The sequence below is a fragment of the Hemiscyllium ocellatum genome, chromosome 36, assembly GCF_020745735.1.
Source record: "Hemiscyllium ocellatum isolate sHemOce1 chromosome 36, sHemOce1.pat.X.cur, whole genome shotgun sequence".
NCBI classification, from domain to species: Eukaryota; Metazoa; Chordata; class Chondrichthyes; order Orectolobiformes; family Hemiscylliidae; genus Hemiscyllium; species Hemiscyllium ocellatum.
Genome location: NC_083436.1, coordinates 7,812,847 through 7,927,948, shown reverse-complemented (window position 1 = coordinate 7,927,948; position 115,102 = coordinate 7,812,847). Strand labels below are relative to the sequence as shown.

Genomic DNA, 115,102 nt, shown 5'->3' with positions numbered 1-115,102 from the left:
CATTATTAGCAATGACACAAACGGGATGCTAATTTTAAATTATTTACAGGGAGATGATGGTTTTGTGGCAGATTTATTAATGCAGAGACACAGCCCACTCCTCGGGACATGAGTTGAAATCTCCAACAATCCCATCACTACCTTCAAAATATTGTCCATCTCCAACTGTGCAATGGCACCTCTGCCACATCATCACTGCACTGGACTACTCCAATACTCTCCCCATCATCTTCCCAGTGTACTGGATCCACAAACCTTTAGCTCATTCTCAGAGAACCAGAAGAGAAGACCACGCCATCAGACCTCTGCAGTTTGGTCTGATTTCACCATCCATGTCAGAGTGGACTCCATGGTCTAGAGGAGTGACTGGCAGTGCAACAGGAAGGTCAAAGGTCTTTACTCACCAAGATAAGTTCACACCCTTCTCTCTGCTACCTCACACCCACTGTATCTCTGCTGCTACACCACTTTTTAGCAAGAGTTATTGCTCTACCACTTCCTTTACTATGATTTGGAGATGTCAGTATTGGATATATAAAATTAAAAATCACACAACACCAGGCTATAGTCCAACAGGTTTAATTGGAAGCACTAGCTTTCGGAGCACTGATGACTATAACCTGGTGTTGTGTGCTGCCCACATCCTAATTTGTATCAAATCCTATCTAACCATCACTCCTGTGTTCACAGATTTATAAAGGTTCTCAGTCTAGGAACTCATTCTAAGATACTTATTCTAGTTTCAAATCCTTACATGACCTTACCTCTCTATCTCTAATATATTCCAGCTCCCCCACCCCAACCTGACCTGACTCATCCCAAGTTCTCTGTGCTCCTTGAATTCTGGCCTTTTGCACACCCACAATTCTGGATGCCCTATCACAGTGTCTTTTCTTCAGCTGCCTAGGCCCTAAGCTCTGAAACTCCCTCCCTAATCCCCATTGTCACTACCTTTCTGTTCCTTAAATATAGTTCCCAAAACGAGCTTACCTTTCAAAATTTTGTTTCCGAGTGCTAATATCCAGGTGTAATAGTCTGGCGTCACATTCGTTCCAGAATATTCGCATGAGCCACCTTCAGATGTTTTGTCAGATAAATAGACTCAGTAAACGCAAGTGATTGTGTTGTCGCAAGGCTTCATGAGAGAAAAGTAATCTCTATTTACATTTTCCACGCATTTTGACATAATCGTTCGATCACACTGTTAACATAACTTCAACTTATCATATTATCTTTCCTGCGTTGACATTGTCTGTGCTTGTTGCGTATTTTTATTTGTCTTTCTTTTGACATGGGGAGCTCCATGTCACCAACCTTAATGCCAATATTCTCTGATGTATTAGATGAAGCACAGTTAATTTCATTCAAAGTTACTGCTTTAATTTCAGAGTTGATGACAGCAATCGACAGGTTATTCTAAGCCTGGTATCAGCAGTGAACGAACAGAAATAAAAGCCATTCTGTGAAATTAAGACAAAATGGCAGAACCTCTTATCCCTGTAAAATTAGGATTCAGGAAATCTTTTTAGAAAAACATTAATCTGTCATTCTTTTTTGTAAAGGACATCAGCTGTTCAGAAGTCACAAAATAATAATCTGTTCACTGTTTGTACAGGATTTCTGATAATAGGGAGACACAAACTCCAATACCTGACTGATAAGATTCCCTACGGTGTAGAAACAGGCCTTTTGAACCAACCAGTCCATACCGACCCTCCGGAGAGCAACCCACCCAGACCCATCTCCCTCTGACTAATGCACTAATACTATGGACAATTTAGCGTGGCCAATCAACCTGACCTGCTCATTTTTGGATTGTGGGAGGAAACTGAAACAAACCTACACAGATATATGGACAATGTGCAAACTCCACACAGACAATCACCCGAGGCAAGAATCGAACCCACGTCCATGGTACTGTGAGGCTGCTGTGCTAACCACTGAGCCATATATTCAATGCCAGACTGAAGAAAATGTTTCCTTTCCACATTTTTAATGGATTAGAGCAACCTCCCAATACACCAAACCTGAAACTCTTATGACACAAACATTAATTTGATTAGAGATGAAATATAGATGGCTCTGTAACCCTGCCAAACACAACCCTGTAAGAAACAAAAATCGAGATTGCTGAAAAAGCTCAGCAGGTCTTACAGCAGCTACGGAGAGAAATCCAAGTTAATATTTCAGGTTGAGTGACCCTTCCTCAGAAGGTAGCTCAGAATATGTTGGTTTCTATGCAGAGGATAGGACGTGAGGAAGAGTAACTGATTAGATTACTTACAGTGTGCAAACAGGCCCTTCAGCCCAACAAGTCCACACTGACCCACCGAAGCGCAACCCACCTATATCCCCTACATTTACTCCTTCACCTAACACTACAGGCAATTTATCCTGGCCAATTCACCTGACCTGCACATCTTTGGAGCACCCGGAGGAAACCCACGCAGACACGGGGAGAACATGCAAACCCCACACAGTGGGGATGGACCCCAAAGTGAGAGACAAGAACAGTTGGACAGACAAAGGGGTAAATAACAATCTGACTAGAGGGTGAATTGCTATCAATGGGGGCTGTTAGTGACTAGCAATGGGCTGTGTTGGAGTAACAGATTATGTGATAAGAGGAGCAGAACTTCTTCAAGGTAGAAGAGAAGGGGCAGTGAGTTATACTACAGTCTCTGAAGAAGAGTCACTCAACCCGAAATGTTAACTCTGATTTCTCTCCACAGATCCTGCCAGACCTGCTGAGCTCTTCCAAGCAATTTCTGTTTTTGTTTCTGATTTACAGCATCTGCAGGGGTTTTTTTCCAATTTCTACAACCCTCTAATGTATTGTCTTATCATCTTCAACCTGAATTATGCTCTTAGCAATCACTCTGTGGTTTTAAATTGAGGAAAGGACTTTTCCAAGGATTGGACCATTGGGACTCAAGTTGCAACTTAGCCTCCCACATTCCTGCCCTGGAAGTGGCAAGGAGGGGCAAATAATTGGGCAAATTGGTCTTTCAAGCCTTTATTGCTGATTGGCTAACAGCCTCAAGGAGGGTGTGGTCAGTATTTGAAGCCAAATTGGTGCTTGATCTGATGAGCTTTCTTATTTGTGGGAGCACACAGTTAGTTGTCCATCCCCATGAATTTGAAATCAAGAATGCTTCTTTTGTTTAATGCTCAAACCTTCTAGGCCTACTTTCTCAAACATCCAGAATTAGTCGTAATTGTGATTCTCTGACTTATACAAAGACAGATGGCAGCTTGGGTACGGATTAAAATAAAAAGCAAGGTCTAACTTCTGTTGTCACAAAGTCAGCTGTGTAGTAGTATTTTGGAGAAGTGTAGCTGCAGTTGGGCCACAGTTGGAGAGGCTACACCTGAACCATTTTGTGTAGGTTGTTTGCTCAAGAGTTGGGAATGCCTAGTAGGAAAATTGTCAAATCACTGAGCATGTGATGAGTTGCCAGTAGTGACATAGGGTGGCACAGTGGTTCAGTGGTAAGCACTGCAGCCTCACAGCGTCAGGGACCCAGGTTAGATAAGGATGCTATCACTGTGCCACAAGAGGACCCCAGCCAAGGTCTTTCTTTTCATTTTTTTTAACCCCTTACTCTACCAGTGCACCCAAGCGGGCCCAACAGTAATGCTTATGTGTGACCCTTTACACTACCATGAATCACCCTGGCTGTGTATAATATTCTTATTTACAGTGACACCATAAAGTACATACACCATTGTGTATGTACTTTGTTATTCATTTCTCCACCACCAGGAAAGCATCTATGTGGCCAATTGAACATTCACAAGCAAATCCTGTTAAGGGTAATGCTGCCATTACAGTGTGAACTGGGCTTTAGGGAGGGAACTCAGTCAAAATGGAGTTGGAAATAAAATACTCCATCTCCGATGGTGCCCACCTCATTCTAAAGGTGTTAAAACATTGGTGGATGCTGTGTGATCCTTCTTTAATGACACCCAGGCTCAAATCTAATGGTGGAAGATGGGTGGGCAGTCAGCACAGATGACCCTCTGCACAGCCCACTGCCTGGACCAGTTTATAGCCAATAGCGAGTGAGGACTGCAGATACTAGAGATCAGAGTTGAGAATGTGCTGCTGGAAAAGCACAGCAGGTCAGGCAGCATCTGAGGAGCAGGAGAATTGATGTTTCGAGTTTCTCGCTAGCCTGGCCAGGCCCAGGAATGTATCCACAAGGAGGCCCTCCAATCAGCCCAAACCCCTCCTCACCGGGGGCTAAAAGATCAGGTGCTTGGAGCTGAAGTGCAACCAAAAATATGTCGGAAGATTTTTCTAAACTAAAAAGGGAGCGCAAATGCTTATAACTGATAATATACATGATCCATGGACTCCACAGTGCTGCAAAGTAAACAGTTGGACTAGGAGTCAGTGAACCACCGCAATCTGCGGTTATAGGTGACTATTATGTAGAACACTCTCCACCCCAGGGCCCTGAGGGAAAGGGGGAGGCCTACTGTGTAGACAGCCTGGCAGTAAGTAGGCATGCCAAGGCATGTCCGGGCGGTGGACAGAAGAGTCGAGGTGGATGGTGTGCAGCAGCAATCTATACAGGAACCACCATTTTGCCTTCCTGAGAGACACACAACACATATTCAGGAGGCAGCTCAGGGTGCAGGCTCCTGAGGAACATTTGGGACTTTGGGGCCAATGGGAAATTCCTTCCGAGCAGGGGTACAAGCAGACAGGATCCCATCAAACACTGGCACATCCTCCAACTGATGCACAACATCGAGTCTGAGCACTGCCATTTTCAGGTGTTGGATGGCATCGACTGCGAGCTAAATGTCCACTGCCACAGCAATGCCCAGCTCAGAACTCCACCACTCAGTGCCCATAACTCCACCACTCAGTGCCCATAACTCCACCACTCAGTGCCCGGAACTCCGTCACTCAGTGCCCAGACTCCACCACTCAGTGCCCAGACCTCCGTCACTCAGTCCCAGACCTCCGTCACTCAGTCCCAGACCTTCGTCACTCAGTGCTCAGAACTCCACCACTCAGTGCCCAGAACTCCGTCACTCAGTGCCCAGAACTCCAATACTCAGTGCCCAGAACTCCAATACTCAGTGCCCAGACCTCCGTCACTCAGTGCCCAGGCCTCCATCACTCAGTGCCCAGAACTCCACCACTCAGTGCCCAGACCTCCGTCACTCAGTGCCCAGACCTCTGTCACTCAGTGCCCAGGCCTCCATCACTCAGTGCCCAGAACTCCACCACTCAGTGCCCAGACCTCTGTCACTCAGTGCCCAGAACTGCGTCACTCAATGCCCAGAACTCTGTCACTCAGTGCCCAGACTCCACCACTCAGTGCCCAGACCTCCGTCACTCAGTCCCAGACCTCCGTCACTCAGTGCCCAGACCTCCGTCACTCAGTGCCCAGAACTCCACCATTCAGTGCCCAGAACTCTGTCACTCAGTGCCTAGACTCCACCACTCAGTGCCCAGACCTCCGTCACTCAGTCCCAGACCTCCGTCACTCAGTGCCCAGACCTCCGTCACTCAGTGCCCAGAACTCCACCATTCAGTGCCCAGACCTCCGTCACTCAGTGCTCAGAACGCCACCGCTCAGCGTGTCCCTGACTTTAGTCATATGACTGGCCACAGCCCTCCCTTCCATCAGTCACTGGAACCCGCAATTGTGGAGGTGTGGATTCCTGACCAACAGCTATCTGACAATAGCCGCTACTCGTGACGGAGGGTAGGGCCCAGCACGAGTCAGCCATGCTCCAGACATTAATCAGGTCCTGATATGGAAGTTACTTCTTTGGCAACTTAGTGTTGTAATGCATGCCTAGGATCATATTACAGGCCCACAGTAACAGATAATGGTAGTCTTTGTGATAGGCTAGCTGAATCACTGCTAGATGAGCTAATGCTGATGATGATAGTGCTGTAATGTGATAGGGTTAAGTATAATGGAGGGAACCAGTGTGGCAGACATTGATTAGTTTAGAAAGATAAAGCAAGCCAGCATGATTGGTTACACAAGTGTCCTGAGGATGAACAGGAGCTGCATGTCATAACTGAGGTTACGCACGCATTGGAAGGAGAGTCAATGTAAAGGTATCGCTGCAGGGTCTGAAGGCGGGAAGACACCACTCGCGTGTGAAGGCACATCAGCGACTGACCATCCTGCTCAGATCCAGAATCTCTGCCGTGACCCAATACATTGTTTTATCTCCTAAGAAGTGAACCAATGTTCTCTGGACTTTTGTGACAAAGCCAAGAGGAGGGGTCATGGGGACCAGCTAGTCCAATAGAATGGAGGTCACAAGATGGTTTATAACTAGACTTCAGCTCCTGTAAGACAGCACTCAGAATTGTCCTGTCCAATGGCCTAGTCACGCTGAGACTTTGGCCTCCAGTTCCTACCAATTCGCCGGCCAGGATTCTACAGCCAGGCTAGAAGCTCCATTGTAGATATTTTCTAATCAACCTGTTTGGGATGTTATAACACACCTCTGGAGCAGTTGGGCCTTGAATCCGGGCTTCCAGGTCCAGGGATAGTGATTCCACCACTGCACCACAAGAGGTCTCCACCGGATGCTCTTAAAAGAATCACCAATCACTTTCAGGTGAGATGCTGATTGAATTCAAAGGCTGCTGCCAAGACAATAGAAAGGTTTGGTGGTTTATACTGTTTAATATTGCTGAAATCGATAGGGTGTGTGAGGCACGTAAGGAAGGGCTTGGTTCTGACTTCAAGGATTCTGCTCAGACCAGTTGTTCCTATTGCAGTGGTTTCTATCTCCCTTGATCTATACCATGACAGGGATGAGCAGATGGGACACGGAGCAGTTCAAAGGATGAGGCATGGGAGGAGGGCTCCCATCAGAAAGCCACATCCTCCAGGGTCTGGGCGGGGGGGGTAGAATCTCAGCCTCAGTGAAGCACAATGTGTACAATGCCGTCACATGTTGGACGAGGTGCTTGTTTGAACTCCAACCAATGCAGCTCACCTGGGATGAGGAGAAATGTCTTCATATAAAAGGTAATAAATCCCTGGAATTCTATACCTCTCCGAGAGGCAGAAATTCAGCTGCTAAGTATATAATAAAGATCAAGAGATGTTTTAGATTCTTAAGAAGATAACGAGATATGGAAATAGTCTAGGAAATTATAACTGAGGAGATATGAAGGAGATCATTCAACCTCTAGAGCCTGCTTCACCAACCAATAAGATCTTGGCTATCTACCTCTGCCTTACAAATACTAAAGGACTCTGCTTTCACCACGTTCTCAGGAAGACTCATTTCTATCAGAGAGAAATAATTTGGTCTAATCTCTGTTTAAAACAGATGATCCCTGATTTTTAAACAGTGGCCCTTTTTCTAGATTCTTCCACAAGACAAAACGTCCTCTCACGGCCCCTATGGATTTTATATGTTTAAACCAAGTCACAGCCAGACCTAGAGGTTCAGGTTCATAATTCTTTGAAATCTGTATTGTAGGTAGACAGGGTAGTTAAGAGGGCATTTAGCATGCTTGTTTTCATTGCTCAGACCATTGAATATATGGATTGGCATGTCATTGTTGAGGTTGTACAGGATGTTGGTGAGGCCTCTGCTAGACTGTGTCCAGCCTGGTCTTCCATTATTGGAAGGATATTGTTAAGCTGGAGAGGGTTCAGAAAAGATTTGCCAGTATATTGCCAGGAATGAAGGGTTTGAATTATAAGGAGAGGCTGGATAGGCTGAGACTTCTATCAGCATAGGAGGTTGAGAGGTGACCTTATAGAGGTTTGTAAAATCATGAGGGGCACAGATAAGGTGAATAGCAAAGGCCTTTTCCCTAGGATGAGGGATTTTAAGGTGAGAGATGAAAAATTTTTAAAAAATATGTAGGGAAATGTTTTTACACAGGGAGTGGTCCATGTGTAGAATAAGCTTCCAGAGAAAGTGATGGATGCGGGTGCAGTTACAACATTTAAAAGACCTGAATAAGAATTGTTTGGAGGGATATGGGCCAAGCACTGGCAGATGGGACTAGTTTAATTTGGGATTATGATTGGCATGGACTGGTTGGACCGAAGGATCTGATTCCATGCTGTATCACTCCATGACTTTATTCATACCTAAACTCTAGCGATATAGCCTAGTGTGTCAAACTTTTCCTTGAAAGACAATCCATCCAATCCAGGTGTCAATCCAGTAAACTTTCCCTGAACTGCCTCCAACAGATTTACATCAGTCCTTAAATAAGGTGACCAATACTGTTCACAGTAACTAGATGCAGTCTCACCATCGCCTCATGTAACTGAAGCATAACATCCATATTTTTGTATAAAATTCCCCACATAATAAAAAGTTACATGTTGTTAGCATTCCTGATTACTTGCTATACCTGCACACCAATATACTGCAAATATTGTTATTCATGAACTCTCAGAACTCTGCAATCTCTCACCATTTCATTAATATGCTGTTTTATTCTTCCCCAATGCCCCAAGGAGTGTGACATTTGAGAAGCTTCCATCCCCTGGTTACTGCTGATCAGAACATTCAGAAATTGTGGTCAACTAGCATCATGTGATCAGTGACAGCCATGTTGTACATCCTGTGATCAGTGACAACCATGTACATCATGTGATCAGTGACAACCATGTACATCCTGTGATCAGTGGCATCCAGAAAAGCACCAAATGTTCTTGTGTCCACAGCCAACCGTCCATTCCTGTACCTTACCCCGTCAGAACCTTTACAGCTATACTCATGTCACTGTGCACACTTCCCTTCCTGGCTACAGTTGCTTTGAAAAACAACTTTAATGGTCATACATTGTATTCTAACCAATGGATTATAAAAAATCATCATTATGTCTTCACCCTTGTATTCATTGGTGTGGAATTTTGAGAACATTTTGTAATGCTGCTGTACTTTTAAAACAACTGTACCAACTGTTTGATACAAGTTTTCTCCATCTGCTTATTTACATTTTAATTTTTGGTATCAAGCTTGTATAAAACCAACAGGAATCGTGGAAAAACAGGGGTGAAAGAGGATCAGTGTTGAAGTCTAGTTATAAACCATCTTGTGGCCTCCATTCTATTGGACTAGCTGGTCCCCATGACCCCTCCTCTTGGCTTTGTCACAAAAGTCCAGAGAACATTGTTTTATCTCCTAAGAAGTGAACCAATGTATTGGGTCACGGCAGAGATTCTGGATCTGAGCAGGATGGTCAGTCGCTGATGTGCCTTCACACGCGAGTGGTGTCTTCCCGCCTTCAGACCCTGCAGCGATACCTTTACATTGACTCTCCTTCCAATGCGTGCGTAACCTCAGTTATGACATGCAGCTCCTGTTCATCCTCAGGACACTTGTGTAACCAATCATGCTGGCTTGCTTTATCTTTCTAAACTAATCAATGTCTGCCACACTGGTTCCCTCCATTATACTTAACCCTATCACATTACAGCACTATCATCATCAGCATTAGCTCATCTAGCAGTGATTCAGCTAGCCTATCACAAAGACTACCATTATCTGTTACTGTGGGCCTGTAATATGATCCTAGGCATGCATTACAACACTAAGTTGCCAAAGAAGTAACTTCCATATCAGGACCTGATTAATGTCTGGAGCATGGCTGACTCGTGCTGGGCCCTACCCTCCGTCACGAGTAGCGGCTATTGTCAGATAGCTGTTGGTCAGGAATCCACACCTCCACAATTGCGGGTTCCAGTGACTGATGGAAGGGAGGGCTGTGGCCAGTCATATGACTAAAGTCAGGGACACGCTGAGCGGTGGCGTTCTGAGCACTGAGTGACGGAGGTCTGGGCACTGAATGGTGGAGTTCTGGGCACTGAGTGACGGAGGTCTGGGCACTGAGTGACGGAGGTCTGGGACTGAGTGACGGAGGTCTGGGCACTGAGTGGTGGAGTCTAGGCACTGAGTGACGGAGGTCTGGGCACTGAGTGACGGAGGTCTGGGCACTGAGTGACGGAGGTCTGGGACTGAGTGACGGAGGTCTGGGCACTGAGTGGTGGAGTCTGGGCACCGAGTGGTGGAGTCTGGGCACTGAGTGGTGGAGTCTAGGCACTGAGTGACAGAGTTCTGGGCACTAATGGTGGAGGTCTGGGCACTGAGTGACGGAGGTCTGGGCACTGAGTGACGGAGGTCTGGGCACTGAGTGGTGGAGTCTGGGCACTGAGTGACAGAGTTCTGGGCATTGAGTGACGCAGTTCTGGGCACTGAGTGACAGAGGTCTGGGCACTGAGTGGTGGAGTTCTGGGCACTGAGTGATGGAGGCCTGGGCACTGAGTGACAGAGGTCTGGGCACTGAGTGGTGGGCCTGGGCACTGAGTGAGGAGGTCTGGGCACTGAGTGGTGGAGTTCTGAGCAATGAAGGCAGGGCAAACAAACTCTTTGAGATACCCAATTCAGTGAAATGCACTCCAAAATGAGCACAGATGTCTGTAGGGAGAATAGAAAAAGCAATACTGCCTCAAAGATTCTCTATTATCTGCACAAAGCAGAATTTCAAACGTTTGGAGGGATTTGTTTGGAAGGGCTTCTCACTTTTGCTGAGAAAAGTGTATCCTGAAAGCAGCTGAATCTCACTGAACTCTATCCAACCTCCACCGACTGCATCAGGAAATGTGGATACTCTTCTTGTCACTGGCTGTCACTCAATATTTCAATATGACCAATGACAACTTGCCAGGCAGATTGTGGATGAGCTGCAGCACCACTACATGAATGAGAATTGAAAACCGTTTCAATGTGGAAGTTGGACAGAAATACACTTTTGATTTTCCTTGCATAAGAAAATTCTCATGTCACTCCAGCACAGTGAGAGATTCAGAAGCAATGAGGAAATTCCCCCGCACCCCCACCCCCCCAATTCGTGAAACTTAAGATGTTTTTTATATTGGATTTGTTGGCTTGTATTCACACTTTAAGAAATCAAGCATTTGAACTCCAGGTTTTATTGTTCAGCCACACCTTTCAACATTTTTCCAGTGAGTTCTGACATTATTAAAAGCATTCATTTGGAACTTGGCTGGCCAGAGACATTGGGTTGTTAGCTTCTAGTCATTATTTAAAATGTGTATAGAATGTGAACTGTTTGGAATTCTTCAGACACATAAGCAAGACATAATGTTCAAAAACTAAAAGGAAAATTCTTATTTCCTTTGGTCTGCCAACATCTAAATTTTTCTTCTTCCACATTACCATCATGATAATTCTATTTACAGATTAGAGGTAAATTAAAATAAATTTATTACATAAATTTTAGGCTAAAAATATTTTATTGTCTGTTTATCAGCGTAAAGAGGCTGGACACTTCTCCATGACATTCCACTGACACTGTTAATGTTTGTGTGACTGTTTTAAAGTAGAAAATTAATACCAAGGAAATAACAAAACAAGGAATGTCTGCTATTCCTGTTAGAAACAAAATTCAATAAAATTTAGACGAGACCACCAAAGCTAGAAACAAGACAATTTATTCTACGATCTTGCAAGAAAGGACCCAACTGAAGAAAGCAATTGAAGTGATGATTATTCAAACTATTACACAGTTATACTTTTGAGCTACGTGAGGTCACCTCTTCCGATCCCTACATTACCCAATCTTTCTTACTATTTCGCCTCTGCCCATCTATGCTCCATGCCCATTGCCCCCTTCTTTCTAAGTTAGCAATTCTCCCCCTTGTACGTGCTGTCATAAGGCTAAACTCTTATCTCGATGATCCCTTTGTAACTTCTTTCATTGTCCACAGGTACATTCCATTCTTGTACATACATCTTAGCAATGTATCTTTTTTGTGCTTCGCTTACATGTTTCAGTAATCTTAGCTTTTTGCTGAAACTGTTGTTTTAAATATGGTAAAAGGAATTATTTTCTTTAATAAATCTACATTAGAGTTAGTACTTAATTATCCATAATTATGCCCTGAAAAGTAGAGATACTCTTCCCTAAATACCTGCAGGGTTAATAGTTCTCTTGCTGTCCCCCTTTTCTGTATGCTTTTTCTATATCTGCAAAAACAACACTTTTCCCCATTTCTAACATTCCTGAATTCTTTCAGATGTAATAAGATAAAGACAGTTTTACTGTAAGCCACCCTTTAAACAGAAATGCAAGTGATATTAATTAGAAATCAGGAAGTGGGGTATTGACGTTAGAGTGAGAACATCACAGAAACATCACAGAACATCATAGACTGGGGCTAAAAGGATTTAATTATGAGGGCATGTACCTTCTGATTTTTTAAAAAATCTGTATTAAAAGAAAATACTTCTTTTTAAAATTCATAGATCCAGTTTTGTTAAAACTTCAAAATACTCTGATTTTTAAGAACATCATAACAAACGCTGAATTAAGAAAGTAGGCTGCCATTTACATATCATTGACTTTTAGAAATAACTAATCTTTTTTCCTTCTTTTCAGTGCATGTGATGCGATTTCCCGGGAGCAAAACCAATTGTAAGTGACACATATATCAGTTAAGGTGTTGCTAATGTTGATAAAAAACTATTTTGAAATCCCTGTTACTGATCCTTGCGTTCAGTGGCATGAGCCCTCCTACTCAGTGCAGGCTAGGACGATCGTCATCCATGAGTCTGAGGATAACTGGTGAGGCTGATTTGGGATCTGTCGGCAGATAGGACATTTCTTGTCTGGTTGTGGATAATTAGCTGGGGTCATTGCTTATTATTTTCACTGCTCTTGCTTTCCTTCTTCACTTTGTCATCATTGGATTTCAAGATACTGGGTTCCTTCCATTTAGACCCAGTCCATGGTCATAGCCTCCCAGGGGCTTGTTACATGTTAGTCACTCCTGAGAATTGTCTGAATTCCTGACTACCTTGAAAAGGAATAAACTACTCCAAATCTGCACAAAATACAGTGCAACTCAACTTGGTATTAATAGTAATTAGTGGTTCCTTAACCAAATACTTGTATTTTATCTTTCTACCAGCAGATTAAGCAAACATTTAGTGAAATACGACTGGACATGAATCATTCCATTTCTTTTCTCTGTCCAAAGGCAGGATCCATCACAGTGCTGTAACTTCCATAATGGAAAGGGCAAGGAGGTAGGTGCCAAGTCTACTCCAGTCAGAAGGGGGATTTGAATTCTACACTATTGGCACCAGTCTGATCCAGCCAATTGGCTCCCAAGAAGTCTGAGGTGCCATGTCGTCATGCACTTTTCCATGCCTATTGTAGTCCGAAACTACCCACAGAGATGGTGGAAGCTCTAAATTCCTTTCCATTTCATGGCTGGCCAGGAATCTCTTCTACCCTTACTGCCTGCTTTGGGCGAATAATGGAAAGATTTGCAGATTGATTCTCAACCAACTTAACTGAATTACGAACACATCTTCCCTGACTATCAAGTCCTGGGGTGGGCATTGGACCTGCCACTTCAAGCTCAAGGCAAGGATGCAACAACAGTACCCCACAAACCTCACAAAACAACTTGCTGCTTTATTTTGTAGTAGAGTGAACATACAAATCAACAATTATAAACAGCGCTTTAATTCTATCAGTCCAACCTGTTTTCATGCTATAATGTAAAATAAACAATGTCACATACTTTCCCACAACTTTCTGCTTGTTCAGTTTTATAGAGTTTAATTTTCCATCTGTTAAATTTGAGCCATATGTCAACTGCAAAGATTATGCCCCTCACCCACAAAGATTTCAGAAATTTGTTTTTTTCTATTGAATTCCCAAAACTTTTATTTCAAACATACAATTAATTTATATAAATATTTTACAATTGCACTGTTGTTAACTCCCAAAACAAGTAGTTAGAAATAATAATAGATATTTATGTTAATTTTTTTATTGATAATAAGAGAATGAGGACAGATGGCAAACTTTTTAATCAATCATTGTTTTTGGTTGCATATATTGAACTAATAAATCTCTTCTCAACAATATTGTTTTTCTTACTTATAGCTTAAAACTGTATAAGTTATGAATTTTGACCATTTTGAGCCCAAGATTTTCCATCCATTAAATCTAGGCAACAGAAAATGCTAACATGTACATCTTATGGAAATCACGTTGGCTAGTCTGTGTTTAAGAATGGGACTAGATTGTAGTGAAGGTACTATTCATGTCTCTGAGTGGGCACCGGATAGTCTGAAGAGGGAGGGGGATCAGCTAGAGGTAAGGGTATTGACAACACAGGCAGAAAGAGAGATGAGGTCATGCAAAAGGAGTTCAGGGAGTTAGATAGCAAGTTGAAAAGCAAGACCTCAAGAGTTGTAATCTTGGGATTACTTCCTGTGTCACATGTCAAAAAGACTTGAATAGGAAGATGGTGCAGTTAAATACATGGCGAAAGAGCTGGTGTAGAAGGAAGGGCTTCAGATATGTGAATCATTGAGATGTCCTCTGGGGAGGTGGGACCTCTACAAGACGGACAGGTTGTACCTGAACTGGAGGGGCACCAATATCCTGGCAGGGAGATTTGCTAGTGTCACTCAGGAGGTTTTGAACTAGTATGGTTCAGGAAGCAGTAACCAGAGCAGTAGATCAGCGAGTAAAATGACCAAGGAAGGGTTAGAGACTAAGGTCAACAAAGTTAAGAGGAAGAACAGATGGGGGACGTGATTTAACACAGCAGGATGGGTGGTCAGAAGTGCATTTGTTATAATACGAGGAGTATGACAGGTATGGCAGATGAACGTAGAGTTTTGATTAATACATATAGCTATGATGTCGTAGCTATTACAGAGACTTGGTTGAAAGAGGGACAAGACTGACAGTTTAACATTCCAGGATTTAATTGTTGCAGGTGAGATTGAGAGGGATGTAAACGAGGTGGAGGAATTTCATTGCTGACCAGGGAGAATATCACAGCTATGTTGAGGGAAGACACATTTAAGGGCTCATTCAGTGAGGCCATATGGGTAGAGCTCAGGAATAGGGACGGTGAAATCACTTTGATAGGATTATACTTCAGGGCAGATGCTGGAGATTAGAGTCAAGATTAGAGTGGTGCTGGAAAAGCACAGCAGGTTAGGCAGCATCCGAGGAGCAGGAAAAATCGACGTTTCGGGCAAAAGCCCTTCATCAGGATTGTTCTTCAGGCCTCCCAACAGCCAATGGGTGGTGGAGGAACAGATGTGTAGACAGATTATGGAAAAATGTGAAAACAAAAGGATTGTTCTGGTAACTAATTTTAACTTCCCCTGTATTGACTATGATTCATTCAGTACCAGGGGCTTGAATGGGGGAGAATTTGATGGGTGTGTCCAGAGTGGTTCTTTGAAACAGTATGTAAATAGTCTAACTAGGGAAGGGGCCTTATGAGCTGAAAATGTGTTGCTGGAAAAGCGCAGCAGGTCAGGCAGCATCCAAGGAACAGGAAATTCGACGTTTCGGGCATGAGCCCTTCATCAGTTGAATTTCTTGTTCCTTGGATGCTGCCTGACCTGCTGCCCTTTTCCAGCAACACATTTTCAGCTCTGATACTCCAGCATCTGCAGACCTCACTTTCTCTTCCAAGGAGCCTTATGAGACCTGGTATTGGGGAATGAGCCTGGCCAGGTGATCAAAGTATCAGAGGGGGACCGTTTCGGGAACAGTGACCATAATTCTTTAAGTTTAAAGCTATTTGTGGATAAAGATAAGGTTAGTCCTCAAGTGCAAGTACTGAATTGGAGCAAGGCTAATTATCGCAATATTGGGCAGGAACTGGGGAATGTAGATTGGGGGCAATAGTTTTTGACAAACAGGATTAAGGATTGTCCCAAAGCTTTTTATGCACATATCAGGAGCAAGAGAGTAGCTCGGGAAAGGATAGGTCCATTCAAGGACAAAGGGGGAATGTATGCATGGAGCTGGAGGAAGTGGATAGAGTCATTAACAAATCCTATACATCGACAGAGAAGGATGCAATGGTTGGTGAGTCTTGAGAGGGGTATGTTGATATTCTGGGGCTTACCAATGTAAAAAAGGTAGTGTTGGGTGTTTTGAAAAACATTAGTATAGTGAAGTCCCTGGGACCTGATGGGCTTATTAGTAATAGACAGCATGGCTTTGTGCAGGGAAGGTCGTGTCTCACAAACTTAATTGAGTTTTTTGAGGAAGTAACAAAGATGATTCATGAGGACAGGGCAATAGAACTTAATGGTAAGATCCTAGGGAGTTCTGCTGAACAAAGAGACCTTGGAGTGTAGATTCATAATTCCTTGAAAGTGGAGTCACAGGTAGATAGAATAGTGAAGAAGGCGTTTGGAGTTGGGAGGTCATGTTGCGGCTGTACAGGACATTGATTAGGCTACTTTTGGAATATTGTGTGCAATTCCGATCTTCCTATTGGAAAGATGTTGTGAAACTTAAAAGAGTTCAGAAAAGATTTACAAGGATGTTGCCAGTATTCGAGGATTTGAGCTATGGGGAGACGCTGAACAGGCTGGGGCTGTTTTCTCTGGAGCCATGAAGGTTGAGGGGTGACCTTATAGAGGTTTATAAATTCATGGGGCATGGATATGATAAATAGACAAAGTCTTTTAACTGGGGTGGGGGAGTCCAGAACTAGAAGGCATAGACTTAGGGTGAGAGGGGAAATATACAAGAGACCTAAGGGGCAATATTTTCACACAGAGGGTGGTGCGGTTATGGAATGAGCTGCCCAAAGAAGTGGTGGAAGCTGGTACAATTACAACATTTAAAAGGCACCTGGATGGGTATATGAATAGGAAGGGTTTAGAGGGATATGGGCCAAGTGCTGGCAACTAGGACTAGATCATGTTGGGATATCTGGTTGGCATGGACAAGTTTGACTGAAGGGTTTGCTTCCATGCTGTACACCTCTATAACTATGACTCTATGTTATCTACATGGACTTCAGCAAGGCCTTTGGTTAACAAGCAGGCGGCGGGGAGAACAACAGCAAGCCAGGCAGCATCGGGAAGTGGAAAAGTTAAAGCTTTGGATGTAACCCTTCTTCAGGACTGGATCTCCCAGTCACTGCCCACTTTAATTCCCCTTCCCATTACCTTTCCAATATGACCATCCTTGGCCTCCTCCATTGCCGCAATGAATCAAACCGCAAATTGGAGGATCAACACCTCATCTTCCACCTAGGCAGCCTACAGCCCAGAGGACTCAACATTGAGTTCTCTCATTTCAAACACCTCCCTTCCCATTCCCAATTCCCTTACCAGTCCCACCCCGCTTTCCATTCCTCTCAGCCACCTACCGGATTCATCCCTCCCATTGACCAACTAGGTTGTACCCTCTATCTGTCTTCACCTATCCCACCTCATCAACCCTCCAACCCTTTTATCTGCAGCTCCCCTTACACCCATCCCCAGTCCTGAAGAAGGGTTACACACAAAACATTGATTTCTCCACCTCTTGATGCTTCCTGGCTTGCTATGTTCTCCCAGCCTCCTGTTTGTCTACCTTGAATTCCAATGTCTGTAATTTTTTTTGTCTTTTAGCAAGGTCTTTGACAAGATCCCCCATGGTAGGCTGATACAAAAGGTGGTGTCATGTGGGATATAGAACTGGCTTAATCACAGAAACCAGAGAGTAGCAGTGGAAGGGTGTTTTTCAGATGTGAGATCTGTGCCCAGTGATGTTCCACAGGGATCAGTGCTGGGACCTCTGTTGTTTGTATTATATATAAACGGCTTTGCATAGAATATGGGTTGCGTGTTTAGTAAGTTTCAAGAGTGTGGTGCTGGAAAAGCACAGCAGGTCAGGCAGCATCCAAGGAGCAGGAGAATTGAACTTTCGGGCATAAGCCTTTCAGCAGGGCTGATGAAGGGCTTATGCCCGAAACATCGACTCTCCTGCTCCTCAGATGCTGCCTGACCTGCTGTGCTTTTCTAGCACCACACTCTCAACTCTGATCTCCAGCATTTGCAGTCCTCACTGTCTCCTCCTGACTAGTAAGGTTGTTGATAGAAAGATGGGGGAGCTGTGGATGGGGAGGAGGATTGCCAGAGGATACAGCAGGATATAGATAGGCTGGAGACTTGGGCAGACAAATGGCAAATGGACATTAATTCAAGCAAATGCGAGGTGATGCTTTTTGAAAGATCTAATGCGGGAAGGAAGTATACAGTAAATGACAAAACCCTCAATAACTGCAACATACAGAGGGATCTAGGCGGTTAGGTCCATAGTTCCCTCAAAGTGGTAGCATAAGTGGATAAGGTAGTCAGGAAGGCATGTGGCATGTTTGCCTTCATTGGTCAAGGCATAAAGTATAAACATTGGCAGGTCATGTTGTAACTGTATAGAACTTTAGTTAGGCCACATTTGGAATATTGTGCACAGTTTTGACCGCCACATTACCAGAAATGATTTAGAGCCTTTGGAGAGGATACAGAAGTGGTTTACCGGGATGTTGCCTGGTTTGGAGGGTATTGGCTATCAGGAGAGATTGGACAAACTTGGTTTGTTTTCACACAAACATCGAAGGCTGAGGTGTGTGACCTGATGGAGGTTTAAAAAAATGATGACAGGCATGGATATAATGGATAGTCAGAGTCCTTTCTCAAGGATAGAAATGTCAGTTTCTAAGAGATATAGATTTATGGTAAAAGGGAGTAAATTTGAAGACGATGTGAGAGGAACGTTTTTTCACACATGGGCCTGAACTGTGATTCCAGAGGAAGTAGTGGAGGCTGATACAACAACAACACTGAAGAGGCATCCTGTGAGTTACATAAATAGGTAGGAAATAGACGGATATGGAACACGTAGAGGCAAAAGGTTTTTAGTCTAGAAAGGCTTCATGAGTGGCACAGTCTTGCTTTGATGGGTCTGTTCCAATGCCATACTGTATTTTGTTCTATTGGAACACATAGTAAGTTGGGAGGGGTGGTTCAAAGGGACTCAGTGATAACTTGGGTCCCATTCCCTGAGCATTCATCTCCCCCCACCATGGGTTTTAGACTCTGCTCCTCTGTAAACTCCAAAGTAGATGAAAACATTTCCAAAAAATTGGGAATGACCCTCAAATTAGTGAGGCTGCCTGAACAAATCCTGTTGACACATAAAGTCTTTCTCAGAGATTTAGCCACATGTTTTTCAATTACACCTTTCCAAAGATTTTACATCATTTTCCTTTGTTCAACAACTTCACACTGTGCTCTCACTTAGTTGATCCTGATTTCTACATAACTCAGAAAGCCAGAATGCTGGGTGAGATACTCTGTTAACTGCCTCTTCGATTATTTTAATTTCTCACTTAACAGCAGCAAATTTGTTAGTCAGACAGATAATAGAATCATAGAGTCATAGAGACATATAACAATGGAAACAGGCTCTTCAGTCCAACTCGGCTACACCAACCAGATAACCAGACATCCTAAAGTAATCTAGTTCCATTTGCTAGCATTTGGCCCATATCCCTCTAAACCCTTCCTATTCTTGTACCCATCCAGATACCTTTTAAATGTTGTAAGCGTACCAGCCTCCACCACTTCCTCTGACAGCTCATTCCATGCACGCACCACCCTCTGAGTGAAAAAGTTGGATGATGCTGGTTCCTGACCCAATATACTGTTTGGGGCTTTGGCCCATCAAAAACCTTGCATCCCTCACTGTCTGCATCCCCATTTACATTGAGGATTCTGTCCAGCATTTCTAGAACATGCTTCTTCAACATCTGTGGGACATCTCTCCTTGTCTGGGAACCCTGCTAGGGCCAGAAACCAGTGTCACATCCCAGGACTATCCCTCAGGGATTGTTAATCACTAGCAACTCTGTCTAACTTGTTGTGTGCTTATAAATTCTGTGATTCATCATAAGAAAGTCATGAAACTTTTACTAATATTACATAAATATTAAATGCAACTTTGTCTGTGAACGGACCCACTTGAAGATTGAAATTATTTTCCTTCTGGTCTCATTATTTTACTATATAACTGTAGAACAATATTCTAGATGCTATTAATATAAAAAATAGGAATAGATTACAATTTAGTTTATTTCATTCTCAACTGGGGTGAATGAAGCGTGGATATTTCACTTCACTATATATTATTAGCTTTGGCGCTATATCCTCTCTGTAAAATGATTTCCTTTCTAAATATGATTTATTAGACATTTGATGATAATATATGAATAACTATGTTTTATTTCATGATAACTGTTTCATACTGTAAATGTATTCTTTATAATGAACTTAAATTGTTTCATTTGTGGAATATTTTTGTTACCTAGATCTATTTGATACTTAATTATAACAGAGAACTGATTATTAAAAATGTTTAATAACGCAATCTAGTTGGGTTCTTACGGATCCAACTGGGAATACTTTATGCATTAACTAATAATTTCCCAAGTTGCAATAGTTGATGAATGTGTTTCAATTAAGAATAATGCAAAATATTCTGTTCAAAAGTATACAGTTAACATTATAGGAACGTGACAATGAGGAAGCTACAAAAACAATTTTGTCATGTATGTTATTGATAACCTAATGCATAGCTTTGTTTTGTCATTATATTGGTGATTGCCTTAAAAATGTCAATTTTAATTCCTTTTTAGTTGTTTTCTCTCCATCATTGCAGAAATTTAACATTAAAAAAATCAAGTATTTTAGGGATACTTAATTGTTCAAACTTAAGCATGTAAACACTTCCATAAACTTTTAATGTTTGTGCAAATGCTTCATTGCTAATTGAAATTTAAAATGTCCTAATATTTTAGTAAATAAATTTCAATATGAAATATAAGTTGCTGTACATTGTAAAGATCAATTTTTTTCGGATTGTGTATTAAAATGTGGTGAAAGATACTGCTTTAAACCAAGAGACTGAAAGAGGTTATTTGCAGCCTGGAGATGGTTTATCTGCAGGTATTACTTTATTTGAACAGTGGGTGAGAAGCTATTCACATTGTGCAAGGGTTTGCAAGTGCAGGGTAGTTTTGACCACAGATAGTATTTCTAGACTTCGGAGTGCATCTAAGAAAAATTAACTAACAGTGAAATTCACAGCTGACCTTGGAGGAACCTGTGTGAGAGAGAGCAGATAAGTACAAGTTTTTAAGTGTAACCGTGCTGTCTTTTTTCAAATACTGAATAGAACATAGAAACAGTACAGGCTTTTCGGCCCTCGATGTTGTGCCGACCTGCAAAAATAATCTGATGCCCATCTAACCATTCCGTTATTATCCGTATCTATGTCCAATGCCCATTTAAATGCCCTTAATGTCAGCGAGTCTAGTACTGTTGCAGGCAGGCCGTTCCACACTCCTACTACTCTCTGAGTGAAGAAACTACCCCTGATATCCGTCCTGTATCAATCATCCCTCAATTTAAAGCTATGTCCCCTTGTGTTAGCCTTCACCAACCGAGGAAAAAGGCTCTCACTGTCCACCCTATCTAACCCTCTGATTATCTTATATGTTTTATAAGTCACCTCTGAATCTTCTTGTCTCTGACAAAAACAGCCTCAGTTCCCTCAGCCTTTCTTCATAAGACCCTCCTTCTATGCCAGGCAACATCCTAGTAAATCTCCTGTGAACCCTTTCCAAAGCTTCCACATCCTTCCTATAATGCAGTGACCAGAACTGTACGCAATACTCCAAGTGCGGTCTTCCCAGTGTCTTGTACAGCTGAAGCATGACCTCGTGGCTCTGAAACTCAATCCCTCTAACAATAAATGCCAACACACCATATGCCTTCCTAACAACCCTATCAACCTGGATGGCAACTTTCAGGGATTTACGCACCTGAACACCGAGATCTCTCTGTTCATTTACACTGCCAAGAATTTTACCATTAGCTCAGTACTTGCATTGCTGTTACTTTTTCCGAAGTGAACTACCTCACACTTGTCCGCATTAAACTCCATTTGCCACTTCTTAGCCCAGCTCTGCATCTTATCTATGTCCCTCTGTAACCCACAACATCCTTCAGCACTATCCACAACTCTGCCTACCTTGGTATCATCAGCAAATTTACTAACCCAACCTTCTACGCCCACATCTAGATCATTTATGAAAATGACATACAGCAGTGGCCCCAAAACAGATCCTTGCGGTACCCCATTATTAACTGAGCTCCAGGATAAACATTTCCCATCAACCACCACCCTCTGTCTTCTTTCAGCGAGCCAATTTCTGATCCAAACCACTAAATCACCTTCAATCCCAAAACTGTTTTTTTTGTGCAATAGCCTACTGTGTGGAACCTTATCAAACGCCTTACTGAAGTTCATATACACCACATCAACCACTTTACCTTCATCCATCTGTTTTGTCACCTCCTTGAAGAACTCAATAAGGTTAGTGAGGCGTGACCTACCATTCACAAAACTGTGTTGACTACCCTAATCAAATTATTCCTTTCCACATTATAAATCCTATCTCTGATAACCTTTTTACAAAACCTTATCCATAACCAAAGTAAGGCTCACTGGCCTATAGTTACCAGGGTTGTCCCGAATCCCTTTCTTAAATAAGGGAACATTTGCTATCCTCCAGTCTTCTGGCGCTACTCCTGTCAACAATGATGACATGAAGATCAAAGCCAAAGGCTCTGCAATCTCCTCCCTGTCTTCCCATAGAATCTGAGGATAAATCCCATCTGGCCCAGGGGTCTTATCTATTTTCAGATCTTCCAAAATTGCTAAAACCTCCACTTTGTCAACCTTAATCCCATCTAACCTAGTAGCCTGTATCTGCATATTCTCACTAACATTGCCCTTTTCCAATGTGAATACTGATGAAAAGTATTCGTTAAGCGCTTCCCCTATGTCCTCAGATTCCACACACAAATTCCCACTTCCTCATCTTACTCTAGTCATTCTTTTATTCCTGAGTGGGTTCTTTTTGGTTATATGTTTTATTGAGATCTGACTCTTGACTAAAATTTTAAAAAACATTAAACATTTGCAGTGTTTTTTAGAACAGTAAAACTGTGTTCTTTTCTATAAATTCTTAAGGTGCAAAGTAGTCTTTGGAACATAGAACAGTATAGCACAGTACATACCATTTGGCCCTCAATATTGTACTGGCCTTCTATCCTACTCTAGGATCAGACTAACCTACCTACCATTCATTGTACTAACTTCCATGTGCCTATCCAACAGACACTTAAATGTCCCTAATGTATCTGACTCTATCACCACTGCTGGCAGTGCATTCCACCTACCCACCACTCTCTGTGTAAAGAACCAACTTCTGACATCTTCCTAAACCTTCCTCCAACCTTAAAATTATGCTCCCTCATGATAAACATTTCCGACAGTGAGACAGTGAGGAAAGAGATCAGTCTGAGACTGGTATAGTTTGGAAAGGGAGCAAGTCGAACAGTCAGGGCAGGCAGGAACAAAGCAGAGAATGAGTTATATTAAACTGCAATTATTTCAATTTAAGAGGCCTAACATGGAAGGCAGATGAACTGAAGGCACCGTTAGAAAGATGGGATTGGGATATCATAGTAATACAGAGATGTGGCTCAGGGATAGACAGAACTGGCAGCTTAATATTCACAGAACATAGAATATAGAACAATACAGCGCAGAACAGGCCCTTCGGCCCTCGATGTTGCGCCGACCTGTGATTCCAGGATACAAATGCTACAGGAAGGATAGAAGGGGGTGCAAGAGAGAAGGGGGGGGGTAGCATTTTTGATAAGGGATAGCGTTACAGCTGTACTGAGGGAGGATAATCCTGGGAGTACGTCCAGGGAAGTTATTTGAGCAGAACTGAGAAATAAGAACAAAATGATTACCTTATTGAGATTGTATTATAGATCCCCCAATAGTCAGCGGGAAATTGAGAAACAAATTTATAAAGAGATCTCAGTTATCTGTAAGAATAATAGAGTGGTCATGGTAGGGGATTTTATCTTTCCAAACATAGACTGGGACTGCCATAGTGTTAAGGGTTTAGAATGGAGAGGAATTTGTTAAGTGTGTACAAGAACAGGTTCTTTAGATTAGATTACTTACAGTGTGGAAACAGGCCCTTCGGCCCAACAAGTCCACACCGACCCACCGAAGCGCAACCCACCCATACCCCTACATTTATCCCTTACCTAACACTACCTGATGAAGGAGCGTTGCTCTGAAAGCTAGTGTGCTTCCAATTAAACCTGTTGGACTACAACCTGGTGTTGTGTGATTTTGAACTAAAATCTCCTACTAATTGTTTTCCCTGTAAAATGCTGTGTCTGCAAATCTCCTAATGAGAGGGAAAGATTTATTAAAAACAAAGGCTTTAGAGACCTGGCACTGCAAATTCTTAACCTGAGGATCAGCATACTGATTAACCTTGTCTGCTCATCAAAGGGTCGAAAGGAAACAAATGGAACTGAAAGAAAACAGCTCATCAGCAGCAGTGAGCCAAACTGGTCTCAGAACAATAACTCTTTCTCCTCCCCCACACATGATACCTGTGACTCATCTTGTCTCTTTGTGTGTCTGTTTATATTTGTATGTGAATTTTAAAAAGGTGTAGAGTTTAAATTCCAATTATAAGTTAGTAATTCATGTTTCTTTCCCCCCTTAGTTTAAAAACAGTCTGATTACAATATTTTCTTGTTAGAGGAAAATCAGGTGTGCATATTCTTTAACCTGAATTTGGCTCTTAGATAAAATGGGGTAATTTGATGCTTGGTTCAAGTTTTCACACGTGTGATAGCGCTAGGAATCCTGGAGCTTGATTTTCAGTGCACGACCCCAATGGGTCGTAATGATGTTAAGGAAAATGTCAGCTAAGGCTCAGTGAGTTCCCCTGAAGTAGGTGTTGCTGACTTAGGCGAGCATTTCTTGCCAATCCCTTCTTGAATTGCTGCACTCCATCATTATGTCTAATTTGGGCAGTGCGCTTAAGGAATGATGCAAAAGCTTTAATAAACACTGCAGAAGAGGTCTATGAGAAAATTCCAAAGATGACCAACCCTCAATTATGTGGCTAGATTTGAAGAGCTGGCATTCTTCTCCTTAGAGAAATGAAGGCTGAGAGAAGATTTAACAGAGCCACTCAAAATCATGAGATGGCAGGACAGACACAGTAAAACGGCAGCCATTTGCAGAAAAGCAAAGAATTGGAGGAAACTGATTGAAGATTATTGATGAAAGAAGCACCAGTGACATAAGGCAGAACTTTTCTCAACAGCAAGTGTTTATGATCTGGAATGCAGTACCTGAGAGTGTGACAGATGCAGCTACAAATGGCGCTTTCGAAAGACAATTCAATGAACAACTGAAGATAAATTACTTATAAAGGCATGGAGATAGGGAGAAGGAGGAGTGAGACTTACAGAGTTGCTTTTGTAGAGAGCTAGCATTGTCACGATGGACCAAATAGCTTCTTTATGTGCTGCAATCGATGATTCTATAACTTATTAAAATTTTGTTGTTCAATCATGGGATGTGGGTACGGACGGCTGGGCCAGCATTTATTGCCCGATGCTTGCCTCCCTTGAGAAAGTGTGCTGCAAGAAGATGCACTCCAAGATTGAGACCCAGCAACACTGAAAAAGCAGCAATATACAGTATTTCAGAGTCTGGATGGTGAGTGACTTTGAGGGGAACTTGCAGGGTCTGGCGTTCCTAGATGCATGGTCTGCTGCCCTGGATGGCTGTAGTTAGGGGCTTGGAAAGTGCAGTCTCAGGATCTTTGGCGAATTTCTGCAATGCATCTTGTAGGCAGAGGAAGTTGAAAAGTAAAAAGAATCACTTAGCTACATGTGTCTGAGGTCATTGAAAAATTGGCAAGAAGAAATAGTAATGCATCACACATACACAGATTAGGAATAAGGGTCCAAAAAATGTTTTAAAAGAATACATGGATCAGTTTCTGGGTTGTTCAAGAAAAGTAGACAGGAAAATGTTATGGTATTGGTAACATTGATGTTGACAGTTCAATATTCAATTTCAAGATTCTTGGTTTTACAGGTTGAAATTCTCTCAACCTGATTCTTTTCAATGGTGGCTGGCAGGCAGCTTTCAGAGTGAGAAACGTTGTTTTCCTCATTCACTTGCAGATACGTTTAATGGCTGTTCGCAACGTATGACCCTCACAGCACACTCGTCCACATTCTAATATCTCAGGCTACTAATACACACAGACCGGGGTTAGGGTCAGATTTTAATGCCATCTATTTGACCTTGGAAGGAAAAACACAAATATTTAATTCCTGATGAAGGGCTTATGCCCAAAACATTGACTCTCCTGCTCCTCGGATGCTGCCTGACCTGCTGTGTTTTTCCGGTACCACATTTTTCAACTAAAACTAAAATGTGACTGCAGGAGATGGCTTCCTTGGGGGAGGTGTAGTCTGCTTTCAGTTATCTCTTCCTTTTTTTTACCCTTTCTGAAATGCCATTCACTGACAACCTTTTACTGTATTAGTCTTTTAAAGAAGACTAAGTGGGAATTAGTAGTTCAATACAGAACAACCTCGGTTATCCAAACATTAATTATCCGAATTTCCAATTATCCGAACAAGATATCAAGGTCCTGCGAAAATTTTATTAAATTTAAATCAAAGCATAGTGAGAGCAGGCAGCCTGGGCTGGCAATGGGAGCAGGAACAGGGTCGCCACGGGAACCCTGTCCCTGCTATTGCCGTCACCACGGGAACCCTGTCCCTGCTATTGCCGTCACCACGGGAACCCTGTCCCTGCTATTGCCGTTGCCACGGAACCCTGTTCCTGCCATTGACGTTGCCAAGGGAACCCTGTCCCTGTTATTGCCATCGCCATGGGAACCCTGTTCCTGTTATTGCCATCGCATCGGGAATCCTGTTCCTGCTATTGCCATTGCCAGGGGAGCCCTGTTCCTGCTGTTGCCGTCGCCACGGGGAACCTTGATTAGTTGTCCACACAAGTCACTCCCTGCCCGTCTCGTTTGGATAATTGAGGTTGTTCTGTACATCTGGAAGTATTTTCCGATTCTGATCCATCATTACAACTGTATTCATGGAATGTATAAATAAAAAGATAGAATGTTGAGTAAATTGCTGTTTGCTATAGTCTTGCTGGCATTGTGAAGTTTGTACCTGAATTCTTATAGTGAATTGTGAACTGGTAAAGAATCATATGATCTGACAATGCAGTTTATTGTTGGATTCTGTGAAAGGCTGGAATCTTGTTGCTGAGGCAGGGCAGTCCATATTGGGTACGTTCCTTACCTGATGCACCTACCTTGGGAGAATGGGCCCAAATCCAATCTGTGCTATGTCCTAAGGCACACATGGAGAGAGCCACAAAGCCTGCTGAATGGGTTGTTTAAATGGCCTTCATTCTTTATAGGAACAACTGCAATAAATTCTTAGGAAACCAATGGGGTCTCTAGTCCTCACTCATATACTGTCAGTTTCCCTGCCATCATCTCTCCTTGAACATACGTGCCATGTTGTGCCAACCCAACTCTCCCTCACACTTGGAGCGGCCTCATATTCTCATGCAAAGCCATGGCCTTCACTCTTCTCCAATGAGCACCTACATCCCGCATTCCAACTTGTGTCCTCTACATGTACCCATCTCCCGCTCACACCATCTACACCTACACACCTCCCACTAATCCCTTAGCCTCTTATAGCTCCCTATACCAACTTCATGCCAAGTCAAACCACCTCACTCCCCTTTCCCTACCCTTATACTTTCCATGCCAGCTCACCTCACCTAGGCAAACCACAGATGCCATTTTAAGATGAAGCAAAATTAAGTTTAAACATAACAGTTTCATGGTTCACTGCATTAAATATAGCTCCATTTGTGAAATATCATTAAGTACATGTAAATTCCCTCATATACTTAATGCCTTATAAAACATTTGAGACAGACAAGGACTGAGGTCTGTAAGTAAGGGAAAGAAAGACAAAAAGACTCCATTTTGGGAATGTAGCAGTTAGCAGTACTATTGGGAAGACAGCTGAACTACACAGATCTCTGCACAGGGGAGAATTTAGTGAGAAGTCAAGAGGAGGTGGGGGGCTCTGTTCTGTTAGTACAAACTCAGCGGAAGTTTTCGCAATTAGTAAGCAACTAAGAGTTGGAGTCAAGACTAAAAGTACTGGGAGAGCTACTGAGGGTGGGGAAATTGTTGAGTTTTTGTTTGGGGAAGACATGAGAGCTCAGAAGAAGCCTGCAAGTAATAATACTTCAGCAAAACTGAGACAACGGGGGTTGAAGAGCTCACAAGCAGTATTTGCTTGATGTAGCTGCACAAGATTAGGGATGTGTGTGTGTCTGTCTGTCTGTGTCTGTGTGTGCGTGTCTATGTGTGCACGTGTCTGTGTGTGTGCGTGTGTGTCTGTCTGTCTCTGTGTGTTTGTATATGTGTCTGTGTGTGTATGTAGATGAGGACAGTGACTGGAAAAACCCAGAGCAGACGTAGCCTGGTGAGTTGCTAAGGGCCGTGCATCAGTAACAGGTTGCAGCTGTGCCGTTAGGGCCTGCAGTTTCATATTCCAGGGATTGTGAACCTCGGAAAACATGGCCATGGACCAGATCAGGACCAGTCATAGTCATACAGCACAGAAAAAGAAAATCTCTACCACTAATTTGCTACCTCCGGAAGGGACAGCATTTTTAGTGCAACAGAATATGCCCAAGGATGATGGTGGTGATGTCTGGGACATTGGCTGTTGCTTGACTAATCTGTTGACAGTTTTACTGAATATAGGAACGTATCCTCAGATTTTATACAGTCATAGAGATGAACAGCATGGAAACAGATTCTTTGATCCAACTCGTCCATACCGACCAGATATCCCAAGCTAACCTAGTCCCACTTGCTAGCACCAGGCCCATATCCCTCCAAACCCTTCCTATTCAGACACCCATCCAGATGCCTTTTAAATGTTGCAATTGTACCAGCCTCCACCACATCCTCTGGCAGCTCATTCCACACACGTACCACCCTCTGCGTGAAAACGTTGCCCCTTAGGTCTCTTTTATATCTTTCCCCTCTCACCCTAAAGCTATGCCCTCTAGTTCTGGACTCCCCCACCCCAGGGAAAATACTTTGCCTATTTACCTTATCCATGCTCCTCATGATTTTGTAAACGTCTATAAGGTCACCCCTCAGCCTCCGACACTCCAGGGAAAACAGCCCCAGCCTGTTCAGCCTCTCCCTGTAGCTCAAATCCTCCAACCCTGGCAACATTCTTGCAAATCGTTTCTGAACAGTTTCAAGTTTCACAACATCCTTCCGATAGGAAGGAGACCAGAATTGCATGCAATATTCCAAAAGTGGCCTAACCAATGTCCTATACAGCCGAATCAGTTAGAAAAGATGTTTTAATTAGTAGTTACTTTTGCATCTCTTTTCACAGTACAGGAAGAGGTCAGCATGCCAGAAGTACCAAGGAAATTAGTAACCAAACAAAGTCTCAGCAAAATTAATGTAAGCAAAATAATATTAACAAAGACATTAATGGCATTAAAGAATGTCAATCCCCTAGGATCAGACTGTTTCAATCCCACGGCATAGGTGAGAACAGTACAAACTCCCAAATTTCTTTTGATTCAAGAATTATACTTCTAGATTTAAAAACTGTGCATGGTATACTCCTATTTAAAAGGAAGGAAATTAGGGACTGGGACATCAGTTAGGCTAAATATCTATTACTGAAACATTTCTAGAATTTATAACAAATGATAGAGTGACAGAACATCTTTCAGCTGATCCCAAAAGGTCAGAAATAGACTGTAACTGGGTAAATCATGCCTGATGAACATAGGTACATCATAGGAACAGGAGTAAGGTGTTCGGAATCTTACACTTGCCCTACCATTCAACAGGATCTGTCCCAGGCCTCAACTCCTCTTTTACGCCACCTCTTCATAACCTCAACTCTCTCAAATATTTCAAAATTCCATCCACCTTCCCCTTATATACTTGTAGTGAACCCACAACTCTCTGCGATAGGGAACTTCGGACATTTGGTACCTTCTATGAGAGAAAAAAAATCCTCTGCATCCCAGTTTTGAGTGTCTACTTGTGTTGCAACTATGGTCCCTAGGGTGAGATTTCCCTATAAGTGGAAATGTCTTGGCTCCATCTACCGTCTAAAGTCTCCTCATAATCTTGTTTGTTTTAATCATGTCTCTCCTTATTCTTAAAAGCTCTAATGAAGGCCTAGTCATTCTTGAAAAGTTAACTTCTTCCTCCCAGGAACCAGCTGAGTGAATCTCTTTTAGACTGTCTCCAATGCCAATATATCCTTTCTTAAATGCGAGAACCAAAACACAATACTCCAGGTGTGGCCAACTAAAACACTATGCAATTGTAACAAGACATCCCTGTTTTAAACTCCAATTTCTAAGCAATAAAGGCCAACATCCATTTGACTTCTTCATTCCTCGCTGTGCCTGCCTGCTAACTCTCTGTGTTACATGCTGTAAGAGCGACCTTCACCGAGGCAGTCACAACTCGGAGGCAGAGGGGCTTGTTAAAGCGAATCGAACGGTTTATTACAAGCTGTGATTGGTAAACGCAGGGAGAGGAGCACCAGATAGACATGCAGGAATACTGAGCTCGCTAATTCACGAGCACGAGTTACAATGTTCTCGACAGAAATAAGCAACTCGCCTAGCAATGGTCAGCAGCTTGTCACCAACCCCGTTCTACTGTGCTCTCATTTTAGTTTGATAGTTTAATCAGCTATCTACTTTGTCAGCCATTCCTGTCCTATCATCCAGTCTCATCTTGGGTGAGGCAGCATCCGAAGAGCAGGAGAATCAGCGTTTCAAGCATACGCTCTTCCTGATGAAGAGCTTATGCTCAAAACGTCGACTCTCCTGCTTCTCGGATGCTGCCTGATTGGCTGTGCTTTTCCAGCACCACACTCTTCGATCTTTGATCTCCAACATCTGCAGTCCTCATTCTCGTCCAGTCTAATCTTGTCAACCAGCTATCTAATGGTCAGGGTGCATGGATACTGTGGCCTAACTGAAATATCACAGAGTGTCAGCCATTTCAACATAGTCAGTGGACCACATTGCTCTACTTGAATGAGCCTTACGTAAGCATTCTCAGTCAACTAATTCATATCTATTCTACTACATGTGTATGGGAGATTCTTTTCTTACACATGTACAAGTACACCCAGATCCCTTTGTACTGCAGTTTCTTTTTGCTGTCTCTCTTCATTTAAAATAAAAGTCTGCCATTTATCTCAGATTTTGCTACATTAAACTCCATCTGCCAAAGTTTTTGCTAGCTCACTCAATCTATCTATATCCTTTGAAGACTCCTTATACCCTCATTACAACATGCGTTCACACCTAATGTTGTCTCATCAACAAATATGGCTACATTTTACTCTAAGCATTAATACAGATAGTAAATAATTGAGGCTCTAGGATCGGTCCTTGTGACACTCCATTAATTATGCTTTTCCAACTTGAAAAAGATGATTAGTCCCAACTCTGTTTTGTGTATAGACCGATCTACAGTCCATGCTAATACATTGCTCCCTTTACCAGGAGCTCCTGTCTTGTGAACCTTTTTGAATGCCTTATGGTAATCTGAATACGGTGCATCTACCAATTCCCCATTACCAACTCTGCTTCTTCAATCCTCAAAGAGCTCTAGCAAATTAGTGTCATCGAGTTTTACAGGACAGAAGGAGATATTTAACCTATCTTGCCCATGGTGGTCATCAGGTATCTATCTATTTAAGTCCCATTTTCCAGCACTTGGCCTATAGCCTTGTATGCTGTGGCACTTAAAGTGATTGCCTAAATATTTATTAAATATTGATGATGGCTGCTGTCTCTACCACCCTTTCTGGCAGTAGTTTCAAGATCCTCATCTCCTTCTAGCTGAAAAATATTCTTCATTAAATCCCATCAAAACCCAATGCCCTTTACCTTAAATCTATGCCTCCTGGTTATTGACCCCTCTATCAAAGAGAAAAGTTTCTTTTCTGTTCTGAGGAAGGCTCACTTGATCCGATACGTTAATTCTGACGTCTCTCCACAGATGCTGCCAGACCTGCTAAGCTTTTCCAGTAGTTCCTGTCTCTGTCTCTGTCTCTGATTGATAGCATTCACAGTTCTTTCAGTTTTAAAAATGTTTCTTCATTTCTATGTCATAGAGTCATAGAGATGTACAGCACAGAAACAGACCCTTCGGTCCAACTCGTCCATGCTGACCAGATATCCCAACCCAATCTGGGGTCCCACTTGCCAGCACCCGGCCCATATCCCTCCAAACCCTTCCTATTCATATACCCATTCAGATGCCTTTTAAATGTTGCAATCTTACTAGCCTCCACCACTTCCTCTGGCAGCTCATTCCATACACGTACCATTCTCTGCATGAAAATGGTGTCCTACAGGTCTCTTTTATATCTTTCCCCTCTCACCCTAAACCTATGCCCTCTAGTTCTGGACTCTCCTTGCCCTGGGAAAAGACCTTGTCTATTTATCCTATCCATGCCCCTCATGATTTTATAAATCTCTATAAGGTCACTCCTCAGCCTCCAATGCTCCAGAGAAAACAGACCCAGCCTGTTCATCCTCTCCCTGTAGCTCAAATCCTCCAACCATGTTTCTAGTAACATTTTACACCTCAATCAGGTCTCCTTTCAGTGTTTTCTGCTCCAAGGAAAACAACCACAGCCTATCTAATCTCTCTTCAGAACTGAAACCTCCAGCCCAGGCAACATCTTGGGGAATTTCTTCTGCACCCTCTTATTTCCTTCCTGTAGTATAGCAACCAGAATGGCAGAATGGTGTGGAGGAATAGAGGGATCTTGGTGTGCAGGTACACAGGTCCCTTAAAATGGCCACCCAAGTGGACAGGGTTGTTAAGAAAGCATATGGTGTTTTGGCTTTCATTAACAGGGGAATTGAGTTTAAGAGTCGTGAGATCTTGTTGCAGCTCTATCAAACTTTGGTTAGACCGCACTTGGAATACTGCGTCCAGTTCTGGTCACCCTATTATAGGAAAGATGTGGATGCTTTGGAGAGGGTTCAGAGGATGTTTACCAGGATGCTGCCTGGACTAGAGGGCTTATCTTATGAGGAGAGGTTGACTGAGCTAGGACTTTTTTCATTGGAGAAAAGGAGGAGGAGAGGGGACCTAATTGAAATATACAAGATAATGAGAGGCATAGATAGAGTCGATAGCCAGAGACTATTTCCCAGGGCAGAAATGGCTAACACGAGGGGTCATAGTTTTAAGCTGGTTGGAGGAAAGTATAGAGGGGACGTTGGAGGAAAGTATAGAGGGGAAGTCAGAGGCGGGTTCTTTACACAGAGAGTTGTGAGAGCATGGAATGCATTGCCAGCAGCAGTTGTGGAGGCAGGGTCATTGGGGATATTTAAGAGACTGCTGAACATGCATATGGTCACAGAAATTTGAGGGTGCATACATGAAGATATGTGGTCAGCACAACATTGTGGGCTGAAGGGCCTGTTCTGTTCTATGTTCTATGGCACTCAGTACTCTAACCATGACCTCACATCTTATACACCTCCATCATAACCATCCTACACTTGTATTCAATGTTGCAACTAATAAAAGAAAGTATGGCCACTTATCATCTTAACCACGCTATCCACCTGTCCTGTTGGCTTCAAGGATCTGAGGACACGTGCACTAAAGTCCCTCTCATTCTCTGCACTTCCTAGGGTCCTGCTATTCATTGTATACTTCCTTGCCTTGATGGCCTCTCAAAATTCAGCTCTTCACATTTTTCAGAATTGAGTTCCAATGACCATTACTCTGCGTATTTGTCCAGTCCACCTACATCATCCTTTAGTCTGAGGCTTTCCTTCTTGCCCTTTATCACACCACCAATTTATGTGTAGTTTGTGAACATACAGATCAAAACTCATACATTCATGACTAGATCATTAATGTACACCACAAGCAAACATGCCACTGGACTCAGGCGTCCAGCTACAGAACACATACTTCCTGCCATTCAGCCAATTTTGTATCGAAAGTGTCAAAGTGCCCCAGTTTCCATGAGAGAACTTGTCAAAAACCTTAATGAAGTTCAAATAGAGTACATCCTCTTCACTACCCTCACCTAGTAACCTCAGAGTCAAAGAATCATAGAGATGTACAGCATGGAAACAGACCCTTCAGTCCAACTCATCCATGCTGACCGGATATCCTAAATTAATCTAGTCCCATTTGCCATCACTTTTCCATATTCCTCTAAGCCCTTCCTATTCATGTACCCATCCAGATGCCTTTTAAATGTTGTAATTGTACCAGCCTCCACCACTTCCTCTGGCAGTTCATTCCACATACACACCACTCTCTGTGTGAAAAAGTTGCCCCTTAGGTCCCCTTTTAAATCTTTCCCTTCTCACCCTAAACCTATGCCCTCTAGTTCTGGACTCCCCCATCCCAGGGAAACGACCTTGTCTATTTACCCTATCCATGTGGCTAGTTCTCCCTGTATTCCATGTTATCTAACATTGTTAACCAATCTACCATGTGGAACTTTATTGTTTATATGGACTTTAGTACAATGTTCAATGTCCAACACTCTGCCTTCATGAATTCTCTTTGTCACTTCTTCAGAAAACTCAATCAAGTTAAAAATCACAACACAAGGTTATAACTGCAAATGTGTTGCTGGTCAAAGCACAGCAGGCCAGGCAGCATCTCAGGAATAGAGAATTCCCTTGTAGAGGGAGGAAGAGAGCTTCTTCAAGGAAGGCATCCTTGTAAGAGGATTCGCAGTAGGTTAAAATCTTCGAGTAAAAAATGAGGTCTGCAGATGCTGGAGATCACAGCTGCAAATGTGTTGCTGGTCAAAGCACAGCAGGTTATTTGGAAGCACTAGCTTTCGGAGCGCTGCTCCTTCATCAGATGGTTTCAAAGCAGCGCTCAGAAAGCTAGTGATTCCAAATAAACCTGTTGGACTATAACCTGGTGCTGTGTGATTTTTAACTGTGTACACCCCAGTCCAACACCAGAACCTCCAAATCATGTCAATCAAGTTCGTGAGATATGACTTCCCACACACAAAGCGATGTTGACTATCCCTAATCAGTCCTTGTCTTTCCAAATTCATCTAAGTACTGTCCCTCAGAATCCTCTCCAACAACCTGCCCACCACTGATGTCAGGCTCACCAGTCTTAGCCAACCTCCAGTCTTCTGGCACCCCACCTGTAGCTATCGATGATATAAATATCTTAGCAAGGGACCTTCCCCAGCTTCCCACCAAGTTTTAGGGTACTCCTGATCTGGTCCCAGGGATCTATCCACCTTTATATGTTTTAGGATATCCAGTGCCACCTCCTCTGTAATATGGACAAGATATCCCCAAGTTCTCTAGCTTCCATATCCTTCTCCACAGTAAATACTTGTTTAATATCTCCCCCATCTCCTGCAGTTCCACCCACAGGTGGCCTTACTGATCTTTAAGGGGCCCTTTTCTCTTCCTCATTACTCTTTTGTCCTTAATGTATTTGTAGAAACCCTTTGATTCTCCTTAACCCTATTTGCCAAGGCTATTTCATGTTCCTTTCTTGCTCTCCCAATCTCTGTCTTAAGTATATTCCTACAATCCTCACACTCCTCCAGGGATTCACTCGATTGCTGCTGTCCATACCTGACACATGCTTCCTTCTATTTCTTGACCAGAACCTCAATTTCTCCAGTCATCCAGTATTCCCTATATCTACCAGCTTTAACCTTCATCCTAACAGGGACATATTGCCTCTGAACCCTTGTTATCTTATTTTTGAAGGCTTCCCATTTTCCAGCCATCATTTTACCTGACAATATCTGCCTCCAATCAGTTTTTGAAAGTTCTTGCTGAATATCATCAAGATTGGTTTTCCTCTAATTTAGAACTGTGATTTTTAGATCAGGTCTATCCTTTTCCATCATTATTTTGAAACTAATAGTATTATAATCACGGGCCCCAAAGTGCTGCCCCACTGACACTTCAGTTGCACTGCCTTATGTCCCAGGAGTATCCACATACTGAATCAGAAACTTTACTTGTTCGCACTTACAAATTCCTCTGTATCTGATCCCTTAACACATTCCTGGTGAAGGGCTTCTGCTGAAATTTCGATTTTCCTGCTCCTCAGATGCTGCCTGACCTGCTGTGCTTTTCCAGCACTATTCTAATCTTGACTCTAATCTCTAGCATCTGCAGTCCTCACTTTCGCCTCCCTTATCGCTATGGCAGTCTCAGTCTATGTTTGGAAAGTTAAAATCCCCTACCATAACCACCCTATTATTCTTACAGATTACTGAGATCTCCTTATAAACATGTTTTTCAATGTCCCACTGACTACTGGAGAAAGACTATAGCACAGTTCCAACAAGGTGATCATCCTTTCTATTTCTCAGTTCCACTCAACTAACTTCACTGGATGTACTCCCTGGAATATCCTGTGTAAGCACAAATGTAATGTTATCCCAAATCAAAAATGCCATTCCTCCTTCTCTCTTGTACCCCCCTTTCTATCCTTCTATACCCTGGAACATTAAGTTGCCAGTCCTGTCCAACCCTGAGCCATGCTTTTGTCGTAGCTATGATATCCCAGTCCCATGTTCCCAACCATGCCCGGAGTTAATCTGCTTTATCTGTCAGGCCTCTTTCATTGAAATAAATACAGTTTAATTTACCAGTCCTACCTCATTCTCTGCTCTGCTCCTGCCTGCCTTGACGATTTGATCTGCTCCTTTTCCCAACTGCACCAGCCTCAGGCTGATCCTTTTCTCAATACCTCTCTGGATCCCATCCCACTGCCCCCTTACTAGTTTAAATTCTCCTGTATAACTCTAGCAAATCTCCCCACCAGTATATTAATCTCCTTCCAATTCAGGTGTAACCTGTCCTTCTTACACATGTCACTTCTACCCCAAAAGAGATTCCAATGATCCAAAAATGTGTATCCTTCTCCCATACACCAGCTCCTCAGCCAAACATCCTATCTTCCTATTCCTACTCTTACTAGCACATGGCACCGGGAGTAATCCAGATATTTCTTCCCTCGAGGACCTACTTTTTAACCTCTTGCCTAATTTTTTATATTCCTTCCTCAGAATCATGTCCTTTTCTCCTCCTATGTTGTTGGTTCCAATGTGTACAATGACCGCCTTCTGGTTCTTCTCCCCTTTGAGAATATTCGGCACCCTCTCTGAGATATCCTTGATGACAGACCTTGACGTCTGTCTGTGCCTCTGACTAGAGAGTTCCCTATCACAATCGATTTCTTGGAACCTTGTGTATGCTTCCTTACATTACAGCCAGTCTCAGAAACCTGGCTGTTTGTGCTACATTCCCCTGAGAGTCCATCACACCCTATATTTTCCAAAACAGCATACTTGTTTGAGATGGAGACACTCCTGCACTACCTGCCTCCCTCTCCTACCTTTCCTGGAGTTAACCCATCCATCTGGCGGTATCTGTGGTTTTTCTACCTTCCTGCCATCCATCAAGCTCCTGTAAATTCCTTATTGCCTCTCACTGCTGTTGTCTGCAATCTGATAGGATTCACAACCAAACACACTTCCTGCAGACATAATCATCAGTAAGTGAAATTTTCCCTTATCTCCCACAACTTACAGGAAGAGCATATCACTCCAGTGGAGGTTATTTTTGCACCGTAACAATTTACAGATCCAGATAATACCACAGTCTTACTGCTCCAGACTAATTTGATACCTACGTTTTATATTTATAAAACAGTTTAATCTAGAAACAGATCTCAATAAACATGTAAAAATATTGCTCTATTCACAATTATGGATTTACAAACAAAGTATGATTAGACTTAATAAAACGGTTCCCTGCTGTGAGGAGCTCCTGACACAAAGTTTCTCCAAGGTCAGCTGTGAATGTCACTGTTTGTTTATTTTTCTTACAACTAACACCAATGTCCAGAGATACTTGAAACTAAACAGTAGAGACAGTCAACTGTGAAAGTTCATTGCCTGGTCAGGCAGCATTTTTTTCACCTCCCACGTGGTCCCTGCTCCCCCTCTTGTTTTAAAGTACTTTGTTTTGCTCTTTTTCCAAAGTTCCAAAACAACACAACAGTTAGTAAAACAGCTCCAAAAAAGAGAGAAACTGCTCCAACACTGAAAAATCCTCAAAACATGTAGCAGCTCTTACAGCCATAGTTTTCTCCTGTCCTCCATCTTGGATTATCCAAGAATCCCTATACTTACAAAAAACTCAATCAAACCTACCTGATATGTTCTCTCCCATATAAAGCCACACTGACTTTCCTTGACTGATCCTTGCCTCTCCAGATGGGGATGAAGTCTGTCCCTCAGAACTTTCCTTCCAATAGTTAATCTGCCACTGATATTAGACTGACTGACTTATAGGTCCCTGGTTTATCCCTACTACCCACCTTGAACAATGGTATCCCATTAGCTGTCCTCCAGGCCTCTAACATCACTCATGTGTTCAGAGAGGATTCGAAAGTTAATATCAGAGCCCCTGTAGTCCTTTTTAACTTCCACAACAGACTTAGATACATCTCATCCAGGCCTGAGGATTTCCCCAACTTTAAGCTCACTAAAGCTCACTCCTTCGTCCCAAATATAATTTACTCAATATATCACAGTCCACTCCCTTGATTTCTTCTCTATTGTGAACACAGATTAATTGGTCATACATGATGACAATTTCACAAACCATGTTGTCTCTTTAACTGTGGTAAGCTTTACGCAAGGTACTGCCATTCTTCCTTAATAAAGATCGTTAGTATTTTCCCAATGACAAATGTTGGGCAAATTGCCCTATAAGTTTCCTACTTTCTGTCTCCTCCCTTCTTGATGAGAGACCGAATGTATTTTTAAATTCAAGTAGTAGTCAGGGGATTATTTATAGATATCATTTTTTATGTATTTCTAGAAGGCATTTGATGAAGTCCCTTATCAGAGCACTGTTAGATAAAGTTGGACTACATGGAATTGAAGGTAAATTATTGACCTGTTCAGAAATTTGTTTGAGTGGTTGGAGACAGTGGTCGTAATAGGCAGATAGACCAATTAGCATGACAAGATTAGAGCTGTTCTTCCCAAAACAGTTTTGTTAACTGTGGATTAGATAAACAAATGTTCTGATAATGGAAAGACTAGCAGCATTGCAATTATATAATTAAACAAAAAAACTGCAAATGCTGACATTCTGAAACAAAAAGAGAAATTGTTAGAGAAACTCAGCAGGTCTAGAAGCATGAGCTGAAAATGTGTTGCTGGAAAAGCGCAGCAGGTCAGGCAGCATCCAAGGAACAGGAGATTCAATGTTTTGGGCATAAGCCCAGAAGCATCTCAAGCAGAGTTCATGTTTTGAGTCCAGTGTTTCTTCTTCAGGACTGATAGTAGCTAGGAAAAGGTAATGTTTATGCTAATAACAGTGGGCAGAGGGTGGGGTGGGGTGGGGTGAAGAAGGAGTGAGTGGATAGGTGGAGACAGATACAAAGAAAGTCAGCTAGACAAAGAATGGTTAATAGTAAAACAGGGAAGAAGAAAGGCTGATAATGGAGGCAATGAGTGGGTGAAAATGGGTTGGCTGTGCTGAAAAGCAATCCATGGCATAACAGGGCCTGGGGCGGGTAAATGATATGGAAGAAGGTGTTCAGGATCTAAAATTATTTAACTTGATATCAGGTCCTGAAGCTGCAGGATCCCCAGTGGAAAATTAGATGCTGTTCTTCCAAGCCTGCGCTGACCCTTGCTGGGGCACTGCAGTAAGCCTGAGTCAGAGATGTTGCCAGGGAACATGATGGTGTGTTGAAGGGGCAGGAAATTGGAAGCTTGGGGTTCCTTCCATGGACAGAACATAGGTGTTCCCAAGGTGGTCACCCAGTCTGCACTTCATCTCCCCAATGTAGAGGAGACCACATTGTGAGCAGCAGTGAGCAGACTAGATTGAGTGAAGTGCAGGTAAATTGTTGCTTCACTTGGAAAACGTGTCTTGGGGCCTTACATAGTGAGAAGGAAGGAAATAAATGAGAAACTGTGACACCTTCTACAGTTGCTTGGGAAGGTAGTGCGGGGAGGTTTTTGGAGTGGAGGAGGAGTGGGCCGGGGGTCCTGGAGGAAATGGTCCCTGTGGAATGCCGACAAGGGAGGGGAGTTTGCATCCTGCAGGAAGTGGCGGGAAAGGGCAGCCTATGATCCTTTGGATGCAAATGCTGATGGAGTGGAAAATGAAGACCAAGGGAGGCTTTATTGGCATTGTGGGGGGGAAGAGGGGCGTGAAGGCAGAAATGTGGAAGAGGGTCGGACATGGCTAAAGGCACTGCCAACCATGGTGTTGGGAGTCGGGAGTCTTGTAGTGGACATTGGTGGCCAGCCTATCCTCAGAAATGGAACCAAATATTGAGGAAGGAAGAGTCAGGTGACGATGAGAACAGGATGGAAATTAGAAGCACAATTGATAAATTTTTCTAATTCTGAATGAGAAAGCGAAGCAGAACCAATAATGTCATCAATGTATGGAGAAAGAGTTCAGAGAATCATAGAATGCCTATGTGTGGGAACAGTCCATTAGGCCCAACAAGTCCACACCGATCCTCCGAAGAGTAACCCACCCATTCCCCTACCCTATTACTCTACATTTACACCTAACTAATGCACCTAACCTACACATCCCTGAACACTATGGACAATTTAGCATGGCTGATTCACCAAACCTGCACATCTTTGTATTGTGGGAGAAAACAGGAGCACCCGGACGAAACCCACACAACGCAGGGAAAATGTGCAAACTCCACATAGACAGTTGTGAGGGTAGAATCAAACTCACATCCCTGGTGCTGTGAGGCAGCAGAGCTAACCACTGAGCCACCAAGCCAAGAGTTGTGGGGAGAGACCAGAGTTGGACTGGAACAAGGAATGGTCTACGTATCCCACAAAGAGACAGGAATAACTTCCCATGTGGGTAGTCACGGCCCAGACTTTGATTTGAAGAAAGTGGCAGGAGTGAAAGAAGTAGTTGTTCAAAGTGAGGACAAGGATGGGCAGGCAGAGGACAGTGTTGGTAGATGGGGATGATATAGGCCCTTTTCCCATGAAGAAGCAGAGAGCCCTGAGACCATTCTGATGGGGGGATGGATGTGTAAAGGGATTGCATGTTTATGACGATGAGGAGGGCACAAAGACAAAAACAGAAATTGCTGGAAAAGCTCAGGTCTGGCAGCACCTAGGGAGAGAAATCAGAGTTAACATTTTGGGTCTGGTGACCTTCCTTTAGAACTGATAATAGCTAAGAAAGGGTTGATATTTATACAGAAGATGGGGGGGGGGGAGGAGGATGGAGGAGTAAACAATAGATGCTGATAGAGTCCAAAGAGAGAGAAAAATTTAGACAGACAGAGAAGTGGTTAAAGTTCAGTCGGGGGAATGAATGGGGGCTATTAGCAGCTGACAACAGGCTGTGTGTGATAGCAGTTGTTGAGAGTGTGTTGCTGGAAAAGCATAGCAGGTCAGGCAGCATCCGAGGAGCAGGCTGCCTGACTTGCTGTGCTTTTCCAGCAACACACTCTCAACTCTGATCTGCGGACCTCACTGCCTCTTAAGTGTGATAGCAGTCCTTGTGGTGACACGGCTTGGTGTGTGAGGGTGAGAATAAGGACATGGTCTCAAGCCCTGAAATTGCTGAACTCCATGTGAAGCCCAGAAGCCTGCAGAGTTCACAAGTGGAAAATGAGGTGCTTCAGGAAAAGGTTATCAAATCTTTCATCGAATAGAACTACAATTCCCAGCATTCTAAGCTCTTCATCTTACCCTGTTTCCTCAGGCAGGGTGGGGTCTGGTGGAGTTGTACGACTTGGAAAGTATGAGCTCACACTTGTAGTGGTTTTTGATTTGAGCTGTGCTTTTGCCTCACAAACCCCGAAGAAGCTCGGCTAAACAGTATGTCTTCATTGTTACTATAACTAATATCTTTTTTAAAAAGGAAACGTCGGTGTGTTGGGAGGAATTGGTAATAGGAGGAAAAGTACAGAATGTCTCTGTTTTGCTCAGTTTCGCAAATTGGATGTAAAATTGTCTAGATTAGAATTGTGTTATATATTCGGATTTTAAAAAGTAAATCATGACCAAGATGAAACTTTGAAGTTAAATTTTGTCGACGTGTTTTTATTACAAACGTTCTTGTTGTGACTGCTTCACTAATTTTATTTTTTGTTTTGATTAGACTAGAAAATGGCATCGAAAGGGAAGGTAGGACCAATATTTATACCAAGTTGAATGAAAAATCTGCTGTTCGTTTACTGGCCATGTCAAGGCATAACTAACTGTACTTTTTAACGTAGGAAACTATAAGTTATGTTGATAATACGAAACTGAATACTTGTAGTCTTGAGACCCCATATTTTTCTCCCAGCTAATATTGAGCTGAAATGGGGAATTTGTTGAACTAGTTCCAAATATCTGAAAAAGTTCAAAACTTGAATCCAGATAGGATGCACGCTTCTAGAATTCCCGGAATAGAATTTTTTGGTGTTCATTTTTGCTTCGCTGTTTTTCCCAAAATCAGCTTTACATTTTGCCAACTGTTAACTTACCACGGTCTGACTTTCTAGTGCTGGAAGTGTTTGGTGAGTATTAGAGGACCGTTTAATGGACAAAGGAGCACAAAAACTGCTGAAATCTGGTTCAGTGAAGATGGATTCCTGTCCCATTTTTCACTTTAGTCGGTTGAATTAAAGCTGGTTAAAATATTGCAATTCCAGATCAGCCCAGCCTGGAGACCGAACCCGAAATCACTTTGATCATCTTGGCTCGGATACTGAGTGGATGCAGCCTGTGCTGGGAGGTTGTGGTGCCGTGAGGGTGGGGCTGTTACATTTTGCTTCTTTTGTAAGAACTCTGGAATTCATTTCTTTTGAGGTTTTGTTGCGATTACTGATTTCACTGAACTGGTGCCAGTTTTTTTATTCAGCTGAGCGTTGTGCCTGATGTTTTACCAGAGCAGTATACAGACTAACTTGGTGTGTGGCAGCTGTAAACTGGTTCATCTAGCAGCTTGGCTATTGGTCCCAAATCTCCTCTGGTGTTCAGTGTAGTCCCTCCAAAGCAGGAATTTGTGATAATGAAGTGTAATTTTTCTTGCTTTCATTAAGTTGTGAATCAGTAAAATATAGATCATAAACTTAGGTCATCCCTAATATTTGAGCCAGAGCTTTACTTGTCAATATAATAGCAGGTCAAGGAATACTACATTTGCAGAGTCAAGGGATATTTGTGACATTCTAAACAGAAATCCACTTATTTTCTCCAGTGTTTAATCTCCTTTGAAGCTGATTGATAAACTGTCAGTTTAACTGGGCTTGTCATATTGGAACTGTGCGGCCTTTCTCAATACTGGGGATTTTGGTTTGAGTTCATGGCTCAGCCAGATACGGACAGGGGGGACTTTTATAATCATTAGCACTTTAGGACTCTAACTTAGTTAGATGCTTGTGCTTGTGTCCTTGTGCTTTCTCAACTCGTGTATCCCTCCTTCCGGACTTAAAGGATGGTTCCAACTGCTTCCTGATATTTGGCTCCTGTTCTCTCACCTGCATCTGAAATTCTTGCTGCTGGCTACAGTGGAGTGAAAATAGCTTGAGCCTCTCACTGAAAACCTGGTGTGGATCTCCACTCACCCCACGTTCTATCCACTTTTCTCACCTCTAAAGGGGCTATAATTTTTAAAAACGATTCTACTGGCACCTTTTTCTCTCGAAGATGCAAATTGGTCTGGCAACAGTCCAGTAATTCTCCAAAGAGCCTATCCCTCATATATTTGATTAAAAAGCTTATACAAGACCGTATAGAAGCCAAACTCAATTTCTACATGAGCAGATCCAATCTTGAAGAAGCCACTGGGAAGTAGTCAGGAGCAGATTTGATGTTCTCCCTTCTAGGAGCCTTAAGTGCTGAGAGCAATTGTATTGCCATCCTTAGTGGGAATGACCAACTGAGAGTAGATCTGGAAGTGAAAGTAGGAACTGATGTTCTGTGGAGCTCAGAGACTGTGGGATGGGCGGCAGTAAGTGGAGATTGGATGCGATTATTTGTGGTTTTTATCAGTTTGTTAATTCTTCAAGTCACTGTAACAATGATATTCAGGCCAGTCATTCTATTTTCTAGTAACATTTTGTTTAATAATAACTATGCTCCTATTTCAATGAATTTAAATATGGACTACAGTTCATATTGTAATGCACACATCTAATTTTGTAGCTACAATTTTTTAAAAAGAAGCATGTGATGTTGTCTACCATGAGTGAATTTGCCCCAATCATCAATCACCTGTAAGAGTAAAGTGTGTATTGTTATGATCCCAGTTGATGATAATACTGAGCAAGTCAGATTCATGAATAGAAATTCGAATGAGAGATCATATGTTTAATTTTTGCAGTTTGTTTAAAGTGTTGGTTAATCATGGAGCCATATTTATGAGAGACAATTCTTAACACTGGTGCCCCGTAAAGCTGTGTACAGAGCCCTGTACAATAGTACTTGTACACAAGTTTGCTGATGACACCGCCATTGTAGTTTGGATTTCAACAATGAGATGGAATATAGGAAGGAGATTGAGTGCTTAACAGCATGGTGTAAAGATGACAATCTCTCCATCAACACCAGCAAAATGAAGGAGCTGGTCATTGACTTAAGGAAGCGGAGTGGAGGACATGCCCCCAATCTGCATCAAAGGTGCTGAGGTGGAGATCGTCAAGTTCTTGGAAGTCACAGTCACCAATAATCTGCCCTGGTCACCCCCCCCCCACATTGACACTATAGCTAAGGAAACACAGCATGCCCATAAAGACACGTACTAATTTTTATAGATGCACCGTAGAAAGCATCCTAACTGGACGCATCAGCCACTGGGTACGGCCACTGCTCTTCCTAAACCTGAAAGATACTACAGAGAGTCGTGAACACAGCTCAGTCCATCACACAAACCAGTCTCCCATCCATTGACTTCTTCATAATGAAAGACTCCTCCCACCCAAGTTAGACTTGCTCCCATCTGTCAGAAGATAAAAGTTTGAATGCACGTTTGGAAAGATTCAGGAACAGCATCTACCCTGCTATTTTAAGACTTCTGAATGGGCCTCTTAAATGTTACTGTTGATCTCTCTCTCTCTGTACCATCTCAGCAGCTGTAACCTGTATCTTGCACTCTGTTCTGTTACTCTGGTGCACTTGTACAGTATGAATCTGCCTGTAAAGCACATAAGACAACACTTTGCACATTACCTCTGTACATGTGACAGTAATCAAACTAATGAAATCAAACACCAAATGTTCTTCAACCTATATTCTGTTGTTGATCACAAAAGAGGAATTAAATGAATGGATGAAATTGTCCAATTTATTCTGGTTATAGCCAAGAAACCCCAAATTATCAGGTTCCAGAGAGAGGATACCATCTATATCTGGATTTTTTTTTCTGCCCTGTTTCTATCTTTCTCTTTTCTTTACCCTCAGTACCTGCACTGAGATTCTGTGTGTAATTACATTTAATTTGACTGTACTTAATTTGCAAAACTCAGTTATTTACAAATTAATGCCAGGCTCACCGACAGAGACTTCTCAAAACTACAACATGTTACTATGTTGAAAAAGTATTACTGTATTTATCCAGGAGATACTGAATTTCATGTAATGTAGGGAGCTGGACAGAATTGGGATTTCAAAGTAGATTACTGAGCATAAATAAAAGTACATTTAATATTCTTATTGATCTCAGTCAGCTTTTTTACACACTTCCTGAAAGTATCAGATTAGCTTTCTAGCTTTTTCAGAATTTAAAATACATTAAATTAAGTAGAATTGTGTTTGCTTCTTCAAATTGAATTAACTATTCTATTATTTCAATTAAAAAGAGTCAGAGGGTTGGACAACAAAGAATTTAAATCGTGTTGAGATGGACTCTATATACCTTGGCTGTAAATCAATTAGTTTATATCATTTGGTTTGAAGGTAATAGACAGAGGATGATGATGGAGAGTTGTTTTGCAGACTGTAGACCTGTGACCAGTGGTGTGCCATAAGGATAGATGCTGGGTCCACTGCTTTTTGTCACTTCTATAAATGATTTGGATGTGAATACAGGAGGTATAACTAGTAAGTTTGCACATGACACCAAAATTGGTGGTGTAGTGGATAGTCAGGAAGGTTACCTCGGAGTAAAATGGAACCTTGATCTGATGGAGTGGCAAATGGAATTTAATGTAGGTAAACGTGAGTGTTGAATTTAGGTAAGGCAGATCGGGGCAGGACTTATACACTTAATGGTCCTGGGAGTGCTGCTGAACTAAGAAACCTTGGAGTGCAGGTTCATTGTTCCTTGAAAATGGAGTTGCAGGTAGATAGGATAGTGAAGATATCATTTGGTATGCTTTCTATTATTGGTGAATTGAATATAGGTGTTGAGATGTCATGTTGCAGCCATACAGGACATTGATTAGGCCACTTTTGAAATATTGCATGCAATTCTGGTCTCCTTCCTATTGGAAAGATGTTGTGAAACTTGAAAGGGTTCAGAAAAGACTACAAGGATGTTGCCAGGGTTGGAGGATTTGAGCTATAGGTAGAGGCTGAATAGGCTGGAATGACAGAAGCTGATGGCTGACTTTATAGAAGTTTACAAAATCTTGAGGGGCATGGATGAAGTGAATAGCGAAGGATTTTTTTTCCCTGGGATGGGGGAGTTCAAAACTAGGGGGCATAGGTTAAAGGTGAGAGTGGAAAGATTTAAAAGGGACTAGAGGAGCAAATGTTTCACACAGAGGGTGGTATGTGTATGGAATGAGCTGCCAGAGGAAATAATGGAGGCTGGTACAATTACAACATTTAAAAAACATCTGGATGTGTTTGAGTAGGAAGAGCTTAGATGGATATGGGGCAAATGCTGGCCAATGGGTTTAGATTTGTTTGGGATATCTGATCAGCGTGGACGAGTTGGACGGAAGGGTCTGTTTCTGTGCTGCACATCTCTATGACTGTGTCTGTAATGGAGCAATATCCTGAATAGTGCTTCTGATGAACAAGGAATGGTGTTTGGACAGGAAACTACAGAAGATACTACCATGTACAGTACTTTTCAGTTGAGTTGTTAATTCCACTAATAATAATTAACTAATAATAATTCTACATCCTTGTTCACCTCTGTTATTGTGTTCTTTTTCTCTCTCTGAACAAATGTAAAAGCCCCATGCTCCATTGTATTTTGAGGTCATGTGTGTATTCATTGGTAGGAGCAAGTGGAATCTACCCCTCTCAAATCTTTTTGTCCTGAGTTATAATCTCTTTCTCCTTCCCAGCAGCAGATTTGTTGATTGTATGGGCTGCTTACCATGCCAAACATAGGGTTGTTTAGACGCAAGAATTAAAACCTTGAGAGTTGCTGAAAAAAAATAGACATTTTGTCAAAGCATTTTTATCTTGCATTCATCACAACCGCTTGCAAGAATACGAAGTTAAGAGAAAACCCAGCATTTGTGTGGCATGAAGGAGTGCTGGTTTTACAGCAAGTGGATTCTGATTTGTAAAGGTGTTGCAGTGGAGAATGTGCCAATTAATGATTTTGATTATTAGCAGCTAAGCTTTGTCTAAGTTTATAAACCAGACAGGTTGACTCTGGTCAGAGTATTGCCTGAGGAAACAAATAAAATGCACAAAAAGTTGTTTGTTGAACTGAATCAGAGCCAGTGAGTAAACACATTGTCTTTCTGTCTGAAAAGATGAGTCTAGCAGCTTTCAGTACATTTCAGGGGCACCACTGCTGAGTCTGATTGATGATCCTAAATTGGTTATCACTGTAAATGTTAGCATACTTAGTATTATCCAGCAGATGTTCAACTGCACAATCTTCTCAAAAGTTGCGCACTGCCTTGTGAGTTGCAGAAGTTTGAGTTGTTTGGATATGGCCCATACTTTGCTTGTTGCTCACAGCTGAAGGGTGATGTTGTTTGATAAAATGTACCAGTCTCTGGGACATACTGTGGACATTTGTGACGTCACACTGGCACTGACATTCACTCATTTGTCTGGTAAGCAGAATATCTTTGTGGCTTGACAGAAGCTTCCTGTTTGTGGTAGACCCCACACTTGTTGCTACTGCATAGTAGCATTATGGCACAGCTGCTGAAATCTTTGAGATACCTTGCCTTTCCAGTGTAATTTGAGTTGGAACCAAGGTTTCAGATTCAAGAGCGACCAACTTTAAGACCTTTCAGGAGTTTGTGTGATATATAGAAAGAAATCATCAGATCAGGGTGGCCTTGTTAAGTTTTTGATGTGCATTACTTCAGCATCAAGTTTGCAGGGTGCACAAATGGCTCGAGCCCTAGTTGTAATGTTTCCGAGAAGGTCTTTCTGGCATCATGAGGAATAGTAGGAATCCCAATGTGTGTACTGACCAGTGAGGATACACTGTAATAGAAAATCCACTGTCCAACTTGCAATGAGAACATTGAAGAAAGGTAACTCATTTGATTGTTCCAGTTCAAATGTGAATTTAAGCAGGAGGTGAAGTCCATCAAGATATGTAAGGAAATTCTTATATTCAGCTACACATTCAACCAAATATACCACCAGCATTTTGGAAGTAGGCAAGAGATCTGAGGGTGGCTGCAATTCCACTGAAGGTGTGTTTCTCATGGAATCTAATTGGGAATCCCATGGCAACAACATGAATGTACATGTTTCTAATAAAACCAATCTGTGTCTCATTATCAAAACATTTGAAAATGAAAACTGGCAGTTTTGTCTTTTTTCACCACTGTTATAAAAAACTTAGCTGTGCGTTGAACTGTCTTATTGCTACACTGAAATGTGCAAGTTCTGTACTACCAAATGACTGCTTAAAAACTTATTCTGTTTGAAATGAGTTAGATTCGGATTACCTTACTTCAAGTGCTCATGCTAGAGTTGACTACAACCTAAACACTGGCATCTTTATAATTCCTCTCTGTGTGTATTCTTGAAGCTTGTTGATTTTAAGCAGCATTAAATATGTTTTGATTGCATTAACAGCTTTATCATAAATTACTGACTACTTTGCCAGACTTGCTGCAGTCTTACTGGGTGTGTTGGTAAGATGACAGCGACATGAGTAATCTGAGTTATCCGATGTAGCATTAGTGAGAGTCATTCTCTGAATTTTGCAGTTGCTAATTAAGAAAGTAAGAAAGAACTAAATACTGAACTGAGTGTGAAAGATCACGTTGAGCTATGAAGATCCTCCACATAGAATTGCACTATTAAGTAGCTTGCTGTTAAACTAGTAAGATCTTGAAAAGAGATCCATGTGCGTAGATCCCTGAAAGTTGCCACCCAAGTCGATATGGTTGTTAAGAAGGCAAACGGTGTGTTAGTTTTATTGGTAGTGGGATTGAGTTTCGGAGCCACTGTACAAAACTCTGATGCAACCACACTTGGAGTGTTGCGTGCAGTTATTGCATTATAGGAAGGATATGGAAGCTTTAGAAAGGGTTCAGAGGAGATTTACCAGGATGTTGCCTGGGATGGAGGGAATGCCTTATGAGGAAAGGCTTGAGGGACTTGAGGCTGTTTTTTGTGAGAGAGAACAAGGTTGAGAGGTGACTGAATTGAGACATATAAGATGATCAGAAAGTTAGATAGGGTGGACAGTGAGAGCCTTTATCCCCGAATGGAGATGGCTAGCATAAGGGGACATAGCTTTAAATTGAGTGGTGATTCATATAAGACAGATGTCAGAGGTAGTTTATTTACTCAGAGCAGTAGGCGTAGAACACACTGCCTGCAATAGTAGTAGACTCGCCAACTTTAAGGGCATTAAATGTCACTGAATAGACATATGGATGAAAATGAAATAGTGTAGGTTAGATGGGCTTCAAATTGGTTCCATAGGTCGGCACAACATAAAGGGCCTGCACGGCGCTGGAATGTTCTATGTTCTAACTTGCATATTTTACATTGTAGAAGAATGGGAGTAGATTCAAGTCCGCCTTTGAATGGAATTATCCCATAAGGTCATAACACAAAGGAGTATAATTAGGCTATTCAGCAAATCGATTGCCATTCAATCATGTCTGATATGTCTCTCATTCTTTTACCTTCTCCCCATGAGCCTTCGGTTCTCGATTGATAAGAGAATCATTTAATATATGTCCTAAATACACTCAATGACTTGGCCTCAATGGGTTGCAGAGATTCATCACCCTCTGGCTGAAGAAATTACTCCATATCTGAGTTCTAAAGGGTTGTCCCTTCACTCTGAGGCTGTGGCCATAGTCTGTCCTACCAATGGAAACATCATTTCCATGTTCAGTCTTTGCATGCCTCTCAGTATTCTGTAAGTTTCAAGATTACCCACCCCACCATCGTTTGAAACACCGTTAGGACTACAGAGTACAACAAGCCTTTCACCCCTGGGATCATTACTGTAAACTTCCTCTGGAACCCCCCCTCCCCTCCCCACCTCCTCAATGCTAGCAAGTCCTTCCTTCAATTGGGGGCACAAAATAGGTCAATGCTTTCAATGTGGTCTGACCAGAGCTTTATACGGCTTCCCTGCTCTTGTATTCTAGCCCCCTCAAAATGAATGCTAACATTGTATGTGTCTTCCTAACTGCCAACTGAATCTGCATTGTTAACCTTAAGATAATCCTGAACTCGGAGGCTGAAGGCCTTTTTTGTGCTTCAGGTTTCCGTAGCGTTTCTTCATTTAGAAAATAGTCTCTGCCTCTGTTTTTCCGACCAAAGTGCATAACTTCACACTTCCCCACATTTATATTCCAGAAGATCGTGAGGACTGCAGATGCTGGAGAGTCAGAGTCAGAAGGTGTGGCGTTGGAAAAGTACAGCATCCAAGTAGCAGGAGAGGCGACTGTCCTCCTTCGATACTGTCTGACTCGCCGTGCTTTTCCAATGCCATGCTTTTCGACCCTAACATTATACTCCAGCTCCAGGATATCTCTGCAGGGGCTTTTTGGGGTAGTGACCTAGGCCCCAACCATCTTCAGTTGCTTCATAAATGAACTTCCCTCTGTAATGGGTCAGAAGTGGGGATGTTTACTGATCATTGCAGTGCTCAGTACCATTTGCAACAATTCGGATGCTGAAACGGTTCATATTCAATGCAACAAGATCTGGACAGCCTTGGGCTGGTAAGTGGCAAGTAACATGTATGCCACGCAATAACCATCTCCAATAAGAGGCAATCAAACCACCACCCCTTGATATTCAGAGCTCCCCATTATCAACATCCTGGGAGGTTACTGTTGACCAGAAACTCAACTGGACTTGCCATATTAACACAGTGGCTACAAGAGCAAATCAGAGGCTAGAATACTGTGGCAAGTGACTTTCACCTCCTGACTACTAAAGCCTGTCCAACATCTTCAAGGCCTAAGGCAGGAGTGTGATGGAATACTGCCCACTTGCCTGGATGGGTGCAGCACCATCTGGGTCAAAGCAGCCCACTTTTTTAGGACCACATCCACAAGCATTCACTCCCTCCACCACCAACACTCAGCAGCAGCAGTGAGTACTATCTACAAAAGTCACCAATGACAGCACATTCGAAATCTTCCATCTAGAAGGACAAGGCAGTAGATACATGGGACCATCCCCACTGCAAGATCTTCTCCAAAACCCTGCCCATCCTGACTTGGAAATATATCAGCATTCCTGCACAGCTGGGCCAAAATTCTGGAATTCCCTCCCTAAGGCATTGTGGGTCAATCTACACCACATGGATTGCAGAAGTTCAGAAAGGCAGCTCACCACCACTTTCTGACAGACAACTAGGGACAGGCAATAAATGCTGACCAGCCAGTGATGTCAATGTTCCACAAATGATTTTAAAAAAACTCTGCCACTTCTTTGCTTATTCTCTAGTCTGTCCAAGTCTTTCTACAGCCTCTCCACTTCCTCCACAAGACCTGTCCCTCCACCTATCTTTGTGTCACCTGCAATTTTGACAACGATGTCCTCAGTTCCTTGGTCCAGATCGTTATATATAGCACAAATAATTTGGCCCTGACACTGACCACTGCGGAACGTCACTCACCACCAGCTGCCATCCTGAAAATGACTCCTTCAATCCTTTCTGCCAGTCAGCCAATCCTCTGTCCAAGCCAGTTGTTTGCCCTGAACACTATGGGTTTTTTAAAAATCTTATTTCGCAGCCCCCCCCACCCTCCATGCAGCACCTTGTCAAAGGCCTTCAGGATATCCAAATAGATCCCATCCACTGGCTCTCCATCAATTAACTCCTGAAAGAATTCTAACAAATTTGTCAGGCATGACCTCCCCTTGATGAAGGCATGCTGACCCCATCCTTGTTTTATCACACTTCACAATCTCATCCTTAATCATTGGACTCTCAAATCTTACCAACAGCACTGGCAGACTAACTGGCCTATAATTTCCTGTCTTCTGCCTCCCTCCCTCCTTTTTAAACAGGGATGTTACGTTAGCTATTTTTCAGTCCTCAGGCACCCTCCCTGACAGCAGGGATTCCTGAAAAGTCACGAACAATGCCTGCACAATTCCTCAATTACCTCCTTCAGAACTATAGGGTGTAGGCCACCTGGTCCAGGTGATGTACTCACCTTCTTCAAACCTTCCCCAGCATCATTTCCTCAATGATGGCCACTACACTCACCTGTGCCCCTGAATCTTTTGACGTTCTGCTATGCTGCTAGTGTATTCCATCATGAAGACTGATGCTAAGTGCCTATTCAGCTCCTCCGCCATTTCTTTCTTCCCCATTGCAACTTCTCCAGCCTCGTGTTTTACAGTCCAATGCCCACACTTCCCTCTGTCTTACCATTTTGACATCTAAAAACATTCATGCGATATCCTTTTATATCATTAGCTACCTTACTCTCATATTTTATCTTCTCATCCTTTATTGGTTTTTTTTTAGTTATCCTCTGCTGGTTTTTTAAAGGATTCCCAAAACTCTGGCTTCCCACTTCAAATGAAAGTTTGGTAACATGACATGTTGGTGAAGAACAACAGTAAGAACAGCAGTCAGTAATAACAATAAGTTTACACCTGTTGTCTTTGTCCAGATGGCCTATAATTTTGAACCTCCATTAAACACTCTCAACCTCTCCTTAATTAACTATGTAGCTGAACTCTCTCATTGCAAGAACCCTTCTCAAAAATCTTTTCTGCGCCCTCTTTCTACAGTGTGCCCAGAGTTGAACACACTGCTCCAAGCCATGTACACAAATCAGAACATTTGGTGCGTTAAACACTAAAATAAGGAATTGCGCATGCTGGAGATCGTTCTCCAGTACTTCAATGACATAGATGCATCCCTCTCTTGGAATTGAAAAATGTTTATCAATTTTACCTCTCAGTTTTCCTCTTTACCTGATCCATCTTTGATTGCTTCCTTCCCCTCCTCGCCATCTATGTGCTTCCATTTCTGGGGATAAGCTAGCCACTAATATTCACTACAAATCCAGGCCCTCTGTTACCTGGACTGTACATTCTCACCCCCGAATGAAGTAAAGATTCCATTCCGTTCTCCCAGTTTCTCTAACTCTGTCACATCTGTTCTGATGATGCCACCTTCCACGGTGGGGGATGGCCTCGATCCTTTCCAACTTTTTCCTTGACCAAGGATACCCTACAACCGTAGCTGACATAGCCCTTAACCCCTATCGGACCATTTCCTGCACATCTGCCCTCACCCCTTAACTGCCCTCCTCCAATACTGATAGGGTCTCTGGTCCTCACTTTCAGCCCATCAGACTTCCACATCCAAAGGTTTATAAGCCACCATTCCTTCCACCACCAGACATCCATTCTTTCTCACCTCCCTCATCTTTAGCATAAATGCCACTTTTACCGAGGGTCAATGGTAACTCTGCTTTCTCTTCACAGATGCTGCTTGACCTACTGAGTTTTTTGCAATTTCTGTTTTGTTTTCAGATTTCTAGTATCCGCAGTCCTTTGTTTTATTACAACTGGTGAGGCAGGTTTATTACTCCAGTGAAAAGCAAACAAAATGTTGGGCTGAACCAGTGTTTTATCAGACTCCAAATCCCAGGTTTTTGTGCATTTTATTAACTGCATTCTCAACCTGTCCTGCCACCACCTTTTAATGGTTTATGTGCATTTATCCTCCAGCTCCTCTGCTTCTGTTTAAAATTTTATCTTTTATATTGTGTTACTTCTCCTCATTCTTCCTGCCAAAATGGATCACTTCACCTTTTTCCTTTGTATTAAATTTAATTTATAATTTGTTGAACACTTCAGCAGTCTGTTTTTCTCTCCTCTTCAAGCTTCTCACTATTCTTAGTAGCACCACCTTGAGGGAAATGGGAGATGGTCAATAAATGCTGATCTAACCAATGATGGCCACATCTATGAATGAATTTTTAAACATTTATATTTTTGTGCTATTAATCTGTTGGCAATAAATTTGCAAAATATACGAGGATTGTTCTTTTGTTGTGGCTGGTCAGAATCGCAGAGGGCGTTGACATGAGAGACATGCCAATTAGCTACAATGTCTGATTTGTTTGGTATGTTTAAAAGGTGGTTGTTGGGGGAGCAGGGTCCGGCGTGCTGGCACACGCTTTAATGGAACTATGCAAAGTTAGCCAAAATTCACCACCACAAAGATTAAGCCGTTTGCCCTGTACTAAATATGAATGGTATATCTGAAAAGGTTGTCTTTTGTAGAACTCAGGGAGTGCATTTCAGTTGGGTGAAGTTATGAGTCTGTCCAGTACTGCTAAGGTGTACACTGAAAAATCGATCTGTAAATAACCCCGCTGCAGTCCTAAAATTTGTAGTGTGTATTACTTTAAAGCTGGTTGTTAGAGGCAAAGAACAAAAAGGGGCTGTGTTTTTAGCTTTGAATTTATAATTTTTATATTTATAAAACCAAAGCCTTCTATATATTAAGAGAAAGTAACTAATTCCTTTTGCTGTCTAGACTACAAGGGGAACTATTAAGGACTATCCAAATTTTGATGCAAATCATGATGCTGAGGTGCTGAGAAAAGCAATGAAAGGACTGGGTAAGTATTCTCTTTATTAATACCAATTTTGGACATGTATAAACCCAAACTATATCCTTTTTTTTGGTCATCATTTTGGTGTTTAGAGTTTTGCTGCATGATATGTGTAAAGACAATATTTGAAAGCTCTCAACCAGCTATCAGTCTCTAATAACCAGTTTGTCACTGCCCTGCTATTAGAGGCCAGTTCAGTTGACAATACCCCACAAAGCCCAGATTGTGCACTAGCTTCTGGCATCTTGGGAGTTCAAGGTTACTTGGTAAAAGAACTGTGATCCTTTGGGTTTAAGGTCCTGTACTTTAATCTACAGATGACCTCAAATTATATTCTTCTTTTTGTTGTTTCTGATCTTGATGACAATTGTAGTGGATAATTTCCATTTATATGAGACCTACTTCCATCTTGGCAAAGTCTCCAAATACTTTGCTTGTAATTAATTACTTTAAAGTGCAGTGACTTTTATAAAAAGCAAATGCAAGATGGTATTTAGCACTCTCCCCAAACTTCATAAGTTAAACTGTTTGGCTGTAGCTGAGGGAGGAATGTAAACATGAATACAGCAGAATGGTTTGCTTGCACTAAGTAGTATGAGAAGATCTTTATAAGTGAACTGAGCCTTTATCCAGGATTTACAGGACTTAGCCATCTCGTTCAAATGGTCCAGAAAGATCTAACAATGCAGCTGGTCCTCAATGTTAGACCAGATTTTAAATCTAAGCTATTTGCATATTTTCCAGATAAAGCTTAAACCACATGATTTCTTCTTGTTTCATTAAGTATTTTATAGCTTAACAGTACAGCTCAAAAAGAGGCCATTCAGCCCATTATGTCTGCTTGACTCTCCAAATGAGCCGTCCTTTAGCGCCATTCCCCATTTTTAGTTTATAATCCTATACACCCTTCCTTTTTTTGCCTAACCATCTTTTGAACACTTTGAACCTGCCTCCACAACAGGCCCATTCCAAAGCTTAACCACTTGCTATGTAAAAAGGTATTTTTCATATTTTGCTTTTTACCATTTTACCAAATACTTGAAATCAGCGCCATCTTGTTTTTAATCCTTTCACAAATGGGAACAATTTATCTCTTTCCTCCATGAGGTACAAGATCCATTATGATTTTGAACACCTCCATAGGACTTCCTCTCGGCTTGCTTCTTTCCAAATAAACCAGCTGCAAGTTCTCCAATCTAACTTCCTAACTGGAGTACCTCAGCCCTGGAGCCGTTCTCGTGACTACTTTCTGCATTCTCTCCAATGCCCTCACATCCTTCTTAAAATATGGCTGCCAAATTAGATGCAATATCCTGCTGAGACCAAACTTGCATCTTGTATAAGTTCAACACAACCTCTTTGTTCATGTATTCTATGCCTCTGTTAGTAAACAGTCCTGCCATCTTCAATGACTAAGAGTAAATATACATCCAGTCTCAGCTCCTGCATCTACTTTAAAATTATTTATTTTATGTTGTCTCTTTATTGAACTTGCTGTCTATTTGTCCATTCCACCAACTGATGTGTGCCTCTTTGAAGTCCTGCACTACCCTCATAACAGTTCACAATGCTTTCAAATTTTGTCTTGTCCACAAGCATTAAAATGGGGCCCTGTACACCAAGGGCATTAATATATATAAAGGGAAACAAGGTCACTGCTGACTTCTGGAAGCTACACGACAAATCTTCCTCCAGCCTGAAAAAAAATCCATTAGCCATTTCTCTCCATTTCCAGTCACTCGGCTAATTTTCTATCAATGTCGTTACTGTCTGTTTTATTCCAGAGGCTATAACCTTACTCATAAAAAAAGTTGTGTGGCTCATGTCAAATACATTAACGAAGTTCCTGTGCACCACATCAACACTGTTATCCTCATCAACCCTCTCTCTCTTGCCTCATCAAAGAAGCTCCAAATTACTTGGAACAGATTTTCCTCATTTAAAAAAAAATTGGTGCTAGATTTTCTTTAACATATTTAAAGAAAGTCTAGGTGACTGTTACTTCTGGCTTGATTTGTTGTTTCTAGAAACTTCCCCTTCACTGAGAATAAACTGATAGACCTCTAATTGCTGAACCCATCATTAAACTTTTTCGGGCAAAGGTGTAACATTTGCAATTCTCCACTTCTCTTGCATCATCTCTGAATCTAAGGAAGACTGAATAATCACTGTCAATGCTTCTGCCAATTTCCACTCTCATTTCTGTCAGTGAGCGGCACAGTGGCTCAGTGGTTAGCACTGCTGCCTCACAGCACCAGGGTTCCAGGTTCAATTCCAGCCTTGGCAGCTGTCTGTGTGGAGTTTGCACATTCTCCCCGTGTCTGCGTGGGTTTCCTCCGGGTGCTCCAGTTTACACCCATAGTCCAAAGATATGCGGGTCAGGTGAATTGGCCATGCTAAATTGCCCATAGTGTTAGGTGCATTAGTCAGAGGGGGGTGGGTTGGTCTTCGGAGGGTCGGTGTGGACTTGTTGGGCCAAAGGATCTGTTTCCACTAATCTAATCTAATCTGTATTTGAGTGCATCATCTCTTGACCGGGTGTGTTATCCACTTTTGAGTCCAGGCAAGCCAATCCAATAGCTCCTCCTGATCAATCTTAATCCTGTGTTTGACTTGCTATTCCGCCATAGCACGAACAGCACTTTCTTTCTTGGAACAGCATGTGCAAAGTATTTATTTTGATACTTCAGCCATGTCTCCTTCTGTAAGTCACCTTTTTGGTCTATGCTTGGCCCTGCTTTTACGTTTTCTATCCTTTTGATGTGCCTGTTGAAAGCTTTACATGCTGTTTTATACTGCCTACCAGTCTCTCTTTCATATTCTCTTTTCTATTTTTTCACTTCCCTAATGAAACTTGTATATTGAGCTTCGTTTGCAAAAGAGACGATATGTCTCCTCAACATTGCCTGTTACACTGGTTTCTTCCAAATTGCATACCTGAGGCTCCATATGTTTTTTAGATTTCTGATGTCCAGATAACTAGTCTTGTATTGGTATTTTACTTGCACTAGTCAAACTGTGAATTTGTACCATTATTTTAAAAAAATGAATGCTGTTCCTAACTTAATTAATGCCTATTATGTGTTTTACAGAAGAGAAGTTGCAAAATAAAAAGTTTCCAGATGTGCCCATTGTAACCAATTGACACCATTTATTTAGTTTTGGGCATTGAATCTTGGGGAAGATAGGTTTTTAGGGTTGAGGACAACAGAAAACACGAATATCTAACAAGTTAATTAAGAAAGAGGTTAAAAATTGAAAGAACTGCAGATGCTAGAAGTCAGCAACAAAAACAGGTTGATGGATAGTCTCAGCAGGCCAGCAGTGTCTGCAGAGAGAAATCCGAGTTAACATTTTCAGGATCAGTGACCGTCCCTCAGAACCCTTGAGAGAGGTGGCTTGGCAAACCTAGCCTGTAGGCCCTGTAACTTTAGAAGATTTGAGAGGTGATTGAATCATAGTTTATCACATGACGAAAAAAATTGGATACATTAAATATGTAGAAACCTTTCATTGGAAGAAGCCAGAACCAGAGGGCATAATCTCTCAATTAGAACTAAGCCATCTAGGAGTGAAATTGATAGCTGGTTATTTTGGTTTAATGACTTGGATTAACTTTAATGGCATATAGTCTTTGTGTAATCCTGCAAAGTTTTGGTTCATCTTTTAATTTGTTTTCCCTGGTCATTTCAAAATTGCTGTTATCACTTCCAACCATAAGCACAGTTTTCTTTTGCTTTGTCCATGTAACATAGTGCTCTTTCTTCAGGCTTGCTGTCCTCCTGTCCTGGAATGTGACGCTGCCTCCCAAATCCGTATTGCATTTCCCAACATTTGATACTTGAGTGCAAACTCCCACATGGTACTCTCCACCACTGCTGTGTCAAGGTGGATATTCCCTTCTTGACCCCATTAAACACAAAGGTCTGCATTTGAAATAGCAACCGCTCATCCAAACTCTCAGATAATGTGCAAGTTTCCTGGCACACCTCTGTCTCCTTTAAGTGCAGTGATGTGGAGGTGCTGGTGTTGGACTGGGGAGGACAAAGTCAGAAGTCACGTGACACTGGGTTATAGTCGAACAGGTTTATTTGAAATCATAAGCTTTTGGAGCACTGTTCCTTCCTCCGAAAACTTTTGATTTCCGATAAACCTGTTGGACTATAATTTAGTGTCGTGTGACTTCTGACCTTTTTCTTTAAGTGCTACTGACTTCCTTAATAATTCTTTAGAGTTTTAGATTTTGTTTTCTTGTTCTATAGGTACTGATGAAAGCGCCATTCTTCATATCCTGACAACTAGAAGCAGTGCCCAGCGTATGAAAATCAACCTTCAGTACAAGACTCTGTTTGGCAGGGTAAGAAAACATCGATGTGCGTGCTTCATTATAGCATTCAATTTGTTTTTAATGCATTTGCTCGAAACACAAACTTTACTCAACTTTAGTTTTCCCATCATTGTGATAGTCGTGCTGACTGCATGTAACTTTCAGTTATGCATTCTTCATAATGGATGGAAATGAGAGACGTGGAAAAGTCCCAGTGATGGATACCTTTTAATAAACCACAGGTTCAAAGTCATTTGATCATTGAGTGTGCTACACATATGCCTTAAAATGATCGTACTTCATTCCAAATATCCAACTGGCATTTGGAGCAACAATGGAGCTTCAACACCTTTCTAACAACCTCCACCTTTCTAACAACCTCCTCCATCGCCAGACCATAGCAACACGACGGTTGGAGGAAAAGCGTCTCATCTTCCGCCTAGGAACCCTCCAACCACAAGGGATGAACTCAGATTTCTCCAGTTTCCTCATTTCCCCTCTCCCCACCTTGTCTCAGTCCCAACTCTCCAACTCAGCACCACCTTCCTAACCTGCAATCTTCTTCCTGACCTCTCCAGCCCCACTCCCACTGCGGCCTATCACCCTCACCTTAACCTCCTTCCACCTATCGCATTTCCAATGCCCCTCCCCCAAGTTCCTCCTCCCTACCTCTTACCTTAGCCTGCTTGGCACACTCTCCTCATTCCTGAAGAAGGGCTCATGCCCAAAACGTCGATTCTCCTGCTCCTTGGATGCTGCCTGACCTGCTGCACTTTTCCAGCAATACATTTTCAGCTCTGATCTCCAGCATCTGCAGACCTCACTTTCTCCTAGAAGACCTTTCTAACTAGCCTGTTTCATTGATGTACTATCTGATCACTGAAATATTGAGGAAATTTTAATCCCCAGGATGGATGGAAGAGGGACTGACTGGAGCTAGACTACATCTGAGAATGACTATTTTCATTAAACCCTGCTCAACTACTGCACCACGCCATTACAGAACAGCTTTACCCCATGTCAACTTTTAATGGGACAAAGGCTGCAAATCCAACTTCCCTCCCTTTCTTGGTGCTAATGCCGAGTGTCATAGGTGGGAATGAACAAGAATAATGGAAATAATAACCTATTACTTACACCTTCAACCAGAGACATGAGGCTCACGGACAGCCCCAACTGGAAATGGATACCAAGCTGTGGCTCTGGCAACTGCAACATTAGGGCATTGAGCTACAGCTGAGATCATGCCTTTGCCATACACCAAAAGGCATTGCTCACAGAAGCGGGAGTGCCTTGATTTCACTGAACGAGAAGCCAATAGCCAGATGGTTTGCATTTTATGACACTGGAGATGAGAGAGGCAGAGAGCCATCCTGATATGTAGTTAGGTCAACTAAAGTCTGTGGTGCTCACACTTGTGTGAGTGTAGACCTAACCTTATCACAACACTTCCAGAAAAACATCTACAAATTAGTTCAAAGTCATGAATATTCCAAGGTCATGAAAGGTACCGTGTATAAATGAGTTATTTTTCAACTGATGGAACAAACTTTTCATTATTTACTTTCACACTTCAATTTATAACTTGGGAAAAAAAACAGAAGTTATTTAGGCTTTAATCACTGTTCAATCCTGATAGATTTCTAGTAAATCCTTTATCAGTGTATAATAATGGTTCTGTAAAATCATATGGAAGGGATAGTAAATATTTCAAATTCATCTTTCCTGTGTTGTATTCGGTGTCCCTGAGTAAACTTTGTTGGCCTTTTTCTAACCTTACATAATTTTAAAAGTGGGTGTAAGATATTCTCAACCACTCACATGTAATCAGTTAGCTGTTTTTTGTTGCTCTCTTATATTCCACATGAAATCTAGTAAATAAATTGTCAGAATCCTTTTAAAATGTTATTAGTTGGCAATTTCAGCCACAGATTCTCTGAAGTTTCTATATTCTGGGCTGTCGAGAGGAAGAGAAAGGCATTGCAGTCTTGCTTTGAAAATCCAGTCCATTTTAGTCTCTGAGATGCTTCCTCCCACTTGCATTAGTCATTTCTATTAAGATCTGGCTAATGTCCATTTGGAAAAATTGTCTCCAAATTCTGCAATTTGATTTTGTGGAAGGGATCTCACTAAGTGAAACCATGTGTCAACTGTATTCATTGTAAAATCTTGGCAGAGACATATTGAAGGAATGTGAAATATAACAGTAATCTTATTTAAATGCAACAGGATCTTGTTGAGGATCTAAAATCTGAATTGGGTGGCAAGTTTGAAAAGCTGATTGTTGGGCTGATGAAGACCCCTCTACAATATGATGTTTCCCAATTGCACAATGCACTGAAGGTAAGTTATTAATTGAATTCTCCTGCTTTTTATGGTAATACCTTGTCTGTATGAAGACCTTTTAGATGCCCAGAAGTAAGGTAAAGTTGCCACAATCCTCCCGGACCATAGCGTTGTTCTCTCATTAGAGAGAGATAACTGGCAGATAGAACTGTATAGCACAGGAACAGGCCCTTCGGCCCATGATGTTGTGCTAACCATGATGCCACATTAAACTAATCGCTTCTGCCTGCCCTCGGTCCATATCCTTCCATTCTTTGATATTCATATGCTTACCTGGGCTTCTCAGCATTGGGGATTGCCTCTATATAGTCCCAGCAGTGGCCACTACTCCCTGCTATGGCTCAGCTCTCTAAAGGTGGGATGTCCTCCTGGCAAGAATTTCATCCCTTTGTCTTAGAGTAATTCATGACTTCTGAGTTGCAGGGTAGAGGCTACAAGACCCCATAAAATCTAGATATTTCTTTTAACTGTGTATTATCTGCAAATGTTGTTCCATTCCAAATCCTCTAAACTGTAGATGATTATCAGTCCTTCTCCTCGTGATTTAATGATCACAGTTATCATAAGTTCTGGGAAGCAGGAAGGCTGGCTGAAGGAGGGAATCTGAAGCCAGTAAGCCATTTTGCAGAACACTAAGAAGTGTTGCTTCTGCCAATAAGTGTCTCACATTGGACCAGCATGGTGGCTCACAACACTAGGGACCCAAGTTAGATTCTACCCTCCGGCCACTGTTTGTGTGGAGTTTGCAAATTCTCCGTGTGTCTGCCTGGGTTTCCTCTCGCAGTCCAAAGATTTTGCAAGTTTGGTGGATTGGTCGTAGTTAGTTGCCCTGTAATGTGTAGGCTTGGTGGATTAGCCATGTTAAATGTGGAGTTACAGGATGTGGTAGGGGGCTGAGTCTTGGTGGGATGCTACTTGGAGGGTTGGTGTGGACTCGATGGACCAAATGGCCTCCTTCCACTCTGCAGGGATTCTATGAAATTGCTCCCATAGCTAATAGTAATACTGATGACACTCAGTTTGTCATTGTAGCCAATGATAGTACAATTGCTCAGTGACTAATTATTCTACCAATAATTAGTAATATCTTATAATCTGTTGATTTTTGTGCTAACCCTAGAGCTGGAATCACCTGCCCTTCACAAGGGCTTGACGGTCAGTGCTTTTCTCTTTGAGCTTTTTGAGAAGTTAATGACTTGCATTGGGAACCATGGGCAGAGCCGATCTCAAGTGGGCCTTAACTTGTTGAAACTAAGTGGCATTGACCTGAGTTAAACAGTGGCATTTGGGAGCATTGCCTAAACTCAGGTCAGCATCAACATTTCTAATCTGTTCTTTAGCTCTGACTTAATAAAGGTGAATTTTCATAGAATCTGAGGAATTCCAGCACAACCAGTAGCTATAAATCCCTTCCCTTCAGATTCTTTTATATTTTTCCTTTTCAAATAATAAATTTTGCCCCTGTTAAATTATATCTAACATTTTTTACTTCTGCAACTTCAGTTCAACTTCTGGTGAAGCATCTCCAGGTTTTGATAACTTTCTACGCAAGAACATTCATTCTCTTTTCCAGTGTGAATCATCAGGCTTTATTCCTCTATTCTCCATTTTGCAATCAGTGAAGATAATCTTTCATTATTAACTTACGGCACTTCCATCTGCATCTTTGACTGGCCCTTCCTCTCCCAGCTTTGCACTTACTCCTCGTGATGCTGTAGCTTCCAGCCATTAGCTAGTACTACCTCATTCCCCAGTTTTCCCCATTTATCCCCCGAACCTTAATCTACTTTTTTTTTCCCTTCCATCTTTTGTCTTTCCCCCTACTTTCCAGTTTCTCTTGTCCTTTTGAGCTTGCTGTTTCTGATTTGTATTTATTTAGTGTTGAATTTTCAGTGCAGCTACTCTGAGTCAATAGAACATGTTAACATGGCTTAATTAGCGAAAACGAAAACCAGTGAGCAATTCGTTAGCTGTCAGCATCCCACAATGAATACTCCATTAAACTGGAGATAATTGAGGTTAGCATAGGGAACCAAATCCCTAAATTATTACTTGATTGCAGTAGACTTCAGAGGCTTCTGAAGTCTGTTAAATTTCAATGCTTTATTTCAAGGTTAAAGTTTTTGTTGAAATACCAATTTAATGTTCTGAGCTGTCTTTTCATTTTTCCTTTCTCTACTAATTTTCCCCCTGGCCCCTGACACTGACACTTCAAATACAGTGTGTGGTGTTCCAACTAGCCTTTCCAATGAGTATTTTTTGACATGCGTGCCAAGCTAGCAGATGTCAAATTGGGAAGCCGGTGAATGAATGTATGCACGAAATGGCAATGTATGATTAACCCATTGTTTGACGTCCAGGCATCACACCACCTTTGTGCTGCTTACTAGCATGTGTTTTGCGTGCACCAGACACTGACCCCATTGATCATTGATTGACTGTATCAGTAGGGATCCCAAAAGTCTTGCTTCTTAATGTTAGTTAAACTAATTGACTGTTTAGAGGAGTGGTGCATCATGGCTGGGGCAGATACTAGGCAGATGTCTGGGTCTAATTATGATGCAGCCTTCACTGAAATTCTAGCTTCCAGTGCATCATAAGCTTTCACCAAAACTGGTAAGCTCTGCAGCACAAGACCAGCCTGCTGTTTGTTTACATGCTTATTTCGCCATCGTACAGGTTGAGACATTCAGGTAGGCTTTCATTAGTTTCATGTTGGCCACATGTGCGAGGGGTTGTGATTTGGGATCACAAACCACGTAATCAGACTATTGCAGACAAACCACCCACCAAGTGTGTTGGCATGACCAAATCTGCAAACCGCACACTAATCAATGCCAAGATCTGTCTGTTCTAACACTTTCATAATAGGAAATCTTTTGATTCCAACAACATAATGTCCATTTTAATTGGTACTTGTAACATATAAACATTGGGCTCGACTGAACTCAGTTTATGATTCAAGATCTTTAGGTTATTTTCCTACAAGAAACAACAAAGGGGGTGGCATGGTGGCTCAGTGGTTAGCACTGCTGCCTCAGCGCCAGGGCCCCACGTTCGATTCCAGCCTCTGGCGACTGTCTGTCTGGAGTTTGCACATTCTCCCTGTGTCTGTGTGGATTAGGTGAATTGGCCATGCTAAATTGCCCATAGTGTTCAAGGATGTGTAAGTTAGGTGCATTAGCGAGGGGTAAATGAAGAGTAATAGGATAAGGGGGATGGCTTGGGTGGGGTACTCTTCGGAGGGTCAGTGTGGACTCGTTGGGCCAAATGCCCTGTTTCCATACTGTGGGTATTCTTGTTCTCAGAATACCCAATGTTCACCTCTGGACACAGCCAGCAGTTGGAAACCTCAGCTAATTTCTTTTTTTTCCTTAAAGCCTCCCCATTAACCCGGGGAACAATGGTCTCATTGGCACGAGGGATTGCATCCAGGACTGTCCTGATTTGTAATATTCTGCTTCCGCTCCTGCAACGTGTTGAGTCATCACGAGAGCTCTGACTTTGTTGAAAAATCTTTTGTTAGTGGAACTTTGTGAATAGTGTGTCTCGACAGCAGCAAAACAAAACCAAGAACTGTAAGTGTTGGAGATCTGAAACCAGTTCAGCAAGGCTTTTGGCAAAGTTTGCACATGGTAGACTAGTTAGCAAGTTTAGATCAGGGAGAGCTAACCATTTGGATACAAAATTGGCTTGATGTAGGAGACAGAGGCTGGTGGTGCAGAGTTTTTCGGACTAGAGGCCTATGACCAGTGGTGTGTCACAAGGATCAATGTTGGGTCCACTGCTTTTTGTCATTTATGAATGCTTTGATTATGAATATAGGATGAAACATTAGTAAGCTTATAGATGACACCAAAATTGATGGTGTAATAGATAGTGCAGGTAATCTCACAGTACAGTGGTGCTTGATCAGATGGTCCAATAGACTGAGGAATGGCAGATGGAGTTTAGGTAAATGTGAGGTGTTGCATTTTGGAAAGGCAAATCAGGGCAGGACTTTTACACCTTAATGATAGGGTGCTGGTTACTATTGCCACATAAAGAGACCCTGGGGTGCAAGTTTATAACTCCATGAAGGTAGAGTTGCAGGTAGATAGGATCGCAAAGGTGATGTTTGGTGTGCTTGCCTTTATTGGTCAGTACATGAAATATAGGAAATGGGATCAGAGTCTAGAATAGAATGGTGCTGGAAAAGCACAGCACGTCAGGCAGCATCTGAGGAGCAGGAAAATAGACGTTTCGGGCAAAAGCCCTTCATCGGGTTTCCTTTTCCCCGAAACGTTGATTTTCCTGTTCCTCCGATGCTGCCTGGCCTGCTGTGCTTTTCCAGCACCACTCTAATCTTGGCTCTAATCTGTTGTACCCACTTCCACGTAGGAAATGGGATGTCATGTTGTGTCTGTACAAGATGTTGGTTAGGCCACTTTTGAATTGCTACATTCAGTTCTAGTCTCCCTGCTATAAGAAGGAGGTTACACTTAAAAGTGTTCAAAAACTATTTGCAAGAATGTTACCAGGGTTGGAGGTCTAGGGAGAGGCTGAATAGGCTGGGGCTATTTTCCCAGGAGCGTCGGCTGAAGAGTGACCTTATAGAGGTTTATAAAATCATGAGGGGTGTGGATAGGGTGAATAGCCAAGTTTTCTTTTTTGTCCCCCAGGATAGGGTAGCGGTGTCCAAAACTAGAGGGCATATGCTTAAGGTGAGAGGAGAGAGATTCAAAAGGGAACTAAGGGACAACATTTTCATGCAGAGGGTGGTGCATGTATGAAATGACCTGCCAGAGGAAGTGATGGAAGCTGGTACAATTGCAACATTTAAAATATTAAAATCACACCATACCAGATTATAGTCCAATATGTTTATTTGGAAGTACAACCTTTCAGACCGCTGCTGGTTTGTCAGGTTACCTGACAAAGGAGCAGCACTCCGAAAACTTGTCTTTTCAAATAAACCTGTTGGACTATAACCTGGTGTTGTGATTTTTAACCTTGTCCAGCCTAGTCCAACACCATCACCTCCACATCATAACAATTAAAAAGCATCTGGATGTGTACATGAATCGGAAGGGTTTAGATTAGATTCCCTACAATATAGAAACATGGCATTTGCCCCAACAAGTCCACACTGACCCTCCGAAGAGTAACCCATCCAGACCCATTCCCCTACCCTATATTTACCCCTGATTAATGTGCCTAATACTCTGGGCAATTTGGCATGACCACTTCACCTGACCTGCACATCTTTGGACTGTGGGAGGAAACTGGAGCACCCAGAGGAAACCCACGCAGACACGGGGAGAATGTGCAAACTCCACACAGACAGTTGCCTGAGGTGGGAATTGAACCTGGGTCCCTGGCGCTGTGAGGCAGCTTTGCTAACCACTGAGCCACCGTTTAGAGAGATATGGGTCAGGTGCTGGCAAATGGGACTAGATTAATTTAGGATAGCTGGTTGGCATGGATGAGTGGGCGGAAGGGTCTCTTTCCGTGATGCTCAATCCTAAAACTCCGTAAGTTGCTAGAGGAACTCAGCAGGTCTGGCTGCATCTATGGAGAGAAATGGTTAATGTTTCAAGTCCAGTGATTCTTCACCTGAATTGATAGCAGCTAGGAAAATATGGCATTAATGCTGGTAGGGTCGTGGAGGATGGTTTGGAGGGGGGGGTTTCGTTGGAGGGGATGCGGTGGATGGTGGAGGAGTGGGGAGGTGGTGGGAGGGGGAAAGGAGTGGAGTGGAATAGGTGGAACTAGAGCTCCAAAAAAAGCAGACAGAGGAATTGAAGATGATAAGCCATGGAAGTAGAGAAGCTCAGTAAATGATAATGGGTGTTAGGAGTGGGTGAAAATGGGTTGACTGTGCTGAAAGCACCCCATGTCATGACAAGACAGGACTTACTGGAATTATAGTTGATGACTGAAGTTATGATATCAGTGTTGGAGGGAATCCTGAGGGTACAGGGTGTACATGTATTTGGAAAAGCAAGGACTGATTTGGGATAGTCAACATGGCTTTGTGCATGGGAAATCATGTCTCACAAACTTGTTTGAGTTTTTTTTTGAAGAAGTAACAAAGAAGATTGATGAGGGCAGAGCAGTGGATGTGATCTATATGGACTTCACTGATTAGCAAGGTTCGATCTCATGGAATACAGGGAGAACTAGCCATTTGGATACAGAACTGGCTCAAAGGTAGAAGACAGAGGGTGGTAGTGGAGAGTTGTTTTTCAGACTGGAGGCCTGTGGCCAGTGGAGTGCCACAAGGACACTGAGCAAAGTGACCTTGGAGTGTAGGTTCATAACTCCTTGAAAGTGGAGTCGCAGGTAGATAGGATAGTGAAGAAGGCATTTGGTAATCTTTCCTTTATTGGTCAGAGTATTGAGTACAGGAGTTGGGAGGTCATGTTGCAGCTGTACAGGACATTGGTTAGGCCACTGTTGGAATATCGCATGCACTTCTGGTCTCCTTCCTATCAGAAAGATGTTGTGAAACTTGAAAGGGTTCAGAAACAATTTACAAGGATGTTGCCAGAGTTGGAGGATTTGAGCTACAGGGAGAGGCTGAACAGGCTGAGGCTGTTTTCCCTGGAGCGTTGGAGGCTGAGGGGTGACCTTATAGAGGTTTACAAAATTATGAGGGGCATGGATAGGATAAATAGACAAAGTCTGTTCCCTGGGGTCGGAGAGTCCAGAACTAGAAGGCATAGGTTTAGCGTGAGGGGAAAGATATAATGGAGACCTAAGGGGCAACGTTTTCACGCAGAGGGTGGTACATGTATGGAATGAGCTGCCAGAGGATGTGGTGAGGCTGGTACAATTGCAACATTTAAGAGGCATTTGAATGTGTATATGAATAGGAAGGTTTGGAGGGATATGGGTCAGGTGCTGGCAGGTGGGACTAGATTGGGTTGGTATATCTGGTTGGCATGGACGGGTTGGCCCGAAGGGTCTGTTTCCATGCTGTACATCTTTATGACTCTATGCTTTGCCGTTGGTGTCGTAGCAATAGTTAAAGTACCTCTTAAAGGCTTATGTGCAAATAAATGTTTTTCCTGTAGATTAAGTGGAAAAATATCGCATTAGATTCTGAATTCCCGTGTTGGACATGCACAAATTTCCATTTATCTTCTAGTCATCAAGCTCTTGTCTTAAAAATGGGTTCAATATTTTAACAACTATGAATAGAATTCCCGTTATTGCTTTCATTTGGAATTCACATCTGTGCAGTTTATGTGGCAGGAAGGAAGTAACTGAGCCCAGAATATTTGAAATGAATCACCAGAGTTATAACCGTTAACCACTCCCTGCTCATTCTGTTCAGTAGGAGTTGAAATTATGGTACAACGTGTTTTCTAAAAAAAAATTTAAAAACTGATTTTACAAGAACTACATGCATATTAACCAGCGATTTTAATCGTCTGCAGACATTACAGTATGCATCACCAGGAGTGCTGTCAAATAAAAAACTGAAACAAAGCCAGTGAATGGCTGACCATGAGCTTGGTCAAAGGGATTTTCAGGAACAACTCGCAGGGGCAGAGAGAGTGGGGGATTTGAAGAATTTTAGAACCAGAGATGGAGAGGGTCAGGGCCAGTATGGAGGGGTTAGAGGAATTTGAAAATGAAGATGGGAATATTCAGCTCTAGTGATGATGGGCTGTGCACAGTGGTGTTCAGTGTGTAAGACTGTATACGAAGGAGGATATGAATAGCTGAGTTTGGGACGAACTGAAGTGAATAGAGGTGCATCGGGAAAGGCACCCGTATGGGCCCCAGCTGTGCCTGTCTCTTTGTTGGCTACATAGAACAGTTGATCTTCCGTAATTACACCGGCACCACTCCCCACCTCTTCCTCCGCTACATTGATGGCTGCATTGGCGCCACCTCGTGCTCCCGCGAGGAGGTTGAGCAATTCATCAACTTCACCAACACATTCCACCCTGATCTTAAATTTACGTGGACCATCTCTGACACCTCCCTCCCCTTCCTGGACCTCTCCATCTCCATTAATGACGACCGACTTGACACTGACATTTTTTACAAACCCACCGACTCCCACAGCTACCTGGATTATACCTCTTCCCACCCTATCTCTTGCAAAAATGCCATCCCGTATTCCCAATTCCTCCGCCTCCGCCGTATCTGCTCCCAGGAGGACCAGTTCCACCATAGAACACACCAGATGGCCTCCTTCTTTAGAGACCGCAATTTCGCTTCCCACGTGGTTAAAGATGCCCTCCAACGCATCTCGTCCACATCCCGCACCTCCGCGCTCAGACCCCACCCTCCAACTGTAACAAGGACAGAACGCCCCTGGTGCTCACCTTCCACCCTACCAACCTTCGCATAAACCAAATCATCCGCCGACATTTCCGCCACCTCCAAAAAGACCCACCACCAGGGATATATTTCCCTCCCCACCCCTTTCCGCCTTCCGCAAAGACCATTCCCTCCGTGACTACCTGGTCAGGTTCACGCCCCCGTACAACCACCCTCCCATCCTGGCACCTTCCCGTGCCACCACAGGAACTGTAAAACCCGCGCCCACACCTCCTCCCTCTCCTCTATCCAAGGCCCTAAAGGAGCCTTCCATCAAAGTTTTACCTGCACATTCACTAAAAATTTTTTGTATCCGTTGCTCCCGATGTGGTCTCCTCTACATTGGGGAGACTGGGCGCCTCCTAGCAGAGTGCTTTAGGGAACATCTCCAAGACACCCGCACCAATCAACCACACTGCCCCGTGGCCCAACATTTCAACTTCCCCTCCCACTCTGCTGAGGATATGGAGGTCCTGGGCCTCCTTCACCGCCGCTCCCTCACCACCGGACGCCTGGAGGAAGAACGCCTCATCTTCCGTCTCGGAACACTTCAACCCCAGGGCATCAATGTGGACTTCATCAGTTTCCTCATTTCCCCTTCTCCCACCTCATCCTAGTTCCAAACTTCCAGCTCAGCACCGCCCCCATGACTTGTCCTACCTGCCTATCTCCTTTTCCACCTATCCACTCCACCCTCTCCTCCCTGACCTATCACCTTCATCCCCTCCCCCACTCACCTATTGTATTCTATGCTACTCTCTCCCCACCCCCACCCTCCTCTAGCTTATCTCTCCACGCTTCAGGCTCACTGCCTTTATTCCTGATGAAGGACTTTTGCCCGAAACGTCGATTTCGCTGCTCCTCGGATGCTGCCTGAACTGCTCTGCTTTTAGATTAGACTTAGACTTACAGTGTGGAAACAGGCCCTTCGGCCCAACAAGTCCACACCAACCCCGCCGAAGCGCAACCCACCCATACCCCTTACCTAACACTACGGGCAATTTAGCTTGGCCAATTCACCTGACCCGCACATCTTTGGACTGTGGGAGGAAACCGGAGCACCCGGAGGAAACCCACGCAGACACGGGGAGAACGTGCAAACTCCACACAGACAGTCACCTGAGTCGGGAACTGAACCCGGGTCTCAGGCGCTGTGAGACAGCAGTGCTAACCACTGTGCCACCGTGGCGCCCCTAAACTTCTCTAGCACCACTAATCCAGAATCTGGTTTCCAGCATCTGCAGTCATTGTTTTTACCACAGCAATATGGTTAAAACCATAATACGCAGAAGCAGAATTTGGCCATTCAATCCATCAAGCCTGTTCCGCCATTCATTATTTGGTAATGTTTCTCAGCCCCATTCTCCTGCCTTCTCCCAGTAGCCCTTGATTCCCTTAATAACCTAGAACCTGTCTATCTCTGTCTTAAATACTCTCAATGACTTGGCTGACCCAGGTCTCTGCAGCAATGAGTTCCACAGATTAACCACCCTCTGGCTGAAGAAATTCCTCCTCATCTCCATTTCGAAAGGTTGTCCCTTCATTGAGGCTAGGCCCTCAGTTTCTAGTCTCTCCTACTGGTGGAAAACATCTTCTCCATGTCACTGTATTCAGGCCTGTACATTTCAGTGAGTCACCCTCATTCTTTTAAACTTCATCAAGTATAGGCCCAGAGTCCTCGCCCATTCCTCATGTGACAGGCCTTTCATCCCCTGGATCATTCTCGTAAACCTCCTCTGGACCTCCTTCTCTGCCAGCACATCGTTCCTTAGAAATGGGGGCCAGAGTCCAAAACTGTTCTCAATATTCTATTTGCACTTTGGCCAGTGCCTTATACTTCAGTCGTACATCCTGTTCTTCTATACTAGCTCTCTTGAAATGAATGCTAACATTGCAGTTACCTTCCAGCTGCTAACTGAGCCTACATGTTAACCTTAAGAGAGTCCTGAAATCAGTCCCTTTGTGCTTCAGATTTCTGAAGCTTTTTCCCATTTCGAAAGTCCACCTGCAGTCTCCCCACCTCCTCAATATTACCTGCCCCTCCTCCTATCTTTGTGTCATTTGCAAATGTCGCAGCAATGTCCTTAGTTCCTTCATCCAGATCATTTGACGTGAATAGTAGTGTTTCCAACACTCTCGTCTGCACAACTCCACTAGACACCATCCTGAAAAGATCCCTTTATCTCTACTATTCACATCAGTACCTTGTTCCTAACATCATGGACTGTTAATTATTTAGCAGCCTTCTGTGTGGCATTTTGTCAAGGCCTTCTGGAAATACAAATACATCACGTCCACTGGCTCTCCTTGTCTAATGTCCTCATTTCTTTGAGGACGTAGTTGAACAGATTTGTTAAACGTGACTTCCTCTTGACAAAGCTGTACTGACTCAGCCCTATTTTACCATGCAGTTCCAAGTACTCTGCAATCTCATCCTTAATGGACTCTTAAATCTTACCAATGACCAAGGTTATGTCAGGTCTTCTGCATTCCTCCCTCTTTAAACAGGGGTATTACGTTAGCTATTTCCCAGTGCTGTGGAACCCTCCCTGACTCCAGTGATTCCTGAACCAATGCCTCTTCTGCCTCCTTAGCTACCTTCTTTTGAACTCTGGTGTGTAGTACATCTGGTCCAGGTGATTTATCTGACCTTTCAGCTTCTCCACACCTCCTTAGTGATGGTCATTTTCCTCACCTCTGCCTCCTGACTCTCTCGAAGTTACGAACTGTTAAATGCCATCTGTTCTGTTAGGGGTGGACATTAAATATCATTTTAATTTCCTTCAGAATCTTGTGCATTCTAATAAGAATGCCCCACTTCTAGACACTAGATAAAAACCCCAATGTACTCAACCTGTCTGCTTAAAATAAACCTTTCATCCCAGGAGCCTCACACAAGTGGCTGTTCCCTGAACTGCCCGATTTGCATTGATTTAATGGAGTAATATTAAAGCTCTGAAAGTGAGACATGGGCTAGATAAAAAATTTACTGTTCCCAGTTAGAGAGGTCTGGACAAAGATGGTATTGGTTTAAAGTAAGCAGTGACCTGGGATGGAGAGCTGTGTAAATCATTTTTATGTGGGGGGGTTGAGACTGGGGGAAAGCTTACTGATGTTATTGATTTGCAGCAGTGCCATTGCTATCATTTAAACAAAGATATTTAAAGAAAGGGGAAATAGGGAAATGTGGGAGCCTCCCAGTGGGTTAGGCTTCATGTTCTTATGGAGAATAAACGTCAATATGGATGAATTGGGCTGGAAGTTCTGTTTCTCTTTTGTAATTTCTGTGTATCTCTTGTTTAACTGCTGCATTTATGTTTTGTGCCAAACATTCTTACACACTAAAACCCTGAATGCTATGTCTAACTGGTTCCACTGAGTTGAGGAAACATTTAATTTAAATTGCTCAGTGAGGAGGAAAGTTGGTAGAAATGTCTTTCTGTGGAGGAGGGTATACTTTGCCTCAGGGACTGTTTCAAGCAGAGAACATTGCACCTTTTTAGGGAAAATTCAATCTGTGATGCAGATGATGAGCTGGGGTAAGTTGGAGTGATTAGATTTGGATTGCTGCAGAAAAAAAACAATCGATGTGATGAACCAAATGACTTATTTCTGTAAAGAACAGTAAACCTTTACAGTTCTAGAGGCCACTAATTTGAAGCTGCAGTAAAGAAAGCTCTGAGTATGTAGAATGAGATTTCTGAAGAATGTGTTTAATTTTGTGTGTAGGTTAAGCGCATTAAAAGGCCTGTACTGTCTAAATATATTTCTTACATTACAACCATGAGTCCACTTCAAAGATAACTGAGATTGATTTCAAAAGGCATTCTATCAATCCAATCCTTTTTTCATTCTGGTATAAAGTTAGAAGTAAAGCTCTTCGTCCTTTTTATTGCTTTGATCAAATTTCTAATCTTTTAATAGCACCGTGAATCCACCGAAATATCTGAATTAAAAAGAGAATGACAATCCCTTGACTTGAGCTGTGCTGTATCCTTAACCATAACTTGTTTTGAATTTAAAATATAGTCTTCTAATACATATCTCTTTCTGACTGAAAATTTCTCGGAGTTCACAGACGTCAGATTTTTTTCGCGGTTTCAGAAACCGAATGAGTTTTCTGAGAAATGTACAATTAAAAATGCATTTTATTTTATAAATCTGCTGTTCACCAGCTTTGAGCTGATCTGATGTGGAAGTGTCAGCTTGATAGAGAAAACACCCAAGTAGCTTTAAAATGTCATTTGTTGCTGAACAGTCTTTTGTTCAATGTGTCTGGAATAAAATTGCTCTGACAGTCTGGAGCTCCCATGGAAGTCACTAGACAATATGGCGGCGTAGCTCTGCCTACATTTCATTGATCCAACTTGTTGGATTTTGTTGTATCTTCTGCAGGGTGCAGGAACTGATGAAAAGTGTTTGATCGAAATTCTTGCCTCAAGAACCAACCAGGAACTTAGAGCAATCATCAAAGCCTATAAGGAAGGTAATGATTGTAGTCCATTTTGTACTTAATTTACTGTTTAGCAACGATGATTGGTAAAGCAGGTGTGGAAGCATTTGATTGGCCGACACGTTTGTTCTGGGGTTAATGATTTATAAATCTAGGATCATGTTAGCCAAGTGGCAAGCTCTTTTTAAAATTCTGATTGCTTCTGTTTGCACCATCCAGACTAGAGAAACATTTATGTAAGAATAGGAATGGGCTATTTGGACCCTCTGCCCTGCCTCTGCCATTCAACAGAATAATGGCTGAATTTGCCCCTGACCTCAATTCCTCTTTACTGCCAGCTCTTCATAGCCCTCAATTGTGATACTCCAAAACTCTATCTCCTCTTTACTCCTCAGTAATCTATCTCCACAACACTTTAGGCCATTCTTTTCAGTCTGGGTGAATAAGTTCATTTGAGTCTCCATTTTAAGAGTGCCCCCTGAACTCTGTAACTCTGTCCCATCTTGATGTCTAACCTGTCAAGCCCCATTGGAATCTTTAAATAAAAACAGGAATTGCTGGGGAAACTCAGCAGGCCTGGCAGCATCTGTGGAGAGAGGAAACGCCGTTAATATTTTGAGTCTGACTGTGATTTCCCCTCAAATTATTGTATTCTTCAAAAAGACCACCCCTCATTCATTGGCCAGCTAAATCTTTTTTGAACTGCTTCCAGCATGTCCCTTCTCAAATACAGGAGCCAACGGTGCTCACAGTAGTCCCGGTGTGGCCTTCCCAACAACACCCTGTACAGTTGTAACAAGGCTTCCCTATTTTCAAACTCAGCATCCAAGCAATAAAAACAGAGATTCCATTTGTCACCTTTGTTACTTGTTAGGCACGCGATGCTAATAGTATGTGTTTTGTGCACATAACCACTCAGACCCCTCTGTGTTACACTCTTTTGGAGTGTCTCTCCATTGAAATAATTATCTGCTTTTTGATTCATCCTACCACAGTGCTTTTCTTTTTAATCCATTTGTGAGATGTGGGCATCACGAGTTGGCCAGTGTCTTTTGCCCATTGAGATCTGAGTTTGCATTATTTTTATAACTTGTATCTTGTTTCGTTTTTAAAACAAAAGGTCAGAAAGCTTCATGTAAAGTTTTGTTAGAAATTGCATGCAGTGATGAATCAGTTAAATCTAATTGTCATAACATCATTTTGAGTTCCTTTCTATAAATTCAGTTTATTTCATTAAAATAAAAAGGGAACTCTCTTTGGGGGCGGGATCTCAGTTAGTCTGCATCATCCAGTTGGAAAATGTAATGATCTTGGTAATGGGTAAATGACATGCTCAAAAGTCGTGTGATTCAGCACCACAGTCTTGTGATCGTGTCTCGTGATCAGATCTCCAGGAGCAAGTCAGACCACAGGCTGCAATAACAATGGCATCACCAACACACTTCCTGGTCCTGCAGTATCAGCAACACAATGGAATTTAATGCCCTCGTCTGCGACTGGTTTGGAAACTGGGGCATTTAATTGAGTGGGAGATACTGCTGTTTTCCTGCCTCTGACCCAATTTAGTCTGAAGTTTTGGGGCACATGCTGCATCCCTCCCAATGCTAGGTTCTTTTTCTTGAGATTCTTACACACTTGATACAACTGCATCTTCTGTGAACAAGCAAATTTTATTAAACAAGGACAAGCTGTGGAGGAACCTCTAATACCCTTTGCATGCTTGTGGAGCTGTGTCAAAAAGATTTCTCTGAACAAAGGAACAGTCCTTCCTTAATACATAACCTTTACATCACAGTCAGTGATGCCCACACAACAACCCACAGTCACCCCCCCCGCCCACACCGACAGTCACATGCCACTCAAGACACAATGCAGTGACCACATTGTTCCCAGAAACTGTGTGATGTAAATCATCGCTTTAATGGTTAAATCTGTTGTGAATTTTTTTTTGAACTGCAGTAAGTAATTAGAATTTAAATTGCAATATTCTTCTCGATTTCTGAATAGGGGATGATAATGTAATTCCTTTACTCTGAATAGCTAGGAAATGGCCATGCAAATGGCTGAATAGCAAAGGATGGGAATGTAAATTCCTTACATTCTACCTGTAAGACAGAGACCACACCCCTAACCTCAGGACATCCAATTTCCTGCAGGTCAGCAGAACAAATTAACCCTCTAATGTCTCACCCAATCCCCCATAGAGGACCTTAAATGGCAGTTAATGTGGGTGAGGTAAAAACCTTGACTGCAGATGCTGGAAACCAGATTCTGGATTAGTGGTGCTGGAAGAGCTCAGCAGTTCAGGCAGCATCCAAGGAGCAACGAAACCGACGTTTCAGGCAAAAGCCCTCCTCAGTTAATGTGGGTGAGGCAATCTGAAAAGCATGGTGGCAGCGCTGAGCCACAGATCCTCCAATTGGCCAGCAGCTCTTCCCGGACAGATACACATTTTTTGTTGTTGTCACTGCTGTCCTTTTTGTCCAATTAGTTGCTTAATCCAGAGGAAAATGTGGCTGGGGTGATCCCTGAAACTGCCGATGCAGGTTCACCCCGGGTTTCTGATTATCACTGGGATCTCCCACTTGGTGTGTAAAATGCAGCTCAACATTTCAAGTCTGTGATCTACCATTAGAACCAGCTAGGAACGGCCTGGTAAAATGATTATTTTGGTGATTCCTTGTAATGTCTGTGGCAAAAGCCAAAATGTGGTTTGTGCTTTGAGGATTAAGGATCATTATTCAGATCTCAACTCTTTTGTTTGCTGTAAGCATCAAGGTCTATTAACTCAATTGATGAAGGCAGAGCGATGGACGTGATCTATATGGACTTCAGTCAGGCATTTGACAAGGTTCCTCATGGTAGACTGGTTTGGAAGGTTAGATCACATGGAATATAGAGAGAACTAGCCATTTGGATACAGAACAGGCTCAAAGATAGAGGATGGTGATGGAGGCCTGTGTTCCCTCATATATATAAGTGAACACCCAGTCGAATGCAAGGATTGTCACAAACACCAGGTGGGACAACCAGGAAGAAAGGTAGCCACCAGGATACACGAACACCAGCTCGCCACAAAAAGACACGACCCTCTCTCCCTCGTAGCCCTACACATGGAGGAAAGAAAACTCACCATTACGACTGGGACAACACATCTATCCTGGGACAGGCTAAGCAAAGACATGTCAGAGAATTCCTAGAGGCCTGGCACTCCAACCACAATGCCATAAACAAACACATAGATCATTTATCATCTATCAACCCCTCAGAAAACGAACAGGAAGTGACATCACCACAAACCCCAGGAACCCCATCCAGGGCAAACATATAAATAGAAAGCAGGAGACAACAGCTTCGCTTCACTTGGAGGTCGCCACTGATGATGTTACCTAGCCAGGTAATGAAACGTCTGGATATCAAACCTACAGTTCAGCGAGCAAACCTACACCCCTTACCTTCTCTATGCTTGTCATGAGTTTACAGACATCTATAAGATCAGAGTTTGCACATTCTCCCCACGCTTTTCATGGGTTTCCTCCGGAATCTCTGGTTTCCTCCCACAATCCAAATGATGTGTAAGTTAGGTGAATTGGCACTGTTAAATTGCCCACAGTGTTCAGGGATTGTGTAGGTTAGGTGCATTAGTCAGGGATAAATGTAGAGTAATAGGTTCGGGAATGGGCCTGGGTGGGTTACTCTTCGGAGGGTCGGTGTGGACTTGTTGGGCCGAATGGCCTGTTTCCACACTGTAGGGATTCTATTCTATTCTATTATATTGCTCACTGTCCAGGGGAAGAGGGTCCCAGCATATGCAGCCTCGCCTTATAACTTGAACTTTCCAGTCCAAAGCATTCGATTAAATCTTCTTTGTATTCTTTCTAGTTTAATAATATCCTGTCTATAGTATGGTGACCAGAACACTCACTCCAAACGTGGCCTTACCACTGTCTTGTAGTTGACTGTGTTCTTTGGTTTTAGAACTGCTAGCATCTAGTAAGTGGAGGGAATGCTATCACATTGAGTTATGCCTTGTAGGCTTTTGGAAATTGGATGATATGTCACTGCAGCATTCCCAGTATCTGAAGTGTTCTGGGATTTGTGATTATTCCAGTTATGTTTATGACTGTGACTGTGGTGTAGTGGCTTTGCTGATGGACGATAACCTTAAGTCAAAAGGAAGAGTTTCTCTTTCACCAGAAATGGTCATTGAATGGCAAGTAACATTTGTACCATACATCAGCCTAAGTCAGAGTGTTGCCCAGGTCTGACTGTGTGCGGGCGCAGGCAGCTTTGTTATCCGAGGAATTGTAAATAGAATTGAACACTGCAATCATCAGCTGACAAACTCGTTTATAACTCTTTCAGAATATGGCAAAGATTTGGAAGAAAATATTGTTAGTGACACTTCTGGTCATTTCCAAAGGATTTTGGTGATTCTTCTCCAGGTAAAACTAATTTCCTAATTAAAGTGCAAACCACCAAAATTATTGCAAATGTTTTGAGGAATATTTATGTAAATAGCTTCCCCATTGTTTTAATCTGTGAAGCAACTTGCATTTAATAATACTCTAAATGCAGTAAAATAACTTAATATTTCATAGAAGCATTACCACACAATAGCAACTGGAGATATTAAGATGGGTGAAAAAAATCTCGCAAAAGAAGCGGGCATGTCTTAAGGGAAGAAAGAGAGCTAGTTAGATGAGGTTGTTTAAGGAGCGCATTACAAAGGTAAGGATCAAGATCGCTACAGGCATGGTGACTACTGTAGGTTTTGGGGAGATCTACTGGCCAGGAAAATGTGGTGCTGTCAGCAGTCTAGGGGGTAACTCATGACATAAGGGTTTTGATGGGAAGTGAACTGAGGCAGAGTTGAACAAAGTTGGATCAGCTTTGGGCAAAAGGACATCAAAACTGGGAACAACCTAACTCAGTGGCCAGAGAGTGGAGAGGTGTTCATAGTTTGGGAACAGACTTTGTGTAGGGATTAGAGACAGTCGATTTGACCTTGCCCTAGTATATAATTGGAGAAACTACCTCATCCCATTTTTGGGTATTGGATAACTTGTGTGTTTAATCAGAGTGTGTGAAGAGGGTAAGAGAGGTGGTGGTGTTGGGGTAGTGGTGTCATTGGTGGTACATTTGGAAGCTGAGGATATGATTTTAGATGTTGTCAAGGGGCAGCATTCAGTTCAGAATTTGGAGAGTTACAGAGATAGATCTTTAGGATCTACAGAATTAACAACTCAGGAGCTGATAAGTAGCCAGCTGGGTAACTGAGGAGGTGTGTTAGAGAAGGATGCTGTGGGCAGCTGGATGAAACTGGCCATCAGACAGGTCAGAAAGGATGTGGAGGGATAGTTTATCATTACCACTGTCAGATAGGGTTCTACTTGTGAAATTGAGGGCTTTATTAAAGTACTCTGGCATTCAGAAATCTGATGTGTAAGATTGTATTGGAGATGCTTTGGGATAATTTAGTATAATGAAACTCTTGTTATCAGCTCTGGACTCCAGCAGCCTGGCGATTATTGAAATTGGGGATATGGGGAAACTTGGATATTAGTTTTGCTTCAGTACCATTCTCTCTAGTGGATTGGACTAATTCTCATTCAGAAATGTGAACAGGTGATGTTCCAATGCAGTACGGAGGGAATGCTGCATTGCTAAAGGTGTCACCCTTTGGAAAGGGATGCAGAACTGAAGAATGTCTGGAGCTCTGATCTGTTCAAAAGATCACAGTGAGCTATTTTAAGGATAAATGAATTAAAAAGCTAAGAAATAGGAGCTAGAGGAGGCCATAGAACTCCCTTGTCTCTGCTCTACCACTCAATGATCTTTGATCTTAAAATAACTTTTTTCCCCCGATCTCCGTTTACAATGATGTCCAAATATCAATATATCTATCCTTCTTGGTCTTGAATATACTCAATGACCTTGCCTCTGCACCCTTCAGGGGTTGAAATTTCCAAAGATGCAGCTTCTGTTGGTGCTCAGTGTCCAGCAGTAACTGCATTCATTCAAAGGCCTATTCCAATGCCATTTATGCCTTCTGTCTGCTTCATAAGAGCCAACCAATTTTCTATCTATGTTAATATACTTCCCTACCAGTTACATCTCTCTTTTTTACAATAACTTTTGATCTGCCACCTTACCAAATGCCTTCTGGAAATCTACTTTCAGTCCATCCATTGGCTCCTCTTTTTTCACAGAATGCGAACATTTGTGTGGAAAGAACACCAGTAAATTGGTGATTGGTTTTTCTTTTCTAAAAGCATATTGACTTTGATTCCCTTTGACTTATCTATATGTCTCCAATTGTAACTTCTTTCGTAATAATATCTATCATAGGGAAGATGTTGGAAGTTAAGCCAACTGGCCTATAATTTCCTGCTTTCGGAATAAAGGAATGACATTAATTTGGGCATTTATCAGCCCTTGGCTCCAACAGTTTACTTAGTATCACTTCTATTGTGATTGTGGTTTTTCTTTTCAAATTCCTCCCTTACTTCCATTTCCTGATTTATCACTGCTTCTGGAATGTTATTTGAATTGTCTATTGCAAAAGACATGATCAATTAATCTGTGTTTAGATTAGAGAGGTGCTGGAAAAGCATAGCAGTTCTGGCAGCATCCGACGAGCAGGAAAATCGATGTTTCGGGCAGGAACCCTTCATTTCTATATTTTCCACTAATTTTCGAGTTTTCACTTTCTATAAATATGGAAAGAAGATTTAGCAAATGCTTACTCTCTTCATATTTCTGGCAGGTTTTCTTTCATAATCTAAATGGTCCTTTGTCATTACATTTTATTGGTCACTCCTTGCTGTTTGTTTGTATTCTGTTCAACCTTTTGACATACTACCTGTCATTGCACAATTAATGCTTGCTTGTTTAGTTTGATGCTATCTTTAACCTTTCTATTTAGCCAGGGATGGTGCGTTGATCCCTTTCCACTTGTTGAAATGCGTCCCTTCTGAAACATCATCTTAAATTTGTACATTGATTCGGCACCTCAGTTGACGTATCAGTTAACCTGATGTGTACGTTCACTTTTGCTAACTGCAGAAAGAAAGCAAGTTGACCCATGTGATTACACTGAGGTAGATAGCTAATTGTTTGAGAATTGTTTAAATTCAACTTTTGAAGAGCAAATTATAAAGATTTCTTCAAAAGTAAATTTTGACACATGATGTTTAAGGAGGAATATTTGGTCATTTCTCACACCTACTACAGAACAGCCTCAATTATCTGAATGAGACGGGCGGGGAATATTTTCTTCCGATAACATTTTTACAGGACCTTGATTGGATAATTGGAAATTCGGATAATTGGTGGTCGGATAACTGAGGTTGTTGTGTATGCCATTCACTTCATGTACTGGTTAATGATTCGCGAGCAATCCTGGGTTGCAATGCCTTTTTCTTTCTCTTTGTTGTTTTTCTTTTGTTTTCTCTCTCTATGTGCTCTCTCTCACACACACACACACACACACACACACACACACACACTCTGTCCCCTACGCTTTATTTCTCTTTCAGTCTGTTTCTATCTATATAGATTAGATTCCCTACAGTGTGGAAACAGGCCCTTCGGCCGAAAAGTCCACACCGACCCACCGAAGCGCAACCCACCCAGACCCATTCCCCTACATTTACCCCTTCACCTAACACTACGGGCAACTTAGCATGGGCAATTTACCTAACCTGCACATTAGGTGGGAGGAAACCGGAGCACCCGGAGGATACCCACGCAGACACTGGGAGAATGGGCAAACTCCACACAGACAGTTGCCTGAGGCAGGAATTGAACCCCGGTCTCTGGCACTGTGAGGCAGCAGTGCTAACCACTATGCCACTGTGCTGCCCATAAAGTTTGGCTATAATTCACTTTTTCCTTTTTGTCATTTGCTGTGTTTCTTTCCTTTGGTAAATGAAACAAATTGTTAGAGAAAGAAACAATGTTAGTGAGATCTCAGATGTGAGATTGAAGATGTTGTGTAATAATGAATTGCCAGCAATTTGTAACTTCACAGCATCCGCTGTGGGATGTGCCATTCTGTGCTACTGTTTCAGTTACCATGAGAGATAATTAAATAATCAGTAACTTGTAACAACGGATTTCAGTTGATGATTAACTATGAGAGTCTTCATTTATAAAAGTTGAAATTTCCTTCTCCTTTTTCAGGCCAACAGAGATGAGAGTACGGTATACGATGATGCATCAGTTAAAAAAGATGCACAGGTCAGTTAAAGCATTTATGTTGACATTTTTTTAAAATTACAATTTGTCTTTAAATAACTCCCTTTAAACTCTCTTTAAATAACTAAAAGAGTTCTTCCCTCTTCCACATTTTTCAAGTGATTTTGAGGCATTTTTGTTACAGGTACACAATCCTTTATCCAAAACCCTCGGGGCCAGCTAGATTTCGGAATTTGGAATTTTTCAGATTTCGGAATAAGTGACAGTTTAACGGTGAAATAAAAATCTAACTGAACAGCAGACACACCTGTGAGTACTATGAGTGCTGAGACAGAACTGAGGCTTGCCAATGCTGGGCCATGCTGTCATGTCACATCTGAGTGACAGGCATCGAGTGGGTGTGGAGTTGGGTTAGATGTTTGCTCACCAAACAACCTTGATAGGGAGAAAACATCTTCACGCAAAAGCTTCAGATTTTAGAGCTTTTAGGATTTCGGATAAAGGATTGTGTACCTGTACTATGTGAACTTTATTTCATGCTTGGGTAACACTTGGGTGAGACACTATTGTGTCAAAAGGTGTAACTAAGTAATGGAGGAGAATAAGGAACAATATGAAGGAAAGGTTCAAAATTGCGAGAGATAGAATTTTAATGGGATGAGAAGAGTTTTAATTTGGATTAAAAGGAGCAAATGTTTGACAGGAAAAAGCTACAGTGGAACAATGGGTGACCTTTAAGAATGCCTTGTTTTGGATACGGGCTGAGTTCATTCCAAATACTTGGAATAGTCAGGTGTGTACCTAAGCCAGGCTGTCTTGAACGATGAGGGAGATAGGGAATATGGTGAACCCAAAAACAGGGTGAATGATGCACAATAAATGAATTCTTTGCGTGAGAATTAGGTCAAATGTAATAAACTGAGAAGGAAGTGAAAAGGAAAATAAGGTTGTGAAAATCATTGGTATAAAACAGAAGCTTCTGGCAGTAAGAAGTGGAGTGGGGCCAGTAAGGGACTGTATGCTTGTAGGTGCAGAACAGGGCTAGAATAGTTAGTATGTACCTTGTAATAGTGATTGCTAAAACAGAGGATGTTGACAAGGTGTTGATAGAAATGGTGAGGGTAGATGTAATGGCTAAAGTGAAAATTCAAAAGAAAGATGTATATGAAAGGCTATCTGTGCTTAAAGTGGATAAGTCACCTGATCTGGATGGTTTGCCTCCCAGCTTGCTGTTGGAATGAGTGGAGCTCATAGAAGGACTTGCCATAATTTTCCAATCTGTTCTAAACATGTTGAGGTGATAGAGGATTTAAGAGTGGCACATGAGATTGTCTTTCTGAAGTAAGATCTAAAGGACATTCCTGGATAACTATAGGCTGTGTAGTTTAATATCAGTGTTAGGTAAGATTTTAGAAACCATTAGCAAGCATTTGGAGACGTTTGAGCTAATTAAAAGAATCAGCATGGATTTATAAAATGTGGATCGTGCAGTTGAGTATTCCAGTTGAGTTTTTGTTTGAAGTTGGAGAAGGTTGATGAAATCAAAATGATAGATGATGTTTGAATTTTGCAAAAATGTATGGTGCAGAAACAGGCCATTTGGCTCACCTAGTCCGAGCTGGTAGTGTTGACGTTCTGATTGAACCTCCTCCCTTGAACTTTCCTCCTTGAAATCTCTCATTATAACCCTCTGTTCCCTTCTCCCTTAAATGCTTGTCTAGCCTACCTTGAATGCATCTAAACCAATCCTTTAATCACACCCTTTGGTAATGAGTTCCACATTCTCTCACCATTCCTTGTGTAAAGATGTTTTTTTTTCTGAATTGCTCCAAATGGATTTCTTCATTAATATTGTATATTGATATCTACTAGCAATATCTCTCTGTATCCATGCATCAAATTCTTGCAAAATCTTAAAAAGTATCTATCGGATCATCCCTTTGCCATATACCAGGAAAAAGAGCACCCAGCCCTCCTTCCTCTCCTGATTTGAAAACTGCCACATTTTTGGATTGATCTTTGTAAATCTTCTCTGAACAGTCTCTAGTGCCTCTGTAGGTTCTTTGGGGCCAGACTGCATGCGGTACTCTGAAGTGTGGTCTAATCGGTGTTTAGTACTAATTTAGCATAACTTCAACTCTTTTCAATTCTATACTATTGCTTGGTTTTTCTAATTTGAGGCACATCTTTCAGTGATTGAAATATTGTGCTCCAGGATCAATTTGATCCTCTACCCAAGTGACCACCTATTCTTCCTCCAAAAATGCACAGTTTATCTGTGTTAAACTTACAAATTATTTAACAGTTCTGCAAATTTGTTAACATCCTCCCTATAATTTGTTGCAGTCCTCTTCAGCATTGACTATGCCAGCCTTCACCACTCCAATTTGGTACTAATGTATCATATAAATATGGAAATATTGGAGGAACTGGGATTGTTCTCCTTACTTATGTTACTTCAATCAACATTACCTTTTTTAAAAAATTTTTTCGTGCCATTGCATGGACACCCCCGTGACCTCTTCCAAAAGTGGAAGTCTATCTGTCTGCAAACATGTGCAGACCCTCTATGCGGCTGCGCATCTTGGTGGGAGCATTGTACCTAATGGAAGTACTCCAAATGACGAGGATTTTGATAAAACAAATTGGGAGAAATTATTTCCTCTGGCAAATAGGTCAGTAACAAGACATTAAATGATTAGCAAAACAAAATCGGTTTAAATTTCTTTGCACACTTTATAAACCTGACTAAAGCACAACCTGAGAAAAATATCTGGAAGCAAAATCTGTGAGAACTTTGAAAAGTTGGGCATGAAGTGGTCTGGAATACAGAGAAAGTCAGTATGTGGGATTGTATTGCACTGAATTACTTCCTCTAGAGCTGAATGAGTAACATTTTTATACAACAGGAACTGTTTCAAGCTGGAGAATTGAAATGCGGCACTGATGAGTCAACATTCCTCACGATCATCGGGACCAAGAGTTTTGCTCACCTTCGGCAAGGTGTGCTGTGCTGGTTTCACATTCATTACTGGCAGTAAATTATAATTATGATTTAAATGTTGTAGTATTGGTCAAATACTTTAAACTGTAACCTTTTAAAAGAATATTTCGGGAATAATACAACTAATTTCAAACATTAATGTTTGCAGTGACTAAAAGCTAGAGATACTTGTATTCTTCTGCTTTCTTTCTCTGTCATCACTTCCTCCTTCTGACTTTGACCTAAGTCACAATGGGTATGCGTGAAACATCTGATTACTTGGTATACTGTGAATGGAACATTTTTTAAATTGAGAGCAAAGGTCCAAATCACATTAACTGGGAGGTGTTAAACAGTAGAAAGCTTGCATTTGTAGTTCATCAATTGTCATAATTTTCCCAGAGTGCTGAATAGCATGGATCTCCATTTCTGTCTGTCCCACGCTGTCCTTACACATTCCACAAAATCATCTGTCATCTGTTTTCTCTTCTGCTTCCTTCTCCAATATTTTCCTTTGATCTTCTCCATTAAGTGTTTACTGTGATCTCGGTGTTCCCTTTGATACACTGGCGTCCTCTATTCTCCAGCTATTTTCAGCACTTCTTCATAAACATTTCTCTCTGTGTAAATCAGTAGAACATTCTTGAAAATGTCCACATCTCTAATACAGTCAGCTTATCCATATTTCCTTTATTTGTTATGTTTCTGGAGCATGTAAAATGCGTAATAAAATGTAAATATCTCCGTATCCTTATCCTAAGATTTAAGTTCAGTTTATTTGATGTTAAGACACCCTTCAATTCAGACAAAGTTAGTCCTAGCTATGTCAAGTCTTCTTCAAGTCACAATCACACCTCATCATCTGTGATATCTGCTCCAAGTGCCTGAACCTTTTCACTTGATCCAGGGTTCATGCACTTCTTTCACTTTTCACTTCTGGGATTAGGTCTTTGTTTAATATTAGTTCTCAAACTCCTTATTTTCACATGGTTTGCAATTTTAGTTTTGCCTTTTCTAGTAGGACATCCTAAAATGTTCACTGCCTACAGGCCACTTTTGAAGCCAAGACTATTTTTATATCGGCACATTTAAAACCAATGCCTTGCCAAATAACTGTCCTAATATTATGCAAAACGGTAATAATCTTCATTTGTAAGGTCTGACTGAAAGTTGGTTGCAACTTCATTTTGTCTGAAGTTCACATGTTCGGTGGGAGGAGAGGAATGCTGTCCATTGTATTATCGCATCACTCCCCAACTCCTCACTTGTCAATGAAGTTAGTGAATAACTTGGGGAGATTGTTAATTTCTTCATCCACTGTAGGTTGGGACCAAGTGGGTGTGCTACCAGGAATATAAAGGAAGTCCTGCAGTTGCAAGTTCTCACAATATGGGGAATTTCAATTGCACAGCAGGCAGTGGCACCACCAACAGGTTCCCTACCCGGAAGTCAGTTTGTTGGACAGGTGTAGAATAATTGGGCTTGGAGCACTGGGAAAGAGACAAGGTGCTGGTGGTCCGGGTCCTAACTGTGTGTGTGTGTTTCAGACAAAAGGAGGTGGGTCACGTTGGGTAAGCTGTTGCAAGGATGTGTAAGAAGGTACGCTGGGTTGTCCTGTCCAGATATAAATTTCTGTGAGCTTGTTTGCTAAGTAGTGGAGACTCCTAAGGACCTGAGGAAGCTGTTGTTGTAGCTGCCTTAAGACTGTGTTGAAATAGTACTAGGCGATCCTGTGGATTGCTTTGTAACTCCCCTGTCTCTGCAGCAGAAATTGTGGGTTTAAGTCCCACTCCGTGGGCAGGATTTCATGGCCCTCCAGCTGGCAGGTTTGCAGGTGGGAATGGGGATTGCCTGTAAAATTTCCCAGGAGGTATCCTGTCAGCCCTCCCTTGTGTTAAAGGGCTGTAGCAGCCTAACCTTTTTATGCTGAGGATGATGGGAGAGGTTCAGGGGCAAAGGATGGTCACCCAGCTTGGGCCAATAGTCAGGAAGGTGGGGATGTGAGTTCCTTTCCACACACCTTCCTGTCCTACGGAAGGAGCGTTTACAACCCAGCCCATCAGGTTATGATCAGCTTCTACATCGTCCAGTGCTCCATGTCTGTTCCTCACGTATAAAAGAGTGATCCTTGTGAGGATACTAAAAGCACATGTGAACATTACCTGTTGAGAAATCAGTCACCATATTCTTCACAAAAATCTCTGGTCGTGTGAGATGCTGAAGAATGCAGAACTTTTATTTGATTGTATAGAAATACATGACTTGAATTTCAGATTTGAAATATCTATGCCCACTGATAGAAAGGAACACAATATTCAGTAATGTTTGGAAATAATATTTAATATGAGCTCTTTTGCAGTTTTTTCTGAGTACATGAAAATCTCAGGCTATCAGATTGAAGAAAGCATTTCTTCTGAGACGTCTGGAAATCTGAGGACTGCATTACTAGCAGTTGGTAAGAAGCAAGATAGTGTTTTGTGACATGATATTATATAGTATTTACAGTATGGAAAGATGCTCTTCAGCCCAACTGGAAAATGCTAGTAATTATGCTCCCCTCAAAACTTTTACCTTTCTAACCCATCAACCTATTCTATTTCTTTCTCCCTCATTTGTTTATTGACTTTTCCTTAAATGCATCTATGCCAGTTGCCTGAGCTAGTGGTTGATTGACTTGCGAATCATTTTCAAATGTTTTGTAATATTAATTGAAACATGGCCTACTAATTTGTTCTGTGAATGCTGCCCTTGGAGCCATAGATGGGATATATGGATAAAATGATGATATTTGTGTTCTGTTTCAGTGAAGTGTATAAGAAGCGTTCCTGAGTATTTTGCTACGACTTTACACAATGCTATGCAGGTATGTCAAAGGTAGCTGGTAGATTTAGTTTAGGTGGTGAACTTAATAAATTTAATACAATTTAATAATACAATTCAATAATTCAAACATAAACACCCCCAGCACAGGAACAAGCCCTTCAGCCCACCAAGCCTGCGCCGATTTACTAATCCTTAGTTTGACATGCTACTTCTTGCCCAAGTGCGGGTCCTAGCCCTCTGTTTGCCACCTGTTCGTATGTCTATCAAGATATGCCTTAAACGTTGCTAACGTACCTGCTTCCACCCCGTCCACTGGCAGTGCATTCCTGCACCCACCACTCTCTGGGTGGAAAATCTTTCCCACACTTCTCTCCCAAACTTTCTCCCTCTCACCTTGAACCTGTCCCCTCTTGTAGTTGACCGTTTTCCTCGGGGGGGGTGGAAAAAGCCCCTGACTGCCCACCCTCTCTCTTCCTCTCATAATTTTGTAGACCGCTATCCGGTTGCCCCCTCAGTCTCCATCTTTTCAGTGACAAGTTTATCCAACCTCTCCTCATAACTAAAACCCTCCACAACTGGCACCATCGTGGTAAATTTTCTGTGCACACCCTCCAAAGATTCCACGTCCTTCTGGAAATGTGACCAGAACTGCATGCAGTATTCCAAATGTGGCTGAGTTTTATACAATTGTAACAGAGCTTGCCAACTTTTATATTCGATGCCTCAGCCAATGAAGGACAGCATACAGTATGCCGCCTTAACTAGCTTATCCATCTGTGTTGTCACTCCCCGGATTCTGTGAACTTGAACACTCTGATCTCTCTGTGTGTCAACGCTTTTAAGGATTCTGCCATTTATTGTATAATTCGCACCTGAATTTGATCTTCCGTTTGTCCAGATTAAACTCCATCTGCCATTTCTCTGGCCAAATCTGCAATGTAATCCCATTTGACAATCCTCCTCAGTATCTGCAAATGCAATTTTGGTGTCATTCGCAAACTTACTAATCAGACCGTGGTAACTTCTTCATGCTAAAGTGACCAGCCTTTTACCGTTGTGTACTTGAATGGCATGCAGGGGCATCATTACAAAACATCCTTTTTTTCAAGGATGTGTTATTTCAGGCCATAGGATGTGAAATTAAGGCTGGGACATGCCCAGCAGCTGCTTCTGTTCAAACTGGCACTCAGGAGGGCTGGAAGCCTTTGAGGCAGCAGTGTTAGAACTGTATGATGCCATAGTACTTAGTTGAAGAGACAATGGCCCCAGCATCTGTGTGTGTGTGTGTGTGTGTGTGTGTGTGTGTGTGTGTGTGTGTGTGTGTGTGTGTGTGTGTCCATCAGCATGCCAAGGTAGGCTAGCAATCAAGATGCCCTCACCTAAGTCTTATGCAGCAGAATTCATCTGCTGTCTTTCCTTCTGGGCACTGGTGAGCAAAACCGTCCTTGTTTCAGTCGAAAGGTGCACTTCAGTTGAATAAATTGTGATTCATCAAGTGTGCAATTCTTAAAATGGCAAGGAAGATTATTTTAACTGGTTCACACTTGAACTTTACAACTCACTTTTCTGTCCAGTGTTTAAAGAGCTCAGTAGATCAAGCGATAATTTGTTCACTATTTAACAGATCCATGTACAATGTAAAACTAAATTGACTTGATAGAGGAAACCTTTTTAATGGATATTGAATAAAAGCAGACAGCTACAGTATTGTATTGTATTGTCTTTGAATTGACAGAGTCTGACAAAAGGAGTGAAGTATTTTTGCATTTTCCTTTGCATCTAGGGAGCTGGTACCGATGATGATACACTTATCAGGGTAATGATTTCAAGGAGTGAAGTCGATTTGCTAGACATACGGGAGAAGTTCTACACCAATTATGGAAAAACTCTCTCCAGTATGATCAAGGTATGGCTATGGAACAGAAAAGGGCTTCTTTGTGAGAAAGATAAAATTACAAGCTACTTAATGGTCATTACCCAGATCAGTACATATGACCGATAAATAAACAAGCTAAAAAAAACCAAACATCTTGACCTGAATATTTAAATATTTGAAATAAGGTACTTTTACTGTCTTTGAGTTTGTACAGCACAGAAACAGACCCTTCGGTCCAAGTGCTGATCAGACATTCTAAATTAATCTAGTCCCATTTGCCAGCATTTAGCCCATATCCCTCTTAAACCCTTCCTAAGCATGTATCCATCCAGATGCCTTTTAAATGTTGTAATTGTACCAGCCTCCACCACTTCCTCTGGCAGCTCATTCTATACACGCACCACCCTCTGTGTGAAAACGTTGCCCCTTAGGTCCCCTTTAAATCTTTATGCTCTCAACTTAAACCTATGCCCTCTAGTTTTGCACTGCCCAACCTCAGGGAAAAGCCTTGGTCTATTCACCCTATTTATAAAACCTCTCACATGGTTTTATAGACCTCTATGTAAGGCCATCCCTCAGCCTCTGGCACTGCAGGGAAAATAGCCCCAACGTTTTCAGCCTCTCCCTATGGTTCAAACCTGGAGGGTATAGCTGATGCCAGCAAAATGATAACTTAAAAATTCCCGATTTCATGTCTCACCCTGGAAGATAAGTGGATTAAAAAGGATGCTTAGTAACGAAATACATGGCAGGATAATCAGGCAATATCCTGTGTACAGATGTCTTTGAACTCAAATTAGGTTGCCTGTGTTATTACAATGACTCCTCTTTAAAATATTTAATTAGCTGTGAAGTACTTTAAGATATTTTGAGAATATAGAGTTTTGTAGAAACATAATTTATTCTTAATGTCTTAGAACATAAAACAGTAGGCTTGACTTGACTCACATATATAGATGGGGTAACAATAGTTTGGGAAAGGGGGTGGGGTAGATTCTCTGAATAAGATAAAAGTAATATCTAAGGAAGGGCCAGAAGGGCAATAATGTGATAGAAAAATAACTTCAATCAACTTAATATAAAAAAGATGCAGTTAAATAGGAAATGTCTTGGAATTTATTAATGTGGTAGAAGATTACTTTTTTTGACCCAGTGCTGGAGACATCGCTAGGGGTAATGCTTTTATCATGAACACCTCCTTGCACTGATTCCGTGCAGCATTCATATTTTAAATAGTATTACAGCCTCTAAATGTTATGAATCACATGATTCAATTTCAGATAATCTGACAATTGCTACAGCTAAGGCTCAAGGGCAAACTCTGACTTTGAAAAGGCAAACTACAAAGAAATAAGAAGGATTAAGCGAAAGTGATTGACAGGTATTACTGCATCCAAGTTGAGGAGAAATGGTAGTTTCAAAGTATCAGGTTGAATATCCAGGATAAAGTCAAATGATGGTCAGAATGGCTGATTAAAACAGAATTTCTTTTGAATAGAGAAGATTGGGAACTTTAGGGTTTTATTTTATTAAAAAGCTGAAATACCAAAATCCAAAAAGGCCGAAGGGTTTTTAACAAAGGAACACTGCTAGGAAGCATTTGCCAGTATAATGTGCACTATAATTGATTAGGTAGGTTCATCGGCATAGACATTGAGGATATTCTGAATCCAGTTTGATGTAGCAATATTGGCACTATGCAGGTGTCAATAACTTCTCCCAAGCAGGACTTGCACTCTTGACTTTGTGTAAACCCCAACCCCTGAGAGAAAATTATTCGTCTACTCTGCAGTTCTGAATGATTAAAAACATAATGTATTTGTGTTTGAATTTATGCTTTATCTGTTTGGCTAAGTGTGAATTCTTTCTCAATTTTCTATGAAAATGTTGTAGAACTAATGATTTTTGAGACCTTGAGATGGATTTTCAGTGTATATAGTTTCAGTGGAAATCTACCTTGTATGGTTCCATTTTGCTCACTCTCTTTAGTATATGCTGTCATTTAAGCTTGTTCAAGGAATCATTGCTATATAAAACCTCTTGTGTTTCCATGTTTTAATACATAAGATCTCTAAAATTGTCAAGAGGAGAACTTGTCCCCTTATTAGGATTTAGTCTTTTGTCTTTTTGAACAATATAGCTTAATTCACACAGCCGTATGCTTCCTTGTGCGATTTATATTAACAAACCTTTTCTTTCTCTGCAGAACGATACATCGGGCGATTACAGGAATGCCCTTCTCAGTATGTGTGGCGGTGAAGATCAATAATGCCACTTATGATTTAATCAATTCCACATATAGATTTGAGGCTTTGGCCTGTATGATTAATTAAGCAGATATTATTGTAATGCAATTTTTTTAGGAACTAAAGCTTGTAAAGCATGCATAAGAAATTATTTTTAGCACTTTTGAGGGAGGTCTCTGATAGTTCCTCTTTCTTCATTTGTGATTTATATAATTAATATTGACTACCATGACACAAACCATTGTCTTACATGGCAGAAGACTGTCACCGAGATGAATAATTCCTCTCTGATCTCAAAGGTGTTCATTCTATTGCATTTATTCACTTTGCAATCTAAGCTTGCTATTCACCATAATCAAGTAGTTAATGCAGCTGCCAGTTTAACAATTTATTACTGTCATAGCAGTATGTCAATGAAATATAATGAGTAATTTGAAACTAAATGTAAATGTATAAGGTTGAAGTTGGAGCTTTTTGAGATTAACTAACTACCAGATATTGTCTTTGCTTTGCTCCTGAGGGAACCAAGTAAATGAAGGAGGCCAATCAGTATTAAACATACTCATTTCTGTCATAGCAATAGACCAAGGCGTTGTGTTTTTCTTTGCCCTGATTAACCTTCAGGGTTACTTTATTGTTTAATATGTCAATCAGGTACACTATTGCAGCCTGCAAATAATGAGCATTGGACATTGTAATACAGTTGCAAGAAGGGGAGTCAACAAGTAGATATTTTTCTTTCCTGTCTAGAGATATTATTATGCACCTCTAGAGCAAGTGGAACTTGAATCCAGGTCTGTGAGCTCAGAGGGGTAGAGAGAATACCAATATGCATCTTGAGCTTAACTTAAAGCAGTTGCTTCCCTTTAACTGTTCTGAATCAATGTTAAGTTAAGCAGTTTCAAGATCTTGTTATTGAGTCTAACACTGGAATTCAATCAGTTGATTGAACATCAAATATATGGTTGCACTTATTTTCCAAATAACTTTGGCACAAACATTTGTTGATTTCATGTTGATGTTTTTCCTACATATGTACATACTGTTAATTGAACATAAATGCCACTGCTGAATAGACCACAGCTTGTAGTAGCTAGAGATTGGAGCGTGTTATGATGATGGTTAGGACTACCACAGAGCTGGCATGGGCCCATGGAATTGCACCAGTGACCTCGGTGAGTGAAACCTCCTACATGTTGGTGGATACAGTGTGAGCCAAGTGTACACGCCCAACTGTTCCTATCAGATCAGCATCTGAACTGATGTGTTAATGACCAATGGAGAGTAAAAAGCCATTTGATGACATAAGCAACTATCATCCCCCTACTAATACCAAAGGGGATTCAACTACTGAATAAGGCTGTTGGGATCAACTGTCTTGCATGCAGGCTGGGGGAAGGGTGTTTACAAGAACAACAAAAATTTACTGTGATTTCTTTCCTGTGCCACAGGAAAGAAATCAAACAACAACGACAAAAGATGATGATGGAAATGGTTGGAGGGATGACTAAAACTTTGGTCAGAGGCAGGTTTTAGAAAACACTTTAAAAAAGCAGAGAGACTGAAGGAAGAGACCTGATTTAGAGGGAATTTCAGACTTTGGGGTTTTGCAGGACTGCCAATGGGATGAAGAAAGAGAGAGGAGCACAGGGACAAAGTTCAAATAGCTCTAACCATTCAAATTCCAGAGAGTATTATCCTGATTTGTTTAACCTCGCTACTTTACATAACTCTCGAAGAAAAGGGCAAAAGAATATTTTCCTAGCTTTCCTGAAATTTTCATCTTGGTAATTCATTCATTAAATGACGTGGTTTGGTCTTTGTCTATGTTTTTGTTATTTTAATCCCAAAATTTATCTCAATATTTTACTTCCAGATTCTAATTAAATTATGATAGATACATCTTTCATTCTCTAAATCCAAATTGAAAATTTTAACTATTGAGCATAAAGCAAATTTATCAGAATTGAGTGTCACATTTGCAGCCCCTTTTATAAAATATAATTAAAATTAAAAAAAAATTGTAAGCAAATAACACTCCAACATTCTTCAGGTGTTGCTCCGCCCATTTCGTTTCCCTGAATATTTCTGTTTAAAATGAATGTTGACAAACACACCAGGATACAGACTACCAAAACACTGACTGTGCAACAAAGGGAGTACACAAATTCACTTTGCAGCACCAATCTAAGAAGCCAATAATAATTGGTTTAATTCAAAAACTTTGTTTTTCAGAGACTTTATTTTCCAAGCTAATGCATCTATGATTTAATGAGTTTTAGATTGGAATTCATCAGCACAGAAGCTGATCTTTTCTTGGACTTAGCTCCACTTACCCACCTGCTCACCGTAACCCTCAATTCTTTTACCGTTCAGAAATTCTTCGCTTTAAAGACATTAAACAAGGAAGCAGCAACTGCTTCACTGGGCAGGGAATTCCACGGATTCACAACCCTTTGGGTGAAGAAGTTCCTCCTCAACTCAGTCCTAAATCTGCTCCGTCTTGTTTTGAGGCTGTGGCCCCATGTTCTCGTTTCATCCTCCAGTGGAAACTGGGAGGTTATCCACTTCAGGAGCAGAGGCAGGAACACCGATTATGATCTGAATGATGAGAGATTTGGGAAAGGGCGAGGTGCAACAAGACCTGGGAGTCATTGTACACCAGTTCTGAAGTCAGCCAGGATCTTATTGAATGGTGGAGTAGACTGATTGGGCTGAAGGGACCATTTCTGCTTTCACATCTCATGGTTTTACTGCCTGGGTTTCACACTGCAGAGAGGATCTCAGGTGTGCTGAAAGTTTGGGCCAGTGAAATTGTTGTTTTTGATTTTGTTTTTGATAGAACAATGTTGTTGTCAATACAATTTGAGCTATGTACTTTATACAGATTGCCTCTTGATACACTTATAACATGTTACCTGCAGATTATTTTAGCAGACAACTATGTGAAGTTAACAGTTAATTCCTTGCCTACTGTGAATGAGCAGAAAATAATTAATGTAATTGTTAACCTTCACATTTGATGAAGGAATGCTATTTGTTATGCTGCCTCTGCATTAGACAACATTTCACACTGGATTTCCAAGGAGGCAATCAAAATATGTGATTCTGATTATGCCTTTGCCAAGAATCTAATCAGTGTCATATACTTTGACTCCTTGTAGTCACTTCCCTATCAAGAATCATGCACTCCATTCACCTAGAATATCCAAACACTGATTCACTGTTAGACAGTATGGTTAGGCCAGATTTTGGTGTAAAATTAATGGTGACGCTAACAACGTTCACTGTTATTTATGTGGCAATTGATCAACAAACTCCTTCAAAGTCTGTGTGATAATGGTCACTTTCTGAATAATTCACTATTTCCAGAATTTCTATAACAGCATCTATTCCTTACATTTATGTGGCATAGTTGCCGAAAACTCACTAAAGAATGGTAAGACTTGCCTGATCTGGTGCTTGGCGTAAAATGCATCATAGAGATGTTGCGAACAAGAATGTGAGAGAAAGGAGGAGGTAAGAGTCACCCTGTCATCAAACATGGAAATATACCCTTCAGTCCAACCAGTCTCTGCTAACCATAATCCCAAACTAAACTAGTCCCGGATCCTTGGGCCATATCCTTCCAAACCTTTCCTAGTCATGTACCTATATAGATGTCTTGTAAACATTGAAACTATACCTGCATCCAGCACTTCCTTTGGAGGTTCATTCCACACATGAACCACTGTCTGTGTAAAAAGGTTGCCCCTCAAGTCCTTTTTCAGTCTTTCTCATCTCACCTTAATTATATGGCTTGAACTCCCCCACCCTAGGGAAAAGAGACCTGCCATTCACCTTATCCATACCCCTCACAATTTTGAAATCTCTATAATAGGGGCATCCCTCAACCTTCTATGCTCTAATGGAAAAAGTCCCAGTCTATCCAGCCAGTCCTTATAACTGAAACCTTGCGTTCCTGGCAACGTCCTGATAGGTCTTTTCAGCCCCCTCTCCAGCTTGATAATATAACAGTGTGAGCAGAACTCCACACAGTACTCCTGAAGAGGATTCACCAGTGTCCTATGCAACCTCAACATGACTTCCCACCTCTTCTACACAAAGATCTGAACAAGGAAGGCAAGTGTGCAGTATGCCTTTTTAACAACTCTATCTGCATGTGATGCAAACTTCAAAGAATTATGTATATGAATCCCTAGGGTCTCTTTGTTTTACAGTGGTTTGTATTTTCCTCTAACACCTGCATCAAGGCCTCATCATTCACTCTTGGGATGTGATATTCCTGTCACCCAAGTACCAATGATCATCTTTGACAAGAGAGAACCTAAACATCTTTCTTTGACTTCTCTTGGTGTTACCGTCACTCAGCCCCAAAACATCAACAGTCCGAGCTTACCGTCCTCCAACCTCTTAGCTGGGCCGGTCATGTAAACACTTAGTGAATCTGGCAGTCCTGCAGAGAGTATCTCACTTGCTGGTTTCCCAAAGCCTCTTGTGTCCACTCTCAGTGAGGGACGAATCAGAAGTGCAATGAAATTCTCTTCACTTGTCTGACTGGGTATGACTCAAGCAACACTCGAGAAACCAGAATGGGTGGCATGGTGGCTTAGTGGTTAGCACTGTTACCTCACAGCACCTGGGTCCCAGGTTTGATTCCAGCCTCAGGCAACTGTGTGGAGTTTGCACATTCTCCCCATGTCTGCGTGGATTTCCTCCCACAGTCCAAAGATGTGCAGGTCAGCTGAATTGGCCATGATAAATTGCCCAAAGTGTTAGTTGCGTTAGTAAAGGGGAGGGGGGTGGACTTGGGCCGAAGGACCTGTAGGGAATCTAATCTAATCTAAAACTAGCAGCATCCAGAACATTGTGGACTGCTTCATTTGTAAGTAATCCATCACTAATGCACTGTGGTAGCAATGTATACTGCCTATCGCCAGATATATTAGAAATGGGTGGTCAGGAGCAATGTTGGCACATTAAAGACTCAAAGGGGATCTTGTCAATGACTATGGGGAAATGGCAGACATGTTAAGTAATAACCTTGCCTCAGAACTCAGGATAGAAGAGGAGGGTAGTTTGCTGGAGGTCCCGAGGAGATTCATACTGGATAAGGGGTGGGACATTAATAACGAAAAAATGAATGGAATCAAAGAGTGAGAGATCCCTGGGAACTGATGGCTTCCATCTGAGGGTGTTAAGGGAAGCAAGTCTTCCCTTTGGATTAGAAAATTGCACTTGTAACTCCATTTTTAAGAAGGGTTTCGACTGGACAGGACATTGGTTAGGCCACACTTAGAATGTTGTGTGCAATTCTGGTCTCCCTAAATTTGGAATGTTGGGTGCAATTGTGGTCTCCCTGCTATGGAAGGTTGTGAAACTTGAAAGGGCTCAGAAAAAAATTTACAAGCATGTTGCCAGGGTTGGAGGGTTTGAGCTACAGGGAGAAGATGAGTAGGCTGGGACTGAGGGGTGACTTTATAGAGGTGAGGGACATGGATAGGGTAAATAGTCAAGGTCTTTTCCCTGGGGTGGGGGAGTTCAGAACTAGAGGGCATAGGTTTAGGGTCAGAGGCAAGAAATTTAAAAGAGACCTCCAGGGCAACATTTTCATGCAAAAGGTGATGCATGTATGGAATGAGTTGCCAGAGGAAGTGGTGGAGGCTGGTACTATTGTCAGAGGACAGATATCAGAGGCAGTTTCTTCGAATAGTAGGAGCATGGGAGAGCCTGACTGCAACAGTAGGAGACTCGCCAACATTGAGGGCACTTAAGTAGTCATTGGATAGATATACGGATGAAAATGGAGTAGTGTAGGTTAGGGGCTTCAAATTGGTTTCACGGGTCAGGCACAACATCAAGGGCCGAAGGGCCTGTACTGCACTGTAATATTCTATGATCTAATTATAACATATAAAAGGCATCTGGATGGGTATTGAATAGGAAAGGTTTAGAGGGATATGGGCCCAAGTGCTGGCAAATGGGACTAGATTAGGTTAGATATCTGGTCGGCGTGGACGAGTTGGACTGTAGGGTCTGTTTCCGTACTGTGCTTATGACTTTATGACTCTAAGGGCAAAAAAAGAAAAAAGCCAGGGAATTAAAGACCAGTTAGCCTACCATCTGTGGTTCGGAAATTGTTGGATTCTGTAAACAAGAATGGGTTAGCTGAGCACCTATTCTCGGTTAATCGGGGAGCCTGATGTTTGGTGGGTCATGACTGACAAACCTCATTGAAATATTTGAAGAGGTGACTAAGGTAGTGGACAGGGGAATGTCCATAGATGTTTATATGGACTTCCAGAAGGCATTTGATAAAGTTCCACATAACAGACTGTTAAGTACGTTAGAAGCCAATGGAATTAAGGGCAAATTATTGGTCTGGCTTGGAAATTGATTGAGGAACAAGCAACAGAAAATAGGGAGAGTGGGTAAGTACTCAAATTGGCAGGATGTGACCAGTGGTGTCTCTCAAGGATCTGTGGAGGGGCCTCAATTGTTCATGTTATGTATTAATGACTATTAGTGACATAGCTCAGACAGTCATATACCTAACTTTGCTGATGACACATGGTTAGGCAGCATTGAATACCATGTAGATGAGAGCATAAAATTACAAAAGGATATTAATAGACTAAGTGAATGGGCAAAACTAGCAGATGAAGTTCAACATTATCAAATGTGAAGTTATCCATTTTGGTGCATAGTTCTTTAAAATGTCACAAACAGGTACAGAAAATAATCAATAAAGCTAATGGAATTCTAACCGTTATATCAGTGGGCTAGAGTACAATGATGCAGAAGTTATGCTGCAGTTATACAAAATCCTGGTTACACGTCACTTGGAGTACTGTGAGCAGATCTGAACACCACACCTTTGGAAGGATATATTGGACTTAGAGGGAGAAAAATGTAGATTTGCAATGATGATTTCTGGACTTCAAAACTTAAGTTATGAGGCCAGATTATACATATTAGGCCTGTTTTATTGAGAATTTAGAAGGTGAGGGAGTGACCTGATTAAAGTCTTCAAGCTAGTATAGGAAAGGACGGGACAGATAAAGATGAAATATTTCAATTGGTGGTGAATTCTATAATTAGGGGGCAGAATGTATAAATTAAGGCCGCACCATTCAGGAGCGATGTTAGGAAACACTTGTATACCCAAAAGATGGTAGATATTTGTTACAAGATAATGCATGGCTTAGAAAGGGTGGATGCTGGAAATTTGTTTCCTTTAGGCGGGGAGACTAGGACCCGTTGGCACAGCCTTAGAATTAGCGGGGGTCAATTTAGAACGGAAATGAGGAGACATTTCTTCAGCCAGAATTCATTGCCACAGAGTGCAGTGGAGGCCGGGACATTAAGTGTCTTCAAGGCAGAGATTGATAAATTCTTAATCTTACAAGGAATTAAGGGATATGGGGAGAGTGCAGGTATGTGGCGTTGAAATGCCCATCAGCCATGATTGAATGGTGGAGTGGACTTGATGGGCTAAGTGGCCTTATTTCCACTCCTATATCTTATGGTCTTATGTTTGAAACTCTCTTACACAAATGGCAGCAGATGATAGATCAGTTGTTAATTTTATCTGCGATAGATATTTTTTAATTTGGCAAAGATATTGAGGAATATGGGCCCAAAGCAGGTAGATGGAGTTGGGCCACAGATCACATTGAATTGTGGGACAGATTCCAGGGGTTGAATGGACTACTCCATCTGTTCCTAGAATAATGGCTTTGATGAAGGGACTCAAATGTCCGATGGGTAAATTTACCATTGACACAAAGGACAGGAATTTGTCAAAAAGAGCTGAGGAATATAGATAGATTAAGTAACTGGGAATTGGCAGATGAAACATGGGAAAATGTACATTTATCCAATTTGGCAGGAAGAATAGAAAATTCTGCCCCCTAATTATAGAATTCACCACCAATTGAAATATTTCATGGAGAGAAATTGTAGAACTTAATGCTGCAGGAAGATCTGGACATACTGCAAAATGAATCATAAAACATTAATTTGTAGGTACAGCAAGTGATGAGGAAGGCAAATGGAATGTTAGCACTTATAAGGAGAAAGGAATATAAAAGGAGGGATGGGATGGTATAATTGTACAAGGTCTTGAGATCACATGAGGAGTAGCATGTACAGGTTTGGTCTCTTTACTTGGGAAAGAATAAATTACATTCTTAACAGTTCACAGAAGGTTAGCCCCCTCCTGGGGCACAAGACATATATTATGAAGACTTGTTGGGCAAGTTAGGCCTATACTCATTAGAACTTAGAACGATCAGAGGTGATCTTATTGAAACGTATAAGGTTCCAATAAAAATTGAATAATGTTGACTCTTAATGGGAGAGACTGGACATATTTCAAAAATAAGAGGCCTCCCACTTTAGACAAAGGGAGAGAGTTTTTCTTCACTGGAGGTCACCTCTGGAACTCTCTGCCCCAAGAACTGATGGAGGCGTGATTGTTGAATATGTTCAAGGTTGAGTGAGATAGATTCTTGCTGGATTAAAGAGTCAGATGTTGTGTGGGACAAACAGGAGTGGAGTTGAGACCACAATCAGATTAGCCATGATCGTATAGAATAACAGAACAGGTTGAAAGAGCTGCATGTGGTGCTGGAATAGAACAGCAGGTCAGGCAGCATCCGAGGAGCAGGGGAGTCAATGTTTCAGGCATAAGCCCTTCAGGAATGAGACTTGTGGGCCAAGGGGGCTGAGAGGTAAATGGGGAGGGTGGGGGAAAGACAGCTGGATAGGTAGACAAAAGTGGGGACAAGGTGATAAGTTGGAGAGGAGGATGGAGCGGATAGCTGGGAAGGAAGATGGACAGGCCAAGAGGATGGTGCTAAGTTGGTGGCTTCGCACTGGGATAGGGTGGGAGAGGGGAAATGAGGAAACTGGTGAAATTCATGTTGATCCCGTGTGGTTGCAGGGTCCCAAGGCTGAAGACGAGACTTTCTTCCTCCAAGCGATGGATGGTTAGAGTTTGGTGACAGAGGAGGACCAGGACCTGCTAGTCCTTGGCACATTGGGAGGAGGCATAAAGTGTTCAGCCACAGGGTGGTGGGGTTGTTTAGTGCAGGTGTCCCAGAAATGTTCTCTGAAATGATCTGCAAGTTGGCGTCCTATCTCCCCAATGTAGAGGAGACCACATCAGGTGCAGCGGAGACAGTAGATAACATCTGTGGAAGTACAGGTAAATTTCTGTTGATGTGAAAGGATCCTTTGGAGCTTTGGATGGAGGTGAGGGGGAAGGTGTGGGCACAGGTTTTGTACTTCTTGCGTGGGAGGGGAAGGTGCCAAGAGTGGGGCATTGTTTGGTGGTGGGTGTGGATCTGACAAGGGAGTCACAGAGGGAATTATCTCTCTGAAATGCAGATGGGGTGGGGAGGAATGTCTATCCCTTGTGGTGGAGTCTGTTTGTGGGTGGCGGAAGGGGTGAAGGATGATGTAATGTATCTGGAGGGTGGTGGTGTGGAAGGTGAGGACCAAAGGGGTTCTATCCTTGTTACGATTGGAGGCGTGGGGTTCAAGGGTGGGGATGATCAGGTACAATGTATACAATAGAGGACGCATGTTGAAATACAGGTAAATTTCTGTCAGATGTGGAAGGATCCTTTGGGGCCTTGGATAGAGGTGAGGCATCTCTGCCCCTCTGCCCTCAAACCCCACCCATCCAATCGCACCAAGGGCAGAAACCTCTTGATCCTCACATTCCATCCCACCACCCTCCAGATACATTGTATCATCCTCTGCCACGTCTGCCAGTTATAAACAGTGAATTAGGGTTACATACAGGTTTATTTTACAAAGCACTGGAAAAAGGAATTAGGTTAGATAGCTCTTTTTCACTGGATGAGACACAGTGGGATGAATGACCTCTTCTGTGCCTTAAATTTTCAATGTTTCCTGTATACGTACCCTTACTGCAGCATGATAATCTTGGTTACTGCCAAATAACCTCTCTGGTGTTGAAAATCAACTTATGTAATTGTGGAGTCTCATTCCCTCAGATTTCAATTATTGGAGATTTGAACTAAATATTAAATACCCTTGACTTATTCTTCTGGGTTCAGTGGCATCTCTCAATGTATCTTCCTTTTCCTCCCTTAACTTCCCTTTTTGAGCATACATTGACATTGCATGTATTATTCTGACAGCACCTTGTTCAGTCTCTGCTATCCATTACCGATTCCTCAATATAATTGGTACGATTGCTTAAGGAAGCGCATAGCTGCATGCTGTGTTCACACGTCTCTGTGAGATTTGTAGTTGTCTGACAGCAATTTCTGGTGAAAAATCCCACGAGGTCCTTCATCACCATTCGTTTCCCAATAACCACAACATCAGGGCAAATTAAAATTGCAGGTCGTACTTGAAGATGTAGACAGGAGATTAATTAGTTCAAATAGAGATGCGAGATTAGAAATTATTTCTGTTGATAAAGTGACATGGAACTGATGCCACATAATAAAATATTGTGACAATCCAATCGGAGGTGATTCCCATCTAAATTGGAGCAAAAGGTACAATGAAGCACAGAAAGGAGATGACTGAATGCTCCTAAGTAGACTGCTAGTGTACCGACAGAAGCTTTAAATGTATATGTTATGACAGTAATGACCAAGACTTCAGAATGTTTGCTGGAAGGTCAAAGATGTGGGTAAAGTGGACACTAAGGCACATTTACATGGTCAGCAAAATAAACCAACTGAATAGATCCAGGATTGCCAATCGATTCCCTTTCAGATTTGGACATTAACGAATTGTCATTAAATGCCAATATTTGACTAAAATGTCCAATAAATTCTTTGCCAAATGATGATTGCAATAGAGATTTTAAATGATCCAGGTGCTGGAATAGGTTTTGTGAAATGCTTGTAGATGGCCTGTTTACTTTGATTGATCACATTGTGGTTCTTTTTAAAATGACAGAATGGGTAATTTAACATTGTGTTCATCACTATAGGACTGGATCAAAATGCCCTTAGGGCTTACCTCCTATTTAACAACCGAAGCAGGAATGTTTATACCCAACCACAGCAAAATAAAACATAACATTACTAAAACACTTTTAAGGGGATGTAGGTTTTACAAAATATCTTAAAGGAATAAGCAAGGTGGAAAGGGTCTGTTTCCGTGCTGTACATCTCTATGACTCTATGATTACAACTGGGGCAGCTCCGGGGCCAGATTTAATTAGCAGAGATATTTGTGTGAGGTGGGTTGGGGGGCAGCTAGAGATTACACAGACAGTGAGCGAGTTTTTTAAGAGGACATTATTTGATCAATGCAGGTGAACGAACACAGAGATGTAAAGTGAAAGAACCTTTGTGTGTTAGGACTTGAGTAACAGGGTCTTAGATGAACCTCAAATTTACCTCAGGCATGTGGGAGTTCAGCCTGGAGTATGTTGAGTAGTCAACCCTAGATGTGCAGAAAATAACAATAAGGAATTTAGCAGCAGATGAGTTGAAACAGGGTGAATTCCAACACTGTTAAGGGAGTAGAGATAGGTAGTCTTTGTAATAATGTGAATGTATTGTCAGTAGATTAACGCCTATGTCACCAAAGTAATGAACAGTATGGTTTACACTCAAAATGTTGCCAGGAGAAAGGATGGTGTCGGCAGCTTGGGATTCAGTGACTGAAAATAATGGTTTCATCCTTTTCCCAGAAATTTAATTGGAAGAAGTGTCTGTTCCTTCAGGACTGTTTGTTTGAGAAGCAGACTGATAATTCAGCAGAAATGGAAGGGTGGACTAACGTGGTACGTTCGAACTGACTGCCATCAGCATCCATGTGTAAACTATTACTGTGCTTTCAGATGTTGCTGGAGGTCACCATGTAGATGGGAAACAAGAGAGTGACCAGGATAAATCCTTATAGGACAGCAGAGCTCAGAACAGGAAACAGGAAAAGAGGTCATTGAAAGTGATGTTTTCATATATGACGAGATAAAGGGACCATTTCTTTTGGTCTAATCTTCCTCTCAGCTGAGGTTTTCATAGTCGCCACTAGATGGAAACAAACAATTGGTAAATATAAAAAGACAACCTTCAACAAAAATACCATTTGATAATCTTATTACCATTTCATTCCAGTTTAAATATGAGCAAATAAAAGATTAAATATCTGAGTAATTATTCTATACTGGCTAAAGTTTACAGTAAAACATAGTAATACATAATTTCTCCTCCATCATATTAATAAGTATTGTTAATATTTCTCTTACCTTCATGTCGAATTACTCTCTCCTTTAAATCGACCATGTTCACCTCCTTCTCAAAAAACAACTCTTGATTACCATCATTATTATTGCACCCTGCTGTCCATCTCCATCATCCCAATCTTCTCCAATGTATTGGCACCATAGTGTCACTCCCCCATTACAGATGGATGGTAGTCGTTTAATCTGTGGGTCACCATACTTCAGGCGAGGGATGAGGTTGAGAAGGTAAGACCTGTCATGGTAACCTCAGCCAGTATGGGAACTGAGCCCACACCGTTGGTATCACACTGTGTCACAAACCAGCTGTCCTGCCAACTGAGCTAACTGTCCCAACCATCTATTAGATCGATAAGAATGGAATCCTGCAATTGTAGTCCCACCCAGTTGGACGACAGTAAAGAGGCATTGGTGGGGGATCTCAGAATCCCTACAGTGTGGAAATAGGCCCTTTGGCCCAACAAGTCCATGCCGACCCTCAGGAGAGTCTCCCACCCAAACCCCTTTACCTTATATTTACCCCTAACTAATGCACCTAACGTCCACATCCCTGAACGTTATGAGCAATTTAGCATGGCCAGTTCACCTAACCTGCATATCTTTGGATTAAGAGAGGAAACTGGAGCACCTGGAAGAAACCTATGCAGATGTGGGGAGATGTGCAAACTCCACACAGACAGTCGCCCAAGGCTGGAATTAAACCCAGGTCCGTGGCGCTGTGAGGCAGCAGTGCTAACCAATGAGCTTTCGTGATGATGTATTCAAACACGTCACAGGTTGCAGACAGGTTAGGAAGGAGGAGGAATACTTTATTTATCCCAATGATGTTGAATATCATCCTGGGTTTGATAACAATCATTTCCAATCAAGATTGGAATCTAATTAGAGAAATTTAAATTTGGAATTCTAGACGAAGAAATTGTTTTGGATGGTGCCAATAAATTGAAGGACTTTGGAGAGGAATGGTACTATGGAGATGGGCAGCAGTTTGCAATGATAATGATCGTGGTCAAGAGTTGTTTATTTTAGAAGAGGGTGAAAATGGCAGATTTAAAGGAGAGAGCAATAAAACCTGAAAATAAGATAAATATTAACAATGTTTGCTTACACGATGGAGGGGACGTTGTGTATTACTATGCTTTACTGCAGGCCTTCCTCAGTATAGTGTAATTACTCAGATATTTACATCAAATATTCACTAATATTTCAACTGGAATTTAAATAGGAACAAGTTTATTAACTAGTATTTTTGTAGGAAGTTTTGTTGGATGTTTACCAATGGTTTGTATCCATCTAGTAGTGAATATAAACATCCCAGCTGAGAGGAAGCTTAGACCAACGGAGATGATCTCAAAAACCTGCCTGGATAAGTTTAGATTAGATTACAGTGTGGAAACAGGCCCTTCGGCCCAACAAATCCACACCAACCTGCTGAAGTGCAACCCACCCAGACCCATTCCCCTACATTTACCCCTTCACCTAACACTACGGGCAATTTAGCATGGCCAATTCACCTAACCTGCACATTTTTTGGATTGTGGGAGGAAACCCATGCAGACACGGGGAGAATGTGCAAACTCCACACAGAGAGTCACCTGAGGCAGGAATTGAACCCGGGTCTCTGGCGCTGTGAGGCAGCAGTGCTAACCACTGTACCACCGTGAGTTAGTGAAAAAGGGAACAGATAATAAACCAGAGTGTAGCAAATGGCTTTTTCTTGTCCTTTGTTCCTTTGAATGTTCAGACTTCCCATTTTTGGATGACTAATTAATGTATCAGTCTCAAGGATTATTTGATATCTTGACACAGACACACCAATAATTTGAACGACATTTTGATGAAGGATACTTATGCCCATTTAACCATCCCGCGCTTGAGCAGTTCAAATCCTATAATGATTTCATGTGACAGGCACTCTGAAATGCCTGGCACCATTTTGTTATGCCGACATTTCCTTTATTTGGGCATTTTCCTGACAACTTTGCCAATTTCAATTGGTTTATGCACTTCTTACACACATGCATGCGTTTTCACAATCATAACAATAATTATGACTCTATGACTATCTCTCCCTTCCCACCCCTCCCCACACTGTGGTGCTACCATGGTACTTCCCCAAGGTGTTACTTTCCATCTTGGGTTCGGTTTAGCTCAGTTAGTTGCAGGGTTGGTTTACGAAGCAGTGAAATGCCAATCGTGTGGGTTCAATTCCCATCATCAGTTGAGGCTCCCATGAAAGACTCTCCTTCTCATCCTCTCCCCTTGCCTGAGGGATGGTGGCCCTCAGGTTAAATCATTTCCAATCATCCCATTCGAGAGAGCAGCCCCATGGCCTGGTAAGACTGTGGTGACACAACAACAACTTACCCTCTTCAAAAGGGGAGGAGCATAAAGCATTTCTCCAGCTCTCATTCCTCACTGTAGTCAGGGAAGTAAACCACTATTTCTAGGATGAATATGTGAAAAGGACTGTTGAGTGAAAGTATTGAAGGAACAGTAATAATCATGATTGAATTTAAATTTAAATTTACATTTAAATAGGAAACATTAGAGCATAGATAGCCTGAAGGAAGTATTCATATGCCTTCAAGTTAACTTTTTAAAAGAATATGTTCTGGAAACAGCCAAAGAAAAGATTATACTGTCATGGTATTGTGTAATGTACAAAGATTAATTAACGATCATAGAGTAAAAACACCCTTAAGTAGCAATAACCATTATACGATTGAGTTTCACTTTCATTTATAGCTGGACAATTAGAAAAATTCAAACCAATTTAAAGAATCAGCATGATTTTGTGAAGGAGAAATTATGTTTAACCAATTTCCTAGAGTTCTTTGTAGGTATAACATGCATGATAGTTAAAGGGAACTCTGTAGATGTAGTGTACTTGGATTCCAGAAGGCACTCAGCAAAATGCAATGTGAAAGATTATTGCGAAAAGTAGGAACATGTGTTGTAGTGGTAACATATAAACAGGCATTAAAAATTGGCTGGCTGGCAGAAAGGAGACAACAGCATAATGCAGTCAGTATTCTGCTGCTGTTGATGGCCCACTGTGTCTCATGGATGCCAAATACTGAGTTGCTAGATTTGTTTGACGTCTGTCCCATTTAACATGGTGATGGTGCCACACTACATAATGGAAGGTATTCTCAATGTTAAGGTGGGAATTTGTCTCCACAAGGGCTGTGCAGTGATCACTCTTACTGATACTGTCATGGATGGATGCTTCTGTAGCTGGCGGATGGGCAATGATGAGGTCGAGTATGTTTTTCCCTCTTATTGGTTCCCTCTCACCTATTGCAGACTCAGGTGTTAGTGAGGAGGTCCTTGCAGGGTCAACAGGACTGTCTTTGCCACTTTTTTCTGGGTGCCTGGTCAATGCCAGGTGATCTACCTGGTTTCATTGTGATTGAAGTGATTAGTACTGAATGGCTTGTTAGGCCATTTCAGAGGGCAATTGAATGTTACCCACATTGCTGTGGGTCTGGAGTCACATGTGGGCCAGAACAGGGGAAGATGGCAGATTTCCTTCCCTGATGGGGATTTTTGAACAAGATGGGTTTTTCCAACAATCAACAATGATTACAATTCCTGTACATTGTTCTATCGTGTGATGCTTTAGAATTGGTGTATAGATCAATTGAAAATTAGTAAATGTAACAATATAAGCAGCACTGCGCTTAATGACAGATAATTGCACTTTAACAAGGTGTGAGCAAGTGCTGACTTGACTGAAAAAGTCATGCTGCTTTATAAAGTTTAACCATTGCCTTTGGAAATGGTGGGAAGTTACTGGTGCCGTTTGTCCATTATAAGATACTGTGTGAGTTGGGCAGGACAATACAAATGGTGAGTGCTATAAAGCCTTACTCAAACGTCTATGAAGTGCATGCTGTATTTAGTGAAGGATTTTATCAACCACAGCACTAGGTGGAGTGATTGTTTGAAAATTACTCTCAGACATGGATTCTGAAAATGCTGCAAAGCTGAAAGGTTCACTGGGGTGAAAAGGCAGACCACTTTGTTCATTATATTTATGTCCCTGCCAATTGTATTTTTCTCTATCCCAATAGACCAATGTGTTTCTCAGCTACAAGTGAAGCAGGAAATGTGGAAAACAAATACTCTTAAGCTGCAGCTGTAAAGGTTGGATTCCTTCCCAGTAAGCTTGGAGAGGGAATGTCCCTTTCAGCTGACTTACATTGATTTCAAGTTACTCCATGTCGAGAACACAAGGATTTATATCCTTATTCTCAAATTCCTTCATGACTTTGCGCCTCCCTATCGACATCATTTTTTCTAGCCCAAAACCTCTGCTTCTCCAATACCAACCCTTTGCACATCTTCAATTTAATCACTTTAACATGACTATCCTTGCCTTTACCTGCTGTGGGCATAACCTCTGGATTTATTCAAAATCTCTCCCACTCTTTCCTAGTTTATGGCTCTCACAAGAATGTCCTTTTCTGACCAAGCTTTTGTTGATCTGCCCTGATATATTACCACATTTAGATTCCGTTTGATAATGCTCCCATGAAGTTACTTGGGATGTTTTACTACATTTAAGACAAGAACATCATCAGTTGTTATTGTTTTTGTCAAGTGAATTCATCCTGTCAGCATTTTAGGAAGCTAAGGAGCAGGTCGTTTTAACACTTTGAGTATACACTCCCCTTCATGACAATGTTGCTCTGTGACCTAGCTCCACACACCCCACTTTGACGCATACCCCTCAATATCTTTAGTTAACAAAGAAACATTGTTACAGACCAGACCAGAATGGCTCAAAATATGTTAAGAAGGTAGCCTAGACCCTCACTTTTTCTTATTTTAATGGTAAATGTCAAGTGCTGTGTTCCAGATGCAATTTGATTGGTTAAACTACCTGACAATAAGCAAAACACAATTTATTCAAATACAATAGTTAAAATACAACAAAAGAAAGAGGAACTTGGATTAACTTAACTCTACTGGTTGATTTAACCGAATAATTGATAAGTTTACTATCAAACAGTAACTGTTTTAATCTGGTAACAGGCACCTTTATATCCTTTTTGGTCACAGAGAAATGGGGAATAATCAATGTTGTCCCATTGTTGAAGAAGGGTAACAGGGATAATCCTGGAAATTACAGGCCTGTGAGCCTCATTCAGTGGTAGGGAAATTATTGGGAAAGATTCTCAGGGACAAGATGTACACGCATGTAGAAGCAAATGGCCTGATTAGCGACAGACAGCATGCTTTTGTGTGGAGGAGGTTGTATCTCACTGACTTGTTTGAGTTTTTTTGAGGAGGTGATGAAGATAATTGATGAGGGAAATGCGGTTGATATTGTTTCCATGGCCTTTGTCCAAGTCCCTCATGGCAGACTGGTACAGAAGGTGAAGTCACATGGCATCGGGGTGAGCTGGCAGGATAGATAGGAACTGGCTGAGTCATAGGAGACAGAGGGTAGACTTTTGGAATGGAGAGTTGTGATTAGTGGTGTTCCACAGGAATCAGTCCTGAGATCTCTGCTGTTCGTGGTTTGGAGGAGAATGTAGCTGGCCTAATTAGTAAGTTTGTGAATTATATAAAGATTGGTGGTGTTACGGATAGTGAGGAGGATTGTCAATTGATACAGCAGCATATAGATCAGTTGGAGAAGATGGAGTTTAATCTGGACAAATGTGGATGCATTTGGAAGGTCCATTAGAGGTGTAAGTTATACAGTGAATGGCAGAACCCTTAGGAGCATTGTTATGCAGAGGGATCTGGGTATGTATGTCCACAGATCACTGAAGGTGGGGCAGTGCAGGTCAATAAGGAAGGAAAATAAGGACTGTAGCATACTAGCCTTCATTGGAATGGGCATTGAGCACAAGGTTAGACATGCTGCAGTTTTATAGAGGAGAAAGTGAGGTCTGCAGATGCTGGAGATCAGAGCTGAAAATGTGTTGCTGGAAAAGCGCAGCAGGTCAGGCAGCATCCAAGGAACAGGAAATTCGATGTTTCGGGCATAAGCCATTCTTCAGGAATGAGGAAAGTGTGTCCAGCAGGCTAAAATAAAAGGTAGGGAGGAGGGACTTGGGGGAGGGGCGATGGAGATGCGATAGGTGGAAGGAGGTCAAGGTGAGGGTGATAGGCTGGAGTGGGCTGGGGGCAGAGAGGTCAGGAAGAAGATTGCAGGTTAGGAAGGCGGTGCTGAGTTTGAGGGATTCGACTGAGACAAGGTGGGGGGAGGGGAAATGAGGAAACTGGAGAAATCTGAGTTCATCCCTTGTGGTTGGAGGGTTCTCAGGCGGAAGATGAGGCGCTCTTCCTCTAACCGTCGTGTTGTTATGGTCTGGCGATGGAGGAATCCAAGGACCTGCATGTCCTTGGTGGAGTGGGAGGGGGAGTTAAAGTGTTGAGCCATGAGGTAGTTGGGTTGGTTGGTTATATAGAACTGTAGTTAGGCCACACTTGGAATATTACATATATTTCTGATCACCTCACTATCAGAAGGGTGTGGATACTTTGGAGAGGGTACCGAAAAGGTTTACCAGGATGTTCCCTGGTATGGGACATTTTAACCATGAAGAAAGTTTGGATAGACTGGGTTTGTTTTGACTGGGATGCTGGAGGTTGAGGGGCGATCTGATAGAAGTTTATAAGATTGTGAATGGCATGGATACCATGGAAAGTATGAGGCTTTTACCCAGGGTGGAGGAGTCAATTACTAGGGGACACAGGTTCAAGGTGTGGGAGGGATGTTTTAAAGCGATGTGTGACGCAGGTTTTTCACACAAAGGCCGGTGACTGCCAGGAACGTGCTGTCAGAGGAGGAGGTGGAAGCAGGCACGGTAACAGCATTCAAGAAACACCTGAACAAATACATGAATAGGAAGCAAGTGGAGTGATACAGATCCTGTAAGTGAAGACAGTTTTAATATGGAAGGACAAAATATGTCAGTGCAGGCTTGGAGGGTGGAAGGGCCTATTACGTGCTGTAATGTTCATTGTTCTTTGTACTTCACAGCCTCCAAGATCACATTCACCAACCTGGAGTCAATATAGGGGAAGTTAAAATCACCAATCACAACAACCCTGCTGTTTTTCTATCTTTCCAAAATCTGTCTACATATTCTCTCTTCCATGTCCCACTGGCTGTTGGGAGGCCTGTAGCATATCCCCAAGCATTGTGATTTCACACTTCCTGTTCCTGAGTTATACCCATATTGTCCCCCTACACGAGTCCTCAGTACAGGTGTGAGATCTCCTTTATCAGTAATGCAAATCCCCCAACCTTTTCTTAGATTACATATAGTGTGGAAACAGGCCCTTTGGCCCATCAAGTCCACACCAACCCTCCGAAGAGCAACCCACCCAAACCCATTCCCCTACATTTACCCCTTCACCTAACACTACGGGCAATTTAGCATGGCCAATTCACCTGACCTGCACATTTTTGGACTGTGGGAGGAAACCGGAGCACCCGGAGGAAACCCACACAGACACGGGGAGAACGTGCAAACTCCACACACATAGTTGCCTGAGGCAGGAATTGAACCCAGGTCTCTGGCGCCGTGAGGCAGCAGTGCTGCCCATCCCCTTTTGTCAGACATCTAACATCTAAATGCTGGGGCATCCAGTCCTGTCCCTCTTTCAGCCAAATCTCCATAAATTGCAATAAATGTCATAGTTACAAGTACTAACCAAACCAAGATAGAGTTCATCTACCTTGCCTCCTTTACTTTGGGCATCGAAACATATGCATTTGGATCATCTCCCCTGTTCAGCAGCGACTCCTTGCCTGTTCTTGTTGGTAGTGGAGGGAGATCCCCAGATAAGCTAAGCGACTGTTGTGGTTGAGTTGCCTGATATTTGATGGTTGAGTCATAGTCCAGGGAGTGATAATGAGCTCAGCCTCCTCAACGTAAAGCTCATTACACCAGACAACATCAGTGAAATGGGCACAGAGGCGAAGGCAGCAGAAGAAGAGTTCAATGTCAAGTCATGCCCAAAATTCATTCTGCTGAGTATAGAACTTTGAGCATCAGTGGGAAGGTCAGAAGGGATAGTAGACAGCTGTCAAACGCTGGGGTTAGGAGAAGGGGTGGAGACGGAGGAAGAGAATGGGGTGGGATTGCATTCCTTAATGCCTTATAGGAAGAGAAAAAGCTTATTGTTCGAACGTTGAATGAGCCGGAGGATGAAGTAGAACTTGGGGGCAGTTTGAGGCCGTGTTGATGGAGAGAGAGGTCGAGAGTATACATATGGCAGTGTGGGTCTCAGCATGCGATGAGGCCAGCTGTCTGAGGATCTTTGTCTGTCACCTGTAATCCTGGGCGGATTCGAAACACTAAGGATGAAACTTCAGTTGGAATCCATGTGGTGTGAGTCTGAGCTGGAAGCAGTCGCTGAGGAACAAGATGTGTCTGTGGAAGCGAGTTTTGGTAAATATGTTGTCAAACACGAGCAGTGGCCAGGAAAGTAATGAAGATGAACAAAAAGAAAGAAGCGGTTCAGACCATGGACAGAACATGACGGTTCCCTTTGGCTGTCCACTCTCATCTCACTAAAGAGTCCTCCCCTTTGACTTTACACATAAGAACATAAGAACTAGGAGCAGGAGTAGGCCGTTCAGCCCTTCGAGCAGGCTCCTCCATTCAATAGGATCATGGCCGAGCTTTTCATGGCCTTAGCTTCACTAGCCCTCTCTCCATAACCCTTAGTTCCTTTACTGTTCAAAAAGTAACTATCCACCTTTAAAAACATTTACAGAGGAAGCCTCAACTATTCACACATTACAATTCTATTCAAGCGCTTGCAGTCTGCTTTCCCCATGATCTGCTGGCACATGCTGTAGCTCTCATGTTGATGCAGCACCCGGCCACACAGCAACCCTGTTAGCATGTGTTCGTCCCTATTTTCTGGAGCCTCAAGCTTCCTGTCTGTCCCTCTGTGTCTAAAACACTGTCCACAGGCCAGAAAGTGCCAGGCTCTTTCTCTCTGCTAAAGCAATAGGTAAAAGTCTGAAGATGTAGAGCCCACCATGTCTGCTCATGCTATCTCTACACCAAGAGATTATGCTTCAATCTGTCTGGCAAGATAATTGGAATCCAAGAGATGCTGTCTCAGCCCGGCTAATGATGTGTTCTGAAGTTTAGGAGTTGCCATTGTCCAGTTGCGTGGATGAACAGGGCGTGGCCAGTGACCATGGAAGCACCTACTCCAGTTGACGCAGTTCCAAATAAATTGACGCAAAAGAAAATGGCTGGCAAAGTCATGAACTTGTCCATTTCAACTCGGAGGGTTGACTTCACTAGGTACTCACTTAGGTTTTGCTGTTGATATTTTGAGCCGTCAGGTTTCTTGACGTGGGAATTAATAGGATGAGTTGGGTAATTATTGGGTAAGTTGGGTAATTATTGAGATGCAAATGAATACGGATAAGCTTTTCATGACCTGCTCAATCTCACCATCTAAGTAGGGGAAATTTAATTGTAAGAGTTTACATGATGGCATGAATCTGGTTTTTGGTTGCTCACCCAATTAAATTATCACCATTATTCTCAACAGCTCATGGAGGAGAAACTCACCCCTGTTTTGATTTTCATCTGTTCCCTAATACTGTCATCAAATTGTCTTAATCTTAATCTTCAAGATGTCAGGTAATACAGCCCTAGTTGTGTTATCTCTCCTTATAATTTAACTCTTGGAGTCCACATATCTTCCCATGAATCTAGGTTGCATTCCCACCAAAGGATCGCATATCTCCAAAGTTCACATATCCTTGCTAAGATGTGGTGCTCTGAACTGCTCACATCAAAAAAGTGATGTGTGGCATTGACAACATGTGTCATAATTTCTACTGTCTGATATCCCTTTGAAACATGGCTGCCATTTGCTGGCTTTCATGTTTGTATGCCCTCAGGTGACAAAGCAGACCAATCGTGGAGCCACAGGTCAGAGAGGGCAAGGGTTGCCCTGATGACGAAGCCATTACTCTCCATCCTGCTCACTGACCTTCGTAGCCTCTCATTCTGACAATGACTCTCTATTTTAAACAGCATATCTTACTGTCAAAACTCTCAAAACTTTACCTCTTCCCATTTATGTTGGTAAGATCTGATATGACCTCTGTCATGACCCTGGATTGTTTTGCATTATTTGGAACTTGCCTGACATCAAATCTTAAAGGAACCTCATTTTCATCACCCCGACATCGGAAAGGTGCTTTGTTTTTTCTGAATCGTTAGGCTGGACCCAGTGAACAGAGTCCTGTTTGGTCATGAGCTGAGCTGCTATTGCAATGGCTTCTCAGTTACCAAGATCACATACCTCTGACCTTTAATAAATTATCAGCATATGACATTTCCACCAGGATTGAAATTCTCAACCA

At 42.1% G+C, this 115,102-nt stretch overlaps 1 protein-coding gene across 1 annotated transcript; it reads left to right on the top strand.

Moving 5' to 3' along the window:
• Positions 1-41,683: 41,683 nt before the first annotated feature.
• Positions 41,684-93,070, top strand: anxa5b (annexin A5b). Its single transcript, XM_060851536.1, has 13 exons — positions 41,684-41,796; positions 42,080-42,105; positions 54,833-54,917; positions 59,174-59,268; positions 61,468-61,581; positions 74,299-74,389; positions 78,722-78,801; positions 82,544-82,600; positions 85,468-85,561; positions 87,901-87,996; positions 88,346-88,404; positions 90,148-90,270; positions 92,447-93,070. Exons 2-13 carry the CDS (start codon positions 42,088-42,090, stop codon positions 92,507-92,509), a joined length of 975 nt encoding a protein of 324 aa, XP_060707519.1. The 5' UTR covers positions 41,684-41,796; positions 42,080-42,087; the 3' UTR covers positions 92,510-93,070.
• Positions 93,071-115,102: the final 22,032 nt, after the last annotated feature.

Excerpts from the sequence above, each read along its gene's own strand:
- anxa5b (XM_060851536.1), top strand. Across the intron at positions 82,601-85,467 it reads CAGTTAAAAAAGATGCACAG|GAACTGTTTCAAGCTGGAGA; the intron begins GTCAGTTAAAGC and ends TTTATACAACAG. Across the intron at positions 88,405-90,147 it reads CTTTACACAATGCTATGCAG|GGAGCTGGTACCGATGATGA; the intron begins GTATGTCAAAGG and ends CTTTGCATCTAG.